At 39.9% G+C, this 121,896-nt stretch overlaps 2 protein-coding genes, 2 long non-coding RNA genes, 1 other non-coding gene and 1 pseudogene across 10 annotated transcripts; 4 read left to right on the top strand and 2 right to left on the bottom strand.

The window, feature by feature from the left end:
* The first annotated feature begins 233 nt into the window (after window positions 1-233).
* Window positions 234-501, top strand: LOC147577487 (protein PET100 homolog, mitochondrial pseudogene; annotated as a pseudogene).
* A 2,365-nt stretch (window positions 502-2,866) lies between these two features.
* On the top strand, window positions 2,867-45,675 carry NXPE3 (neurexophilin and PC-esterase domain family member 3). 3 transcript variants are annotated; one of them, XM_025913790.2, is made up of 6 exons: window positions 2,867-3,016; window positions 9,621-9,909; window positions 24,107-24,861; window positions 31,385-31,458; window positions 41,552-41,758; window positions 44,099-45,675. In XM_025913790.2, the coding sequence occupies exons 2-6, from the start codon at window positions 9,817-9,819 to the stop codon at window positions 44,647-44,649; spliced, it is 1,680 nt and encodes a 559-aa protein (XP_025769575.1). In that variant the 5' UTR covers window positions 2,867-3,016; window positions 9,621-9,816; the 3' UTR covers window positions 44,650-45,675. The 3 variants fall into 3 exon arrangements, with proteins under 3 accessions (XP_025769575.1, XP_086531677.1, XP_086531678.1); XM_086675551.1 differs by lacking the exon at window positions 2,867-3,016 and adding an exon at window positions 5,479-6,441; XM_086675552.1 differs by lacking the exons at window positions 2,867-3,016; window positions 9,621-9,909 and adding an exon at window positions 18,912-19,037.
* Window positions 45,676-45,816: 141 nt separating this feature from the next.
* On the top strand, window positions 45,817-77,886 carry NFKBIZ (NFKB inhibitor zeta). 4 transcript variants are annotated; one of them, XM_086675549.1, is made up of 13 exons: window positions 45,817-49,546; window positions 49,638-49,713; window positions 51,480-51,549; window positions 69,050-69,189; window positions 69,665-69,695; window positions 69,814-69,917; window positions 70,016-70,785; window positions 71,477-71,582; window positions 71,971-72,117; window positions 72,305-72,368; window positions 72,667-72,836; window positions 73,698-73,808; window positions 73,936-76,284. In XM_086675549.1, the coding sequence occupies exons 4-13, from the start codon at window positions 69,061-69,063 to the stop codon at window positions 74,164-74,166; spliced, it is 1,863 nt and encodes a 620-aa protein (XP_086531675.1). In that variant the 5' UTR covers window positions 45,817-49,546; window positions 49,638-49,713; window positions 51,480-51,549; window positions 69,050-69,060; the 3' UTR covers window positions 74,167-76,284. The 4 variants fall into 4 exon arrangements, with proteins under 4 accessions (XP_086531675.1, XP_086531674.1, XP_025769154.1 ...); XM_086675548.1 differs by having other exon boundaries at window positions 49,638-50,140; XM_025913369.2 differs by lacking the exons at window positions 45,817-49,546; window positions 49,638-49,713; window positions 51,480-51,549 and adding exons at window positions 66,263-66,797; window positions 76,459-77,886 and having other exon boundaries at window positions 73,936-74,103.
* A 3,832-nt stretch (window positions 77,887-81,718) lies between these two features.
* LOC147577486 (uncharacterized) lies at window positions 81,719-108,394 on the top strand. The gene is made up of 3 exons (XR_015240336.1): window positions 81,719-82,995; window positions 87,014-87,065; window positions 103,257-108,394. It is a non-coding gene; the product is annotated as an uncharacterized LOC147577486 (long non-coding RNA).
* On the bottom strand, window positions 86,931-87,037 carry LOC112850548 (U6 spliceosomal RNA). The gene has a single exon (XR_003222671.1). It is a non-coding gene; the product is annotated as a U6 spliceosomal RNA (small nuclear RNA).
* Window positions 105,692-112,812, bottom strand: LOC147577485 (uncharacterized). The gene is made up of 2 exons (XR_015240337.1): window positions 112,180-112,812; window positions 105,692-105,919 (listed from the first exon to the last, which is right to left on the bottom strand). It is a non-coding gene; the product is annotated as an uncharacterized LOC147577485 (long non-coding RNA).
* Between the last annotated feature and the right edge of the window lie 9,084 nt (window positions 112,813-121,896).

The following is a 121,896-nucleotide window of genomic DNA, read 5'->3' as shown; positions in this document are numbered from 1 at the left end:
ACAAAGGCATACATAAAGAAAGTCCCACACAGGGCAAAACATCCAACACAAGCTATGAGGTCTCTTTCATCTCTTGGTAAGGAAGTGTTGCAGGCTAAGGCTATATGTATGAACGACTGCATGCATGAGACTGCCTTTCCCAGCAAGAGGCAATTAAGGTTAAATGAGGTCATAAGGTAGGGCACTAATCCAACGAGACTGGTATCCTTATAAAAGGAGAATGGAGAAACAAGATGGGGGTGAAGGTAGAGATGCTTCAGATGACACTCTACTTCGCTTCCCTGTGGCTATGTTCTAGATTGCCAGTCAGGCTGGGTGGTTTGAGGATTATGTCATACAGCACAAGAGGGAGCTGAGGCTACCTATGAAGGAGGACCAGCATTGAGAGCTAGAAGGATTCAAAGACAGGATATGGAAGCAGCAGGAGGAGAAGGTCTGCACTGTCCAGAAGAGCTCCTGAGGCCTCCAAGTGCCTGAGTCCTAGCGCCTCCACCTATGATATAGCACACACAGTTTCTGAAAAAAAAAAAAAAAAAAAAAAAGAAAAAAAAAGGAGGATGAGGAGACATAGAAAGGTATTTACCTACAAGCCAAGTAGAGAGTTCTCACCAGGACCTGAATCAGCTGGCACCTTGATCTGGGACTTCTAGCTACCAGAACTGTGAGACAATAAATTTCTGTTGTTCGAGCCATCCAGTCTATGGTATTTTATTATGGCAGCCTGAACAGACCAATACAGACACCAAATACTTCTTCCTTCTAGTCTCCTACCCTTGGCAGCATTTTCTTGTGGCCTATGGTGTTTTGGGGGATAGGGTGGTTGGTACCTAATATGACAGTCATCGTTTATTTTGAACAATGGTTTGAGAAGTTTGGGGGCCTAAATTTTAGTCACTTTTTCAAAGGGTTAAGAAGCAAAGTGACTGAAACAGGAACTGATATGGGATCAGAAGTGCTTGTGTCCCAAGCTTCTGCCATCAGAGATGGAGCCAGATGGCTGGTAAATACCCCCCAAGTTAGCTGCATCAGAAACAGGCTTAATTTGCTTATCTAACTTTAAAAGATCCATGCTTTGTGTTTCTTAGAGAAATAAAGTTTAGTAATATTAGCATCTAAACTTTTTTTGCAGCTAGGTCAGAAGCAAACAGTTCCTTTGGTTTTTATGATGACATACAAACCTTATGTTCTCATTTTTCCTCCCAGTTCTCAAAGTTAGATGATCATAAATGTAGCTTTCAGAAATTCCTTATGCCATGTCACAACCTGAGGTAGGGGTAAATTAAAGAGGAAGAGATTTGGGACACTGTGCTAGGGGACTTTTCATTTGTCATTTAATTTATTCCTAAATGCAGGTAGGGTTGCCCCTAATTTACAGTTGAGGAACTGAGCTGAGAGGAGTTGAGTACTTTGCCCCCTGCTAGTAAGAGGCAAAGCTGTAAGTCAGACCCAGTCAGGCCAGGATCCAAATCAAATATTTTCTGTATGATGGTATCTTTTCATTGGGAGTGTGGTGACTTTGTAGTCAGAGTTATTTTAATGAATTAATAGTGATATGCAGGACTCTCTGGTCCTAGGCATTCTCATTTGTGGCTACAATGACCATATATATATATATGGTCATATATATATGTGTGTGTGTGTGTGTGTGTGTGTGTGTGTGTGTGTGTGTGTGTGTGTGTCTTTATACTCAAATGCCTCGGTTATGAGTGCCTGTGTGCGAATGGGGTTATCAGGGATCACTAATGTGGTCCAAAACCATGACCTAGAAGTCAGCATGTCCTGTTTAAGTATTTGCCACTTGCCAGGCAGCCTAACTGTGAAAGAATAGGTGATGGGGTGTCTGGGAGATAGGACTTACAGCATAAGTTTATCATATGGGGCTCTTCATCCCACACTGAGGCAACGGAAGCCACCTTTTATGAGTAGGCCCTGGAAGACTGAATTTCTCCAGAAAGGAGAATGAAATGGTTACTGCAGAAGAGACAGCCCTGTGTAGAAGGAACCTTCTTTTATTCCACTTATAGGTCTAGGCACCCATGCATGTAGTCCTGCCATGAAAACATCTGAATAAGCACGTAGAGTCCATTGTGGTCAGTAAATGTAAAAATAATTAGTGGTAGTTGCAGTTTATATTAACTCCTCTTCAACCTTGAGATAATAGTCTGGGGGTAGGTCTATTTTTAGAGTCTGCGTTTGGCTCGGATAAATTCCATTAACTCCCCTGTGCACTGAAGAACACAGAGCAGGCCGCAATCCCTTCCAGCTTTCTGAGCAGGGCTTCTGTCTGTCTTCCAAGGACTCCTCTCAGTTCCTGAATGTCGCATAGCTGCGCACCTTTTCCCGCTTAGAAGAATGTACAAAATAGGATAACCCAGAACTGGGGGGGTTGGGGGGGGGGCGGGAAACGTATGCAGGCATTTTTGTCCAGAAGTCTTATGCCATACAAAGGGAGAGTAAAAGGGACGGGGCTGTTTTAAGGGCAAATAGACTAAGTCGACTAATTGCAAGCAGGTAAAGACTCAACGACTTGCCGTCTCGGTGCTGGTGCTTGGCCAAGACTGTTTTCTGGTTGAGGAAACAATAAATTTCGCCACCGACAGGAAAGATGGCCCAAGTAGGGGCTTCTCCGGTTTGGTCACTTTCGCTGACAAGAAAAAAAGGCTTGAAACCGATTACCCGTAGGAAACCTTGGTGTTCGAAGGCGAGAGGAGCCGGTCCCGAGAGTTCAGGTCACAGCGGTGCAGCGAGGCGATCCCCCCCCCCTGCACGCAGGAGCCGGGATTCCAAAGCTTCCTCGCCTTGCGGCTCAGAGGTTCGCTCTCGGCACCCGCGGCTGTCAGTCAGCGTCCTGGGCCCGCCCCTCCCGGAATTCGACCAATCGTAGCCGGGAGTTGGGGGTGAGGCGACGTAGCGGGGCCAGGAAGCAGGGGCCGGGCGGTCTGGCGCAGCGGCTACAGATCGGGGCGTCCCGATGCCAGGCGGCGGGAGAGCGCAAGGAGAGCAGCTGGGCCTGGAGGTGAGTGCGGGACTGCGGGTTGTACGCGGGCGCCCGCTGGGTCCTTGCAGCTCAAGCGACCTATTGCCTGGCTCCTCGCGTGCGCCTCTCGTCTGCGAAGCCCCTTACTCCGCGCGCGACAGCCCCTGAGTCCCTGGCCTGGTGCAGAGGAACTCAGACAAGGGGATCGCGACTGGGGGCACTGGAGCCAGAAAGGGGAGACTCTGGCCCTTGGAGGGGGCAGAGCTGCAACCCCGGCAGCCTCGGACCTGAGTTGCCCGAGTCTCTGCAGGTCCCGGTAGGGAGGGGCGGGGCGCGAGCATCTCTGTCCTCAGTTTTCTGCACTTGCTGCAACGCCGGCAGGTGCAGCTGCCAAAGACCCCTCCCTAACCCAGTGCGGTCCATTTTGCGACGCCTCTCTCCTTATTCCCCAATCTCCGGTTTCGTTGCTGCTGTGGGCCCCAGCTGCCACTTGCCTGGCGATGTTCTCACACTTTGGACTCTTCTGGCATTACTCAGCTGACGCTTTGGGACATCAGATTCAGATCGTATGGGGAGAGAAGAGTGTGACTTTGCAAGGTGTGATGTGGAAACCCTGGCCTGGATCTGTTTGATCAGAGGCCACCAGGGTGGTGGTCAGGGGCATTCTCAGTCAGGATTTATGTGAATTTTGTGTGTAATTGTCTGTAAAATTTTCCTTTCTTTCCATTATTTAAAGGAGGATTGTTGCCGTATTTCCTAAAGATGAAGAATGACACTGCTCAGTGGGCCTTCCCCCTCCTCACTGTGGTTATCATTTGGAACATCAGGGTGTGCTTGAAGCTGGCGGGACTCCCAGACCCCGATCATTAATTGTCTGATTCCATGCAGTGGAGACAGCAACACACTATTATTCCTCCATGGTGTTTGGGTTCTGCTTTTCTTTGACTGTGCTTAGTTCTCTTCTCTCCTTGACAACCTCTGGCCTGATACAGTGCTGTTATTTGTTACTGAGAAAGGAAACGAAGGAAAGGAAACTGAAGTGAGGTTGGCTGTCCCTATTGCCCTGGATTCGGATTGTCCTGAGGGGACAGTGTAGGTTACAATTCAGAGATTATTTTGGAAAGGCCATCCCTGACTGAATGATAGGAGTAACACCCCTGGGCACCGCATACTAGTGGTTCCCCTATTTGGCTATATATTATGATTAAATATTATAATATTTGGAGACCTCTTTTAAAAAGCTGTTTCTTGGGACTTGCTCCCACAGATTCCTATTCAGTGTAGTCTGATTCTGAGTCTAGTCTAGTTATCGGCGTTGTTAAAAGCTTACACGATGATATTCATGGGCATGCAAGGTTAAAGAACACAGCCTATTAATGTGCTTTATATTTTCTTATAGCACTTAATACTCTGTGACTTATTTAACTGGTTTGTTTACTTCTCAACCCCTCCCCTCCATGAAAGCATGGGGTGCTGCTTTGGTGGAAGGGCAAGGAAGGCCTAGGTGAGTCAGCACTTTGGGTGTGTGAGATGAGGGTACATGAAAGAGAACTAGAATCAGAGGAACCAAGTCCTGCAGACTTCTGCTGTGCTTCATCTTTGTCCAGGAGTTGACCTTGTTTGGTGATCCATCATTTTCACGGTCTTGGATGGGTCTCCAGTTCTTTCTCTAGATCCTAGCCCGTTAAGTTTCAAGGTCTTACTCAGTCCCCTATGAAACATAGCTGCTCTTTGTTATTTATTTTTTGAAGTATAGTTGATATACAATATTATATTATTTTTTTTTCTTTTTTTTTTTAATTTTTTTTTTTCAACGTTTTTTATTTTTATTTTTGGGACAGAGAGAGACAGAGCATGCACGGGGGAGGGGCAGAGAGAGAGGGAGACACAGAATCAGAAACAGGCTCCAGGCTCCGAGCCATCAGCCCAGAGCCGGACGCGGGGCTCGAACTCACGGACCGCGAGATCGTGACCTGGCTGAAGTCGGACGCTTAACCGACTGCGCCACCCAGGCGCCCCTACAATATTATATTAGTTTCAGGTGTATGTCACAGTGATTTGACATTTATGTACATTATGAAATGATCAGCATGATCAACGTAGTTACCATCTGTCACCATACAAAGCTATTACAAAATTATTCACTATATTCCCTGTGCTATATTTGCATCCCCATAACTTATTTATTTGGTAACTGGAAGTTTGTACCTTTTCATCCTCCTCACCTATTTTTCCCATCCCCCCATTTCCCTCTGGCAACCACCAGTTTGTTCTGTATATTTATGAGTTATATAGCTGCAATTTGGAAAGTTTGATATATAAGTATTTAAGTTTGGGAATATTCCTTATAAATCTGTCATTTGTCTCATGTAGGGGTCTGTGTTTTCTAAATTGAAATTCTAGACACTTGGTCTGAAAAGCACAATTATATAAATGTGGATAGCAGTTCAGAGTATTTAGGATGGGCCGTGTGCCAGAAATTGGATGTGTGGTTATCCTCTAATACATTGTCTTTGTGAAATGGTTGTCTAAGAACTTTAGTTCCCTAGAGGATGGGTTTACTGCTTGATTTTCTCTTAAAAGTACTAGCTCAACTATCTCATTGATGTTACTGACAACTGTAATTCCAAGTGATGTAAGCAATCACTTTGTAATTCTCTTATGAAAGAGGGTGGGAGGTCCAGTAGGTAATGACAGTCTAGGGTTGTTGTGATGGACCATAAAGAAGTTAGATTGGCTGGCAAGTAGTCTCAATAAACTTTGGAGAAAGAGACTCAACAGACCACAAATTTTACTTTCTGCTTGTCCTTTGAACATGAATATGAAACATGAGTAAGGGGTGGACTGACAGATCAGAAGGATTTGAAAACAAGACCACTCAAGTTTAAATTCCTCATGAAGTAATCATAACTTTTAGATCTGTCTGGACACTGCTTGTTTTCTGTAGGTAGGATGGATTGTTGAAGTACATGGTTATTCTAGTCTTTAAGAAAAATAACGTAGGAAGCTTTTATCTTTTCTTTTTCAGTTATATTGCTATTTATAAAGTTTTGACCTTCAGCTCAGCTCTGGGAGTGATTTGCCGTGTTTAAGTTCATATATGTAAACATCCAGTTACGGTTTTTTATTAGTAGTAAAGGAAATGTTTCTCCTACTATGTTGTACTGAAATCTATGTGCATCTCAGTAGAAAATTATACTCTTGATTTCAAATACGTTTTCCTTTATGTTCAGTATCTTTAACCTATATATCATGTGCTTATCTCTGCTGGAGCAGGAAGAATGGTATAAAAATGAAAAAACATCAACCTATGCTTTGAATGTGGCAAGAAGAGAATAAGGGCTATTGTCGTGATTGCTTGAATGCAGGACTTCACACTGGAAGAAAAGTTAGATGTAAACTCTAATTTCTTAGTTGTAATAAGCATCTCTTCTTGGGAATTGGAGATTTCAAAAAAGAAAAAGGTAAATTACATTCAATAATATAGTTTATTTTCGGTTGATCTACGAAACTTTTTCTTAGAGTCATTCCCATCTAGCACTTTTGTTTTTATTCAGTTCTAAGGCAATTTGAGATACCAAATGATATTGTTCTGATGTCTTGGCAAACAGCTTTCTTGTTATAATGCCTAGGTTTTATATTGGTAGGAAAATAGCAGAGAACTGTTAAACATTTCTTCTTTCACTTTGAAATTTTTCATTTTGTTTGTTTGTTTATTTATTTATTTATTTATTTATTTATTATATTTTAAGTGTTTGTTTATTTTTGAGAGAGAGAGAGTGCGCACAAGCCAGGGAGGGGCAGAGAGAGAGGGAGACACAATCTGAAGCAGGCTCCAGGCTCTGAGCTTGTGAGTGCAGAGTCTGATGCAGGGCTTGAACTCAAGAACTGTGAGATCATGACCTGAGCCAAAGTCAGAAGCTTACCAAACTGAGCCACCCAGGCACCCCTGAAATTTTTCATTTTAGCTTGAGTTGTTTTCCTATATTTGCTTTAATATTCTGTTTCTCCTTATGGCTTATCTTTATTACTTTTAGAAACCCGCTTTTTTTCTTTATATTTGTGATTTTTATTTCCTGGCAAAAAATTAAGACATCGAGATAAAGATGAAGGAGAAAAACAGAAACTGCTGAGAGGTGACACCTGTCAACATTTTAATATATGTCTTTTTTAAATGTTTATTTATTTATTTTGAGAGAGAGGGAGCATGAGCAAGGGAGGAGCAGAAAGAGAGGAGAGAGAATCCCAAGCAGGGTCCTCACTGTCAGCACAGAGCCCAACACAGGACTCAATCTCATGACCCTGAGATGATGACCTGATCCAATATCAAGTCAGATGCTTAACCGACCGAGCCACCCAGGCGCCCCTAATATTATGTGTCTTTCTAAAGAGAGGTCTTAGTGCTCCTCAGACCACATTTGCTTAGATGTACAGATGAGTCTCTCACATCTCAGTGCTGTACTTGCTCATGGCGGGAAGTCAGGTCTTTTCTCGGCATGACCTTCCAGGAATGACTTTTAGTTTAAGTCCCTGGCTGTGAGGGGCTTCTTGCATATTTGCATTGCTACCTGTGTCCCTGTAGTCCCTGTAGCTCTGGGGTCTGCTGCCCTTGCCGTCCTTCTCCACCACTGGCTGCCGCTGTGCTGCTGCTAACTGGCTCTGAATAACACATTGTCTAAACTGCTGGCGTTTCCACAGTACACAGACTATGCTTCGTATGGTGCTGCTGAATTTCTGTGGAGTGTCATCTTTGGCCTTTTCCCTCTCTGGGCATAAGAGAAACCTATGATTTTTATGGCCAACTCCTCGAGAAGGGTTTCTATAGAGGAGCAGTGTGCCCTGTTGACAGTTATTTCTTCTATTTCACTGCTATTCCTTCCCAGAATTTACAGGCACTTTGAGGTGAGTGGGTGCCTTGGTGTTGGAGAGGGGTGGTGTTGAGGGCTCATCACGTGGTTCGGTGTGTGGTATCCCTGTAGAAGTGGTCAGGAGTGCTGGATCTGTTCTAACTCAGTTTAGGAGGGGAACCACCTCTTCCCTAATATGAGTGTTAGCTTTTCCCTGAGAATTTCTGGCGCCTAGTACAGTGTGTGGTACAGAACAGGCTTCCATAATTATTTGTGGCATGGATGGTTGAATCCACATATATCACGTAAGGGAAGACGTCCTGTGAGGGAATCAAGGAAGTATGATATATTGTTATTCCGAAGCAGCTTTTTCTCTGATACATGGTTTCTGGTTTGTGTTTAAAAACTTTTTCTTTAATGTTTGTTTATTTTTGATAGAGAGGCAGAGTGCCGAGCCAGGGAGGGGCAGAGAGAGAGGGAGACACAGAATCCGAAGCAGGCCCCAGGCTCTGAGCTGTCAGCACAGAGCCCCACGCGGGGCTCGAACTCACAGACCGTGAGATCATGACCTAAGCCGAAGTCAGACGCTCAACTGACTGAGACACTCAGGGGCCCCTGTTTTTTGTTTTGTTTTGTTTTTTAATGTAATCATAATTGGTATAGTCTTGTCATGGGGACAAGAACTACAAATACAGAGAAGTGAAATCACTGAGAAGTGAAATGAGAAGAGAGTGCTGTGGGAGTTCAGAGGATGGAGAGCATGCTAGAATAGCTTAGCCCTGTCTCCTTTATGAAGTGCAGGTGAGGAAGAGTTGTTGTGGTCCCTGCGCATGGGAATGCATTGGATAGGTGGAGTGGAAGAGTGAGGGGGTGGCGGGGCATGCCAGACCCCATACAGAGCTAAAGGGAGTGCTGGTGCAGCGAAGTGTTCCCAGATCCTCCCACAGCAGTTATGCACCCTTTCACCTTGCCTTCTCTACCCTGCGCTCTGGTCCTCCTTGGAAAGTCTCGCTAGGAATAAAATATGAGTACTTTTTCTGCTTACCTATATCAAAATAACAACTGGGGGAGGGGAGCATTTTGAATTCCTTGTGTGGGAGAACAATTAGGAGCAGCAGGCTCTGACATCCTCCACCTCTAGCATTTATGATGATGGATTTGGGTGTCCTCTTAATTGTCGGGCTTAGTTTTTCTGTCCTGCATCTTCAGGGCAAGTGTCTTCCTTTCTGTGCCATTACTCAGCTGAGGGAGGACCAGTTCTACATCTGCGCTGAGAGAGCTGGAAATCCAAAGGGCATTTCCTATCCCCTGCCATGCAGAGGGACAGCACTGTTTTCTCGAAGTCGGGATGGTTTGCACAGTATCCCAGATCTCCTCCTAAAATCACAAGGTTTCCTCCTAATGCTCTTCAAACACAATTACTTTAGGAATGTTATATGACTTGAACTATAAGAGAAGGGGAGGGATTTTATTTACTTAGACCTCTAGAAGTTGAACAGTTACTTTAATTTTCTACCTCTAAGAGTTTGAAGACATTCTTCTTTACCTTTTTAAAAAGTTAAAACCTAAATAGGTTGCAAGACAACTATCACTGTATTTATATGGAAGCCTGGGGTTGGGTTTGAGCAAGTTGTCTGGATATGGAACAGATCTCACTGTGCTCTGGCTCTTTGCTTTCTCCTCATGACTCTGGGCCTTTGAGAAGGTTAAGGAAGAAGAAATGTCATGTCCTTCCTCTTACCCCACCCGAGATCGTTGCAGTTGGTAATTTGTGTTCTCATCTCCCCTCTTTGAAGGAGTCCCTTGAAGAAAAATGTGCTTCTTAAATCAACCCCAGCCTCTCCTCTGTACAAAGAACTCTTTGTGATACTAACAGAAAAGAAGCAAATTAAACTAAAAGCTTATCTGCAGCTCAGAAGAACAAGGAAATGGAGTTTTGAGGAGTGGAGGTAGCCTGGCGTCAGCCATGGGTGATCAAGACACAGCCAGACAATGTGGATCAATTTCTTCAAACTACGGCTTTTCTGCTGCCTGCTTGCAGTGCTGATGGTGGTGGTGTTGGTCATCAATGTTACTCAGGTGGAGGTGAGTATGTCGTATTCTCCTTCATGACTAAGGGAACCAAATTAAGGATTTGGGGCTAAGTAGCCTGGGAAATGTTGGTCATCAGAAAACTTACCCAGGCCATAGCTTTTGTTTTCATTTTCTCAGTAAGGGTTTGGGTCCCTTCAGTGGTTATATCCTGTGTTGTCACAAAAGGTACAGTGATGAAGATGAGAGACATGGTTTCTTCACTTATGGAGCTCATATTCTCAGTGTGCACAGGAGAAAATAATGAGTAGTCATAATCATACAGTAATAATAAATGATAGTTTGAAATTGTGAACAGTACTATAAAGATAGGAAAGCAGGCTACTCTGTAGCAGTTTAGAGAGATGAAGGAAAGCTTACTCAAGGAGGGGACCTTTTAGCGGACTCCCAGCAAAGAGCTGAAGTGTCTCAGAGGAGGGAGTTGATGAGTCTGTTCTGAAGACTATCACACAAGGGCAGAGACTGTGTCTTCCTGAACCCCCTCAACTGCCTGGCGCTGAGAAGGAACTTAGCAGTATCCCCCTCCCCCACTCTGCCACTCACTGCACAGATTCATAGGACACCAAAATTTATGGAGTGATTCTGTATAAGATGCTGCTGTCTGTCTTGTTTGCTTGTGGTACTTCTCAGGTCCAACGTAATCATGGTGTTTCTCTGCTTATTGGGTTTTGCTATAGATTGAATGTCTGTGTCCCCAAACATTCAGGCCCTGTGGGAGCTCAGATTACTGTTGTCTTTCATGCTTTCAAGTGGTTTTTTTATTCCGCCTCCAGGAGTTTCATCATGCACTTGTGCCCTCCAGTACTCTGCCAAGTACGCAAGTGGGACCCTCTGTAGATCTCCCAAGATCTCTCTCTCTCTCTCTCTCTCACTCTGTACCTCTCCTCCTGTCACTCTGTCCTGTGGATTCACCTTGGTCTTTCAAGACTCGGCCACATCGCTTCAACTTGAGCAGTTGGCCAGGCCCCACTTGGGTTCTGCTCTCCATGCTGCAGCCTGGAAATGCTTTCAAGGGTGCAAGCAAAGGATCACCCCCTGTATTTCCTTTCAGGCATCTTTGTCATTTGTTGTCTGATGTCCAATGTCTGGAAAACCATTGTTTCATATATTTTGGACTTTAAAAAAAAAAGCTATTTCAGGTGGAAGGGTAAATCTTACTGTTTTTTTATCTTGGCTGGAAGTTGAAGTCTAAGGAATTTGAATTTGAGGGGAAAGTGATAATTAAGAAGCTGGAGGGGAGGGGTGCCTAGGTGGCTCAGTTAAGTGTCCGACTTTGGCTTGGGTCATGATCTCATGGTTTGTGAGTTCAAGCCCCACTTCAGACACTCTGTTGTCTGTGAGGAGTCTGCTTTGGATCCTGTGTCCCTACCGCCCCTCCCCCTGCCATCCCTCTCTGGCTCACACTCTCAAAAATAAATAAACATTTATTAAAAAAATAAAACTGGGGGGTATGGGGAGAAGGATTAATGGGCCAAGGAGAGGAGATAATGGGATCTAGAACACAAGTGGAGCATATAACTTTGTAGGATGAGAGACACGGTATATTGTGTCTCTCTTGTTCTTGTTGTTCTTGCAGTATTAAGTATGTAGGGAGAGCCGTGCTCCTTTCTCTGAGCTAAGAAGGAAAAATATCATGGTAGTTGGCAATGTAGATACATTCACTGCTGGAGGGTAAGACATTGAAGCAGTTCTTGCCCGTAGAGGAGGTGGAGGGTGGAAGGAGGAGAGTGCTGCCCAACAGGTTTGTGTGTAGGGCCTTGGAGAACAGGGTTGGGAGATAGACAGGGGCAGTAACTTTTCAAGACCGGAGGTGTGCATGGCACTCACCTTCACTGGTTTTGTGAGAGAGTGTGTGTGTGTGTGTGTGTGTGTGTGTGTGTGTGTGTGTGTGTGTGTTTTACCACATTCAACAGCCTTGGTATACAAATAGAGAAAACCTTGTATGGGTCTAGGTTCAGTGAGGAGACAGGAGAAGGGACAGAGACTTGAGAGGGCAGGCCAGAGTCCCACATCATTAATATGACAGTCAGGAAGGCATGTGAGAAAATTCCCATAATAGTCCAGCTTTAGTTCTTGAAAACTTCTGGACTGAATGGTAACTAACAGCTCTAATTATCTACACAAACAAACTCAGCCCTAAGGGAGGGGAGATAGCAGTAATCAATGATTAAGACAATTCTTACCTTGAAAATAGCAAATAGGTCTTTTGTTGGAGTTCAGTAAAACATTTTCCCTGTCTGAAGAGTCATCTTGTCCCAGACGAAAATATTGTCATGGCTTTTAAACTGTTCAATTTATTACTGTGATGAGAACTGACAAAGAAGCTTGGGGTGGGGATGAGGAGTAGGAAAGCCTCTGAAGCTTGGCAACCTGCCCTCCCTTAATCCCCTTTCCATCCTATGCATCTTGGTCCTGACTATACTTTTCATGCAATTAGAGTATCTCAGCATTTTCTAAAAAGTACACACTCAGTTTTAAGTAAAAATATCACATAAAGTGTATATAGCAATATCCAGCTAAAGATTGTAGAGGGAATCATTATTTCTCTGATAAGCTCTCATTGAGCATGGCCTGCATTTATTTATTTGTTTTTTCCTCTTATTCATCGATATATATACATATATATAGTTTTTTCTGATTATAAAAACAATACCAGTTTATTAGGACTTTTGGCTGCAAGAAACCTGATTCTGGCTGGCTTTAATATTAAGGACTATTTGGGGCACCTGGGTGGCTCAGTCAGTTAGGCATCTGACTCTTGATCTCAGCTCAGATCTTGATCTCAGGGTCATGAGTTGCAGCCCTGTGTTGGGCTCTGTGCTGGGTGTGAAGCTTACTTAAAAAAAAAATTCACATGGCTCAGCCCCAAGTATCTGGTGATTCTTGGATTAGGCTGCTTGGGTCAATCAGCTGGTCTTTAAAAAAAAAAATCCAGTATAATTAACATACATTGTTATATTAGTATCAAGTGAAGAATATAGTGATTCACCAATTCTGTGCATTATTCAGTACTCATCCCAGTAAGTGTTCTCTTAATCCCCTTCACTTATTTCATTCATCCCCCTCCCCCCCTCCCCAGCTCTCTTCTGGTAACCACCAGTTTGTCCTCTATATTTAAGTGTCTGTTTTTTTTGCTTGTTTTTTTCTTTCTTTGTTTTGTTTCTTAAATTTCACATATGAGTGTATTCATAGGGTTTTTGTCTTTCTCTGACTGACTTTCACTTAGCATTATACCTTCTGGATCCATCTATGTTGTTGCAAATGGCAAGATTTCATTCTTCCTATGGCTGAGTAATATTCCATTACACACACACACACACACACACACACACACACACACACGCATACACACCATCTCTTCTTTCTTCATTTTTCTTTATTTGGACACTTGGGTTGCTTCTATATGTTGGCTATTGTAAATAATGCTATAGTAAACATAATAGTGGTGCATATATTTTCTCACATTAGTGTTTTCATTTTCTTTAGGTGAATACCCAATAGTGCAATTACTGGATCATATGGTAATTCCATTTTTAACTTTTTGAGGAAACCTCCTTACTGTTTTCCACAGTGGCTGCACCAGTTTGCATTCCTACCAACAGTGCAAAAGGGTTCCTTTTTGTCCACATCCTTGCCAATGCTTGTTGTCTCTTCTGTTATTGATTTTCGCCATTCTGACAGGTATGAGGGCATATCTCATCATGGTTTTGATTTGCATTTCCCTGATAATGAGTGATGTTGAGGATCTTTTTCATGTGTCTGTTGACCATCTGTATGCCTTCTTTGGAAAAATGTCTGTTCTAACCCTTTATTAGATTTGTCATTTGCAAATATCTCCTCCCATTCTGTAGGTTGTCCTTTTGTTTTATTGATTGTTTTCCTTTGCTGTGCAGAAGTTTTTTATTTTGATATATTCCCAGTTGTTTACATGCGCTTTTGTTTACCTTACCTTGGGAGATGTATCTAGAAGAATGTTGCTATGGCCAATTTAAGAGGAATTACTGCCTGTGCTCTCTTTTAGAATTTTGATGGCTTCCTGTCTTACGTTTAGATCTTTCATCCATTTTGAGTTTATTTTTGTGTGTGGTGTAAGAAGATTCATTCTTTTGCATGTAGCTGTCCAGTTTTCCCAGCATCATTTGTTGAAGAGACTTTTTCCCATTGCATATTCTTGCCATCTTTGTCATAGATTAATTGGCCAAGTAATCGTGGGTTTATCTCTGGGCTCTCCGTTCTGTTCTGTTGATCTGTGTGTCTATTTTTGTGCTAGTACCATACTGTTTTGATTACTTTGTTTGCAGTCTATCTTGAAATCTGGGATTGTGCTATCTCCAGTTTTGTTCTTTTTTTTTCAAGATTGCATTGGCTATTCAGCATCTTTTGTGGTTCCGTACAAATTTTAGGATTATTTCTTCTAGTTCTGTGAAAATACTGTTGGTATTTGATAGGGATTGCATTAAATCCATAGACTGCTTTGGGTAGTATGAACCTTTTAACAATATTTGTTCTCCCAATCCATGAGCATGGAGTATCTTTCCATGTGTTTGTGTGGACTTCGGTTTCTTTCATCAGTGTTTTATAGTTTTCAGAGTACATCTTTCACCTCCCTGGTTAAGTTTATTTCTAAGTATTTTTATTATTTTTGGTGCAATTATAAATGGGATTGTTTTCCTAATTTCTCTTTCTGCTGCTTCATTGTTAGTGTATAGAAATGCAATGGATATCTGTCTATTGATTTTGTATCCTGACATTGGCTGCTCTTGAATAGCTGGGGTGGCTACCCAAGGAACAAGAGTAAGAGTGGAAAGGAAGAGAGGAAAAGGGTAGCAAGGAGAAGAGGGGGTGTTGTGAGCATGTGTTAATGGTTTGTTATATCCTTACAACAACTTGAAAAGAGAGGGAGGCTGGAATATTTCCTAATAGGTAATCAGTAGGTAAGGGAAATTTTTTCTTTCTTTTTATTGAGATATAGTTGACATATAACATGTAAGTTTAAGGTATACAGTGTGTAGATTTGATACACTTATATATTGCAATATGATTATGACCATAGGATTTCATAATATCATATACATATCAAAGACATGTATAACATAGTCTTTAATCCATTTTGAGTGGTGTAAGATACAGATTAGTTTCATTTGTCTGCATGTGATTATAGTTTTTCCAACACCATTTGTTGAAGAGACTGTTTTCCCCGTTAAGTATTTGGGCTCTTTTGTCAAGTATTAGTTGATCCCAGGGTTGCTTGGCTGGCTCTGTCAGTAGAGCATGTGACTCTTGATCTTGGGTCATGAGTTTGAGCCCTACATCGGGCATAGAGATTACTTTTAAAAATTTAGTTGATCAATATGTGAGGGTTTATTTCTGGACATTTGATTCTATTCTGTATTTATGCCAGTACCATACCGTTTTTTTAAATGCTTGTTCATTTATTTTGAGAGAGATAGAGAGAGTGCACAAGCTGGGGGAGGGGCAGAGAGAGAGAGGGGAGAGAGAATCCCAAGCAGTCTTTATGTTCACCGTGGAGCCCAGTGTGGGGCTGTATCCCATGAACCATGAGATCATGACCTAAGCGGAAATCAGGAGTCAGTCGCTTAACCAGCTGAGCCACCCAGGTGCCCATGTTTTGATTACTATAACTCTATAGTGTAGTTTGAAATCAGGAAGTGTGATACCTTCAGCTTTGTTCTTGTTTCTTAGGATTGCTCTATTTGGGGTCTTTTATGGTTCTATACTAACTCTGTTTTTTTCTACTTTTTATTAAAAATGCCTTTGGAATTTTGATAGGGATTGCTTTATAAATGTCTGTTAGGTCCATTTAATCTAATGTATGTATGGTTCAAGTCCAATGTTTCCTTGTTGATTTTCTGTCTGGATGATCTGTCCATTGCTGAGAGTGGAATATTGAAGTCCCCTACTATTATTTTATTGTTTTCTCTTTCTCCCTGTAGTTCTGTTAGAATTTGATTAATATATTTAGGCGTTCTGATGTTGAGTCGGTATATGTTTATGATTGTTACATCTTCTTGATGAATTCACCTCTTTATCATTATATAATGACCTTTTTTGTCTCTTGTTACTGTTTTTGGCTTAAAGTCTATTTTGTCTGATATAAGTGTAGCCACTCCCTCTTTCTTTTAGTTTCTACTTATATGGACTATCTTTTTTCATCCCTTTGCTTTCAGCCTATGTGTGTCTTTAAATCTGGAGTATCTTGTAGGCTGCCTATAGTTGGGTCTTTTTTTTTTTTTTTTTTTTTTTTAATATATTCAGCTACTCTTTGCCTGTTGCCTGGTGAATTTAATCTACTTATATTTAGAGTATTTATTGATATGTAAAGGCTTACCATGCCATCTTATTAAGTGCTTTCTGAATGTTTTGTGTTTTCATAGTTTCTTTTTTCCTATGTTTCTGCCTTCTTTTGTAAATTGGTGTTTTTCTATGGTGGTATGCTCTGTTTTTCCTTTCTTTCTCTTGTGAATCTTCTCTATGGTGTTGCTTTGTGAGTACCATGGAACTTACATAAAATATCTCTTCAATAAAGCAGTCCATTTTAAGCTTACAGCAACTTAACTTCAGTAGTATACAAAGCTCCACCCTTGTACTCTCTCCCTTTATATTTTTGATGTCACAATTTACCTTTTTTATATTGTGTGTTCATTAAATTACAGTAGCTATAGTTACTTTTAATACTTTTTCCATTTAACTTTAATGCTGTAGTTAAGTGGCTAACACACTATTCTATTATAGAATTAGAGTTTTCTAATTTTGACTGTATATTTATTTTTACTATTATGTTGTATACTTTCATATGTTCTCATGTCACCAATTAGTATCTTTTCATTTCAGCTTGAAAAACTCTTTTCAGCATTTCTTGTAAGGCTGATGTAGTGGTGATGAACTCCCTCAGCTTTTGTTTGTCTGGGAAAGTCTTTATTTCTTCTTCATATCTGAAAGCTAACTTTCCCTGATACAGTATTTTTGGCTGGCAGTTATTTTCTTTCAACACTTTGAATATGTCATTTCACTCTTTCCTGGCCTGTAGGGTTTCTGTTGAGAAATCTGCTGATAGCCAAATGGGTGTTCCTTTGCAGATTATAGTCTTTTCTTCAGGCTGCTTTCAGGATTCTCGGTTTTTTGACAGTTTTATTATATTGTGTCATGGAGAAGGTCTTTTTGCATTGAGATATTAGGGTGATCTGTTAGCTTTGTGAACTTGGTCATATAACTTGGAAAATTGGCAGCTATTATGTTTTTAAGTAAACTTTCTGACCCCTTTTCACTCTCTGTTCTTTCTCAAATCCCAATTATTCTAATATTTGTACATTTAACATCATTCTATAGATCATGTAAGCTGTCTGTGTTCTTTTTCATTCTTTTTTCTTCGTTCATTTCTGATTGGGTTATTTTAAAGTTTAATTTTCCAGTTCGCTTATTCTGTTTTCCATTTGAGATGCTCTACTGTAGATGCTTTCTGTTGAATTTTTTATTGCATTCATTGAATTTTTGTTTGCTTCTTTTTTATGATTTCTCTCTGTAGATTTCTTATTTTGTTGAATTATCTGGGTTTTCTTACAGTTTGTTGAGTTTCCTTAAATTCTTTATCAGATGGTGTTAAATTCTGTGCCTTTGAGCTAGGTTATTGGAAGATTATTGTTATCTTTTGGTGATAATGTATTTCCTTGATTTTTCATGTTCCTGTAGATTTGCATTGCTGCTTTTACATTTAAAGTAGCAGACACTTCCTCAAATTTATACTATCTGCCTTCAGATGGGGTAAATTGTTTGTTGGTCCTATGATATCTGGGGTTTTCTCCACTCTTATATGGATACACCTTCCCCACATTTTTCCTTCTTCATATGGCATAATTCCTAAGCTTTTTTCTCTTCTGATTCTTACAACCCAGTAGGCTAGCCGCTCTTAATTTCTTTTGTTTTCCAGAAGGTGGCACTGTAACTCAGCTTTCTGGTTTCTTCTTTGCCCAGAGATACTAGTTTATTTTTCTGATAACACTCATTTATCAGACTTACACTTTCCACTTCACGTGGAAGGGTATGCGAAGAGCTGATGGCAAAATTGGGGGAGGTGTGAGTTTAGCACTCAGGGTGTTGGGGGTGCCTCATGGGTTTGGTGGGGAGATTGTCAGGTGAGATTCTCCCATAGGCTTGTGGACAGACTTTCTGCTAAAGTCCTCAGCAGTTAGCAGGACCTGCATCCTTTCAATGCCCTTTGATATTCTTATTTGCCTTTTTCCTGATCTCCTCCCTCCTACTAGACTCAGTACTCTGGGTGCTGCTAGAGAGAAATGGTTTTTTTTTTAGCAGCATCCCATTCAGCAAGGGTGGCTGAGCATTAACTCACCACTCTCCTTTTCCCTCTTGGAAGATAGTTCAGCCTCTGCACTGTGTTGTGTTGGGGGAGGGGAAGCACTGGCAGAGTTCCTTTTAACCCCTCCACTACATCACCAGTGGCATACTAGCATCTCCTCTAGGGAATGCTGGATTTCCACAGGTTCTTCCTCATTCACTGGGATCTGCCCAGGTCAGTACTCTTGAGGTTTTCCTCCCAACTGTGGCCGAGCGGGGTTGGTGTAAGTTCACTGGCAGCCTGTGCTGAGGTCTGTCTGCCTATTACCAGATGCACATATGGACGAGACTTCTGGATTCCTGGCATATGGTGCTGTTTCCCACAACTCCCATAAAGGCATTTTTGTTTGTGGATGAATGCCTAATTCACTGTTGAAAGGGGGACAAAAAGAAGTAATGTATCAGGCTGTTACCATGCTGATGTCAACTCTGCTAAGGGAAAAATTTCAAAGTCATTTTTGTTTTCCTCCATTACTTTTTAAAATTAACAAATAACACCATGTTCTTTCTTTCTTTCTTTCTTTCTTTCTTTCTTTCTTTCTTATTTTTTAAAATGTTTAATTTTGAGAGAGAGACAGAGTGTGAGCAGGGGAGGGGCAGAGAGAGGGACACACAGGATCCAAAGCAGGCTCCAGGCTCTGAGCTGTCAGCACAGAGCCTGACACAGGGCTCAAACACATGGGCTCGAACTCACGAACCACCAGATCATGCCCTGAGCTGAAGTTGGATGCTCAACTGACTGAGCCACCCAGGTACCCCCCTACCATGTTCTCCTTTAAAATAAAGGCTCCTAATGAAATCTTTTCAACTGAAAATGTCTGTATGTAAGTGTAGAATGAAAGGGAAAAAAATACAGAGTCTGAGAACTCTAAAGGATTAAAAATCCTTTATATATTTTGGGGTTATTTTTACCTTGTATGGGATTATTTTTTACCATGTATAAGTTATTTTTATTGTTTATTTATTTTGAGAGAGAGAGAGAGAGAGCACACGCAGGAAGGGACAGAGAGAGAGGGAGAGAGAGAGAGAGAGAACCCTAGGGCCTGATATGGGGCTTGATCCCACGAATTGTGAGATCATGACCTGAGCCAAAGTCAAGAGTAGAACATTTAACTGACTGAATCACCCAGGTGCCCCTGCCGTGTATAAGATTTTGAAGTGTTTTGGCATAGGTGGGGAGCTTGAGGAGTTTGTTTGGCATAGGTGGGGAGCTTGAGGCTCTACATTGAGCCAGCCAAGTGTCCCCTGAAGACTTTTTTAAGAGAACTTTTATGTTTAAAGCAGAATTTTTTTTATTATTTTTAAATTTTAATTTAGTATAGCTGGCATACGGTGTTATACTAGTTTTAATTAGTGTATTAGTTATATTATGTGTACAACATAGTGATTCAACAATTCTATACATCATTACTCAGAACTCATCATCATAAATGTTCTCTTAATCCCTTTCACTTGTTGCACCCATGCTCTCACCCATCTCCCCTCTGATATGCTTTATTTTGTCTTGCTTTGTTTTGTTTATTTTTTTTATTTATCAAATAGGCTTCATGCTCAGCACAGAGCCAATGCAGGGCTTGAACTTACAACCCTGAGATCAAGACCTGAGCTGAGATCAAGAATAGGACACTTAACTGACTGAGCCACCCGGATGCCCCTGATATAGTTTATTTTAAATGAGTAGCCTCTTAAAGTTATTTTTTTCAACAAGAACATTTTTACTTGAAGCATATTTTAGAGTACATGGCTCTAAAAGATATATATAAAACATTCCATCCAAGAAAAATAGAGTAACATTTTCTTCAAGTACACACACAGAAGAATCCTCTGGTTAAATAACATAAAAAGAGACATAACAAACATTACAATTTTAAGAAGACTAAAATCATACCAACTATATTTTCCAACCACAGTGGTACAAACTAAAGATTAATAATGAAACAAAGCTGAAAAATCTACAATGTATTTCTTCTTTTTTTTAATGTTTATTTTTGAGAGACAGAGACAGAGAGAGAGAAAGACAGAATGTGAGTGGGGGAGGGGCAGAGAGGGAGGGAGAAACAGAATCTGAGGTAGGCTCCAGGCTCTGAGCTGTCAGCAGAGTCGGACGTGGGGCTTGAACCCACAAACTGCGAGATCATGACCTGAGCCAAAGTCAGATGCTTAATCGACTGAGCCACCTAAGCAACCCCCCAAAATCTACAACGTAAATACTAAATTTTAATATGTAAATATTAACACGCTACTGCACAAGCAATTGGCCCAACAAGAAATTAAATGGCAAATCAAAATATGTCTCGAAACAAAAGGAAAAAAAACACAACCTTCCAAAACCTGTAGGATGCAGCAAAAGCAGATGAGTGAATTTTATGCTATAAATGCTCATATTAGGAAAAAAATTTGAAGTAAACAACATTACACCACAAGGAACTAGAAAAAAGAAACTTAGCTGAAATTTAGTAGAGGAAGGAAATAATAAAGAAAAATCAGGAATAAATAAGAGACCAGAATAAATAATAACATCGAAAGTAATGACCAATTTTTCCAAAAAATGAACAAAGTTGGTAATTTTCTTAATTACATTAGCTAAGAAAAAAGAGGACTCAAAAACCAAAATGAGAAATGGAAGAGAAAACAATACAACAGATAACCACAGAAATCAATAGTGTGATAACAGATTACTATAAACAATTATAAACTAAAAAAATCAGATAACTTAGAAGAAAAAACTCCAGATAATTCCTAAAAAATGTGGAAGTTACGAAGATTGAATCATGAATCTTGAATCCAAGAGGTGGGAAATCTTCTTAGACTAATAACAAAAATGGAGGTTGAATTAGGAATAAAAAAATCTCCCAGCACTGAAAAGCTCAAGACCACCTGGTTTCATTGGTGAAATCTACCAATCATTAAAAACAATAATAATTAATGGAAATCTTTATCAAAATCTTATGAATAATGGAATAGAGGGAACACTACCCTGTACCAAAGCAATATAAAAACAATACAAGAACAAAAAAGTCTGGTTTGTCCAATATAAGTATTGCTACTAGGACTGGATTTTCTATTCTTTTGACACCCATTTGCATGATAGGTGTTTCTCCACTCCCTTACTTTTAATCTGCAGGTGTCTTTAGGTCTAAAATGAGTCTCTGGCAGGTTTAAAGCAAAATTGACCAGAAATGTTTTTCTGTTAGTTTCAGCCTCTTGATTACCACTGTTCTGGACTGGTCCTCATGGTTCTTATTATGACTGCCAGCAGGACACTTTGAAAAACAAGAGGTTTTATTATTCATGGGTCCTGGAGGGTATACAACACACCTGGGGTCACACAGTGAGGTCATGGGTAGAGAAAGAAGAGTGTGGGCTTGGGGTTCTGCTGTTTTTGGGGTCTATGGGTAGGGGCATGGGGTTTCATAGGTTCATTCTTTATTGGTGAATTTAAAACATAAGAGTGGGAATTTAAAGCACAGGGAATGGTCAGTTATCTAAATCAACCAAGATCTCTAAAGCAAAGGAGCCTTGTGTGGGAGGTGGTAGCCTGGCTCTTTAGTCATTTGACTGCCAGTGTGTTTTACTGAGATAGCTGTCTTTGAAGTGGAATTGAAGTCAGGCACTTGCATGACAAAATAGAAAGAAATGATTGTCAGGGCTTACATTGTAGGAAGATGACAGAGATTTCCCACATACTCTTCACCCGTTTACATGCTTAGCCTCTCCCATTATTATTATTTTTTCAATATATGAAATTTATTGTCAAATTGGTTTGCATACAACACCCAGTGCTCATCCCAAAAGGTGCCCTCCTCAATACCCATCACCCACCCTCCCCTCCCTCCCACCCCCCATCAACCCTCAGTTTGTTCTCAGTTTTTTTTTTTTAAATTTTTTTTTTCAACGTTTATTTATTTTTGGGACAGAGAGAGACAGAGCATGAATGGGGGAGGGGCAGAGAGAGAGGGAGACACAGAATCGGAAACAGGCTCCAGGCTCCGAGCCATCAGCCCAGAGCCCGACGCGGGGCTCGAACTCACGGACCGCAAGATCGTGACCTGGCTGAAGTCGGACACTTAACCGACTGCGCCACCCAGGCGCCCCCTCAGTTTTTAACAGTCTCTTATGCTTTGCCTCTCTCCCACTCTAACCTCTTTTTTTTTTTTTTCCCTTCCCCTCCCCCATGGGTTTCTGTTAAGTTTCTCAGGATCCACATAAGAGTGAAACCATATGGTATCTGTCTTTCTCTGTATGGCTTATTTCACTTAGCATCACACTCTCCAGTTCCATCCACGTTGCTACAGAAGGCCATATTTCATTCTTTCTCATTGCCACGTAGTATTCCATTGTATATATAAACCACAATTTCTTTATCCATTCATCAGTTGATGGACATTTAGGCTCTTTCCATAATTTGGCTATTGTTGAGCCTCTCCCATTATTATGTCACTCACCAGAACGGTAAACATTTTGTTTTTTAAGTTTGTTTATTTATTTATTTATTTATTTATTTATTTATTTATTTAGAGAGAAAGAGTGAGCGTGGGCAGGGGCAGAGAGAGAGAGAGAGAGAGAGAGAGAGAGAGAGAGAGAGGAGAGGGAGGAAGCCAAGCATGTTCCACACACTGTCAGTGAGGGGTGGATCTTACCAACTGGGAGATCATCACCTGAGTCAAAATTAAGAGTCAGGTGCTTAACTGACTGGGCCCCCCAGGTGCCCCAGAATGGTACATTTTTTAACCAAGGATAAACCTACCTTGACATATCATCACCCAAGGTCCATAGTTTACCTTAGGATTCTCTGTTGGTTTTGTATATTCTACAGGTTTAGACAAATGTGTAATGATAACTGTCCATTATTATAGCGTTATACAGAGTATTTTCTCTCCCTAAAAATCCTCTCAGCTGTCTGCCATTTCTTTTTGATTCTTTCTGGGAGTTTCTGTCTCTGTCTTTACAGTGCCTATCTGTTCTTTCATGTTGTCTGCTTTTTCCCTTAGAGGCCTTATAGATATTAATTATACTTGTTTTATTTTTTTATTTAAAAATTTTTGTATATAATTTATTGTCAAATAATCATACTTGTTTTAAATTACTGGTCTGATTATTCCAACAACTCTGCCATAGCTGAGTCTGGTTCTGATGCCTTATTTGTGTTTTCAAACTATGTGTTTTGTCTTTTAGTATGTCTTACAATTTTTTGTTGAAAGCTGGACATGATGTACTGGGTAAAGGAAACTCTGATAAATAAGTTTTTAGTGGTGAGGTGTGAGGGAGGTGAAGCGATTTATAGTCCTATGAGTGACTCTCAGTCCTTTAGGGAGCCTTTGGTATGGGGCTGTGAACTTCAAAAGTGCTTCTCAGTCCTCCCCAACACTCTTTAAGTTGGATAGATGGTTAGAATGGGCTGGAGCTGGGTATGTTCCCTACCCCAGTTTGGTTAAGTTCTGATAAAACCCCAATAGATTAGGCTCTGGTAAAATAGTTTCTCTTGGGGGCAGGCCTTGTTAAGAAGAACAGAATGCTCTATTATATTTCAAAATGATTCCTTTTCTTCTTGTTTTGCTGGAAGCCTGATATTTATTACAGGAACTTGATTGAGCTCCCAGAGGTGAGATCCACAGTGTGGAGATCTCTTTATGACTTTATTCCTCATCCTGATGTCACTGTGTTATAATAAGATAGCCCTGTTAAACTAGTAAGCTCTGGGTTTTGAGACAATGTCATACCAAGTAGTTTTATTAAAATTAAACTGAAGCAGAGATATATTTGGCTGATATAAGGAAATTTATTATAGCTGTGGTTTCTGTTTTTATGTTTCTGTCTTCAGTACTTGGACCATGAGACTGTTTCAGCCACATTCATCGACAGCAGTGGACAGTTTGTTTCCTCCCAGATGACAAGAATTAGCCGGAATCCTTACTGTGGCTATGAGCATCAGACTCTGTCCAGCCGGGAGCGCACGGAGGAGGACTCCCTGCTGGCTGCCTTACAGTGGCAGGTGCCTGATGTGGGTCCAGTCCCCTTTGTGAAGAGCACTGACCCTTCTTCCAGCTACTTTGTTATCTTGAACTCCGCAGCCTTCTTCAAGGTGGGAAGCCAGCTAGAAGTGCTGGTTCATGTGCAGGATTTTCAAAGAAAGCCCAAGAAGTATGGTGGAGACTACCTGCAGGCCAGGATCCACTCCCCTAAGCTGCAGGCAGGGGCTGTGGGCAGAGTGGTAGACTACCAGAATGGGTTTTACAAGGTCTTCTTTACTCTGCTCTGGCCAGGCAAAGTTAAAGTGTCCATATCTCTGGTCCACCCCACTGAGGGGATCAGAGTTCTTCAGCGCCTGCAGGAAGAGAAACCACACAGAGTCTATTTCAAGAGTCTCTTCCGTTCAGGAAGAATTTCTGAAACCACTGAGTGCAATGTGTGTCTTCCTGGGAGTCTTCCCCTGTGTAACTTTACAGATGTCTATACTGGAGAGCCCTGGTTCTGCTTCAAACCAAAGAAGCTCCCTTGCAGTAGCAGAATTAACCATTTCAAAGGTGGATACCTGAAGGGCCTCCTAACTGCTGCAGAGACCGCTTTCTTCCAGAGGTAGGTGTTTCTTGTTCCAGGGGATAATTTTAAGGTCCTTTTACACTGTTTTTGTCTCAATTAGGTGACATCATCTCATTTAGAAGACTTTCTTGTTTTGGTTATTTGCTTTATATAACTTTCTGAAGTTGGCCCTATTTGGGAGAAGTAGCGAATAGGAAAATAAATAAATATTTATATTTTGTGAATAGTTTTTATTTTTATTTATTTATTTTAAAGTATTTTTAGATTTTTAAAAATGTTTAAGGGATCTGTACACCCAACGTGGGGCTCAAACCCACAACCCCAAGATCCAGAGTTGCATGCTCCAGTGACTGAGCCAGCCAGTGCCCCCTTGTGAATAGTTTTTAGAAAGTGAAGCTTAGAGCTTCTTCTAGTTCAAATTAAAGACCTTTTACCCTCAGATTTATGTTTTACTTCAGAACTACATAGCACATGGATAACTATATAAGAAAGATCACTTATTCACAGAACAGATGAAAAACATCGCCCAAGAACAGGGTGACAAGAGGTCTTGTAGTCAGGACACTGTTTTATCTTCATGTTTAATAAGCTAAAAAAATTTCAGGAGCACCTAGGTGGCTCAGTCAGTTAAGCAGCCTACTCTTGGTTTCATCTCAGGTCATGATCTCACGGTTTGTGAGATTGAGCCCTGCTTTGGGCTCTGTGCTGACGGTGCAGAGCCTGCTTGGGATTCTCTCTTTCCTGTCTCTCCCCTGCTTGGGCTTTCTCTCTCTCTCTCTCAAAATAAATAAATAAACTTTAAAAACATTTTTAAGTGACATATTATCAGTTGTTAAAATCATATACTGATAGGAAAAGGACTATGAATATGATAACATTGCTGGGTTGACTTAACGGTAAACATGGGAAACCAGGAATATCACGGCAAACTATGTTTTTTAAATTAACAGTTAGGGAAATTTTTGCATTATTGTGTGCAAATTTCTCTTGTGGAACATAAGTGTAAAACTTTTCAGCGGAAAATGCGGAATAATGTGCAGAGTGGAATGTATGGGATCAGTATGGATTAAATGTTTTCTTCAACATTTCGTACAGTTCTGAAGTAAAATAGCATGCCTTAGGAAAAAAATGATAAAAGCCATATGGCCAAAAAGTCCAATTACTTGACAGAATGTAAAAATGCCTTTTATTTTTTTATTGAAATAAATACTTAAAAATACTCCTTGGTGGAGAGGTAGTTTTGTTGAGTACCTCTGGGCAACCGTAAAAATTTTATGTTTTATGCCCACTTCTTACTCAGTGAGGGAAATGTTCCTACTATAACGTATGTAGGAGCTTCTCAAACAAAGCTCTGATTTTTCATTTCTGGAGTCTGCTTTTGGTCGTATCGGTTTTAAATACATGTTTGCTGGACTGATGCCATGCTTTTAGAGGGATGCTCTTAGATGCCAGCAGAGGGAGCACTATTCAATGTATTTACTGTACTGTTCTTCAGAAAACTGTCTAGTTTGTCGTGTAGCTGAGTATACAAGGACTTTAGCTTTAGTTTTAATCCTGGGTTCAATTTCAGACACGTTATTTATCAATGACGGTGAGCAGATGATTTCAGGTCTGTGTACTTTTTGCCTATGTGTGAAGACTGCTCAGTTCCTCCCCTTTAGGGTTGTGTTGTCAGTCTCCTTAGTGGCTTAGCAAAAAAGAGGAAGCACAGCTTATAACTTACTGAAATTCCATGTGGAAAAAAGTGGGAGAAAAATTTGAGAGTAAGTGTAAAATTTAAGAGTATTCCTGACACTAAATCCTACCATTAAAACCAGAAAACACCTGTGAATCGTGAAGGATGAAATAATTATGTCTCTGTCCTTACTTGCACATCCTGGATGAGGCTGACTGATGGCACTTTGTAGTAGAATCATTAAGAAATTCTACTTACCTAGAAGTTTGCTGATAAGATGTTGCTTGAGGTAACATTTTTGGGAATCAAACATCTGATAGTTCTGCTACTGATTTTTTTTCTTGCATTGTTTATTAGAATTCTGAAATTTTACATCAGCTAGCTAAAAAGAAGAAGATTGAAATTGATTTTTTGAGGTGTCCTTGGGTATGCTTTTTTGAGCTCATGGCCTGAATATGTTAAGCTGATATCCATTTTTACCTTTTTTCCTTGGTGGCTCATAGCATTGCTTAATTCAGAAAGGATTAAGCTTAGCTTTGGTCTTTGGTTCTCTAAATAACAGTTGGACAATTAAGGTGATCTAATCTTTGTTCTTTACTCCTAAAAAATGTTGGTTTTAGAAAGAACAACAGTACTTTGCTTAAAAGATTCTATTAATATAAAGGAAGGCTTTTTGAAAGAATGAGGTTCTCACATGAAAAGCTTCCCATATATTTTAGCATCATTTCATATTTTCTTTTTTCTAACTTTGTGCTTAAAAAAACTTTCAAATCATTAGAAACACTGCAAGAATAATAAAAATGAACATCCATATAGCTTTAACTTAGATTCACCATTGTTAATGTTTTGCCACATTTGCTTTCTCTCTCTTTCTCTTTGTATGTGTGTTTATATATATGTCTGTTGATGTATAATTATCCCCCTTCCCAGAGCATTTGAGAGTAAGTTGCAGACAACATGGTGTTGCACCTCATGGGTATGCATCTCCTGGCACATGAACTTTCTCCAACATATAACTGTAACATATTTATCACACTTGGGGCATTTATCATTAATACAATACTATTATTGAATATACAGTCCATACTCAAGTTTCTCTGATTGTCCCAATAATGTCCTTTATAGCTGTCATTTTTATTTTAACTAATCTAACCTATGATTACTTACAATGTGTTTAGTTATCCTTTCTTTTAAATTTTATTTATTTATTTTGGGAGAGACAGAGAGAGAACACAAACAGGAGAGGGACAGAGAGGCGGGGACAGAGGATCTGAAGGGGGCTCTGTGCTGACAGCAGAGAGCCCCATGCGGGGCTCGAACTCACAAAATGTGAGATTGTGCCCTGAGCCAAAGTTAGACGCTTAACCAACTGACTGAGCTACTCAGGCACCCTCAGTTATCTCTTTAATCTTTAATTTGGATGAGGTTTCTAGCTTGTGTTTTTTTTTTTTGTTTGTTTGTTTGATTTTTTGTTTATTTATTTTGAGAGAGACAGAGACAGTGTGAGCAGGGGAGGGGCAGAGAGAGAGGGAAAGAGAGAGAATCCCAAGCAGGCTCCACCCTGCTATTGCAGAGCCAGATGTGGGTCTCAAACTCATGAAGAGATCATGACCTGAGCCAAAACCAAGAGTCGGACACTCAACTGACCGAGCCACCCAGGCGCCCCCTCTAGCATGTTTTTCACAACATTAAGGTTTTGATGTCACTGCTTTGTAGATGTCCCTTAATTTGGATTTGCTGCTTTATTGTTTCTACATGACCAGATTGAGGTTAAACATTTTTACAGGAAAATTTCAAAGGGCAAATTTTCTTCTTTTCCTTATCTTAAAGCTCTCCCACGAAAGCAGTTTATTTGTGCTGTTTTAAAAGTCATGTTCTCTCCTAAATGTAACTTATTTAAACTATTTTCTAAACATACAGTTGACCCTTAAAAGTCTCAGGATTTAGACGTGCCAACCACCTGCACAGTCAAAAATCTGCTATAACTTTTGATTTCCCAAAGACTTTACTAATATTCTACCATTGACCAGAACCTTTACTGATAAGAACAGTTGATTAACACATATTTTGTATGCTGTATGTATTATATATACTGTAGTCTTATAGTAAAGTAGGCTAGAGAAAAGAAAATGTTAAGAAAATCATTAGGAACAGAAAATACATTTACAGGACTGTACTGCATTTATTGAAAAAATCCATGCATAAGTGGAGCTGCACAGTTCAAAGCCATGTTGTTCACACAAAAGACCTTGAATAGTCAAAGTAATATTGAAGAAGAAAACCAAAGCAGGAGGCATCACAATCCCAGACTTTAGCCTGTACTACAAAGCTGTAATCATCAAGACAGTATGGTATTGGCACAAAAACAGGCACATAGAACCAATGGAATAAAATAGAGATTCCAGAATTGGACCCACAAATGTATGGCAAACTAATCTTTGACAAAGCAGGAAAGAATATCCAAAGCAGGAAAGAATGGAAAAAAAATAGTCTCTTTAACAAATGGTGCTGGGAGAACTGGACAGCAACATGCAGAAGAATGAAACTAGACCATTTTCTTACACCATTCACAAAGATAAACTCAAAATAGATGAAGGACCTGAATGTGAGACAGGAAACCATCAAAACCCTAGAGGAGAAAGCAGGAGAAAACCTCAGCCATAGCAATTTCTTACTTGACACATCTCCAAAGGCAAGGGAATTAAAAGCAAAAATGAACTATTGGGTTCTTGTGAAGATAAAAAGCCTCTGCACCGCAAAGGAAACAATCAGCAAAACTAAAAGGCAACCGACGGAATGGGAAAAGATATTTGCAAATGACATATCGGACAAAGGGCTAGTATCCAAAATCTATAAAGAACTCACCAAACTCCCCACCTGAAAAACAAATAATCCAGTGAAGAAATGGGCAGAAGACATGAATAGACACTTTCTAAAGAAGACAACCAGATGACCAACAGGCACATGAAATGAAAAGATGCTCAACATCACTCCTCATCAAGGAAATACAAATCAAAACCACACTGAGATACCACCTCATGCCAGTCAGAGTGGCTAAAATGAACAAATCAGGAGACTATAGATGCTGGTGAGGATGTGGAGAAAGGGAACCCTCTTGCACTGTTGGTGGGAATGCAAACTGGTGCAGCCATTCTGGAAAACAGTGTGGAGGTTCCTCAAAAAATTAAAAATAGATCTACCTTATAACCCAGCAACAGCACTGCTAGGAATTTACCCAAGGGATACAGGAGTACTGATGCATAGGGGCACTTGTACCCCAATGTTTATAGCAGCACTTTCAACAATAGCCAAATTATGGAAAGAGCCTAAATGCCCATCAACTGACAAATGGATAAAGAAGATGTGGTTTATATATACAATGGAATATTACTTGGCAGTGAGAAAGAATGAAATAAATTATATATATATATATATATATGTGTATATATATATATATATATATATATACACACACACACACACACACATACATACGTGTGTGTGTGTACAATAAAGATTGAATGTTAGTTTAAGAAAAAAATAAAGAAATAATGGCTGCAAACTTCCAAAATGTTTGAAAAAAAGAAATGATCCTCTTGTAGGCAGCAAAAAAAACAAAACAAAACAAAACAAAAACATGTTGTTCAAGGTCAGCTGCACTGCCTTCCTTGTTTCTTGTCTCCCCATTAGAATGTCATTTCCCTGAAGGAGGAGATGCTGTGTGTCTTGTTTATTGTTACATCCCTGACATCTAGGACAGTGCCAGGCCCATAGTAGAAGCTTAAAAATTATATTTTTATTTTATTAAAAAAATTTAATTCCAGTGTGGTTAACATACAGTGTTATATTAGTGTCAGGTGTATAATATTGATTGTGATTCAACAGTTCCATATATTACTCAGTGCTAATCAATAGAAGTGTACTCTTTAATCTTCTTTACCGATTTCACTCATCTCCCTGCCCACCTTCCCTCTGGTGACCATCAGTTCTCCATAGTTTTTTGTACTATCTGTTTTTTGGTCTCTCTCTTTTTTTTCCTTTGTTCATTTAGAAGCTTAAGAATTATTTAAGAACATATCTCTTTTGAACTGATTTTTGATAAAATATTGTGATTCAAGTTCACGTATCAAGAATTTGGAAAGTTAGCATTTTATTTTTTTGTCTGTTTTTGGCCTAAGTGTAAGAGGTGATTGTTGTGACCCAGTTTCTGGCATAGTTATACCAAATTTCCAGTACTTTTTCCCTGGACTCCACACTCTCCCACTTTTTCACACAGCCCTCAATCTAATATTGTCCAAGCATGGACTCTAGCCCAGGGCCTGTGCTAAGTGCTGGAGACAAAAGGTGAGTGAAACACAATCTGTGTCACTGAGGAGTATGTTTTAGAAAGAGACACTACAGGGCCATACCAATGGTGAACAAAGTCCTGAAAGAGCACATATCTGGGGACAAGTGTCTCTAGTAGGACTCATCTCTGTTCTGGGCAAGGCCTAAGGAATCTGACCTGTGATTTAATGCTACATAGATTTATAATCTGAAAATTAGATAGTGACAGAATGGACATTCTCATCAGTGTGAGCCATTTTCCGAGTCCAAGGGGAATAAAGAATTTAAACCAGAATTTGTCATTTTAGAGATTATACTCTCAGGGCTATGTGGTGAAAAATTAAAAACCTATTTAATTTCTATTCACTTTATATATCCACATAACCTGCTTATTTTAAGAGACCTGGTTTATTAATTGATTGTGTTGAGTAGCATTTATAAGAATATTTCATCTTAATGTTCTGTGAAATCCTGTTATTTTAATTTGCAAATGAAGATACATATTAGAAAGTAAATGTTCTCAAATCTAAACTTGTGTTCTTCTTATTCCTTTTAAAGTGGTGTCAATATCAAAATGCCAATCAACTCCAGCGGACCTGATTGGGTGACTGTGATTCCCAGGAGAATAAAAGGTAAAAAGAATGAGCTTGATGATTTGTTGTTTTTCTTTTTTTTTTTTTTTTAATTTTTTTTTTTTCAACGTTTATTTATTTTTGGGACAGAGAGAGACAGAGCATGAACGGGGGAGGGGCAGAGAGAGAGGGAGACACAGAATCAGAAACAGGCTCCAGGCTCCGAGCCATCAGCCCAGAGCCTGACGCGGGGCTCGAGCTCACAGACCGCGAGATCGTGACCTGGCTGAAGTCGACGCTTAACCGACTGCGCCACCCAGGCGCCCCTGTTTTTCTTGCTAAATGGGTTGAGGCTCTGTGGTTTCACTAATGTCATTAAAACTTCTTTCCTCCTTTTAATATGCCATGGTTACTTCTGGGCACAATTGAAAATACTAAAAGAGTTTTTTAATTAAAATAAATCAGACCTTATGTGCATAATCTTAGGCTTTGCTATTTATACTGCTGTGAAAGTTGTCTTCTTCCCCTTCCCCTCTCTGGTTGGCTGCTCAAGAGACTTCGGTGCTATACTGTCCGATATGGTAGCTACTAGCCACACATGGCTATTTAAATTTAAATTAATTAAAATTAACTAAAAATTAAAATGTAATTCTTTTTTTTTAAACAAAATTTTTAATGTTTATTTATTTCTAAGAGAAAGAGAGAGAGAGCCAGAGCACAAGCAGGGGAAGGGCAGAGAGAGAGGGAGACACAGAATCCGAAGCAGGCTCCAGGCTCTGAGCTGTCAGTACAGAGCCCTATGCGGGGCCCGAACCCACAAACTGTGAGATCATGACCTCAGCCAAAGTCGGACACTTAACTGACTGAGCCACCCAGGCTCCCCTAAAATTTAATTCTTAAGTCACACATCCTCGGGAGCCATGTGTGGCTGGTGGCTACCATGTTGGGCAGCATTTTATATGGAATGTAGTGTATCCATCATTGCAGAAATTCTGTCGGATATCACTACTCTAGAGTTATCCAAGAAACGTGTATGAAATCGGCAAGGAAATTTTTAAAATCAAAAGCATTATGTTACTGAACTCTGGTTTTCTCAACGTGTGATCTCTGCATTAGCAGAATCAGCTAGAATTGCAGATTCTTAGGTCTTACCTCAGGCTACTGAATCAGAAACTCGGGCGTGGGGCCTAGCAGTCTGGGTTTTAGCAAACCTTCCAGGTGATTTTGATCCATTGGCATTGGGTATTGTTAAAAGTAAAACAATATAGAGTAAATGTATGTGTTCTGTTTTAGCCACGGTGACTTTTAGAAAGAAAGGATGAATATTATTAAGGAAACTTATGCAGATGGCAAGGCCCTTTTGGCTGTTGAAAGCATATATGACAGTATATATGATAGATACTGCACAGATACTGGCAAACACTATTGCCATAGGGCCTAGGCGTGCAATACATGTGAATCTAGCCAGGGTGGGTATTAGTCATAGGCATGCCTTGTGTGAATGGTGGGGGAAGAACCTAAGTGCAAGCACAGCTTGTCTACAGCTCTTGCTGCTTTGTTGTGCAGAAATGTGCTCAGATGTATAGGGTTTCTTTTTTCCATGAACAAAAATCAGAACTCTTAATCCTTAATCTTTAAATGTAATATCTCCAGATTTCAAAACATTGGCATCCAATTGCAAACATTTAAAATATTGTGTGGGCTAAATAAAATTATTGTCTGTGGCCCAGATACAGCCAGGATACTGCCAGTCTATATATCTCTGGTCTCCACTATCATGTGCCACAAGAAATCTCAGTCTTTTCCTAATGAAAGCTGTATTTTATTTACTTGAAGCCAGTGAGTTACTAATTTTATTTAAAATTTTTTTCAACGTTTTTTTATTTATTTTTGGGACAGAGAGAGACAGAGCATGAACGGGGGAGGGGCAGAGAGAGAGGGAGACACAGAATCCGAAACAGGCTCCAGGCTCCGAGCCATCAGCCCAGAGCCTGACGCGGGGCTGGAACTCACGGACCGCGAGATCGTGACCTGGCTGAAGTCGGACGCTTAACCGACTGCGCCACCCAGGCGCCCCTTAAAAGATTCATACATGAAACATCATTAATAGAAATACTTTTATTTGCCTTTATTTGCCTGGGCCTCAACCTCGCGTCTATTCCCCCTAGTCCTGCACTCCTCATACTCTATCCTTCTCTGCCCCAGCCCCAGTCTTCTGGCGTGGCTGCCTCATTCCTGGGTGTCTAGTGGGATGGTCAGCGGGTGGAGTTTTGGATGGTTTACCTGCACCTGACAGGTCTCGATGTTCAGCCAGTAAGTGTTTGTGGGTTTGTGATGTACTGTTCTGTTTAGAGAGAAGACAGATTTTGGAACTAGTGAGACTTTTGATGGATTTTTAGAAGAAGAAAGAAACCGTGAATCAATAGGAGAATAGCTTGGCTTTGAGAAGACCGCCTCAGAGCAGGTACATTACTGGAAGGAAAAGAGAAGGGCAATTGCTTTACATAACATCAAAGACACCCAGCCTTGGAGGACTTCACTGCAGTTCACTCTCGTGACCAGCAGGGCGCACTCAAAGACCCTAAACCAAGGGCTCACATGCCTCCCACCTTCCCTATGTTCCTCCCTTCATTCCTTTCTTTCTCTTTTTTAATATATATATTTTTTGTTTTTGGAATATTTTAGACTTAAAATAAGTTGCAAAAATAGTATAAAGTTCCTGTATAGCCTACACCCAGCTTCCCTTATGCTAACATCTTATATAACCACAGAATACTTCCAAAACTAAGGTTTTAACATCAGTACAGTATCATTAACTAAGCTGTAGAGTTTACTTGGATTTCATGAGTTTTTCCACCAATGTCCTTTTTCTGTTTTAGAATCCCATGCAGAATCCCAGGTTGCATTTAGTCACCATGTTTCTTTAGTCTTACTTCTGTGACATTATCTTGACCTTTACACTTTGAAGAACTTTGGTCAGATATTTTTTAGAATGTTTCTAAATTTGGATTTTTAAATGTTTTCTCATGATTGGAATGAGAGTATGCATTTTTGGAAGAATAGCACAGAAATGATGTTGTGTCCTTTTAAGGGAGTACATGATGTCAATATGTTCTGTTAACAATGTTAAATTTGATCACCTGGTTAAAGTGGTGTCTGTCAGGGTTCTCTTCTCTGTATCCTGGGGGGATACTTTGAAACTGTGGTAGGCTGAATAATGGCCCCCAGAGATATCCAGATCTTAATCCCTCAAATTGGTGAACGTTGCTATATATGGATGGCAAAGGAAATTTTGCATGTGTGATTAAGCTAAGGGTCTAGAGATGGGGAGAGATTATCCGGATAATCTGAGTGGGCCCTAAATGCAATCACAAGTGTCCTTTTAAGAGGGAGGAAGAGGGAGATTTCATACAAAAGCAGAAGGCAATGTGACAGTGGAAGTAGAGAGAAATTTGAAGATGCCATGCTGCTGGCTTAACAAATGGAGAAAGAGGCCATGAGCCAAAGAATACAGGTGTGGAAGAGGAAAGGGAACAGATTCTTCCCTAGCTCTTCCAGAGAAAGCATGGCCTTACTGATACCTTGGATTTGGTATCGGTGATACTGATTTTGGATTTCTGGCCTCCCTCCAAAACTGTAAGAGAATAAATTTGTGTTGTTTTAAGCCACTGAATATGTGGCAATCTGTTATAGTAGCCACAGGAAACTAATACAAAGACATCCTGGATGTCTCTGTATTCCATCAGGATGTACACATCCTATTTCTGCGTATACTTTCACCCACTAATTTTAGCATTCATTAATAGATCTTGTCAGCAGCAATTATTTGGGTGGTATTTAATGGTGACTTTCTAATCTCTCATTTCTAAGACATTTATTAATTGGAATTTTTCTGTAAGGAAGAGTTGTCCCTTCTTTCCCATTTATTTAATTATGTCCATATAGACTCATGGCTCATGATTATTTATCTCATTTTTTGGATTATTACCGAATTCAACTGTTATTTATTTTGTTGCTCTAATTGCTTCAATTTTGGCAATTGGGAACTTTTTCAATTTGGCCCCTATGCCCCTTTGACATGCTAACGTATATATGTACCTATGATACGTATATATGTGTATATGTATGTGTGTGTATGTATACATATATGTGTATATATATGTGTGTGTGTGTGTGTATACACATTTTTTTTCCTTAAGCACTTCCTTACTCTCTGACATGTTTCACACCCATTTGTGTGTTATTTGACCTAGACTTGGAAGGGTTCATAGTCTTTCCACTTTTATTATTTTACTTATGAATCCTATATTTTGAAGGGTTTTATTTCCCTATCAACATTTAAAAAAAGTATTAGTTAATTGATTTTCCTGCAAGTTAAACTTATTCTAAGATGCATATTTAGTCTGCTGAACTGTTTGAGATTACCTGTCTTCCCCCATGCATGGGTATAATTCCAGTCAAAAGCAAAGAAACATAGCTTTTAATTAGATGAAAATAGCTCATCAGGGATAAGTATCTGGTTTCTGACAGTCTTTCCCAGTGTCAGAATTGCTGCTGAATTTTTATTAGCACCTGTACTGTGGTCCCTAGATCATCATAGCCTGATAGAAGCCTTGATGGCTTCTAACCTCATCAACAACTAAACTAGAGTTCATATTTTGGGGGGAAGCTTACTGAGAGTTTGGGATAAAACTAGATTTAATAGCAACAGAATAAGCATTAACATCTTTGTAGCCTTTTGCTATTTTCTTTATCTTTTTAAAAAATTAATTAATTAATTATATTTTAGAAAGAAAGAGAGCCAGTGGGAGAGAGGGCCAGAAGGAGAGAGAGAGAGAGAGAAAGAGAGAGAGAGAGAGAGAGAGAGAGAGAGAGAGAGAATCCCAAGCAGGCTCCACACTCAGCACAGAGACCGTTGCAGGACCCAGGCGCAAGCCCACAACCTTGGGACTGTGACCAAAGCTGAAATCAAAAGTTGGACACTCAACTGACTGAGCCACCTAGGCGCCCCTTTTCTTTATCTTTTGAGGTGTATCTTACGTACAGTATAGTACGTGGATTGCAAATATATAGTACAATGGAATTTTACATTTGTATCTGTAACTGTGGTAGGCTGAATTCTAAGATGACTCCCACTGATCCATGCCTTTATATAATTCTTTTTCTCTTGAGTGTGGGAAGGACCTGTAAATGTGATAGTATATCACTCCCATGACTTTAAAAAAAGAGATACTATCCTGGGCAGACCTGACTTAATTGGATAAGCCCTCAATAGGGACCAAGTTCTTCTTGAAGAAATTCAAAGTGTGAGAAGGCTTCCATGTGAGCAGGATTCTTTGTTGCTGGCTCTAAAGATGGAGGAGGCCATGTGGCAAGAAATGTAGACAGTTTCTAGGAGCTGAAGGGCATTCCCTGGCTGACAGTGACCAAGGAAACAAGAAACTCAGTATTATAACCACAAGGAACTGAATCTGGCCAGTAATTGAATGGGGTTGGAAGCAGATTTCTCTTGTCTACAGAAAGGAACACAGTCCTGCTGTCAACCTGATTTCAACCTGTGAGACCCTTAGCAGGGAACCCAGCTATGTCATGCCCTGGACTCTTGGCAGAACTATGTGATATTAAACATCTCTTGTTTTTAAGTTACTACGTTTGTGGTGATTTGCCATGCACCAATAGAAAACTAATACAATTACTGCCACCCATACAAAGATATAGAATGTTTAGAACATATAGAATATTTCTAGCATTCCAGTGTTGCCCTTTATGATTAAAAACTATTAATACTACTACAGTATTGAACTTTCACAACAGCCCTTCAAAGTAACTAATAATTTACCCATTTTATTGGTAATTGAAGCAAGGTCCAGAGACTGATACGTCATCATTTTGACATCTGCTCTGTGTCTGATGCTAGACTAGACTCTGAGAATACAGGAGATGAGTAAGATGAGAGTTTTAAGTGATTTCTGGGGTCTCCTATTGGAGACGTGGAGTCAGACATAAACCAGGACCTCTGACTCGAGTCTAGCCCTTTTTCTGCTATCCCTTAATATGCTTGGGAGGTGTGGGGGAGGATGTCTTAACGTTTGGGTTTGTCTGCAGTAGTGGAGTTCATCAACTCTCTAGTTTCTAAATGCATCCAAATGGTGGAGTGAATGATAAAATAGTGTTTTATGTTGTTCGATGAAAACCAAACTAATGACTTTATGGATGAGACCTCACTATGAGGTTGTTTAGAAAATGGAAAGGTGCTATCACAACAAAGTGGACAAAGCTACTTTAAAAAAAAAAAAAAAAGGTTTATTTATTTATTTTGAGTAGGGGGGAAGAGAGAGAGAATCCCAAGCAAGTTCCGTACTGTCAGTGCAGAGCCCGAGCAGGGCATGAACTCAGGGAACTGTGAGATCGTGACCTGAGCCAAAACCAAGAGTTGGATGCTTAACCGACTGAACCACCCAGGCACCCCTGGACAAAGCTATTTTATTTTATTTTATTTTTTTTTTAAATTTTTTTTCAACGTTTATTTATTTTTGGGACAGAGAGAGACAGAGCATGAACGGGCGAGGGGCAGAGAGAGAGGGAGACACAGAATCGGAAACAGGCTCCAGGCTCTGAGCCATCAGCCCAGAGCCCGACGCGGGGCTCGAACTCACGGAACGCGAGATCGTGACCTGGCTGAAGTCGGACGCTTAACCGACTGCGCCACCCAGGCGCCCCAAGCTATTTTAAAGACAACCACCTTCAGTTGGAAAAAATACTTGGTACAGAATACATTTTATTTGGTTAACTTAGAAAATCAAAGGGCTCATATGCTATGTAAAATCCAACTGACTGATATCATTTGGGGGTAGGAAGCTCCCCACAACTGTATCGGTAGTGAAATGTATGCCTTTGTAAACAGGACCACCTTTACCACTAGCTGGCTCTATGGCTCTCTGGGAAACTTCAGCAAGTCCCTCTGTGACGTACCATCTTCACCTTTAAAAGACATTTGGACTAGCCGTTATCTGAGGTCCTTTCAGCATTCTTTTAATCTATAGGTATTTCTACCTGTACCTGTTTAGCTTCCCTCCGAAAAATGCTTAGGTTTTAGGGGACTAAAGTATAAAGAGAAAAATTAAATTCCCAAGGTTTTCCAGGGGGAGACTCAAGGGTAAACTCAAGCTATAATAACTGCTGTGTAGCCAGGACTTCTCGTAGTCCCAGTGCTTGACAAGTTGTACCTGAACAGCTCGACACACGCTGTCCTCATTTCTCATCTCCCTGAGATGGCACCCAAGCGTTCCGGTGCTAATTGTGTTCCTTGAGGAGAGGAATTGTTTGACTCTCTTTCTTTGTCTTGTCTTGTTTTTTCTCTCATGAACTATATACTCCTCATTGGCCTGCCTTTTACTTTTCTCACTTCTACAGATAATTCTATGCTATGAAGTTAAGGGACGTGTGCACTAACATGCACTCACTCATACCTCCCAGTCTTAATTCACACTGTCTCCCTCTCACCCAGCTCTTTCTAGATAGTTGAGGGAAATTTTTTTCTCTGCTCTTCTCTTGTTTTGTCCCATTTGTGGTCCAAATAGTCCTCGTTTTGGCTAATGAATGACATGGGATGACACCCTTTGGAGGAAACTATAAGCTATGAGTTTTAAAGAGAAGCCAAGACATTTTAGAGAAGCAGGGACCTTAACCTGCAGATAATTGAAGCTATCCCTTCTGATTTTGCATAAAGATCTTATCTGCTTTTGATAACCATCCACAAAAACTACTTCCTTCACCATCAGTATTTAAGAAAACTGTAAAATCTAAGCAATAACTCCGTTTTGTTTTAAAACTATTTTTGGGGCGCTTGGGTGTGTCAGTCAGTTAAGTGTCTGACTCTGTTTTGGCTCGGGTCATGATCTGATGGTTTGTGAGTTTGAGGCCCTCATCAGGCTCTGCGCTGACAATGAGGAGCCTGCTTGGGATTCTCTCCCTCTCTCTCTGCCCTTCTCCTGCTTGTGCTTTCTCTCTCTCTCTCCCCTTCTCTCAAATAAATTAAAAAAACCCACAAAACTATTTTTATTCCACATGTATAGTTCATTAGGAGTTATATTATTGATTTAAGAGACTTTCATGTCGTATGTGAAAATGCATTCCAAGTTCCAAGAAATGCGGTCTTTTTAAAGAACTTCAGACTGCTTAAAGTCTTAATAAAGTAAGAAATGTTTTTGTCTCCACTGACCATAAGAGGGCAATGTAGGTACATGCATTACACTTTAAAAATCTGCTCTGTTATCTAGTGCTGCATGTGTGAAGAATTAATGTCAGTTCAGTAATTGATTTGCTTTGCTTGACTTAACTCTGGTAGTAAATAAAATTAACATTTGAATGGAAATGGTAATTGTTTCCTGTGTGATATACACTTTCCTTTATAACATGTATTTGGCACAGAATAGCCAAATCTTCTGAATTAACCATGGTAAAAAGTGTAACTTCAAAATCACTTTTAATTCCCCTTCTAGTAGATGTTTTCTTTGGGTCCCAGGTGTCTGCTCTGGAGCTCCCTGTCTGTATAACCTTGACATGATGATATAATGAGGAAGCTTTGGGCAAGGTGTGGTAACATAGTAAAGTCATACTTGGTAACATGTGGAGAAACTGTTTATGAATAAGCCAAATAAATATTTACCCCCCCCCTTGTCTTTTCTTTGACAATAACATTTTCCAAGTAAAGCTTTTAAAAATGCTGTTTACTTTTCAGCTTAGGCCCTGAACCTTCAAAGAATTAGCAGATGGCTGAATTAAAAGGTTAAATATGCAGTATCTGTCAAATAGGGCATCTTCTTTGAAGGGAATAAAACCAAAATAATTTTGAGTATTATCTTATAATATCAAGGTAATAAGCTGAAAATAGTCACAAATATGGGGCTCAAATTTAGATTTCTGAGTTGTATAAACATTTGGATTTTGAATTGTGGTTTAACAGGTGAGACTGGAGAATTACTGGATTATGATCAAGGTTTAAGCTTTGGGGTGTGTAAGGAAGTGATGTAAAATAATTGATGGTATTTGAAGATTGTAGATTTGAGTGTTAGAAACAAGTAAGTGTACACCTTCAGGAAAAAATCCAAAAAGAAAATGGCTGACATCTACAAACCTCTGTTTTTGAGACGTGGTATATGTAGCACAGTGGTTAGACCATGGGCTTTGGGGCTCACCTGCTTGGATCAGGTCTTGGCTTTGCTGCTTGTTAGCTCTGGATCTAAGTCAAGTTGCTGTTCCAAAAGGCAGGGTTAACACTAGGACCTGCTTTAAAGGGTTATTGTGAGCATCGTATGAGATAATATATTTAATTGCAGAGTAAACTCTCAAGAAATATTAGCCATCCCTGTCTGTTTATTTTGAAGCACTTAAAGTGTGTTGTTTCTACAACAGCATTTTCCAAGGGAGGTGTTAGGGAAGAAGGATGTTGACTTTCCCTTTGAAGGGTGTCCTGCCTCTCGTGTCATGTGTAGCTGGGCTACAGCCATGAGTACAAACTGCTGCTGCATTTTAAATATTGCTCATTGTAATATTTGTACATTCTTCTGAACCTTTTGTAATGTGGGGAATAGTTCTTTAGAGTGTGTGTATTTGGTTTCTTCGCTGTATTAAGTGGTGGTTATCTGAATTACTATTTGATTGCGGGACCCATGGGTTAAAATTTTCCTTTTATTAGGTTGAGGAACAGTGGACTAATATTACTATGCTTATGTAAAATATGAATTTAAGGTGTTACTTGCCTCATAGGCCTTTGGATGAGAAACTTATTCCGGGAAAATGCTAGACAATAGTTAATGTCTACACATTTCCATGGTATTTGCCTGCCTTTATTTTTGGCTTTGATAAAAACATGCATAATCAGAGGGAATGCCCAAAGTCCCCTTTTTGCCTCTGTCCACCAATAATACCCTCACACACATTTCACATCTTCCTATTTTTGTGCAAAGGAGAACCTTTTGTAGCAAGGGGAAAGTCTGGGATTTCTTTGAGATGTGATGGCGGGAAATGTTACCCAGATACCAGCACGCTAACAGATATAGGGCCATAATTTTGTTTCTTGGAACATTTTCCATGTATGGTTAGTTGGAGGAGACTTTCAGAATATCTAATTTTGTTTCCTTTTTCTTCTCAGAAACCAACAATCTAGAACTATCTCATGGCTCAGGAACTTTTCCTTCTGGGTATTATTATAAAGATCAGTGGAGGCCCAGAAAGTTTAAGATGCGCCAGTTTAATGACCCTGACAACATTACAGAATGCTTACAAAGAAAAGTGGTGTATTTGTTTGGTGACTCAACAATCAGGCAATGGTTTGAATACCTTACTACGTTTGTTCCAGGTTGGTACTTTGCATTTTGTTTCATAATTCTTTTCCGCATGCACAAAATCAGCTTTCTTCACTCCAGTGCCCGAGGAAGGGCATCAGGTGAGGAAGCAGTTATTTCTCTGTAGGACTAAACAGGTGTCCTGACCCTGGAGAGATGTGTGATGGTTTCTGATCCATGGTGGGGTTGTGATGTATTGATGGAAGCACTGGAATTGAAGTTCATACCACTGATGAGCTGTGTGACCTTGGACATGTTATTTACTTCCCAGGGCTTTATTTCTCCATGTGCAACGGGGCAGCTGGACAGAATCACCTTATAGGTGTCTTTTACTTCTGATATTCTGGGCTATAAAACAGAGGTGGACATTTTCAGTTGTTTCTCTCCTAGTTCTGTTTAGTCAGACTTCAAGTTTAAAATAGATTTAACTGGAAGAAAGCAGCCAAACAGACTGTGGTCCATTTTAATACATCCATGCAGTATATAGCCTTTCCGGTGTCATCTGCTGGGCATTCCATTGATATGATTCTGAGATGAGCTGGCTCCTACTGAGGGAGTCTTGGTAAGTCCCAGCATTCTTAGCTTCCTGGTGTCACTGCTGGGCTCCTGGGGTGCCCTCCAGACTCAGAATAAAGCCGCACTCATTGGAAGGCCCTCCCTTATTCAAATGGGCCTTTTCCTCTTTGTGGAAGGTGTGGATGGAGTGAGGAGGAATGAATCTCAGGTAACAGTACTAAAGACCCTGCTTACAATTGAGAGAGCTGATAAATAATTCCATGGGAACTATTTTTGAGGGCTATACATGGGCAGGACTTTCCATAAAGCAAATTCCCATAGTTTGTTGTGAGCTGTTGTTGGTGTTGTTTTTCTCTTTTATTTTTTTTACACTAACCTCATTTCAGATTTAATTTTTCAAAGGAACAGAAGAAGTAGATATGGTCCCCAAAAGTGGAAAGTTAATTCCAGTTTTTGTTGTGCTTTTGTTTTTTTATTGACACAAGCATAGTTGAGTTTGGTCAATAAAGCATAAATTAAAAACTAGGAAAAGGGATATAATTTGTATGGCATAATGCTAAGCATGTTTTGATGCTGACTAGGCAGGGCCCTCCAGAAGTCTGTAGTTGTTTGTTTAAGTTCTAATGACAGAGCTCAATATTTCCGTTCATAGCAGTGATCACATTGAGTGTCATAATTATTTTCCACTGTATCCTTTGCAGATAGATTTTCATCTGATAAAGCCTTGTGCTGGTGCTTGATTTTAATCAAATGAAAAAAATGGTAGCTTGAGCTTGTTCAGTTTAAATGGAGCCAAATGCTAAGTAGTAATGATTTAGGTACGAAGATCTGGAAGAGGAGACTAGGACTGCATGGAGAGAAGAGTGAAAACTTTAACCCTTAAGAAGAATGTAGGACAATTAGGGTGTGATGTTAGTTCTTCAGAATTGGCTGTAAACTCCTTGAGAGCAAGGACTGTGACTTATCTATCTGAGCAGTGCTGGCTAGTGGCACTACAGTGGCTGGCCCTGAATAGGTACTTAGGAAGTGTTAATGGACTTGGATTGCCAGAAGTTACTTAGTCTGTTCTCTGTAAGGCACTTGTAGGGACATTCAGGGATATGAGACAGGCCCTCTTTCCTTATGGGGCATATGCTAAGTGATGAATTTTACAGACAGGGTTTTTCACAAGTAACAAAAGAGAAATCCTGACTGATTCCTGGGACCTTCAGAAGACCTCAGAAGAGCTGGACTTTGAAACACAACTTACATAAAGGAAAGGGAAAAGTGAATTCTAACTTGTCTGCTGTCTTTGTTATTCTTGTGACAGAGATAGACATTCTGTAAGACATTAATATGATTTTCCACCCATGGGTGAAACTGAAAGTCAAAAGAAACAGGGTTGCTTGTTTCTTTCATGTATTTCAAAAAGTATTTGGTTACTGTTACGTGTTTACTTAAAAAAGCACAAGTTATAGCCCTCATCCTGGAAGAAATAGTATTTATGTGTTAGAATAGTGATGTATAAATGCCAAATTGATTTTTAGATATTTAGCAATCAGTGCCTACAGGAAGATTTCTTGACCTAATGGTTAGAAGTAAACAGGTTATTTTGCTTCTGAGGTATATAGACATACATATAGAATCTATTACTGATGGTTTAAATAATATGTTAGAATAAAGGTCCATTGAGGCCAGTGAAATAGGTATTACCTTTACAGTTGTACCTTTTTGTTGTACTTTTGTGGTACTTTTATTTAAAAAAAAAAAAAGTTCTCTTAAGCCACTAAGTAAAACATGATCATAATATATGTGCTTGTTTTGAACATTTTTATGAATTTCAATTTTCCTTGTTTCAGATTTAGTGGAGTTTAACTTGGGTAGTCCCAAGAATGTGGGTCCCTTCCTTGCGGTGGACCAGAAGCACAACATCCTGCTCAAATATCGCTGCCATGGTCCACCCATCCGTTTTACAACTGTCTTTAGCAATGAGCTTCATTATGTGGCAAATGAACTGAATGGCATCGTGGGAGGGAAGAACACAGTGGTTGCCATAGCTATATGGTCTCATTTCAGCACCTTCCCTTTGGAAGTGTATATCCGGCGGCTCAGGAATATCCGTCGAGCAGTGGTCCAGCTCCTGGATCGAAGCCCTAAGACTGTGATAGTCATCCGGACAGCCAATGCCCAAGAGCTGGGGCCTGAAGTGAGCCTTTTCAACAGTGACTGGTACAACTTCCAGCTGGACACCATCCTTCGGAAGATGTTCTCAGGGGTTGGAGTGTATCTTGTTGATGCCTGGGAGATGACCCTGGCTCATTATTTACCCCACAAGCTACATCCAGATGAAGTTATTGTGAAGAACCAACTGGACATGTTCTTGTCCTTTGTGTGCCCCTTGGAGACCTAGCTTGCCCTGGAAGGAACTGGAGGAATCACATTTTCTGCATTAGAGACAGTTTATGGGAGGCCCCATGGAGATATTGCTGCTACTGATATGTACAAAATTTCAGAAAGAGCTGGACTTTATATAATGATTTGTAAGGAGCTTAGAAAATGCAGGTTGCATTTATATCTACCTACAGGATTTATTCCAATCTTTACATAGCCATGGGAGAACCATTATTAACAACATCTACGCACTGTATTGCCCTTGTAACCAAAGATGCTAATGAGTGTGTTTGAATTAGCCTCTCCAGAGAGGGGAGATTACTATGCTAAAAACTGAAAAATGTTCTGACCTAAATGGTTGGTAGTGGAGTGTGTGTAGCTTATCTGGTAAGGGCGATTGTGCTTATCTGCATGAATAGCACGGTGGGTCCATCTTCAGTGTGATAAACTGATGAGGCGTATGGTTAGGGGCTCCTGTGACACACTGGAGCCTGCTGTGTCTCAGGAGTTTCTCTTGATTCACCTTTTTTGAATTACTTGAAAAGGCCAGTATCTTTGGTTAGAATTTTTTAGTGAGAACATTTACAGTGTTCTGCTTTTATCTAGAAAAGAAGCAAAAGGAGAATACGAAAGCGGTTAATATGAAATCTGTGTGTTGCACTGATACTTGCATTGGGCGGTTGTTACTTACTTGATTCAGCTAAATTTTACATGACGAATACTTTAAAATAATCACTTTTGGAACTGGAAGGGGGAAATGTATAAATGGAAATTTATTTTTGTGTTTTGAAGTTTGAGGGTTTTAAGAACTGACTTTTATGTAAAGAACGCCGTTGTTTATTATAAACTTGTACAAGTTACTTCCATCAATTTCAAGTGTTTCTTTTTTGGTTGTTAGTTTGGATCACATACCAACATTAGAAATGAAAATCTAATTAGAAGTTAGATATTGAGATCTGTAACAAGTATTTCTTGATGGGGACATAAGGTACACACATTCTGTCATGCTTGGAAGTAAAAAACTGCTATCTTAAGATACTATCAATTTTACTTGACTGTCTTTGCCTTATTAATTTTAAATGGGTTTAGGCTAGCATGGGGCCATTTAGTAAGCACTCTTTTCTTTTTGAGCCAGAATGGATTACAATCTAGTTTTAGTTATCCCTTAATGGACATATGAAGAGACTGGAGAGGCTTTAGAGATGAAGACTGATGCTAAAAGCATTCTCTTAGGAGAATGGGTCGCGGAATTTGGAGTTAAGAAGTTTTTTTTAATGTTTATTTATTTTTGAGAGAGAGAGAGAGACACAGAGTGTGAGTGGGGAATGGGTCAAGGAATTTGGGGTTTAAAATTTTTTTTAATGTTTTTTTTATTTTTGAGAGAGAGACACACACAGAATGTGAGTGGGGGAGGGTCAGAGAGCGAGAGAGACACAGAATCCAAGCAGGTTCCAGGCTCTGAGCTGTCAGCACAGAACCCGACGCAGGGCTTGAACTCAGCTGTGAGATCATGACCTGAGCCGAAGTCAGATGCTTAACTAACTGAGCCCCCCAGGAGCCCCAAGGAATTTGGAGTTTTAACTTAAAGAGTGTAGGGGCGCCTGGGTGGTTCAGTCATTAAGCATCTGACTTTGGCTAGGGTCATGATCACCTGGTTCATGAGTTCGTGCCCCACATCAGGTGAGCTTGAGGCCTGCTTCAGGGGAGCCCTGCTTCTCTCTCTCTCCATACCCCTCATGGGATTCTCTCTCTCTGCTCCTTGATCACTTGCACTCTCTCTCAAAAACAAACAGACAGACAAAAACAAAAAAACTTCCTTTCTTAGACTTGAGGGCCATCTTCAAATTTGTAAAATATATATATGGGGAAAAATATTTTTAAATTATTTGAGGCTAAGGCTCACCAACAAGTAGTTAAGTAATTAAGATTGCTTAATTTTAATGGTCTTTAAGCTTTAGTGTCTGAGAATCGCCTGGACTATTTGATAAAAATACAGGATGCCTCTGGGAACTGTGGTATCAGACTTTGCTACAAGCATCCAGTGATTTTGATGCAATGGCAGTATTCTACACTTTGAGAAATACCAACTAAGGGAAGAAGGAAGATAGAACTAAGGAAATAATATTGCTTGTCTATTATTTCCTGGGCTTAATCCCTGACATTTAATCCTGATCACCATCTAGTAGTGTAGGTGATATTAGGTACATTTTATAGATGAACTTGAGTTTGGATTTGAACAAAGGTATGTGAGAGTGCATAGCCCTTTGCAACTACACCTTGTTGGACTTTTGTAAAGAGAGATGTTCTTTTTCATATAAGGACTTTCGAGCATTTTCTAAAAGATTGCTGGAGGAGGCTGAGGCATCATCTTCCCAGGAGAATTTCAATTTCCACTGCCTCTCCAGGGCTTTGGAGTGACATTTCTTGTTTGTGCAAATGGTTTCTTGTGACCTCGTCCAGCTTCTATTACTTTTTGATTTAGTTATAAAAGGTCCTAAAGATTTGATGACATAGTTTCTTGACGTATTCTAATTCACTTTGTGCCTTTTCTAATTTGTCTTTCTATACTCTGGTGTGGAAGTTTAAAAAAAAATGCCTAAGTGTGGAGTTTGGAATATTACCTAAATCTTTCTCAGAACAATTAGATACAGTATTTTAATTTCTTCTGAAAAGTGTATTTTAGGCTAGTACCACACAGTTGTAAATATTAGCATGCCAGCAAAATAATATAGTTTTATATATTTTCCATTATAAATATAAAAGACATCATTGTTTTTAGAAACTAAAATCTAGACAAAGAAAATCTATGCAAAGAATCTATAATTCTATCATTCGAATGTGGTACGCATTAGCATTTTGGTATATTTTCTTCCTGGTTTTTTAAAAACCACATAGCTATAAACACAGATAATATGTAATTTGTATCTGTGTTTTTTTATTTAGCATACAAATATTTTTCTGTGTTAAATAGTCTTCATAACTGAATTATAAAAGTCTGCCCAACAGTTTAGCTAATGATACCATTATTTACATAAGTCGGCCATTATGGTTGGGCATTTAGGTTTAAAATAAAATATTAAGGGGTGCCTGGGTGGCTCAGTTGGTTGAGCATCGGACTTTGGCTCAGGTCATGATTTCATGATTTGTGGGTTTGAGCCCTGTGTCGGGCTCTGTGCTGACAGCTCAGAGCCTGGAGCCTTCTTTGGATTCTGTGTCTCCCTCTCTCTTTGCCCTTACTCCGCTCACACTCTGTCTCTGTCTCTCTCTCAAAAATAAACATTAAAAAATTTTTTTAAATAAAATATTAAAATGGGCTTATATGTAATTTCTTTGGATTAAATGTCATAAGGTTAAAATTCATATGGATTTTTATTTTGGAATGACAGCATTAATTTCGCTTAGTGGATCTCCTCATTTTCTAGAACTCGATTGATTTGATGCTATTTGTGAAAGGAAGAATCCATAATTAGGCCCTTCTATGCAAATTATATTTTTTAGAAGTTACCTTATTAAGGGTAACCTTTCATTAGCAATACAAAACAGACCTTTGGTGTTCTGGTATGATCCATTTTACCATTCTGAACAACCACTATTTTATTAAATACCAGTTGACTAACACTTTGGGGTTTCAGGTATTAAGTTTCAGATTGATACATTGGGGTGCTTAAGAATATATGGTAAACCTTGACATATCCATGTTACATGCCAGAGGTGAGTCTGTTTCTGGGCCCTATTAAAGGAAAAAGTTATTACTGAGAGAGGCACAGGGAAATTAACACCCCACCCCCCAAAAGAGTGTTCAGCATTACCTTTGGGTTAATTCAGTTTATTAACAGTAGCTAGTTGCTCATGCTAGAAATTCCACTTAAAAAAATTTTTTTTTTAATGTTTTTATTTATTTTTGAGAGAGAGACAGTGCAAGCAGGAGATGAGCAGAGACAGAGAGGGAGACACAGAATCAGAAGCAGGATCCAGGCTCTGAGCTGTCAGCAGAGAGCCTCACACTGGCCTCCAACTAGAAATTCCACTTTAAATGTATTCATTCCCTTGTGTTAAACATTATTCTCTTCAGTTTAGGTCTAGAGTGCAGTTCTCAGTGCTCTTAGAATGCCTGACTGTTCAATGTACACTAAACACGATTTTGAAGGTGTTCTTTTTCTCTTTGAAAGTGAGACCACAGTCCCTGAGTACGAGGAGCACCTAGGAATTGTGGGAAGCTGGGGTGGTGGTGGCGGTGGAAGATTAAAGAGTTGCTGCAGGCGGAAGTTTATGGGATAGAAAAGGTAGAAGGGCAGAAAGTGAACTTTCTAATCTGTGTCTTGAAAATGCAATTACATTTTAACTGTTTTAAAAAGTGTGAATTTAAGTATAATATTTTCCTTTATAATATTCTCCATCAAATGAGAAGAAGTCAGACTTCTTTGAAGAAGGGCCTTCTGTTAAAGTTTTAAGGACCTTCTGGTGTTCAGCTCCAGATGCCGATTCCTATCGGAGAATCAGACATTTCCTGTCTAATTATAAAGCTGGATCGGAACTGTAACACTGCTGGGGGGAAGGGGCGGGAAGCAATGCAGGGAGTAGTTGTTAAGTGTCCCAGAAGGAAAAGGAGTCACAGCGAAACCAAATGTCATAGGCAAAATCCTTTAAGTGTTGCGCAATAGTTCATTCTCTGTTCAACCCACTCTAACCCCCCTGCCCCTGCGCCGGTGAAACTAACGTGATCTTCTTGTTACAGACCCACTGCTTTATAGATGTCTCAGATTGTCCCAGATTGTCCTTTGTCTTTGAAAGCACGCGATCGCTCTACTACTTTTTGATTGCCATATTTTGAAAAGCTGTGTCGTAGAAAGTATCTACCTGCTCCCAACTTCTCCCCCGCATCTTGAAGCCACGCAGAGAAAGCTAAATAAGAAGAGGTGAATCAAATGAGGGGGGCAACGCTAATGCCCGGTGTGGATTCATTGAGAATTTTAAAAGGCATCCCTAAGAAAAATGTTTTGTTTTTAGATTTGTTTCTGATTCCTCCGCGGGATTCCAGTCCAGCTCTTGGAGCCGGCCCTCTCGGGGAATGTCCGGGACTCGGGTCGGTACCTTTTTGGCTTGGGAATTTCCAGTATGCAGAAAAAAATCCACAAACCTAGTCCTCGTTGCCCCCTCCCCGCCTCCTCAGCCCCTCCTCTGTGCCCACGCAACCTTTCGACCGACAGTCTGTATTCTGTGTTTTAGAAAATAGGTCCTTAGCTTCCCCCGCCCCCATTTAGAGTGATGAACAGAAAGCGGACGCTATAAAGGGGGACAGGGAGAGGGGCTGGCCTCTTCTTGCCATGAGGTCAGACGCTGAGTTTTAGAGAAAAAGGCTGCTTAACTGCTGCTGCTTATCATGTAACCTCAAAAGGAAACTGATCATCTTTCTCATGCTCTCACGTACTTGGGTTATTATCGCTGATTACAGCTGGAAACAATTGATTTGCCTTTACGTATTTCTATGACTTGGCTCTTCAAACACAAAGGTATATTTTTATTATTTGATATTTGGTATGAAAAACTATCTTAAATGCTAAGATTTTACTTTTCCCATATTCAGATTCTTTCCTTTGAAATAAGTCTCTGATACTTGGGTGATCATACTTGTTTGGGGGCAAAATATTGGGGGGCAGGTTTTTGGGGAAAGGAAATCAAGGATGTTTCTATAGCTTGGTAATGGCCATGAATCACATCTGTTTGCCTTGAAAACTCAGGAAGGACTAAGATGCTGGTGGAGGAGATAAATAGGATGCCTGATGGAAGCGTCATAAATCTGATGTAACAATTTATCTTTAGTCTGTGATGTTGGACTATGATACCCCAAGGCAGAAATCTCCCAGGAGGTTTGAGTGTGGATTTAGAAGTGTGTTTTCTCATTTAATGCCCTCATTAACTCTTATGTTAACCCTGTAAAATTAAAGAAAAGTATTACAAGACCATTTTATGAATGAAGGAAAGCCTGAACTTTGTTGACCTGGCTGGACCCCCAGATTTATAACAATCTGTATAAAGAATTTGAAGGAATTTTGTGTGAATAAAACACATTTCTAGGTAGGGTGGATTAGAGATTCTCTCCACCGGGATTAGTGGATTAGTAAACTGGCCATCAGGTGGGTGTGTCCCAAAGTGCATGACATTTATTATGTACGTTTAAGCACTTGATAATATATATTCCCCTACTTTAAATCTGCCTTCGAAAGAAATACATTATCTGGGCAGGTGAAATATATTTTGCCTCTCTCACATAGTAGGTTGTTTAGACAATAAAAGGAGAGAAACATTTGCAAGGCTTATTCACTACCCTCAGCAATCTCCGATAGAGGAGCAGATGGAGCTCACAGATCATCTAAATATGCAGATAATCCTGAATCTTTATTTGGCTTCAGGATACAATGTATGATCCACCATCCACTCTCCATTTTGCTTAGTCACAGTTGGGCAGGGTGCGGGGGAAGAACCTTGGGACCACAGAAGAGTCAGTCTGGGGTGAGTCGCACAAGAAATCAATGCATGGCACGTACAATGTCGAATGTTTCACAGCATACTATCTAGCATGGAGATGGTGACCATGGTCAGCGTAATTTAGTTGCTCAGATGCAGACTATTCCTTACTGAGGAAATGGAGGCAAACTTTTCTCATTCTGTTTTGTCCTGAAAGAAGTCCTGCTCTCAGAAAGCAAAAGAAACCCTCTCAGAAGTTAAAGAGCCAATGGAGAGCACTACTGAGGGGGAAGATTTTCTATTATTCTGAGACCCACAATGAATTGTTCCTGCCTTTGGCTTATAGCTGACTGATCTGGTGGCCTCTTGATTTCTCCCCCACAGGTTAACAGGAAGATCAGGAGGCTGAACTTTGACCTTTTGGCTTTCTTGGCCTGATGATGAACGCCTGAGGGTGAGAAAGGCAGATATTCCTAACCTAGTGGGGTGTAGATGTTACCTTGGCCTTGGCTGATGTAGTTGAAAAGGGCAGCGGGATGTTTTCTAAAATTTATAAGATTCTTAGATATTTTAAATCAGTCATTTTTTGAATTTGCCTCAAAGTTACTGTGAATTTTACTTATAGGCATTTTACTGTGATTTCTTGTGAACTAAGGCTTTTTGGTGGTTTAGTACGCTTTTCACCTATTTGAATTTCCACTATTTTCTATGAGAGGAGGACACAACGCATACGTCTAATAGGGGAATTCAGCTCTCTGCTGACTGGCAGTTTCGGAGTTATGTAATCTTTAACAGGCTCAGAGAGCATTATGCCTCCTATGGTTTTGGTGAAGCCACTCATTAAAGCTAGCATATGTGGTTTCTGATTAAAGCACTTCCTGTTCCTTTAATTTGTGACTGTGAGGTAAAACACTTTCCTTCCAAATTTAGCAGATGAAAATATTTTACTGCTCCTTTGGGGGAGTTAGTAATAGGGAATTAACATTTATGAAACATTTGTGTTGGAAGTTGACCACCAAGATCTCATTTAGCCTTCATAATGGCATCTGAGGTAGACATAATTAGCTTTACTTTATAGATGAGGAAATTGAGGCTCAGAGGCATTGAGCAATTGGTTCAAGATGCCCCAGGTAGTAAGTGGGAGAGCTTGGATTTGAATCTGAGGGGGTTGTCTCTATAGCTTGCACCCTTACCACCAGGCCATTGGGATATTAGCAGAGTACAATGGGGAGCGGTCAACCTCTTTCCAGGGCTCTGATTTCCCCGGGGTCCTTCCCTTTCTCTAGCTCGCACCTGGCTACCTACCCGCTGCTTCCTGTTCAGATTTAACTGATAAAGTTGCCATTGATAACCACATAAGCCTTCCTATTTTAAGAAGACCCTAAAAAAATCTTTTGTACCTGTAAGAGTAAATCTGTCTGGTAGAATCTGTCTGATGAGATTGGCTGGGTTAGTGGATGAGGGAAGCCATTTTCGGACACAACACTTGCGATTACAAAGTAAAGGGAATCCTGCCCTTTGTTTACCTTGCCCCTCGAAGGGACGTTTCTTTCTGTGCTAAAAAAGCTGAGGCTTGGAAGAACACTGCTAGTCAAAGCTCTGGTGAAGGGCCCACTGCTACTGCTTCTGGAGAGGAGCTGCGGGCACCTAACAAACCCATTTACCTGCTCTCTACCATCCCTGTTAATGTACAGTAAGTCAAGTAACTACCTGAATTATCTTATTTCAGAGTAGCCCCAAAGATAGAAATTTGCATGGTTTGTATCTGTTGGTTTTTTAACAGTTTTGTATGATCTTTTTCTAGTTTGCATTTCCTTTAGGCCCTATAGAGTATGATTGGGGTAATTAATCTACTTAGTTAAGAAATCAAATGCTCACGGGGCAGCTGGGTGGCTCAGTCGGTTGAGCGTCCGACTTCGGCTCAGGTCATGATCTCACGGTCCGTGAGTTCGAGCCCCGCGTTGGGCTCTGTGCTGACAGCTCAGAGCCTGGAGCCTGTTTCGGATTCTGTGTCTCCCTCTCTCTCTGCCCCTCCCCTGTTCATGCTCTGTCTCTCTGTGTCTCAAAAATAAATAAACGTTAAAAAAAAAAAGAAATAAAATGCTCTGATGAATTAAGGAAGAATTTTGATAGACATCTTGTAAAGCAGTTCTTCTCAAACTTTAATATGCGTAAGAATTATCTGGAGATCTTCTTGAACTACAGGTTCTGTGTCAGTAGGTCTAAGGCGGAGCTTATCATCTGGCATTTTTAATAAGTTCCCGTGTGGTAATAGTCCGCCCGAGGTCCACACTTTGAGTAGCAAAATTACAAGGCTCCTTAAATTCTATAATAAGAAAAATTATGGAGTTTTTTCTTTAAAATTTATATATGTCATTTTACCATGTAGAAAAGTAAATTCTGTCATGGTTATGTAAAACAGCAGTGGTGATGCTACATTCTTTTTTTTTTTTTTAATTTATTTAAATCCAAGTTAGTTAAAATATGGTGTAATGATGTTTTTAGGAGTAGAATTTAGTGATTCATCACTTACATATAATACCCAGTGCTCATCCCAGCAAATGCCCTCCTTAATGCCCATCACTCATTTAGCCCATCCCCGTACCCAACACCCCTCTAACAAACCTCAGTTTGTTCACTGTATTTAAGAGTCTCTTATGGTTTGCCTCCCTCTCTGTCTTTAGCTTATTTTTCCTTCCCTTCCCCTATGTTCATCTGTTGTGTTTCTTAAATTCCACATATGAGTGAAATCATGATATTTATCTTTCTCTGACTTATTTTGCTTAGCATAATACATTCTATTTCTATCCATGTTGTTGCAAATGGAAAGATTTTATGCTTTTGGATTGCTGAGTAATATTCCATTGTATATATATTGCATCTTTATCCATTCATCAGTTGATGGGCATTTGGGTGCTACTGTTGATAGTACTGCTATAAACATTAGGGTGCATGTGCCCCTTCGAATGGGAAATGCTACATTCTAATACATGATACCAAATATCTGAATTAAACTTTTGTGAAATTTTGTTAATCATCTAAGTGTTATATCTATACAATGGCAACTTCCAGATGTTTGAAGACACTAAAGATGAATTTCTCACTTTTTGTTCAGAAGTTTAGTAGTGTGCAGACACTTTTAATATTGCTGTAAGACTTTTGGACACATTTTAGCATTGGTTAGTATGTGTGCATCCCCAGTCCTGTGATTATGTCAGTCAAATTTGCTGTTTGTCATGGCGCCCATGTTTTTCAAGTGGCTAACACTATAAATCATGCCTTCTCAAAGAGGGTGATAGTGTTCCCAAGAGGGCAAATTTTTTTCTTGGCAGAGGGAAATATCTTAGATATGATGGTGGTTTGTGGCCTTCTAAAGGACCATAATAGTACATAAACAGATATATAGTATATCTGCAGTTCTAAACTTTCATCAGAGGACAGTTAGGGATGAAATAGTTAAAAAGGCTCCATAGGGAAGGGGTGTGATAATGAAAGCAAGGTTGGATACACATCTGTAAATGCTCTACATATACGTAGTCAGTTGTGGTCAAAAAGATTTTTCTCTGGCCTGTCCTCTCTTTGTGTCTTGTTTTGTGTCTGCATCATTGCCGTAGATTTTTAAAGTATCTACTTCCAGAAGGGGGTGATTTCTGGTATTTCCCCCCATATTTCTCTATTTCAGGAATATTTTCTTCTATTATATCCTTAAATGTTTTTAATATTTTAAGAAATTGTCATCAGATATACATGTCATAAAATTTACCATCTTGACTATTTTGAAGTGTATAGTACAATGGCATTAGGTTAATTCACAGTGTTGTCTAACCATCACTATGATTCATCTTCAGAAATTTTTCATCTTCTTAGACTGAAAATCCACATGCACAGAACAGTACTTCCTATTCCCCTCCAAGCCTTCAGCCCTTGGCAACCACCATTCTACTTTCTATCTCTATGAAGTTGACTAAGTGCTTCATGTAGGTGGAATCATACAGTATTTGTCCTTTTGTGACTAGCTTATTTCACTTGGGATGTCTTCAAAGTTCATCCAGGTTGTAGCATGTGTCAAAAATTCCTTCTTTTATAAGGCTGAATAATATTCCATTGTATGGATATACCCCATTTCGTTTATCCATCCATTCCTCACTGGTCAGTTGGCTTGCTTCTACCTTTTGGTCGTTGTGAATAATGCTGCTATGAACATGGGTGTGCGAGAATCTGTGTGAGTTCCTGCTTTCAATTCTTTTGGGTGGTACCTGGATGTGGAATTGCTAGATCATATGGTAATTCTATGTTTAATATTTGAGGAACTGCTGTACTGTTTTCTATAGCACCAGGACAATTGCTTTTTCACTCATTTTGTGCAGTATTTTGCAGAGTGCAGTGAAAAGGTGTTTATACCATGAATGTATGACAGAAAATGATGTGAAGATCAGAGTAAATAATCTGCTGAATGATTCACCACCATGACTATTAAAACAAATCAGCCTCTCCTACACACTCACCCTTGCCTGTCCACGTACTATAATGTATATACTTACAAACAAGTGCTTGGCTGGGAATAACTCGTATGGGAGTCGAGGCAATGCATTTAGATTCTATATGGGTCAGATCGTTTTGAAAATGTACACCCCTTGCCATGGATTCCCACATTTAAAAGAAACCTGGAGAGACTTGTGGGATGTTCAAGGATCAGAGCTACAGAGGTAACCCACAGATGCAAATGAAGGTTGACTGAACTGAGAACACCTTGAGTATGGGAATTTTGTGCCTTCAGATTTTCACCCTCCTCTTCTTCTCCTCTACTTTCCCCTCTCACCTTGGCAATATAAGCACATGGTCACTCCATGAGTTTTGGTTCAACACAGAACGGGGGAAAAAAACCCAGAATGACCCAGAATGATAAAAAAGGTGAATTTTAAATTATTTTCTGATCTGTGAAATACTATTTTGAACACTGTAAGAAGTTTCTATTTCATACCTTTGTCAAGGGTAAAGGAGGTGGGTCTAATTAGGGAAGACAAGGTTTGGAAGAAATAAAAAATGATCACTGGGCAAGACTACTGAATTTACCCTCGGCATCTTTAGTATCATGATAGATGATGGAACTATCTGAAGGTGGCAGATGACGATGTATCATGGACCTTGCCAACCCTCCTGCTTTGTGCTGATGTTTCATATCTTATAAACAGGCAATAAAAACAGTCTTGTTCATCTGTGGCATTGAACACCATCCAGCATTAAGATAAGAAAGGGGTTCTTAGACACAACACTAATGTCAAAATCTAGAGATGGTGCCAGACTCCAGCCAAAGTGTTTGTAGCAAACAGGTGGGGAAATGTAGGGTGATAATAATGTTGAAGGACTTCCTCTCTCCATCTCATACCTCATTTATGTTTGTCCATTATCCATGGTAGTTCATTTTGGGAGGCCTCTTTTAAAATGCAAATAGCCTTTGGGAAAGATTACTGTTTATGTCGTGGTGTGAATTAATTTTGAAATGCCTTCTTGACGTTTTACTAGAAGGGAAGGGCATGGAGACTGCCCTGCTTAGACTGCAGATATGGGGTGAGATGCAGTAGTAGGAGCAGCATAGGGAGTGGAATGTGAAGGCTAAAATCAAAGTTGATGCCTCCTGTACTCTCTTTCACCTGGCTTCCATATTTCTGTTCATGGTACTACCACTCTATCAATCTTAAGGTGTTGGAGTTACTTCTGGTTCTCTCCTATCATTGATGTGTCCAGTCTGTTGCCAATTCTATGGATTATATGTCAGAAATATTTCTCTAAGCAATTCCTCACTTTCTATTCCCATAGGCACCCCTCTTGTTCTATCCTTTAGGACCTGTCACCTTGACTACTGCAGGCTGTCTGTCCTGATCACCTACGTTTCAGCTGTTGCTTTGTCCTTCCTAAAGCATGGCTTTGGTCATGCTTTTCCCAGTTCAAAAATCCTGAATGGCTCCCCATGGCTTATTACATGAACTCCAGTGTTTTCAGTGGCATCAAGACTCTGTAGTCAAGTCCACACTTGACTCCATGATTCTCTTCCATATTCTCTTCAAGTTTGGCGGGTGGTCCAAAGAGGCCAGATGCTTAACAATCAAGTATTAAATGGAGCTTTGAAAAATGGATAATAATTATAATTATCATCATTGAATGTATACTGCATTCCCTGAGTTGTGCTAGGCTTATCACGTACACTACCTCATTTAACCTACATACTGACCAAGTGAAGTTAATATTTCCAGTTTATGGATCAGAAAACAGTTTTAGAGAAGTTCATTAAAGCTACATGATTGTTAAGTGAATGGAGCTGGGATTTGGACCCAGTTTGTTTGGCTTCAAAACTGTGCTTTTAAGCAAAGGATCAGAAGAAAATCAGTCAATAATTCTAGCTTGGATAAAAGTTAGGGACAAGAATTGGTGTGCTGTTTTCCAGGATTATGCCTAAGGACTGCATGTTGAGTAGCAAATGGAAATATGATGGGATAGTGCATTAGTTTGCTAGGGCTGCCATAATACAATCCCACAAACACATATAAATTGGGATATTAGTATCGAAACCAAATTGCTAAAATCACACAAGATAATATACAATGTGTGTAAAGTATGTGACACATCCTAGACATTTTAGTTCCTTTCTCACTCCCATAGTTATTATGACCATTGAGTAAACCTCTACCTGTTTCCATGTATATGGTTGGGAGGACCAGGGTGGGATAGATTACATATTGGATCAAAACCCGTCTAGTTATAACTTGTGTCTCTATAGCCTCTTCCCCCACAGTACTTTCACATTTGTGCAGACTTGTTGGGAAAGAGCCCAATGTATTTAACTAAAATCATAATTGCAGAATTTGTAAGTCAGAAAACTATTACTATAGTAAACAGTTCCCAAAGTTGCACTAAATTGGCCACGAGGTTTAGTAAACAAGTTCTCCTGTTAGCATCTTTTCATTTTTTCTCTATTTCTAACAAGCATGCTCAAATTTCCTCTCTTAGCTTCATTCTGGATTTTACAGACTCGTCCTGTTGTCCCGCAGAGTGTCTTCTTCCCATCAGCCTATATTTTCCTTTATGGTTTAAAGGTTCCATAAAATTCTAGCAAACAGGGTCTGGGGGACCAACAAAACAAAACAAAACAAAACAAAACAAAACAAAACAAAACACCCCCACCCAATCCTTTAATAAAGAGTAGAGGATAGATAGAAACCAGTCATTTGTTAGTGTCATGTATTGTGTTCACTTTAACTCTCAGAATGCCTGACCAGTGATTCTCAACCCTTTACTCCTCCAGCAGCTGGGAGATATGGTACATTCCCACTAGGAAGGTGCAGCCTGGGATCGTGTAGCCCTGGAAAACACTTCCTCAGTGATTCTGATAGTCTTTAAGGAGGAATTCCCCCTCTGTTGGGGAATTATTGCTTTATATTGCTTTACCCCGTAATTCTAGTGCCATTTATACCACTCAGCCTACCTGAAAAAGAGAGGCTAGCTTTAACAAACATCTTCACCTGTGTGAAATACAAATGATTCAGATTACTCTCTCATTGTGATTCCTTAGAAAAACAAAGGAGGGTGGACTTGGTTTAAGTGCCTTTACCACGTATAGCTGTATAGATTCCTGTATCATTGTACCTATGTGGGTGCCAACAGTCCATACAAACATATGTTTGTCACTTTTCTTTATAATTTTCTCCAGGAGGAATGCTGGTTGTGGTATTCTGTTAGCACCCACATAGGTACAATGATAAAAGGATCTTTAAGTACAGATATGGTGAGTAAAAGGAAAAGAGACCTGGCAGAAACCAAGGACACCACAAATCACCTGCCAAGAAAAACTTAAAAAAAAAAAAAAAAGTAGATGCAAACAGATTATCTGATAAGAGTAACCAGATTGCGCAAATGCCTGGATTTTTAAAGAAAGTTGCAGTTTCTCATACATAAATACTGTTACAGAGAAAGGATTAGTGCTCTTGATTTGGGGAAAACACAAACAGAAGCAAAACTAAGTTTTTAGGTTATATATTTCAAGATTCTCAAATATATGTGTCTATGTGTTCATTTATCCAAATGTATTTGTTAAAGGACAACATGTTATTTTAAGATAAAAAGGCAATATTCAGCAATGTATTATCAACTTAAACTCTATTGATCATAAAAATTAACCTATTTATGACTTAATTCAGTAAATATTTATTGGGCACCTAAAATGTTCTGGACTTTGTTCCAGAGTACTGGACAAAAAGACAGTCTGTGCTCTCTGGGAGCTTATGTTCTTCTGGAAAAGACAGACAACAATCAAATAGCTAGCTATATAAATATAATGGCAGGTGGTAATAATGTGCTATGAAGACCAACAAAGCAAGGCAGAGGGAGAGAGCCAGGGGTGCTACTTTAGCTAGAGAGGTCCTGGAAAACTATCTCCCAAGCCAATGTCGCAGCAAAGCACTTTGAAAACTGAGTTTTTGTCTTCTATGTTTTTTGAACTCTGAGCAAGCTCTCCCACTCCCACAGATTCACCTCTGACTATATAAAGACTCCAGATTCCTATCTCCAGCTCTGACCTTTTCTCTGAGTTCTAATTCCATGTTGCCAAGTGTATAATCAACAGATCTAAAACCAAGGTTGCCATATTCACCCTTTGCCCCTTTACCCCCACTACAAGATTGTCTTCATTTTTCTAGAAATTTCTAGAGAACTTAAAGATTTGACTCTTTCAGCAACTTCATTGCACTGTAGAAGAGTCCAGATAGTTTCTTGTCAAAAATTCTTCCCATCTACCCCCTCTCTCCCCAGGTCCTCATTCTCACTACCATCACATTTAAGAGCAGCTGGAAGTTTGCTTAGGAAAGCCATGATATTCATGTTTTTCCCTGCTTGGCCAAAACTGGATGCTATGGCCTCCTATATCATAACTGAAGTCTTATGACTGCTTTTTACAACCTCTAAAATTCAGCTACATCAAACCTATCTGTTATGGACTGAATTGTGGCCCCCACCTCCGCCCCAAATTTATATGTTAAAGCCCTAACCCCTAGTATCTCAGAATGTGACTCTATTTGGATACAGGGCTTTTAGAGGAGTAATTCAGTTAAAATGAGGCCATTAGGTTGTGCCCTAATCCAATCTGACTGGTGTCTCTAGTAGAAGAGGAAGAGGTGCCAGGAATGAGTGTCCAATCAAGAAAAGGCTATACATGCATCTGGTGAAAAAGGCTTCAGGAAAAAACAACCGTGCTGGCGCTTTAATCTTGGACATCCAGCTTCCAGACAGTGAGAAAATAAATCTTCGTTGTTTAAGCCACCCAGTCAGTAAACTGAGGCTCAGAGATTAAGGGGCAAGGCTGCACAACTGCTAAGAGCCAGAGCTGAGTCTGCAGGTCTCACACCATGACACTGTAGTACCTGTAAGCACTGTTGCTTAAAGCAGGAGTTGGCAAACTTTCCGTAATGTGCCCAATAGTAAATGTGTTAGGTTCTGCGGACTAAGAGGCAAGGTGGAGGATATTATATAGGCACTTATATAACCATTTAAAATGTAACTATTTAGGGGTGACTGGGTGGCTCTGTCGGTTAAGTGTCTGATCCTTGATTTTGGTTCAGGCCGTGATCTCACAACTTGTGGCATCAAGCCCCACCCACGTCAGGCTCTGTGCTCACAGTGTGGAACCTGCTTGGTTCTCCCTCTCTCTTTGCCTCTCTCCTGCTCGTGTGTGGGTGCTCTCTCTCTCTCTCAAAAACAAATAAAACTTAAAAAAAAGCAGATATTTAAATTTTTTTTTTTAGTTTTATTTATTTTTGAGACAGAGAGACAGAGTGCGAGCAAGGGAGGAGCAGAGAATCTGAAGCAGGCTCCAGGCTCTGAGCCGTCAGAACAGAGCCGGATGCAGGGCTCAAACTCACAAACTGCAAGATCATGACCTGAGCCAAAATTGGACACTTAACTGACTGAGCCACCCAGGTGCCCCATAAAAGCAGATATTTAAGACAAAAATCTAAGACTGCCATGAGCATGCCACATCTATGACCAAATCTAAGAATTCCTCTACCCTATTTAGGGAGCCATTGAAGGATCCCTAAGTAGGATCATTAGGATCAGGTTCAATCTCTTAGAATGGATCTAAGGAAGGATAGAGGAAGGATCTTTAGCATCACGTTCAGTTTCTTAGAATGGCAAGTGTCCCAGCCCTGCCTTCCTCACAAGCCTCATCTTCCTCATTAGCTGCAGTAATACCAAACTGAATGGTTTGTCACAGCTCTGACACTGCACTTCTCTGCTCCCTGTCCTTACCTGGCCAATTCATGCTCATCTTCCCCAATTTTCAGATTAATATCTACCACTCCTGGGGCCTTCCCTGACCTTCCTCCTCCCCACCCTCACTCTCACCCACAGTCTGGCTTAAGGGCCCCTTTTCTGTGTCCCCACACAGACTTCCATCAGAATTTCCATAAATTACCCATTTATGAGTCTGTCTCCTCTACATAAGCTCCCAGGACATGTGTCCCTTGTAATAGCCAACCACCTATTACTTAATAAATATGTAATTTAATGGCACATTTTTAAGTAGTTACATTTTATTTATTTATTTTTTGAGAGAGAGAGAGAGACCGAGCCTGAGTGGGAGAGAGAGGCAAAGGGAGAGAGAGAATCTTAAGCACGCTCCTGGACATGACAGCGTTACTTCATTAAAAAAAAAAAAAAAAAAAAATCTGACAAATATCCAAGTCAGAATAACCACAGTTTGTCAGTCAAGTAAAATTATTGCTCCAATAAAAACAGTGAATAGTTGAACTCACAACTCAAATGGGATTGAAGTGGAACAAACGCCAATGTATCATTGTTCAATTCATTCAGTCGAATGGGCCAAGTGCTTTTCCAGACAATCATTATAGAATATTAAAACTATGTATATTTCAAGGGTCAGTATTTAATAAAATTATTAATTGTTGCTGTTTCATCTAGGATTTTCTTAAGTGAAAATTTTTTTTTTTTAATCTGCGAGTGGGTGGTGGTGATGAATACAATGACCACTATTTCATTCTGTTGCTACTGTCTTGATTTGTTGTAAGGCATCAGCAGTTTACCCACAACTGCTTTTGTACCATCAGTGCGAATGTCAATACAATTGTTCCAGGATAAATGATGTGATTCAAAAAGATTATTGTACACTTTGAATGTTTCAGCCCCTCTTATGCTTATTTTCAAGCATTCCTATAAAAGATCTTTGGTGATTAGCCAGTGCTAATACCTGATGAATGCAACCAAAATAGCAAGTCCAGACAGTCCATAGATCTATCCATTGCTAAGGCAAAAATGCAGTATTGCAGGCAAGATCAGCTTTCATGTTTGCAGCTGAATCTTCATTTGATGAGTTGCTATATCACTGGGAAGTACAGGGCCATGGTTTCTTTTGCTGTTTTTTCATCTAGAAGACATTTAGCAAAACAAATTCTCCCAGGCTTTATTAATTTCTCACCTATGATGTTCACTTCTTCAGCGAAGGCAGTATAAATTATTGTACTAAGATACTTCACTGACTTTTTCATCTCCAGTTTGAAAAGTTGCACCAAATGATTTTTGGCATTTGACAAGTTCATTACATCTACATTAAAAATTGAATACCTTTTTTAAAACTTTGAATGATTGACCTCAATATGGTGTTACAACTTAACCGGCACCATAATACTATTAAGAAATGTTCTATCGTATAAGATACAATAAGGTGAATAGTTAACATTTATAAAGCCAAGGAAAACATCATATTTTTATTTCTTTTAATCATTTTAAAAAAATGTTTTATTATTTATTTTTGAAAGAGAGAGAGAGAGAGAGAGCAAGCTGGGGAGGGGCAGAGAGAGGAACACCCAGAATCTGAAGCAGGCTCCAGGCTCTGAGCTGTCAGCTCAGACCCTAAACTCATGAATCGTGAGATCATGACCTGAGCCAAAGTTGGATGCTTAACTGACTGAACCATCCAGGTCCCCCATATTTTTATTTCTTATTTATAGTTTCTTCCAGTTGCTTTAGAGATTTCTCTTTCCATAAGTCAGGGGGTCTCTCTGTCATTTTCATCTTTTTTTTTTTTTTTTTTGTAACTTTAGATGTTAGAGTATCTGAACCTTGAGGAAATGTGTCTTGTGATATCCCTTTTTATTTTATTTTTTAAAAAAATTTTCATTATTGTTATTTATTTTTTTAATGTTTATTTTTGAGAGAGAGAGAGTGGGGGAGGGGCAGAGAGAGAGAGTGGGAGATCAGGGTCTAGAGTCAAACAGATGAAGATTTTAATCTCTTCACCAATGATGAGCAGTGTGACCTTGGGCAAATTCTCAAGGCTTCATTTTTTGAATATAGTTTCTGTGGTCAGGAATCTGAGAGTGCCTTTGGGGGAGTTCTAGTTTAGGGCTGCTCCTAAGACCACAGTCAAGATGTTGGTCAGTGCAGTCATCTGAAGGCCTGATATGTTGTGGAGGCTCCCTCATATAGCTGGCCAGTTGGTGCTGGCTGTTGGCCTCAGTGGACTTTTCCAGAGAGTCCTCATAACATGGTAGCTCTCTCTCAGAGTGTTAACGTTCTATCACATTTGGTTAGAACAATGGTAGTGTCATATCATTCAACCAAATTGATAGACCATATTGAGTTTATATTTCAACATGTAAATGAAGCAAAGTATATTCAAATTTTCTTTTTGTAGTAACATTAACAAACTACCATTCTTGACTCTGTGTGGGAGGGCATTGGGCACTGGGGCTTGTGGTCTTCTCAGACAGTATGCTTGCTTTGACATTTTATAGAAAACTTTGTTTATTCTGAAACATTAGTCTTTCACTGATCATATTTATTTATGAGTTCTCCAGAGGCTATGATTTTGAGCTTAGATTTTTATATACCAAGTGAAACCAGAAATAATTTTAGGGGAGAATTAGTTTTGTAAAAAAAAAAAAAAAAATTGTGCATGAATTTGTTTGAATGGACATTTAAGGCCTTTATTATACATAAAATATGTTAGTAGGGTGAAAGAAAAATCCAAATAGATTTTATTGAGAAAGCCTAACATCTTATTTGGAGCATCCTTTAAGTGATTTTGGTTTCTGGAGGACTGCATTTACTGGAGTCTTTTATTCCCTGCAGATACAAAAGAATTGTTTCCTTTTTATTTTTTATTTTTTTTTTTAGAAGTTACCAAAACCAAAGACTGGGAGAAGGGAAAGGCAGCAAGTTTTGGGGACAATACACTTGTGAGAAACAAGTTGACTATTTACTTTGAAACTCCCATCAGGGTCTTCTAACACCTATTAATACTGAGTAACAATTCAAGCTCATTGCATCCCTCTTCCCTCCTGGAACTCTAACTTTGCTTCTGCTGATTTGCTTGTGATCTGAAGCTGGCATCCCTGTTCACCTGGTCATCTGGCCCCAAACCACATTGTGACTGGGGACCCCTTCACTGCTGCCCATATCTAGCTGGTCCGGACCTGTGCATTCTGTCTGAACAGTGCTGCCCAACCCTTTCTTTCCATTTACTTTCCTCTTCCTCATTGCCTCTGAACCAGGGTCAGCTCAGTTCAGTCCTGAATGCAGTAGTTCCTAAGGGCCTCTGGACCCCTCAGTCTTACCGCTTCTAGGCTGCTTCTAGGTTAATTTTGCCTGCCCAGATTCTTCCATGTTCACTCAGTGTTTATTAAAGACTCAGCGTCTCAGCCGGCCACTGGAGGTGCTCCACCCAAAGGCACCAAGTTACCTGTTACATTTATATTATCACCTTTGCTTTGACTACCTTAAAAAGGGACTGTAGGCTTTTATCTGACTCTTCCTCATTTTTTTTTGGTCATGCTGTTCCATCTTCCTATAAATCATTTTGGTTGAAATCCCACCCATCCTTCAGGGCCTGTCTCAAATGCCCTCTCCTTTGCAAAGATTTTCCTCATGACCTTTTTTTCTCCACCATGTTTTGTCTTTCTTTTTAGGACACTCATTGAACTTTGTATCCATCATGATGTTTAATCATAATTGGTTTCTTTTAATATAGCACGTGTGTGCCTACCTTATCATTTCTACAAGATTACAATGTACTTGAAAGAAGGTACATAATCATTCATCTTTTTTTTTCCTGCAAACTCCTAGGACTTCAATAAAAATTGTGTAAATCCATTTTTTTTTTTTTTTTAAAGTACTTAAGGCGCCTGGGTGGCTCAGTCAGTTAAGTGTCCGACTTTGGCTGGGGTCATGATCTCGCACTCTGTGATCACGTTCGAGGCCCGCAACGGGCTCTATGCTGACAGCTCAGAGCCTGGAGCCTGCTTCGGATTCTGTGTCTCCCTAGCTCTCCACTCTGCCCTCCTCCCCCCGCCCCCCCAAGCCTGTCTGTCTCTCTCTCTCAAAAATAAATGAACACTAAAAATAAATAAATAGTACTTAAGCTAAGAAACAGCAAAATTCCTGTTTATCAGATAAAATGTAAAATTATGCAGAAAGAAAAAAATTATATATACATGAATACAAACATATACATGTATGTACATTCGTCATTTTGCGAAGTTCTGAACCAGACAGGGGTATAAGGCACTGTTTTTTATTACTGGGCTGTGCCAAAAAAAAAAAAAAAATGTAGTAGTCCAGATTATAATTTGAGGACAGAAAAATGGCTTCAACATCTATCTCAGTGGGTGCCAAAGGTAAACACTGGCAAACGTTAAGTTCCGAGGACCAAAGCTGCTCTGAGGCACTGGAGGAGCCAGGCCTTTAGGAATCTTCCAGAGACGCCTTAAATGGAGCTGGCGGGAAGCTCGCCGCGCCAGGGCGGGCGGAGGAGTGCGGAACGTGCAGCTTCCAGGATTTCCTCCTCCCCGGGAACCGGGCCGACCTGTTCCCGCCGCTGCCTTCCCGCCTCCACCGCTCCCTCTGCAGGCCCAGGGCCCCCACGCCGCGCGCCTTCTTCCCCGGCGCCCGGCCCGGCCCGGCTTCTCTCGGCCGGCGGCTGGGGCCGGGGTCCCGGTCCGGGAGGCGGGAGGTGGGAGACCGCTCTCGCTCGGGGTTTCCAGGTGAAGGGGGAGAAAACAGCCGGTCAGTCGAGGCGGAGCCGGGCGGGCGGGGCGAGGGCGGAGGGCACATTGCTTCATCCTGTACATTTTACTGGAAACGGGGCGCATCCGGAGGAGGGGCTGGGAGGCGGCCCCGACGCCGCCAATGGCCCGGCCCGGCTCGGGGGAGGCAGGCGAGGCTGTGATCCTCCCCCTCCAGCTCCTGGAGGCCGGTTAAATACCGGGCAGTCCCGGGCCGCGCCCGTGCCCGCGCCATCCCCCTGCCGGCAGGTCCCCGAGCCCATCAGAGCCACAGCCGGGAGGCAGTCGTGCGCAGCGAGCGGGTGGCGCAGGAGTCTGGGGTCCCCGAGCGCCCAGCCCGGGAGCATGATCGTGGACAAGCTGCTGGACGACAGCCGCGGCGGAGAGGGGTTGCTGGACGCGGCCGGCGACGGTGGCCTCATGACCAGCCCGCTGAACCTGGCCTACTTCTACGGCGCATCGTCCCCGGCCGCGGCCCCGGGCGCCTGCGACGCCATCTGCTCGTCGTCGGGGCCCTCCGCGCCCGGCTCGCCCGGCTCGGACTCCTCCGACTTCTCCTCCGCCTCGTCCGTGTCCTCCTGCGGGGCCGTGGAGTCCCGGCCGAGAGGTGGCGCGCGCGCCGAGCGGCTGCAAGGTACCTACCCGCCCCGGCGGGCGCGGCCTCAGCGCCCCCAGCACCCCGGTCTCCGGGCGGCCCACACGCTGGGAGGGGAGGGTCCGAACTGCCGAGGTGCGAAGTACCTGGACCGGGAGTTAGGTGGCCTCTGCGCCTCCCTTAGCGGCAGTATATAACCACACTGTCATCATATGTTAGGAGATTACTGGAAGACTTGCTCTGTGCCAGGGCAGTTGGTAGAACTGGATGCCCTTTGACCGTCGGTAAAATCCGGGAGCCACATCCCGCTGGCCTGGTAGCTCACAGCGCCTCTGAGAGCAGAGCTCTGACTTCTGAGGGTGGTGATGAATCACTTTAGATTTTGTCTCACTCTTCTTTTTTCTTTTCTCCTTCTCCTTCTTCAAGCTTTACTAAACTGTAAATTCACATACTGGTGGCGAGTTTTTGGATCTGATGTAGGTATAACTTGGGGTAACTTGGGGTTCCCAATGAGGTTTGTTTGAGTGCTGTGTTTATGGTCGACTTATTTTTTCCTAAGTATTTGTGGAAATTTTAAGTAAAAAGGATTTTATATTTAAGAAAGGAAACTGATATTAACAAGATGTGAGGTGAAACTGGACTAAAAACCAGCTCACATTATGACTTTAGTGTGTGATGTTTTCGAGTTTCGGAAGTCTACCCTGAATTTCTGCGGTCTTGTTTTTCTGTGTGCTTTAGAATGGTTAAGCTAAACCTAGCCGGCATGGGGATAATGTTTTCTTCTGCTGTGAATTGGTTAGTTTCTTTTCTTAAAGAGCCCAGTTGCATAACTTGGGGGGAAACAGGATGGCACTGTGGGCAGACTAAAGAAAGTCTAGATAATCTCAAGTGTTATAAAGTCTAATCAGCATGATTTTAAAGAACATTCTTGTTCAGGTGTGTTCCCTACTGCTAGCCACTTCTGTTTTGGTTGTCTTTTATTATAAAAAGTGAGTTTTCATTTTCACTTAAAAAGTAATTTAAGCCACTTGATTTCATAAGGTGCTCTCCGTATTTTAAATATATGTATGTTTTATCAGATGCAAAGAGTGTGTGTGTGTGTGTGTGTGTGTGCGCGCGCGTGTGCGTGTATTCAAGCCTTTTCTCTCACATTTGGCCTTCATTTCTCTGAAACTGTTTTGTTCGTTCCTTGGTTTACCACATAGACATAGGGGATTTCTGAAACTGAATTTTTCTCCCTGTGACGTTGAATTATTAACTACTGTCATTCCAGAGAAATGCTGTTAGATCCTGACAAGGTTTTCCTAAACTTAAACATAAAATCCACTCATTCTTTAATTTGCCCTACCATTGAGTGGGTTTTTGATATGTCTATGTCTATTCAAATTAGGCATGGTTTCTTGTCCCATCTTCTAACTGTTTCCTACTCAACTGAGTGGCTCAATTATTCATTTCCTGACTTCTTCCATGTTTTCTTTGTGTTCAACTCATCCCAAGAGATTATGACATAGTAGTGGTCAGAAGTGGAATGCTGTACTCATAGACTACATTTTAAAGTATATCTTAAAATTTAAATATGGAAAGCCTAAGAAACAAATCTAAGACATTGGTTTTTTTATTTTTTTATGTTTATTTTTTAAATTTTATGTTTTTAAATTTACATCCAAATTAGTTAGCATATAGTGCAACAGTGATTTTAGGAGTAGATTCCTTAATGCCCCTTACCCATTTGGCCCATCCCCACTCTGAGACATTGTTAATTGTTAGACCTTGGCACATTGAGATCTTTGGAGGAAGTTTGTTTTGTGCTTTCTTAGGTGAGTGGAATTATTAGACTTTTTAAATTTATGTGTGGATATAAAGCCTTTGTTTTGAAAAAGCTGAAAATCCATCATTTATTCCTTGCTCCCCCACGGTTTTTCAAAAGTTAAGAATAATTACAGATTTATGAGAGGGTGGCAAAATCTGTGATTGTGTCTCTTGGGTGGATGGGGCTGAAAGACGAAGAAGCTTAATTTGGGTTTATCTGTTGGCTCCAGGGGCCCCTGAAACTACAGTTCTTTGAGCTTTATTTTCGTAGGGTGCCTGGGGGATAAAGGTATTAGGAAATGAAGAACGCTTAGGTAGGGCTGGGGACTGACATGCAAGGCCATTGACCAGAGTGAGTTGGAGAGGCTTTGCAATTTGATTGTTGGGGACTTCATACATTAGACGGCTATGCTTTTGAGATTGTCAAGATTTGTGTCTGTAAACAGATTTAATTGGCATACGTTTTGTTTTCTTTTGAACAGTTGAGCCCCATATGGGGGTTGGAAGGCAGCAGAGAGGACCCTTTCAAGGTGTTCGTGTGAAGAACTCAGTGAAGGAACTCCTGTTGCATATCCGAAGTCATAAACAGAAGGCTTCTGGCCAAGCTGTGGATGATTTTAAGGTGGTACCTCTTTTTTGTTTTGGGTTGAGGCAGGGAGGTTATTCTGTCAGGGTAGTTATTATTCTCTTCTGACCTGGGTCCAGTAGCTCTTTTGTATACCACACCAGAGTCATAGGATAGAGGGTGCATTGGTCTCTGTCTGCTGTATTCCTGTCACTTAGGCCGGTACTGGGCACACAAGAGAAATTTAATGAATGAATAAATGAAGGCAACTTGGGGGCAAAGAATCAACTGAAATGGAAAAGTTTGACTAGAAGGGGAAAACTCTAATGGGCTTATTAATTTTGTCTTGACCTCAGTTGAACTAAGGTGAAAGGGAAAATGGGGAAAGAAAATTAAGATAGAAAATAAATATTGCTAGGATAACTGTCAGATTTATGGTGAGCTGTAAAGAGTGGTAAAGTCTGCTTATTGATGTCTATTAAGCAGGAAACCATTTGATATGCAGTAAATTAGAAATTCTTTTTCTTTATAGACCCAAAGTGTGAACAGAGAGCAATTCACAGGTAAGAGTTCCTTCTATTCGTAATATGGGGGCTTTAGAGTAAAATAATGTAGTGTGATTATGGGTAAAATGTAGAAAATAAAGTGATCACAGATTCCATATTCCTTTCTTGGGTATAGAATTGAAGAACACAGTATCATATAGTGGAAAAAGGAAAGGACCTGATTCATTGTCTGATGGACCAGTTTGCAAAAGGCCAGCTTTATTACATACCCAGTTTTTGGTAAATATCTCACTATTTTCCTCTGAATACCCTTTGAAAATTTTTCCTGGCATAATTTTGAAAGAGAGTCTGCAACTTAACTTTTTCTTCTTTTCCAGACACCACCTCAAACACCAACACCCGCAGAGAGCATGGAAGATGCTCATCACAGTGAATCCAAACAGGACAGCAGTGCTGATCTGCTTCAGAACATAATCAACATTAAGAATGAATGCAGCCCGGTTTCCCTGAATACTGTCCAAGTTAGTTGGATGAGCCCTGTGGTGGTCCCTCAGGGCTCTCCCCAAGAACAGTGTCAGGACTTCCACAGAGGGCAGGTCTTCTCGCCACCTCAGAAACACCAACCATTCCAAGTCAGCAGCTCCCCACACATGGTGGATCAGACGTCCCTGTACCAGTATTCTCCACAGAGCCAGAACTTGCAGCCACAGCATTACACCCACAACCCAACTCTGGAATACAGTCCTTATTCCAGAACGTCCCAGTCCCCCAATTATGAACCAAACCTCTTTGATGGTCAAGAACCACAGTTCTGCCCAGATCAAAGTTTTGCATCCCTTCTGAGTAGTCAGGAATCTGAGAATATTGCTGTTCCCATTCAGAATTCCCCCAGTGTTCAGCAACAGAATGACTCACACCTGCAGAACTTCAACATGATGCCACATGGCGCCTGTGAGGCCATGATGGGGCATGACGCAGGCTCTACCCCTTTAGGCACTTCACTGCCATTCCCAAACATCATCGGAAATCCAATGAACACCACACAGTTAGGGAAGTCATTTTTCCAGTGGCAAGTAGAACAGGAAGAAAGCAAATTGGCAAATATCTCTCAAGATCAGTTTCTTTCAAAGGATGCAGATGGTGACACGTGAGTATCCTTTTCTCTCATGTTCCTAATTTGGTAAACCATACTTGTTAGAAGTAGTGGGCACAGAATTTCTCTAGGGCACACCAAGCCAGACCCTAGTAAGTGGCTAATTGGGATGACTAGAGTAGGTAGAAATTGCTGTTCAGTGACAGCTAATATTTTAAGCGTTTTCCTTTCTTTTACTTTCTGGCTGAATAGATTACTTGTTTATGTGTCTTCTTTGAATAATAAGTTTTGAAAGCCCAGGATAGATTGTGTCTATGGAGCAAAAACAGGTCATGATTAGTTGCTCATGATCAATTGTGAGTTGACTTGTAGAATGAATCGTAATCTGTCATGACATCTTTGTGGCCGTGGGCAATTTATTTAACCTCTCTGTGCCTGAGTCTTGACATGTAAAATGAAAAGACCTCCCTCATAGGGTTTGTAGGAATATTAAAGATAATCGATTTAAAGTGATCAGCATGGTGCTTGGCATTCTAACTATTTCTGGTAGCTTAACACATCCTTTTGCACCTCAGATGTATTATCAACCTAGCAGAAAAGACAAATTATGCTCTACAGTGTGTCATTTGAGTGCACCAACATGTCAAGAAGGGGACTAAAGAGGAATTTTTATTTTTATTTTATTTTTTTAAGAATGAACTTAGTGAAGTCAGAAGTAATTCTCTTTTCCTCTCATGTTTCCCAGGTTCCTCCATATTGCCGTCGCCCAAGGGAGAAGGGCACTTTCCTATGTCCTCGCAAGAAAGATGAATGCGCTTCATATGTTGGATATTAAAGAGCACAATGGACAGGTGAGGATCTTGACAGAGTGAGATGGCAGAGATGTGGTCACGGTGAAGAGAATAATAGCCAGTCTCATATTTATGTGTCCATCATTTTAGAGCTGCAGACCAAGAGAGTTCAGTTAATATTAACTTTGAGATGTTGACTCTGCCACCGTCAACCTTCAAGTTATTAACGTTAACTTTGTAGTTATTTGACCAAAGATTAACTGGGTGTAATAAAGGCACGCCCTAAGCTTATTCTAGTTTCCTTGTGTTACAGTATTTTATTGCTTCTTAATAAGATTTATTTTCTCTATGTGGGGTTTTCCCCTCAGTCTTAGTTTATGTTCGTATTCCTTGTCAGGACAGTGTTATGTATTTTCAAAAGATCTTTTTTCCCTCTGAATGTTCACAGAGCGCCTTTCAGGTGGCAGTGGCTGCCAATCAGCATCTCATTGTGCAGGATCTGGTGAACCTTGGGGCCCAGGTGAACACAACCGACTGCTGGGGAAGAACCCCTCTGCATGTCTGTGCTGAGAAAGGTCACTCTCAGGTGCTTCAGGTAGGACGCTGCTTCTGCTATCACAGGGCCACAGAGGTAGGGCTTGGATAGTAGAAGTCAGATGTAGGTTGCCTGTTGCGAGAATGTATATTTTTAGTTGACCTACTCATTCCTTGGGGTTACTAATAGGATAAGTATTTGTGTAACTTGTCTTTTGCTCACATGTGTCTGTCTTTAAATTTGGCAGGCAATTCAGAAGGGAGCAGTGAAGAGCAATCAGTTTTTGGATCTTGAGGCAACTAACTATGATGGTAAGCGACAGAAATGTTATTGGATGAAAAGCCATGTAGAGAGTGGAACTCGCCAGTTCCAGGGGTATTAAGTTTTATTCCAAGAAGGAAGGGAGGTGATTAAAGCTAAAATAGTCTATAGATAAAATTAGCACCAAGACCCGGTGGAGGGAATCTTCAGATTGCCTTACTAGTTCTTGGGGAGCCTAGTTCTAGCTCATGTTGGAGGCTGTCCTAACTGTAATTGTCCAGGTCTGTAATTGTAGAAGAACTGAAATACTTGATGGATGCTTGACCACTGCTTTATTATACTTTTTAGGCCTGACTCCTTTACACTGTGCGGTCATGGCCCACAATGCGGTGGTGCATGAACTGCAGAGAAATCAACAGCCCCATTCACCTGAAGTTCAGGAGCTTTTGCTGAAGAATAAGAGTCTGGTTGACACCATTAAATGTCTGATTCAAATGGGAGCAGCAGTGGAAGCAAAGGTAAATCTCATTAGAGTTTGGAGATGGAATTGGGAAGAAAAGTGGTTAGAGCAAAAGACCTTATTTCTGAAGTATAAATTAAAACCTTTTCCCGTTTTTCAATTAATGGGGTGAATAGCAATGCATATGGATAGTTAAGAAGCTTAGATTTTAAAATCATCAGCTTTTTCGATTTGCTTTTAATCTGTAGATTATCATTCAAAAGATCACTGAGCTGTGAAATAAATTAGTCTTTGTTTAAAAGGAAAAGAAAATGCTTGAAACTGGTATTGTCATTTTGGCTTCCATTTTCATATACTAATAATAAGGGTGATGCGCTTTTGTAAGGGTTGCTTTATTGTTGTAGGACCTGGACTTAATCTTCTGTTTTTTAAACTGGAAAATATTTTATTCTCTTTAAATTTGAGGCTTATTTGCTGAGTATCTCCTATGTACAAGGCACTGAGTTGGGAGCTCTGGGGGAAAAATACTTAATACCTTGGGAAGTGGAAGAGGTGAGAACTGCAGCTAATAAGTCTACACAGGGTGGCCACCAAATCTGGAAACACAAGGGAATACATAGTAAATATTTTATTGTATTGTATTACAGCACATGGTAAAATAGTATCATCTGTGTTTCTATATTTTATGGCCACCATGAATGTAAGAGCAGACTGTGATCAGGGCATATAGGCAAATTGATGGGGGAATTTAGGAGGAATAAGATTTCATTTAGTCTGGGATGAAGGAAGGCTTTGCGGAGAAGACAGCATTCACAGTGAATCACTAAGGGTGAGTCAGACATTTGTGAGCCTGAGTGAAAAGCATATCTAAAAGCGGTGTCTGGATGTTAATTTTCTTTCCCCTCTTGTCTTTGTTAAGGATCGTAAAAGTGGTCGCACAGCCTTGCATTTGGCAGCTGAAGAAGCAAACTTGGAACTCATTCGCCTTTTTCTGGAGCTGCCCAGTTGCCTGTCTTTTGTGAATGCGAAGGTACTTCTAGAAAGCCTCAGTAACTGCACTAGACATGGAATGACCTTTGCATCTTCTTCAGGCTGTTGAGCGGCTTTCATGAAAACCTCCCTTTCTGATAGGTGTCATTTTATCTCTTTGTCTTTAGGCTTACAATGGAAACACTGCCCTCCATGTTGCTGCCAGCCTTCAGTATCGGGTGACACAGTTGGATGCAGTCCGCCTGTTGATGAGGAAGGGAGCAGACCCAAGTACTCGGAACTTGGAGAATGAACAGCCAGTGCATTTGGTTCCTGATGGCCCTGTGGGGGAACAGGTGGGAGCTACAGAAGGGGCACTTAGTCTGAAACATAAAGGAAGATGCGGTTGTGCTGGTTAGAGGCGAGCTGGTGCTCTTTAGGCAGGCTCTGTCAGTGTCTGCATCTCCCAGTGCCTTTGGTAGCAACTTTGGAGTCCATTGCTTTGTTTCTAAAGGAAGAGGAAGAAATTTCGGGGTTATCCATGGCCTCAAAATGGTCAAAAGTCAGATTGTCTTCTCTTCTGTAACACAAAGTTAGGTGTAGAGTCAGTCAGAATGGTTTGAGGTTTTGGAAGCTGATGAAAGAGGAGATGCCAGGGCTCCTGCAGACATCGAGGAAAGAGAGTCTTAGTTTTGGTGAGTGATGGGCCTTCAGATTGTGGGTATGAAATGAGTCAGTCCCTGTAGAGTGTTCAGAATAGCCCAGGGACATAGTGAGTGGTCAGTAAACATTGGCCATTATAGTTATTTCTATCTACTAACTGATACTAAATAGGAAATGGAAGGTTGTTTATGTAATTCAGAACCTAGAAATACTTTAAACACAGTTATGCTTTATTTCTATGGTGATACATTATCTTTGGAGATTGAAGAGTTTCCCATGACTCAACTTCTCTTGATAACAAGAACTGAATCTTTTCAGAACTTAAGATACATATATATATATATATATTTTAAAGTTTATTTATTTATTTTGAGAGCGAGAGGGAGTGGGGGAGGGGCATGGGGGGGGGGAAGAGAGAGTCCCAAACAGGCTCCAAATTGTCAGTGCAGAGCCCGTTGCAGGGCCCCATCTCACTGTGCATGAGATCATGACCTGAGCCGAAATCAAGAGTCAAACATTTAACCGACTGAGCCACCCATGTGCCCTAGAACTTAAGATATTTTTGATGGAAATCTTCCCCTGGGGTAAATGAGGGTAACTGTGGCTACGGGCAGGTCATTACAAACTTTGATAATCACAAAATAAAACATATGGAATGCAATTTAGCCTTTTCTTTGATTCATAGCCCTCATTATGATCATAATGTTACAGGACTACAAATGCTATGCAATGTTACAGCATCTACAAATGCTATTTGTAGAGCTCTTGATAACTTAAAGTGAATTTCTTAATAATTTGTGAAGAGTTTTCATGTATGTTATACCACTTCATAGTTACAAAAACTTTGCAGTGTAAAGGTTCAGCTGAGAAAATGGGGACTCAGAGATCCCACAGACAGGAATCCTCATTGACTAGTAAATGGCAGAGGCTTAAAGCCCAGTGTTTGCCTCTACTTCACTATATGTGGTATGCAGTTATACAGCGATGTTTGTCAGACTGGTGTATAAATTTAATCACTAGGCATACATTATGCACAGATGCTTTAATTGGATATCATGGCGGCTATTCTCATTTGAAGGGTATTTGAAGATTGACTTGTGTGTGTATGAAGTGGGTTCTGTGTTCTTGTTAGTTCAAGCTGGTTTCAAAATAGGTGAGATACTGTAATATACCATTGTTACTGCCTTGTATTAAATGTTCTCACAAATAGCAGTATTAGAGACTAGGAAAGGATATAGGTCTTATTTAAGCTGTTGGAGATTTTCAACTTTAAGTAGTTTTTTCTTTTTAATATTTACTTATATTTGAGAGAGAGAGCGAGAGAGCGAGCACGCTAATGCGTGGGAGGGGGGGTGGGCAGAGAAATGGAGACAGAATCTGAAGCAGGCTCCAGGCTCTGAGCTGTCAGCCCAAAGCCCAACACAGGGCTCGAACCCACGAGCCATGAGATCACAACCTGAGTTGAAGTCGGATGCTTAACTGATTGAGCCACCCAGGTGCCCCTCAACATTAGGTAGTTTTTATTTTTTATTTATTTATTTATTTATTTATTTATTTATTTATTTATTTAAATTTTTTTTAACGTTTATTTATTTTTGAGACAGAGAGAGACAGAGCATGAATGGGGCAGGGTCAGAGAGAGGGAGACACAGAATCCGAAACAGGCTCCAGGCTTTGAGCTGTCAGCACAGAGCCCGACACGGGGCTCGAACTCACGGACCGTGAGATCATGACCTGAGCCGAAGTCGGCCGCTTAACCGACTGAGCCACCCAGGCGCCCCAACATTAGGTAGTTTTTAATGGAGATGCTTTACTCTCTTGCACTCAAAGATCATTATAGATCTGTGATAAGTCTTGAAAGGAGTTATAGTAGTATTTTTAAAGTCATCTTAAAGTCTCGTGCGTATTGTTTCATATTTCTTCATATATTTATTACAAGTTGACGTGAACGGTTTAGAGGATGTGAAAAAAGAGTGAAACTCTGAAGGAAATACGGTACTTTGACCATAAAAAGTAAAGCTCACCAATCCTGTTAATTTCTCTTCCAGATCCGACGTATCCTGAAGGGAAAGTCCATTCAGCAGAGAGCTCCACCGTATTAGCTCCATTGACGTGGAGCCTCGTCGGCAACACTCACTGTCAGTTAGGCAGTCCTAATGTATCTGTACATAGACCATTTGCCCTGTATTGGCAAATGTAAGTTGTTTCTAGGAAACAAACATATTTAGTTCACTATTATATAGTGGGTTATATTAAAGGAAAAGAAGAAAAATATCTAATTCCTTTCGGCAGATTTTAATATTTCACACCCAGGTATCTGGGATCTACACATCTGAATTTAATCTTGAGTGGTAAAATTGACTTTAATTAACAGTCGTTTTCGGGTAGGACAAGGCTTTGATTTGTGGCATCAGGCCTTACTCGTGTAGCTATTGCCAGTTTAAAAGTAGGTCAATTGTAAATGTTTTTTTAAGGAAAATGAAAGCATTTGAAAGGGAAAAAATAAATCTGTTTGTCGTGTTGAGGCTTCATTTGGCCTAACGCAGTACCTGATGGCCGTTATTGGTGTTGGAAAGTGTCTGGGTGCTAGACTAGATGAAATGTACCACGGTTAAAATTTGATCTTTGCAAATTGTATATAGTTGTTGTTTTTGTCTTTTGAAGTATTTGTACTTATTTGGCCATTGACATGGCCACATTTGAAATGTGTAAATCAACAAAGTAGAAAAGAACAAGTGAAGTGTCACTATTTAAAAAAATTATACATGTTCCAAAGAGCTGTGTCATCATCATCTGTCTACCATCTCTGTAGATGAAGCAGATGGAGAGTCGTTCCCCTCCTGGCTGACAGAGCTCTGTTTGAATTGTAAATATGCTTTTACTCATGCATTGAGATGAAACACATTATTTGTAATGAATTGCATGCTCTTGAGGAGAACACCTCTTTATGGCTCACTTTCTAGGTTTTGTAATTTACTTGTTGGAATTTTGTTACCTTTATTGGAACATCAAAAAGTCAACACTGAACCACGTCTTACTGGTTTTCTATTGTCAAATAATGTTAATACACTATGATGTTTTACATTACCATTCAGAAAAAAATTGCCTTATATTTGAGTAACCCTGATTCTATTAATATTATTTTGCTTTTTACTCTTGCATACACCAAGGAATGCATTTGGCTTTGATTGCACACACTAATTCACTGTAATAAATTTGATTCATTAAAAACCTTTTTTTTTTTTTTTTTTTTTTTTTTAATGAGAAGTCCCACAAGCAACTGACTGACTAATCATCTTCATAGCTAAATCCTTTTAAAAAAGATAACCTTTGGATTGATCACATTGTTTGACCCAGTATGTCTTGTGGACAAAAGTTAGTTATAGTTATTTACTATCTGTAAATACAGCTGTATTATGAACTCATGGAAAAACTCATGCATGGATTTAAATAAACATTAATTCAGTAATACCGTTCATCTTAAGGATGTGTATTTTCTTTTTCTAGGCCCTTATTTATATTTCCCTAGGCTGAAAAAGTGCTATTAATTACTAATCTAAATAGCTTTAAATTATTAATATATTAATTAAAATATAAAATTTATAAAGTAGCAATAAAATATTAAATATTACAAAACAGTAATATTTATCAATGTTTTAATATTAATATATTAATGATTATATTAAATATTAATATTTTTCAATTTGGCTTTTTTTGAGAACATGATTCCTAAAGGTATATATGATTTAACATAAAAAGATTGTTTGCCAAGTTCGTAGAGGCTTATTGGGTTCTGAAAATATCATGAAACCTTAATAGTTACTGTTGATCATTTAGAAATTTATGTACCAGAAAGCTAATTCTTATGTTTGTGACTTTAGTTTTCATACTTTATTTTCTGGGAACAGTGAGCATAGGGAAAACAGTTTGGATATTAACAGAATCATCCTGAGAGATACCAGCCTGGGAAGATCAGTAAACAGTGTCCTTCTCATTCCCAACATGCCATTTTGACGTGTGAGAACAAACATACCAACATCTGCCAGTGTCAGTCAGTTATTCTGCACTTATTCTACTCTTATAACCTCTTTTGAGAATCTGCTAGAAGCTATGAATCCTTTCCCTGGAAAAAATGCACCTATGCATATATATGCAAATTCTGCATACAGTATCAGGGACTTTACAGATACTAGGAGTCCATGGCTCACGTTAGGAATCTACTGTCGGTCATTTATTTCTGTAAATGTAGGTCTGTAGGTGAAATATTTCTGTAGGTCAAATATAACTTGTCTTCTTTCATTGCATTGCAATGCAACCTGATAACTAGAACAGTAGAACCGATACACCCCTGTGAAACAGATATACAGTGAGCTTTTTTCAAGTGAGCTTAACTCTTCTCTTAATCCCAAGTTCTCTCATAATTAGTTGATTGAACCAGTGCTTAGCAAGCATATGACTTGCATGTCTGTGTGCATGCACGTGCAAAGTGCAAAGCTGTATAATGAACAATATGAGGCATTCAAAGACATAAAAAGGATATTTCTTAAGATGTATATGTGGCAGACAAGGCATGCACTTTGTTAGGTAACAAAAAGGGGGGAGAAATACTGATCCAGAAGAATTTATATCTCAAAGGGGAGAACAAGGGAGACTTCAAGTTAGAGCATTTGAGCTGTGCCTTCACAAGAGTTGATTTGGATGTTCATAGATGACGAGGAGGAGGGGTGGTAAAAGGGACAGAAACAGAAAATGATGTGAACCAAGGCAATTGTATTTCGGGGAAATCACCAGTGATTCAGTGTAGTTTTGTTAGTATCTGGATGGCCAATTTCATCTTGTGTTCTACCTCTTACTGGAAGCATTCTCATGAAGGGCATGTTGAGAAGCATCCTCAGGCCATCCAGGGGCTTGGCAGGAGAGGGTCCTGTGATTGATAACATACCTCTACTGCAGAGGTATGTGGGGTAGCTCTTGATGGGATGTTGTTTTGAAGAATGAGCCCCACAGAAACCAAGACTTCATGCTCACTGCTGCAACCTCAGTGCCTGGCACGTAGAAGGAGCTCATGAAAAGAATTGGTTAAATGAGTGAATGAATGTATGCAAATATTGGTTGGGATCATTGATTCTGGGAAGAAGTAATGCCTCAAGTCAGAGTTCTATTATTAAGTAATAATGAACTAGTGACTTATAGTTTGGAACCTGACTCAGCCGTGTAATCTAATAATGACATCAATGAGACATTCACGAAAATGGGCATAGTTGTACTCTTTTTAAAATCAGGTGGTTCCTTTTGTAAAGGACTAACTCTAGGGGCGTCTGGGTGACTCAGTTATTTAAGCATTCGACTACGGCTCAGGTCATGATCTCACAGCTTGGGAGTTCAAGCCCTGCCTCCAGCTCTGTGCTGACAGCTCAGAGCCTGGAGCCCACTTCAGGTTCTGTGTCTCCCTTTCTCTCTGCTCCTCCCCTGTTCACACTCTGTTCCTCTCTCTCTGTCAAAAGTAAATAATAAAACATTTTTAAAAATTTAAGAAAATGTAAAGGACTAACTCTAGTACCATAATTTTGGTATTTCACGAAGGATTCCCCTCAAATGACCAAATTTTACAGATCTATTTGTTAATCAAATCAGTAACATTTAATTGTTTTTACTTAATCAGGAAAGAATTTCCTCAAACTCCTCTAACCTTTAATAAATGTCAACTTCTTAAACTCAGTACCACATCCATTTTATGATAATATCAGTTCTGTATTGAATGTGATCTTAGGGAGAAATCAACTTTATCCACTGGCTAAGTTCTCAATGGTTCCTCTGAGATCAGGCCTGGATATGAGGTTTAAGATGAGAGGTTTCAGATGAGACCAGACTACTGGGTTTTTGTTTTTTCTGGTAGTGCCCTGGATTTGCCCTTGAGAGGAGGGGAGTGGCCATCTTATTTATCATCAGATGTGAGGAGTAGCATAGTATCTGACACTTGGTAGAGAGAAAATAAATACTTCCTCTTTTTTTGTTGTTGTTTGTTGTTGTTAAGTAGGCCCCACACCCAGTATGGAGCCCAATGCAGGGCTTGAACTCATGACCCTGAGATCAAGACCTGAGGTGAGATCAAAAGTCAGATGCTTAACTGATGACCCACCCAGGTGTCCAAGGAAGTAATTCTCAAATTGAGTACTTTTACAGCTCTCTTTTTATTTATTTATTTTTTAATGTTTACTTTTTTTGAGAGACAGAGAGAGAGAGTGCGAGCAGGGGAGGGACAGAGAGAGACCAAAACACAGAGTCTGAAGCAGGCTCCAGGCTCTGAGCTGTCAGCACAGAGCCCGACGTGGGGCATGGACTCCCAAGCTGTGAGATCATGACCTGAGCCAAAGTTGGACGCTTAACCAACTGAGCCACCCAGGCGCCTCTATAGCTCTCTTTTTAATTTTTATTTTCTCAGCATAGTTTATACTTCAATGTATAAATATTTTATTATTCACATGGAGTTTACACGTTTTTAGTGCAGAAATACTTTCATACTTCAGCTTTATACCAACTCTGGTTTCAGCTGCTGAATGCCCAAGTTTCAAGGTTTCGGTCTTTGGTGGATATCAGCATCTTTTGTGAAGCTTATTAAATGTGCCAGTGCCTTGACCCCACCCCAGACTTCCTGAGTCAGAATTTCCAGGGTTTTCAGGGCTCCTGGCAGGTATATGTGAAGATGATTTTAGTGCACAGTTTTAGTCTAAGTTATTTAGGAAATGCTGACTTTGGAGAGTACATGTGGCTGGGCAGTGGCCATATGGTGGTAACAGAATGGGCTCCTGGAATACCCGGGAGGATAAGGTAGCAAACTGATGAATGCCTGCTACGTGCCAGGCACGTTGAATCCCATGTCATAGAAACCAGCTTTGAAGGAGAGATCAGGAGTCATTGAACCTGTCTTTTTTTTTTTTTTTTTTTGCTTTCAGAAAACACTTTTTTAGGGTCCTTTTGGTTTTTAATCCTCAGGTGCATTAGTTTCCTAAGACTATGTAACAAATTACCACAAACCCGGTGGTTGAAATCGAGAGAAATTTATTCTCTCACAGTTGTAGAGGCCAGAATTCTGAAATGAAGGTTTTGGCAGGACGACGCTTCCTCCAAAGGTTCTAGGGGAGAATCTGTCCTTGCCTGGTTCAGGTTCTGGCAGCTCCAGGCAGGCGTTCCTGGGCTGGTGGTGGCATCGCTCCAGTCTCGGCCTCCATCTCACATGGCTTTCTCCTTTTGTGTGCCTCTTAAAGGACACTTGCCATTGGATTGAGGGCCCACCGGGTAATCCAGCATGACTTCATCTTGAGATTCTTAACTACATGTGCAAAGACCCTTCTTCCAAATGAGGTAATGTTCACAGGTTCTGAGGGTTAGGATGTGGACATGTCTTCTTGGGAGCCACCATTTAACCTACTACACCAGGGAAAGAGGCTTTGTAATCTTTTCTCCTATCATTATTCTTTTCACAAAATGATTAAGGTGAATACTTCTTTTTGAGCAATCCTGTAGTCTTGTCTTCAGAATCTATGAGCATTTTTTATACAAAATTGACTTAATGGAGGATACATCATCTCCATTTCATTTATTAGCTGTAATACCTGGCATTGAGCAGGAGACTCATTTAACGTTGATAAACTTTAGTAGAAACGATAAAATCATTATTGATCTATAATTTAAAAATTATTATAACTTTTGGGGCGCCTGGGTGGCTCAGTCAGTTAAGCGTCTGACTCTTGGTTTCGACTCAGGTCATGATCTCATGGTTTCAGGAGTTTGAGCCTCATGTCGGGCTCTGTGCTGGCAGTGAGGAGCTTGCTTGGGATTCTCTCTCTCCACCCCTCCCCCACTCACATTGTCTCTGTCTCTCTCAAATAAGTAAACTTAAAAAATTATTATAATGGTTAAAAGAACTTTAATTTTTTTTTTGAAACTTACAGCAAAGCTTCTTTGATTATCATCAGTCATTCCATTCTCTGGTACACATGTGAAGAAATTTGCTACTCTTTACCTTGATCACACTACCTAGAGCTGCCCATGTAAAAAGCAACATGATCATAAATTACATGCCTTCATTTTTGACATCTGACCTTGTAATGATAAAATCAGGAAACCACAGACATTTGAAAGTGAAAGATCAACTCCAGGAAGTCCATGGTTTCAGACAATAAATACTGATCCACTTTGCCTAAATCCATTGCAGTATAGTGTTTTAGGTCTAGATATTACTTTTTCAAGTGGCAGGATTCTGGTTATTTAATTGAAAGTAGAGATTTCAATAGCTCTGGGTACCTCTTGGTACCTGAATGAAACATATGTCTCCTATTGGAACAGCTTAGCACCTTTGGGCTTGACAACAGGGACAGATCTAAGATTCTGAAATAATATTAGATCCCTTAGTTGATTTGTAGCATACGTTTGAAATCACTGTTTATTTTCTCAATTCGTGGGGTCTTAACGCACATGGCCTTTTCTCTGTATCTGCAGCCAGTCTCTCCGCAGGTCTTCAGCTTCAGGTGCTTGTGTAAGAGTGCGGGCTGCTGCCTCAGTTGTCTCTCGTGGAAGGCCTCAAGGTCAGCTTCTCTGCAGGTGAACTCGTTTCAGGGGCTTAGGGTTTGAGATTGAGCATTTGTCTCAGTGGGAATCTGCCCATCAAGGCCTGTCTTTCTGAAATGGCTCCGAATAATTTGTTTTACTTTGGGTATCACTTTCATTCATCTTTGAAAAGCCTTTCTCCTCCTTTTTTGCCCCAAGAAGTATTCCTTCTAAAATTACATTAAAATTGTCAAAAAATTCTCCTTTTTAGGCCCTTGTAGATATGGAAATAAGAAATGTTCATCTTCAGGATAGCAATTTTGTAGAAAATTACAAATATATCACTTCGGAAAACAAGAAAGCATTTGGGACTTTGGGTGCTTGTACCCAAAAGATTCCTGGGTAATTTTTTTTTAGATTTTTTAATCTTTATTTATTTTTGATTTGATTTGATTTTATATTTTTATATTATATATATATTATATATATATATTTATATATATTATTATATATTTATATATTATATATAAATTTATATATTTTATATATAATTAAATATTAAATAAAATTAATTAAATAAATTATATATAAAATAATATATAAATAATAATATATAAAACCATATATTATATATATAAATATAAATATATAAATATATATTTATATAAATAAATTTTTATAATTTATTTATAAGTTTATAAATTTATAAATATATAAATATAAATATAAATATAAATAAATATATAAATAATATATAAATAAAATAATAAATAAAATTAAATAATAAATAAATATATATTTATAAATATATTTATATATAATATAATAATATTAATATATTATTATATATTTATATATTATATATTTTATATTTATATATATTTTATATTTTAAATATATACTTTATTTTAATATTTATTTTTGAGAGAGAGAGAGAGAGAGAGAGAGAGAGCATACGTGAATATGAGAGAGGGAGGGGCAGAGAGAGGAGGAGACACAGAATCTGAAGCAGGCTCCAGGCTCTGAGCTGTCAGCACAGAGCCCGACGTGGGGCTCGAACTCACAGAGTTTAAGATCATGAGCAGAGGCTCAACTGACTGAACCACCCAGGCGCCCCACCTGGGTAATTTTTTAAAGACATGAGTTTCTGGACTCAACGCGTGGAAAACTTTAAAATTAATATACTATATTGCCATGTATAAAAAAAATAAATGAGACACTTCTGGGCCTTACAAAATTATTTTTTGTATGGACTAAACAAAGCTATATTTTTAATAGCTTTTTCTAAACAGACTCTCTAAACTTAATAAAAATCTCTCCAGTTTTTTCACGTGGTGCAGTAGACAGAGAAAAAGATCTGTAGGTGGAAATTTAACTTACACAGATTATTAATTTCTATGCACATTCTGATCATACACAATGATGAGGCACTTCATTGAAAGCTCAGGTTGACAGGTTCCTTTTTAAGACATTTTATTTACAAGACTGTATAAATGAGTCCGTTTTTTCCCCTCCCCTCAGCTGAAGTTGTTATATCATGAACTCATGAACCTCAAGATCGTGACCTGTTACCAAGGCCAAAATATTTGTTGAATTCATCTTTCTTTTTCTATTTTCCTGCCACCAGCCATGTCTAGGTTTTTATGACTTCATTCCTTGATTACCACAATAGGCTTAAAAAAAATTTCATTATGGAAACGTTCAAACATGCAGAAGTAGGTAGAATAGTATATTGAATCCCTGAGAACCTATCAGGAAGCTTCATCCATTGTAATCATTTTACCATTTGTATTTCAATCCCCTTAATTTTTTCTTGAAGATGTTAAAGCCCACCCCACTCCTCATAGAATGTCAGTATGTATTTCTAACAGATGAACAATTTGTGTCTCTCCTAGCTTTCTAATTACTCTTCCTCTAATCTTATTTTTCTCACCAATCCAACAATTTCTATCTAGTATACTCTTATGAAACCTAAGAAGCTTTCAAAGGCTCAGTGTTGCTCACTGAATCAAATGCAAACTCTTCTGATTTACAAAGCCATGTTTTCTTTAGTTTACCCCATCTGTCTGACCTTCCATTATTTCAGGCTGTCAGGTGGGTCTCCTCACTACTCAGCTGATGCCCTGTTCGTTCCTGTCTCTGCTCATGCTCTTGCCTACCCAAATTCTCTTCATCCTAGAAAGCTCTCCTCAGGTGCCACTTCTATGAAGTTATTCCCAGCTCATCCTGATTTCTCTCTGCCCTGAACCCTTGGGATTTAAACATAGTTCCTTCAACTTTAAATCTGGTATTTTTTATGGTATCTCAGTCTTAATTACTGTAATCTGGGAAGTAGGCTCTGAATTACTGAGTAGTAGCATTTGTTTTTAAAGACTTAATTTATTTTTTTATTTTATTATTTATTTATTTTTATTAGAGAGAGAGTGTGTGCTTGAGCAGGGGAGAGGAGCAGAAGGAGAGAGAGAAAAATCTTTTTTTTTAATTTTTAAAATGTTTATTTACTTTTGAGAAAGAGAGAGAGAGAGAGAGAGAGAGAGAGACAGAAAGTGAGTGGGGGAATGGGCAGAGAGACAGGGGGACACAGAATCTGAAGCAGGCTCTAGGCTCTGAGCTGTCAACACATAGCCTGATGTGGGCCTCGAACTCATGAACCTCAAGATCATGACCTGAGCTGAAGTCAGATGCTTAACTGACTGAGCCACCCAGGGTCTTCAGAGAGAGAGAAAATCTTAAGCAGACCCCATGCCCAGCATAGATACCAACATCTGGCTCGGTCTCATAGACCCTGGATCATGAGCTGAGTAGAAATCAAAAGTTGGATTCTCAACTGAGTCACACAGGCACCCCTAAAGACAACTTTAAAATGTTTGGGTGAATGGTATCCCTAGGGATACAAAGAAGGTCAGTGGTGCTGGACAGAATCTAGCATCAGAATGTTAGGCAGAATTTTAAGATGGCTTCATGGTGTCTGCCCTTGATGTCACTCCTGTGATTATATTACATAACAAAAGTTATTTTTCAGATGTGATTAAGGTTACTAATCAGTTGACCTTAAGATGGGGAGACTATCCAGATGCACCTGGTCTAATTACATTAGCCCTTTAAAAGAAGAGAGTTTTCTCTGGCTGGTCATAGAAGAGGAAGTCAGAGAGATTCTATGCCTGAGAAGGATTAAACCTACACTTATGGGCTTTGATGGAGGAGGAAGGAGGACCATGAGTCAAGGAGTGCAGGTAGTTTCCAGATAGCCAGAAAGAAAATGGGATCTCTGTCTGACCTGCCCAAGGAACTGAATCCTGCCAACAGGCTGAATAAGCTTGGAAGCAGATTCTTCTCCAGAACCTTCTGATTACAGTCCTGCCCAGGTGGCTCCTGAGGTTTGGCCTTGTTATCCTCCATGCAGAGAATACGGCCAACGTCACTTAGCCTTCTGACCTGCCAAACTGTAAGATAGCAAATGGATGTTGTTTTAAGACGCTAAGTTTGTGGTAATTTGCTACGCAAATTGTACCAGAGAAAAACTAATACAATAGATAACACAGGAATTTAGCTTATAGTGAGATTTTATGCATTTCCTGCTATTCTTTTCTCCCGAGTTTATCCCAGTTTATTGAGATATAATTGACATACAACACTGTATGTAAGTTTAAGGTGTGCAGCATAGTGGCTTAACATCTATGCATTGTGAAATGGTTGCTGCAGTAAGTTTAGCTTAACATCCATCACCTCATATAGTCACAACATTTTTTTGTTTTTCCTTGTGGTGAGAACTCTTAGGATCGACTCTCTTAGTAACTTTCAGGTATAGCATACAGCAGTGTTAACTATAGACATCGTGTGCATTACATTACCAGTTCTTACTTCTAACTGGAAGCTTGTACTTTTGACCAGCTTCATCCAATATCTCCAACTCCCACTCTCTTCCTCTGATAAACACAAGTCTGTTCTCTTTTTCTATGAATGTTTTTTTTCTTTTTGTTGTTGTTTTTTAAGGATTTTGTGTGTCATCCTTGTGCAGGGGTCGTACTAATGTTCTCTGTTTCATTCCAATTTTAGTATATGTGCTGCTGAAGTGAGCATCCTGCTGCCTTAGGAAGGCTCCAAATCTGTAAGTAGATGGAGGCACTCATCTTTGCAATGCAAAGAGGCATTGCATCTTTGCAATGACTTTGCATCTAGTCATTTCATGGGCTAGAAGTGCCCTGAGTTCAGGATGCTTTGCTTTTTGTCCATCAGTCTCTGACTGCAGATAGGAAAATTTCAAGGAGAGGAAAGCCTAGTTTGCTTATTGCCTGTGTTTTCAAAAAAAGCTTTAAGAGGGTCCTTGAGCAGGGAAGTTAATTAGGATAGCTTATCTGACAAGCATTAGTGTTGGTTCACTATGCCGTCGGACTAACGATTACCTCTGGTATGAGACTGGGGCAGGTTTTGTAGGGAATGTACCCCTAAACTCTGCAGCAGCCAAGATTTCAGATGGTAGAACTTACTTATAAAATAAATGCAGACACTTACTTATTACAGGAACTGGTCAACAAATAATTAATGAAGATGCTGAGGAACATGAGAACTGAAGCTACAGTTTCTTCTGTAGCCCAGTATCAGGGATGATGGGCAGGGGCTAGTTTATGGGCAGCTATTTCCCCAGCCATGCGTGTATAACACAAACGGTTAGACATTTATTTGGGGTGCCTGTGTGTGATTCATAAAGAACTTGTTCCTTGTAAAATTTACCGCTGAATGACTCATTGTAGGATGATGATGAAGATAAGGCTTCTAATTTAGAGTTAGGCAACTATCCTTTTAAAAATCAACTTTGCGAGGTATAGTTTATATACAATAAAAGGTATACATTTTAAGTGTATAGTTCAATGAATGCATACACCCATATAACCATCACCAGAGTCAAGATGTAGCACATTTTTATCACACCATGTAGTTTCCTTATACACACCCCTTTGCAGGCAATCCCTCTTTCCATTCACTGCTCCAGGCAACCGCTGTCACTATAGATTAGTTTGCCCTCTTGCACGCCATATAAATGGAACCGTACAGACTGTGCTCTTTTGCATTCAGATTCTTTCACTCAGCATGATGTTTTTGAGATCTGTCCACATGGTCGCACTTACTAGTAGTTATATTTTTATTGCTAGGTAGTATTTTATTGTGTTCATAGCACAATTTGTTAGCCATTCAACAATGGCTATTGGTGGACATTGGGGTTGTTCCAATTCTTGACTGTTTATAAATAAAGTTGCTATGAGCAATTTTTGTGTGGAGATAGGGTTTTGTTTCATATGGAGACTAGGCATGGAGTCGCTGGTCCATATGATAAGCATATGTTTAACTTTAAAAGAAACTGTCAAGCTGGTTTCCAAAGTGGTTGTATCAATTTTCACTTTCAGTAACAATGTGGAGGAGACCTCACTATTGTCTATCTTCCTCAGTGCTTGCTATTGTCAGTTTTTTTTAAGTGCTAGCTTCTTTCTTTTTCTTTCTTTCTTTCTTTCTTTCTTTCTTTCTTTCTTTCTTTCTTTCTTTCTTAGTTTATTTATTCTTGAGAGAGAGAGAGTGAGAGACAGAATGAGAGTGGGGGGAAGGGCAAAGAGAGAGGGAGACACAGAATCGGAAGCAGACTCCAGGCTCTGAGCTGTCAGCACAGAGCCCAATGCAGGGCTGGAACTCACAAACCAAAAGATCATGACCTGAGCCAAAGTTGGACCCTTAACTGACTGAGCCACTCAGGTGCCCCTATATGCTACCCTTGCTAATGGTATCTTATTGTATCTTTGATTTGCAATTCCCTGGTAACTAATGATGCTGAACATTTCTTCTTGTACTTTTTAGCCATTCATATACCTTCTTTGGTGCAGTGTCTTTCAAGTCTTCTGCCCATTAAAAAACAGATTTTCTTGGGGCGCCTGGGTGGCGCAGTCGGTTAAGCGTCTGACTTCAGCCAGGTCACGATCTCGTGGTCCGTGAGTTCGAGCCCCGCGTCAGGCTCTGGGCTGATGGCTCAGAGCCTGGAGCCTGTTTCCGATTCTGTGTCTCCCTCTCTCTCTGCCCCTCCCCCGTTCATGCTCTGTCTCTCTCTGTCCCAAAAATAAATAAACGTTGAAAAAAAAAATTTAAAAATAAAAAAAAAATAGATTTTTCTGTATTATTATTATTGAGTTGTAAAAGCTTTAAAATATATTCTAGCTCTGAGTCCATTGTCAGATAAACATGTTACAAAAACTTCTCCCAGTCTGTGGTTTGTCTTTTTGTCATTTCTGTAAACAGGTCTATTTAGCTCCATTTTCATCTTTACTTTCTAAATCTCTAATTACATATATTTTGACCATTTTCTATTCTCCTATAGGTCTTTTTGGATCTGTTTGCTTATCTTCAATCTATTTTCTCTCTATTCATTAGTTTGGATAATTTCTATAGATCTGTCTTCCTATGTTCAAGTTCATCAGGGACATTTTTCTCCCATGTCTGATGTGCCATTAATTTTTTTGTCATTGTACTTTTCAGTCTAGAATTTCAATTTAGTTCTTTTTACAGTTTACATTTCCCTGCTGAGATTCCCTATATTTTTATTCATTAAGTTCATATTTTTTAAAATTCTTTGAGCACACACAGTTTAATTATTTGAACCATATTTATAGCAGCTGCTTTAAAGTCCTTGTCTTCTAAGTACCTCATCTTAGTAATGTTGGGACTGGTGCTTTTCCCTTGACTATGGGTCATGTTTGCCTAGTAATTTTTCTTATTGTGTACTAGACATTAATTGATGCATCGTATAGGTTCTAGACTTTTGTTATTTTTCTTTGAGAAGCGTTACCTTTTTTTCTGTTAGGCAGCTCATTTACTGATTGATTACCTTGTGCTTCTGTTGGCTTGACTTTATGCTTTGCTAGGGTACATCTTTGGAAAGCTCAATATATTTCCCAACACCCTCTATCTTGGCAGGTCTCAACCTCTGAATTCAGTTTTTACTGCAGATCTTTTAAACACTTTGTTTTAGACTTTGTTAGGGTGGGCCTGAAATGGACCTTACCCTAGAGGATGGTTCTAATTTTTTCTTGTATCTCAGATAGATGTGTGGTATAATAAATTGATAACAAGGTCTTGCCACTCTGGCTTGGCCAGAACTTCCATGTCTACTAGCACTGTTTGGTTAGTATCTCTATCCTACTCTTGTCTCTGTGGTAATCGCTCTCCATAGTTACTGTAAGCCTTAGGGAGTCTGGTCATAGGCATGTGCATCTTAGCCTTGAGCCAGGGATTTATTGGGCAACTTCTGCACAACTTCTGAGCTTCTCCCTTCTCTTTACCCTTGATAGCCCTCCTTTAACTTTCTGGTGCCTTGCCCTACAGATTATTACTGCTTCAGTTTCCCTGCACTCTGATCTCTGCCTCTTCAGCTCAGCAGGACAACTGTGCTCTGCTTGGATTCTAGCTTGCTATGTTGTGGTTGGATAACTGTGCCCAGGTAGAGATCCAGGGAAATCATGGAGCTTACCTTATGAATTTCTCCTCTGTCAGGGGTCATAGTGTTGTGTTTCCTGTTGTCCAATGCTTAAAAAATTGCCTCAGAAATTGTCTCCAATTTTGTTAGTTATGGCAGAAGGCTCAGCTCAATACCAGTTGTTCCATCACATGTGAAAGATTGCATGATATGCTTTAAAAAAATTTTTTTTAATTAAAAAAAAATTTAATGTTTATTTTTGAGAGAAAGTGGGGGGGGGGGTGGCGAGAATCCAAAGTGGGCTCTGTGCTGAGATCAGAGTCCAATGCAGGGCTTGAACTCATGAACTGTGAGACCTGAGCTGAAGTCACATGCTCAATCAACTGAGCCACCCAGACGCCCCTAACATGATATGATTTTAAGGATTAAATTAAGTAAACAGATATGGATTTAGCAAGGAGGAACCTCAAAGTTTCTTTTTGGGCTGAAAAAACATTTTTAGTCCACATGAGTCCCATCTTATGGTTTAGGACTCTGGTCCCATTCATAGGCAGTTAATTTGGTGAGGTGGAGTGTAGTTCCTCTATGTTCTTTCTAAAAATCAAGTCTAACAGCCATCTCTTCTCTCTAATAAAGAGTGTTTACAAATAAAGAGGAGTAGTAGTAATAATAATAACTTACTATTATTGAATACTTAATATTCTAGATGCTGTTCTTAAGACTTTATTTTTTAAGAAAAAAATTTTTTTAAGTTTATTTATTCACTTTGAGGAGAGAGAGAGAGCAGTGAAGCGGGGGACAGAGAGAAAGGGAGAGAGAATCCCAAACAGGATCTGCACTGTCAGTGCAAAGCCCGATGTAGGGCTTGAACCCACAAACCGTGAGATCATGACCTGAGCCGAAGTTGGATACTTAATTGACTGAGCCACTCAGGTGCCCCCTTGGGTTTAGCTTTAATATCACCACTTCAGGGAAGTTTGTTGTATGCTTTCATAATATGTTGCCCTTTATTTTTTTCTATCACATCTGTAACTGAATTTACAGAAATATTTATTTAACAGATATCTTTTCCACTGTGCTGCAGGCCCCATGGGGCCCATTTCCCACCATGCGTCTAACATGTAACGGTTTCTGGCATGAAGTATGTGCTATTTGTTGAAAATGTGTATTCGTTGAATGAATGAATGCATATACAAGAGTAAGCAGGTTTCCCTTCTCATTTTGCTATTCTGAGAAATTCATTCTTTTTGGTGTCTAGGTCTAGGAATTTTTTACAAAAGTAAAGAGTCATGTAACTACCACAATAGTCAAGATATAGAACAATTTTATCTGTTCCCTGTCCACTCCCCCCACAAATTTGTAGTCAAATTCTACTCTCAATCTTTGACCTCTGGCAACTACTGAGAATTGAGTATCTTACATTACCCTGGGCTCTTCTTTTCTTTTCCATCCTGCCTTGTTTATATTTCAGCTGTCTTTCTGCTCAGTAGCTCTCCTGTGTACTTTATCAGAGAAATGAAATTGAGTTTAGACAGATGCCTCACATGGAATTTATGCCTCATGGAATCATTTAAGTAAATAACTTGACTACTTTTAAGAGTCAAAATAAAATAAAGAAGTCTTTTTAAAAGTCAAAAAAAGAATAAAAGAGTGGGGTACCTGGGTGACTCAGTAGATTAAGCTTCTGACCCTTGATTTCGGCTCAGGTCATGATTCCAGGGTCGTGGGATCAAGCCTCGTGTTGGGCTCCATGCTGAGTATAGAGTCTGCTTAAGTTTCTCTCTCTCTCTGCCCCTGTCCCCTGCTTACACACACACTCTCTCTAAAAAAAAAAATAAGTAAAAAAAGAATAAAAAGAGAGACAGTAAGTCATTTGAATTTTTGTCAGTAGCCTATTATTGCTACTCTCTTAGTAGCTCTTAACATGTGTATGCATCTCTATTTCGCTATCCCTGCTTTAATTCAGCCTTCATGATCTTGTCTAGATCATTGCAATGGCCTTCACACTGATTTCCATACCTCTAATGCTTCTTTGCTTATATTTCATCTCTACATTTCACCCAGAGAGAACTTTCTAAGACTCCAACACTTACCGCTCTTCAGTGGGACCCCATTGAGCCTCAGGACTTTGGCATGCCATTCAGAGCTCTTCATGAGGCCCCTGCTTACTTCTTCAGAGTCATCCTTATGGGGTCTTGTTCCTTGCACTCTGCGATGTTCCAGTTGTCCCAAAATTTGACATTTTGTGAATATGCCATATATTTTGTCTTTATGCTTTTGTTCATGTTGCCCTGAAAGCCTTTCTTCACTTCATCTGCTATGTGAACACCTACTAATTATTGAAGACTATATATTGAAGGCTGTCTCTTACTTTCCCAAAGACCACTGGACTATTCCCTTTTTTGTCTCCATAGTTACCTACCACCCATCTGCCATAACACCCATAGTCCCTTATTGCACACCAATGCTCACATATTTGTCTCCACTTACTAGAAACACAGCTCTTTGAGGCCACGTCTGTCTCTTATTCACCTTTGAATTCTCAGTGCCTAACATAGTGCTGACCATATTGTAGGTGCTCAATATACATTTGCTGAATGCATCAATGAAGAAAGTTTTTACTGTATTATTCCCTGAGCACTTTAATAATTTATACAAATCCATTCTCCATTTATCTTTTTTTGATGTTTTGGAAAAATTTTGATCAACTACTCTCCCATTTTCATGAGAAGCTGATGATTCTATTTTGTGTGGTCACTTGAAGTTCTCTCCAACCTTTTATCAGTCACTACGCATCTGTATCTGTATGACCTGGTTCGTTGGCTTTATTTCAACTGGGCTTACCCAGGGCTGTCTGCTTGCGTATAGAAACTCAACTTACAACTATGGAAGTAAAAAAGGGAAAACCAGGGGATGTTGAAAGTGAGCATGAATTTCCCATTAGTGGCTAACTGGCTTTGAACTTCCTCTCTATTGAGGCTCAGAGTAAAGTCAAAGCTATTGTTATGTGTTCAGGTTTGGACTGGCTACAGGTCACACTGTTAGCTATTTATCAGTTGTGCTCAGTGTCCTATTAACTTTATGGACCTTCAACCCAGAGATCTTAGTCCCAAGGTGTTTGGGTGCAGCATATTTGCCATTAAAGTGGAGATATAGTCCTCTGTGGAAATGAAGACATTAAATCCTCTAAAACTAACTGTTCGACTAATCCTGTCATTTCATTGTAAAAAAGCAAACACTAACATAGGATATGATTCTTATCAATAAAGCAATCATATTTGTAATCAGCCAGCTCTTGTTCAGAGTGAAGGAAGGTGGGAAAAGGGAGGAAATTGTTTATGTTTTCATCTCTGTAGGACCAGGATTAGGGTCTAAGTGGCAATCTACCTCCTCTCAGTTGATTTGCCTGAAAGTGTAATCTTGGAGCTCTCTGAAAGGAAACTGTCATCTTTTAGGACAATTCTATATTCTAGGAAAGATCTAAGTTGGAAAGAAGGTATTTAGCACCCTGATTTCAGATTTTCATATTACTAATTTAGGCCATAGCGATGTTTCTCAAATCTGCATTTTCACTAGGATTACAAGTCAGCTTGTTAAAACAGACATCCCTGGTTTCTACTCCTGGATATTCTGGCTCAGTAAGCTTGGGACAGACCTTGGGAAGGTGTATTTTTAACAACCTCTCTGGGTTATTTTGATGCACAAAGAAGGAAAATTCTCTTTTCTTGGATTGTTGGAGCAGAAAAGGACAATGGGATCATTCTGGAAGGAGTCCCTGGCATTCTGAGTTTGTTGACAGACCAAAGTACCTGCATAAAAACAGTCCAAAAAAACTGGGACCATCTGTCTCAAACCTCATTTTTGATGTCTGGAAGTCCATTTGATCTTGTGGAAAACACTCATGAGCCAAAAGCATAGGTGGAACCCAAGAAGGAGTCAGGCTTAGGAAAAGCATAAGGAGTGGGCTGGAAAATGTACTGTTAAATTCTGCTGGGATACAGATTCCACTGAACTGAGTGTGTGGAGCACCACAGACGCACTGGGGAGTGCATTAGTGCAGTAATCAATGCAGTGTATGATTGCAGCCTTCTGCTATGACTTACGTCCTGGTTGTAAGGGTAGGGCCAGTCTAAAGTCTGGACGTGTTTCACTTGTGGCTGTACAAAGGGGGCAGAGTGGAGAGAAAAGATGCACAGCTGCCTAAGAGGTGGGCAGATATGTGGAATCCTGTCTCTTAATCTGCTTTCTGCTATGAGCTGAATTCCCAAAGGCTAGTTCAGTTCTCCAGGTTTGGTTCAGCTCTCCAAAAGGTAGTCTTGGTCTCAATGTCTGCAGCATCTTTCTGCTGAAGGAGCTCTGGAATTAGGGGTGTCTGGTGGAGGAGGGGAGAAGTGATGGTAGCTGAGGATTCTCACTGAAGTTTCATTGAATAATAACTAACTTATGTAATATGGCTGAGAAGCATGAAATTTTCAGAAAGACCTTTAAAGCAACCATTTCCCAGGTACTGTTTTGATCTTGGGATATTCGGGGGCGAGGGAAGCACACCCAAACCCTGGGGCGGACTGCAGAAATGCCTCACCATAGTGTTATCTGTTACAAGGATGGGGGATTGCTGTGGTTTGTTTTTGAAAGAAGAGTTCCTGAAACCGACAAGAGTAATTTCATGTCATTTCTAGGGCTGAGGGAATTAGCAAAAATTGTATTATTTTTAAATAATGAGACATAGTTACCTTTAGGTTTGGAAAATTAGAACAGTATGCTGAAAACCAAGGATTTATGGAATACAAGGAGAAAGGAGCCTTAGAGGCATTGGGGAACATTTATCGTTCTCTTTCAAGTGGTTATATGGTTTTATATTGCTAGATCAGGATAATCCAGTGCTACTTTTCCCTAATACATCACTGAACTTCATATGTAAAGGGGGTGTGAGAGGACCTCTGACCTGTCCCTTTTCTCTCCAGAGTTCAGTACTCTAAATCCTGCTATCACCAAGCTCAGAAAGTTTTACTCAAAGTTTTTGGCTAAAGAATCACTTGGGTAGAACCTAAAGTCTCACAGCCTCTCTTTTCTGCTAAACAGCCTTGACAGTGGAACCATTCACACAGTACAGGGAGAATGTCCTAGTTGTTTGACTTTGAGTATGCTATTCAATCCTTTGTGTTCTCCCCTGTAAAATGTTATCACCCATAACTTTCATGGATTGAATGGTAATGCATATGTAAAGTATCTGGTATACAATAGACGCAATAAATTATATACTTTTGCTGGGGTAGATAATATTTTCAGGACGACATCACAATTACTATCCATTACTGATTGGACTCTCCCAAAGTAGGACAGACATGAGATTTAATAGGAGACAGTGAGGAGGAAAAACAAATCTAATTTGGAGGAGTAGGTTAAGTTGAGCCTGTCAAAAGCAAACAACCTGAGGCATTTCTCTTCATAGACTCCTGCCTGTCTGTACTTTGGCAAAAGCATGTGTGGGCAAATATCTTATTTGACATTGTGCTAAAAAGGCTGAGCTTCAATGACAATGCTTGCGTCTCTGGCAAACACTCTCTAAAGGATAAGTTCCTATGCAAATACAAATTTTTATGTTTCTGCAAATAAATTTTAGTATGTATGTCTTACTTGCTTTGTTTCCTTCACACCACTCTGTGGGAGGCTATTATTGTCTCCTGAGCCTTCATCCTGACTCCAACTTTCACCCTTTGGCTTCTGGCCCCAGTGTTTTCCACAACGTGGCCAGTGCCTCCCTTACTCTCTCCAACCCCCCAAACTCCCGTCCTATGTACATTTTATTGGAATGATACCCAAAGTTGGTAACTTCTCTCACTCACTATAATGATAACAATGACACTTACATAAACCCTTTTTGTTTTGCAAACTGATTTCACGAGCATGGCACGACTTATTTCTCCTAATAACTGTGCATGGTGGGTTATCTTGATTCTGATAATGAAGAAATTGAGGTGGGGAGAGGTGGCAAAGCAAATGTCAGTCGTGACATGGTTCATCTTATCTTTCATTAATCCTCTGCTTTAACTATCATACAACATCTTCTTTGCAGAGAAAAGTCTTTTGTTGACCAGTGAGTCCTATAATTTGCATTTTAAAAGTCCTGATTCTAGGCATTGTTTCAACTAGGGCAGTACTTTTATGGAGTCTCCTGTGTTGTTGTACGTACATCTACTACCTTTATGTTAGGATGGTCAGAAAAGGGAAATCGTCTTTGTAAGAAACTTAAGAAACTGCTGAGTGTCAGAAAAAAGGAGAAGGAAATACATTATTTAATACAAAAAAGAGAACATTTGAGTTACTAACACAAAACATGATTTGGATAATTATGAGTCTCGGATCCACATGAGTCTACAGTCTTACCCGTGAGATTCCCTGAAGGCTACTCCAAAACCTTGCTGAGGAACTCGTGGAAAAAAATGGCTGAAAAAAACCAGGCTATTCTGCCAGTGTCCTGTTGTGGTTGTGAGACAGATTTTATGGAAAAAAGTGCTATTTAAAGTATGAGCTGTAGTTTTCTGCATCTGGTTTTACTTAATTCTACAAAAAGAACACTGGACATTAGTTGAAACTTACAGAACTGTTGCTTCAGCCACATAATTTAAATTTCACAACATTCCAGGGGCGCCTGGGTGGCGCAGTCGGTTAAGCGTCCGACTTCAGCCAGGTCACGATCTCGCGGTCCGTGAGTTCGAGCCCCGCATCAGGCTCTGGGCTGATGGCTCGGAGCCTGGAGCCTATTTCTGATTCTGTGTCTCCCTCTCTCTCTGCCCCTCCCCCGTTCATGCTCTGTCTCTCTCTCTGTCCCAAAAATAAATAAACGTTGAAAAAAAATTTTTTTAAATTTCACAACATTCCTGAAAGACCAGTAAATATTTTTCTTTTTTTGTCACAGGAGAAGCCCACATATGAATAATAAATAATAATAATAATAATAAATATGGTACTTTAGAAAGTTTTTTTACATCTTCCTGATAGTATTTGCTACAACTCAAATTCATTTTTTGTATGAATAGAATTGGCTTTGGAGGTAGTGAAGGAAAAGGCAGGCCCCATCGTGCCTTATGATTATTTTGCAAGTTAAATCATTACTCTAGTTTTGGTTGGTGACCGAATGGCAGATGCTTTTCTCTGAAGGGTAAGAGGCTATGGTTGTCAATGGAGCAATAGAAAAACTTGGCACTCAATGTATTGTTTTTATATTCTTTGTTTTCGTATCTCTGATGTATATATGCCTTCCCACACAGATTCACATATACTTTATACATACCCATTATTGACTTTTAAGTAATAAGATTTTCTTTTTTGACAAACACACCTGAACTTGTATATCCAAATGCAGCACTTTCCCTTCAAAAGGGAAGCATGTTTCTATATTATTGCTATTTTTAACCTTTTGAGATTTCATTATTTTAGAACATTTTGTTTTTTAATACCTTCAAGGGTGTTAACATTTGCTCCTTAGGGGCACCTGGGTAGCTCAGTCAGCTGATCGTCTGACTTTGGCTCAGGTCATGATCTCATGGTTTGTGAGTTCAAGCGCCGCATTGGGCTCTGTGCTGACAGCTCAGAGCCTGGAGCCTGTTTCAGATTCTATGTCTCCCTCTCTCACTGCCCCTCCCCCACTCAAAAAAATACTTAAAATAAAACATGAAAAACAAAAAAACGTTTGCTCCTTAGAGTGGAGTTGGTTTTGGAAAGAGCTTAAAGTCATTTGAAGCCAAGTGAGGCAGATGACCAGGCTGAGTAACATAAATTGTGGTAAAATATGAGCTGAGAATATGAGCAATCCTGCCGGAGGAGTTCCAATTTCTGATTGTTTTAATCTCTTTTATAAAGAGCTTTTTATAAAGAAAAACAATTTTCTGATCTCAGAGCTTCCCTTTTGCAGAGTCAAAATGTCAAGGATCCGCCTGATTGAGTTTGTCCTAACCTTACAGACTTATTTCCCATGACACTGCCATTAACTGTGTTTAACGTGAACTACATGACCTTCCCTGAATACTTACCAGCTCTGTGCCTTTGCCCATGTTGTTCCTTATGAAGTAGGATTTCCTCCTTATTCTCACTGATTTGTATTTACTACTCCTTCGTTTCAGAGAGGTTTTAATATGGCCCTCTTCTTTCCTGCTTAATTCTTACTCATTTTTAATGATCTACATAATGACAGTTCCTATATCTTCCCAACTGGAAATTAATCTCTCTCAGACTCCTGAGTATTCTGTGTTGCCTTCTGTTTTGTAGTATAGCTGTTAGATTCTAAGCATTTTGTTTAAGTCCCTTCAGTTTCGTAGGATTAGCATTTAGCCCAGTTTCTTCTCCTGTTGAATGGGCCTAATAATAACAGACCTATATTCTTCTTCTTACCAATCCTGTGCAATTCATTTTTATTCACTCATTTAAAAATAATTTATAGATCAACAACAATATAGTTGTGCAAGCAATGAGTATCTAAAAATCAATGCAATGAATATCTTGTTCTGGGGAGTTCATAGCTTACTAGAGGAGCCAGTGACATAATGAAGTTATTGCAAAACAGTGCAACAAGTGCTACTGTAGAAATAAGTACAAGGTTAAATTGCGAGTCAGAGGAGAGAGTAATCAATTCTGCCATTGGGTGGGGGGTGGGGGGTGGGGGGAGAGTTCCACAGAACAGAAGACACTAGAGCTGGTTCTCAAAGGACAAATAAGTGTCACCAGGTGGACAAAGATCAAAAGGGCATTCCAGAGAGGGAAACACATAGAAAGGCATCAATATATAAGAAAGTATTATATCTTCGGTCAACTGCAACAATTTGAAATCTGAAGGGTAAGAAATGAGATTGGGGAGAAGTGAAGGGCGATGTTGGAGAGCCCTGTGTGCTACGCAAGGGAGTCCGGACTTGGTGTTGTTGAAAGGGAACCACCAAAGAGGTAAAGGATTGGGTTGTAATTTAGGAAGGTCTTGAGCAGTGGGGACTGATACTAAGATCCAGTGGAATAATATATGCTCTGGAATAAAATATGATGCACTTTACCAAGATGAAAAATTATTCATAACTGGTGGTGGGCTCTGTGATGTAAAACAGCACACATATTACCTAAAAGAAAATACGTCAGCAATGTCTGCCAGATAAAGACATACATTTTCTCCAGTGTATCAAAAAAAATATGTGACTTTGATAGAAAGACTTAAAGAAATGAACATTCAAAGTGACTTGATTATTTTCCGTTAAATCTTACATCCAGGCCCAGTGATCCTGAAACACTGAACTTGGTGGAAGTGGTGTCAGTGAGGTGGAGAGAAGTGGGGACAAAGACTGAGAGGAAGGTGGTGATATTAGTATAGGACTGTCACAGATCCATGCCCTATGCTCTGTAGTTGTCTCAATAGCCAGCAGGCCTTTGCTACCTAAAACACTGTGAGAAAAGGGCAGGGAGGCCTTTATTCTCTCCCTCAGGGGTATTAAGGAAAAGCACTGCCTGAAGTCTTCCTCCATAGTCCTTCTAGGTCAAAGAGGGCCACACATAATGGTTTCAAAATAGGTGTTGCTTTGCTAATTTCCCACAAAAAGGGAGATCTGGAGGAGCATAGGTGAGTTGCTTGCATATGACAACATCATTAGCAAGAACATGCCATTTCCTCACGGTTTCATGCACATATTACTCCAGGAAAACTGGCCCCTCATTGCTCTAACTCAGAACAACCCCTGATTACACCTTTGGATAGTATGGGTTCATCAGGTTGTCAAACACTGAAAGAGAGAAAGATACGAACAAAAGACAGAGATATAAACCAGAATTTTGTGCGACTGACTTGCAAGAGTTTGAGACCTGGAATGGGCGGAACTGAGACTGGAGAAAGAGGCAAGAGCTGGGTCTTGGAGTGTCTTGAATCCTGTTCAGAGGAGCTCATATGTAGGAGAGAGGGACCCCCAGAAATAACTCAGTCAGGGAAGAACCAGGATCAGGTTGTAATTTAGAAAGACCTGAAGGCTGTGTGGAGGGTGGGTTGTGGTCCACAGCGAGCCTAGGGAGGGTAAGATTTGAATTTCCTGTTTGCCCAGCAAGAGCTTATGGAATCTGATAAGGGTGTTCACATTATACCGCTTTCTGGGTCCAGAAAAACAACTCAGGGATTGCACTGTTCGCAAGGTGCCAGGTCTTCATTACCCTCTCATCTTTTACTAGATATGAGCCTTCTTCATACCAACCTCTCAGCTCTAGGCTGAGAATCATTGGTTCTTATCCCAGATGGGAGGAGACGAGAACAGGCAGTTTCAGTGGAACTCCATTAATCACCAAGGAGAGGCAGCCGGCTATAAAACCTACACCCCACGCAGAACCAAGTGTGGGCTGGGTACGTTTAAAAGTGTGGCTGAACTACAACCAACACCTCACTCTAATTTTGCCCTCCCTACCCTTGGGTGAAAATGAGTCAAACCAGGGAATACACAGGCAGTGTTGGAGCAGTCTGGTTCTTTAAAAAGAAGGAGGCACCACGATCATTATTAGGGAGAAAGGAAGATTTCCAGGGGGTTTGGAATTTTCTGATTTTTCTATTTTTTCAAAGTTATTTTTCCTTTTTTTTTTTTTTTTTGTTTTGTTAAAGTTTATTTATTTTTGAGAGAGAGAGTGTGAGCTGGGGAGGGGCAGAGAGAGGAGGACAGAGGGTCTGACGCAGGCTTGAATTCACCAACTGTGAGATCATGACCTGGGTCAAAGTTGGACGTTCAACCAACTGAGCCATCCAGGTGCCCCTATTTTTCCTATTTAGATAACTCCATTCTTTAGCTTTCTCCCTAATCTCGTTCTCTCCGTAATACGCTTTGTACTTCAGGAAACCTACCACTGTGTTGAATACTTAATAGATCCTCAAACTTTGTCAATGAACTTATTTTATTTTAAAAGGTTAAGGGGCGCCTGGGTGGCGCAGTCGGTTAAGCGTCCGACTTCAGCCAGGTCACGATCTTACGGTCCGTGAGTTCGAGCCCCGCATTGGGCTCTGGGCTGATGGCTCAGAGCCTGGAGCCTGTTTCCGATTCTGTGTCTCCCTCTCTCTCTGCCCCTCCCCCGTTCATGCTCTGTCTCTCTCTGTCCCAAAAATAAATAAACGTTGAAAAAAAAAAAAATTAAAAAAAAAAAAAAAAAGGTTAAATCGGGGGGCGCCTGAGTGGCTCAGTCGGTTAAGCGTCCGACTTCGGCTCAGGTCATGATCTTGCGGTTCGTGAGTTCAAGCCCCGCGTCAGGCTCTGTGCTGATGGCTCAGAGCCTGGAGCCTGTTTCAGATTCTGTGTCTCCCTCTCTCTCTGACCCTCCCCTGTTCATGCTCTGTCTCTCTCTGTCTCAAAAATAAATAAACATTAAAAAAAAATTAAAAAAAAAAGAAGGTTAAATTGGAATGAGGAAGCAAGATTTGGATGGAGTAGATTTATTGATTCCTGGGGGTAGGGAAACCATTCATCGATGTTGCTGTTGTCACTGACTTTTTGGCCCAAAGGGCATCTTAAAGACTCCGTGAGTCCACCCTATGACTCCAAGCGGCAGTTACCCCACCTGCAGAGCATGGGCAACTCACTTCTCTCTCAGGCAGTTCTTCTGACAGAACTGAAACGTGCTTTCAGTAATGGGTCACCCACTACTCAGAGTTGAGCTCTCCTACACAGAACAACTTTTACCCTTTTCTTGTAGGAGACAAGGGGGACAAACTAGCCTAAAATCACCAGCAGAAGCAACCCTTGTCTCTGGCAAATGCCAGGACCATTGCCTTTGTTTTGCAGTAATCCCTCCTTGGTTGAATTTGTTGCCCTCTGCAAACAGTGCTTTGCCTCATCTCTGCCTCCCTTTATCTTCCCCTTTAACCCACTCTTCCGATATGTAAAATATGTAGAATCTGATCTTTGCCAACAGCAGCATAAATTCTAGGGTCTTAAGCCATTCCTGACACAGAGTGTCATACACAATCTTACCTTGAGTTTTGCATTAAGGACTGAGCTTTTATGAATTGAACTTTGGAGTAATTTTTTTTTTTTTTTTTTCTGGTGAGATGTTGTAGCTTTGCTGAGATCCGGTGGAGGGGGAAGATCCAGGCCTCCTGAATATTCTGGCAACATGACATCTCCAGAATCTTTTACAGTCCCTTTTCAGACCTTTAGGACTTAGTCCCCTTGCTCCTAAGATGATTGATTGTCGAAACTACCTTAAAATAACAGACTGGTCACAATTCAAGATGCAGTTTTGAAACATTACCTCTCTTTGCGACATCTCTTCCCCCCTTTCTAAAATAAGTAAGTGAGTGGGTGGATGTGTGTAGCAAAATATAGGAGGAAAAGGTGGGCTAGGTGGATGGAATTGTTTCTTAGTGTGGCTGGGTCTCAGCTTTTAATGGTTGTTTTGTTTCAACACGTCTAGCCCTCTTTTTGACCAATTCCTTCCCCACATCTTCACCCTAAACCCCCAGAAACCACAACTGCAGTCAAATAATTAAACACATGAAACAAAGAAAACTGCCTTGGTGTGAATATTCCTCTCTGGTCACGCCAACCCCGTGAGAGACGCTTCCCTCGTAAACAGTAACAGGCAGAATCTCTCGAGTGAGCCAGGCACACAACAGACTCTGCACCCTCAAGGCAGAAAGGGAGGGGAAAGGCCAGAGATTCTGGACGGTTTTGGGCCTGTTGGTACTTGGAAACTAGGGGGAAGGTGGGGCAAAGGCACTCCCAAGAATCCTGGCAGATTTGCGAGGGAGAGGAAGAAAAACCTCCCATGTTTGCAGACATTAGACCACTTGTTCATTTGACAAAATGTGTGACTTTGTTGGTTTCTCCTGTTATTTTCTCCTAGCTCCTGGCTAAGCAAGGGTAAGAGAAATCTGGGATTGCATGATAATGGATGAGCCAGAGGTAAGCAAGGTTCAATAAGAACTTTGAACAAGACCCTTAAAATGTACTCTGTCTCAGAATTCTAAAGCTCCATCTAAACTCTAACTGAAGGGTTAAGTTCTAAAATGATAGTTAGGCATTTTGCAAATTTCCCATCCTTATAGTCCCAGCATGGGGTGGCAAGGTTAGTGGTGAGCCCTAAACTCATCTGAAAATCTTTTAGAAAATACTGGTACCTGGGACTCATCCAAGACCAATTAAATCAGAAATACTATGAGTTGGGGTATTGATACCTCTGTAAAAGTTCCCAATGAATTTAAAAAGGAGCTAGGGTTGAGAACCACTGCATTATTGGAGCTGGTGTATCAACACGAATTTCCAGAGGTTTACTCAATATTAACATGGTGTTAGGACTACAGAGGAAGGGGTGATGTGGACCCCCAGTGAGAGGAACTGACAGTAGCTGTTTGTTGGAAGAGGGCTCAGTCTGGGGATGGAGGAAAACCAGGAAAGGACAGTGTCTGGGAAGGTAAAGGAAGATGGCACTTCAAGGAGTTTTGTCTGGTCAACAGGGTCCAGTGCTGCAGAGCAGTCCCATAATGCAATGACTTCAAGTGTCTTTCATATTGAGTGACAGGAAGATTGTTGATCACTTTGGTGAGATCAGCTGCAGTGACAGTTCAGTTGGCTGAGTAGATAAAGAAATGAAGACAAATGAGAACTGAAATCTTAAGAATTCTGGCTATGAAGTGACAGTCTTAAAAGAGATATACGGTGTAGGAGTTTTTTTTTTCCAGTATTTTTTTTTAAATTTTATTAATTTATTTTAAGAGAGAGACAGAGGGAGAAGGAGGGGCAGAGAGAGAGGAGAGAGAAAATCTCAAGTGAGCTCTATGCTGACAGTGGGGCTCGATCTCACTTGAGATCATGACTTCAGCCAGATCAAATCAAGAGTCGGACACTTAACCAACTGAGCCACCCAGGAGCCCTCCTTCCAGTTTTATTGTGATATAATTGACATATAACATCATATTGGTTTAGGATGTACAACACAATGATTTGATATATGTATGTATTGTAAATTATTACTACAATAAGTTTAACATCCAACACCTTGCACTTTTTTTTCTTGTGAAGGGAACTTTCAAGATCTAGTTTCTTAGCAACTTTCAAATATAAAATAGAGTATTGTTAGCTATAGTCACCGTACTGTACATTATCCCCAGAACTTATTTATAACTAGAAGTTTGTACTTTTTTGAACCCTTTCACCCATTTCCTCTACCTCCATGTCTTACCCTTGGGAACCACCAACCTGTCCTCTATTTCTGTGAGTTTTTTTTTTTTTTTTTGATTCCACATATATGTGAGATCATAAAGCATTTGTTTTCTCTGTGTGACTTATTTAATTTAACATAATGCCCTCAGTTTTCATCCATATTGTAGCAAATGGCAGGATTTTCTTCTTCTACTTTTTTTTTGGGATTTGCTTCTTTTTTATGGCTAAATAATATTCCTCTGTGTGTGTGTGTATGTATGTGTGTGTGTGTGTGTGTGTGTTGCATTTTGAGTTTTTTAAAATTAGAGAATGAGTGAGATTTGAGTGCATGTACTTGCTAAAGGAAGGGGAATGGATGAAGATATAGGGGAGAGAGGGAATAATGGATAAAACATGGTTCCTTCAAAATGCAGAAGCATCAGAATCTAGAGTGTTGTTTGAAGTGTTTAGAGAAGAGAGAAGAGACTCTGCTGTCACTAAAATGGAGAGGAGGACTGAATTGCTGGAGTGGATGCAGATAAATGTTTAGGTACAGGTGTGCATGGGAATGTGGGGTGTTTCCTTGATGGTCTCTAATTCACTGTGACATGGAAGAAAGGTTGTGGCAGGGTTTCTTAGTAATCTGTTCCCCTCTGAGGCCTCTGAAACTGTTGAGATAGGGTGACAGCTGGATTTGAGCACATCCTCATTTCTCACTCCTGTCACTCCCAACACATGAAATAGTGTGTGTGTGTGTGTGTGTGTGTGTGTGTGTGTGTGTGGTATGCACTGTCTCTAGAGGGAACAGAGTTGGAGGCAGTGTGGGAGACACTTACCTTCTTTGGGACCATTGTGTCTTCCATCTCTTCATTGTTCCTTCTTTCCTTCCATTGTTAGAATATCAGCCTTCAACTGGCCACCACTGCTGCTTTCATTACATATTCTTTTGTATTTTTGTTATGAATGCAAAATGTCTGATAGGTCATCAATATCACTAGTTATTTTCTTTCCACAAGGCTGACTGGTCAATAGGGTATGTTGGAGGTCACGATACACGGTTAGACATGTTTCTAGCCTTCTCAAAAATGGAGGCCCAAATTATATGGCAAGTGGAAACAGAGACAACTTTTGGAGACCACGTTCTTTCATCTTAATTTTACTGTTTCTGTCTTCACTTCTCAAATATTAAGCCTGGGAAAGATGTGGTGAAGGCCCTGAAAGATGAGCCCAACATACAACAGCTACCAAAAGGGTAGTTCAAAATCAGCCTTCTTCTTGATGAGACCACAGGTCTGGTTCAGTAGTGTTAGCATCCTGCTTGAATCAGGCAGCCTTTGGACCCAGTTCTGCAACGTCATGATGACTCACCTGCTGGAGAAATTGATTAAGAACATTAAAGGAATTTTTACATTGTGGTAAGTTACACATGACATAAAATTTGCCATCTTAACCACTTCTAAGAGAAATGTTCTGTAGTGTTCCATATATTCACATTGTTGTACAACCCATCTCCAGAACTTTTTCACCTTGCAAAAGTGAAACTCTATACTTATTAAACAACTCCTCATTCTCCCCTCCCCCCAGTCCCTGGCAACCACCATTCTACTTTTTGTCTTTATGAATTTGACAATTCTAGGTACCTCATATGAGTGGAATCATACAATATTTGTCTTTTTGTGACGGGCTTATTTCACTTACATAATGTCCTCAAGGTTCATCTATGTTGTAGCATGTGTCAGAATTCCCTTCCTTTGTAAGGTTGACTGATATTTCATCATATGAATATAACACATTTTGTTTGTCCATTCATCCACTGATGGACACTTGGGTTGCTCCTATCTTTGGCTATTGTGGATAATGCTATTGTGAACATGTGTGTACAAGTACCTTTTTGAAGCTCTACTTCCAATTTAATTTGAATTTGGCATATACCTAGAAGTGGAATTGCTGGATCACTTGGTAACTCTATTTTTAATTTTTTTGAGGACCTGCCATACTGTTTTCCGTAGAGATTGCACCATTTTACATTCCTATCAAGACTGCATAAGGATTTCACTTTCTCTACATCTACACAAACATTTGGTATTTTGTTTTTTTATTAGCTTACATAATGTAAAGTAGTTTTGACTTGCATTTCCCTAATGATTAGTGATGTTGAATATTTTTTTATGTGTTTATCGGCCATTTGTATATCTTCTTTGGAGAAATATCGATTCAAGTCCTATGTCCATTACTTAATCAGGTTTGTTGTTGTTGTTGTTGAGATTAAGAACATTTTGAGATTATCATGACGTATATCTGGAATGACATAATAGGGTCTGTGTAAGTCCAAGGCTTTTTATTTTTCTCCAGTGACTCTATCACAGTTTCTGTTGTGAAACACAGTGAGCTCCTTAATGAATTCCAGTTTTAGCTGGTGTTAAATGTAGCTGCACCCAGTTATTTAAATTTATTATTATTATTTTTATTTATTTAAAAAACTTGTTTTAATGTTTATTTTTGACAGAAAGAGAGAGAGAGAGAGAGAAGCAGAGAGAGAGGGAGACAGAATCCAAAGCAGATTCCAGGCTCTGAGCTTGTCAGCACAGAGCCTGACGTGTGGCTTGAACTCACAAGCTGTGAGATCATGACCTGAGCCGAAGTCAGATGCTTAACCAACTGAGCCACCCAGTTATTTAACTTATGATAATTTGTGTCAGCTTTTTTAGTTAAACCAGATGGTATGCCTCTTGACATATCAAATATGAAGGTATTCATTATTTTCTGTGCTGATGACCTGGTCCTGTGTGATAGGTGGTTTTTTTCAGAAGGAAAATCTCAGTGTCAACTATGCCATTTTTAGAATGCACTCAGGTGAAGTAGAGCTACATAGGTCTATTGAATAGCTAAGTGTAGTTATGTTTCAGGGGTGCTAGGGTGCTCGTGTGTAGTTTGGGCCAACACCACCCATTGGAGCCAAGGAGATTCAATTCTCCTGCAAATTTATGACTCCAGAGAAGGTACATTGAAGCTCATAAGTGACAGGTACAGATGGTTACCAGATTCTCCCCTAAAAATCTTTTAGGCCAAGGATATCTCTTAAGTACTCTAGGTACAGAAATGTAGGGCTTTGCTGTACTTTTACGGCCTTGGGGACAGATCTAAAGCTGCTTTTTTGAGAAAAGTCTTATTTACCTATATGTGTCCTCAGCCCACTCTATTAAGGTCATACTACTGGGCAAGAGCATAAATCAGACTCTCATCTTCTCACTGTCTACACATCTATAGTCTGAGCATGAGAATCTCCTTTCAATCAGCTATAGAACATAGGTAGGAAAATTATGGACTCATTGGTAAACTCAGCTTTGGACTGCCTTATGTGGAAACCTTGTGAAAGCCCCAGTGAGAAAAATATGTGAGAAGCACAGCCAAAGAGGGTTGCTAAGCAATCATTCTTTTAGCTTCTCAGAGTAATTGGTGAGTCTTGAGTCACAGTACCCAAAACTTAGTTCTGCAATTTCTCATTCTGGCTCCACCTAGAATTCTGTGCCTACACTAAGACCTAACAACATTCCTTCAACTTTTACTGAGGTCCTCTATAATAAATAGCATGTATGGAACACCTTGGGTTTTCCTTTTCTTTTTTCTTTAAAAAAGTGTTTTTGATGAAACTGCAATAAGCACTGAGCTGTTACTATGTAAACAAAGTTATACCTTATAAATCATTTTCAGAGGAAAAAACACTTTCCAAAAGTATATTTACTTGCTTCCTTTTTTAAAAAACAAGAATGAAGTTATATATGTATATATATATATATATATATATATATATATTTTTTTTTTTTTTTTTTTTTTTTTTTTTTTTTTTTTTGAGAAAAGGTGGGGAAGGGCAGAGGGAGAGGGAGAGAGAGAATCTTAAGCAGGTTCCATGCCCAGGGTAAGAGCTCTGTGCAGGCTGTATCTCATTACTGTGAGATCATGACCTGAGCCAAACTCAAGAGTTGGATGCTTAACTGACTGAGCCACTCAGGGGTCCCAAGTTTCTGTATTTTATTAAAGTTATGTATTCTATGGTTTTCTTTGCTTCTGCCTTTTCTGTCAGGAAGATCAGTTTAAAGATCAATGTATTCTTTTTTAACAGCTTCATTGAGGTACAATTTAACATATAAATCAGCCATTTAAACTGTACAATTCAATGGTTTTTAGTAAATTTATAGAGTTGTGCAATGATCATCACAACTCAATTGTAGAATATTTTCATTCCTCCAGCCCCAGGCAACCACTGATCTACTTTCTGTCTCTGTAGATTTGTCTATTCTGGAAATTTCATACAAATGCAATCATACATTATTGGCCTTTGTGACTGGCTTCTTTAATTAAGCATAATGTTTTCAAGTTTCATCCATGTTGTAGCATTTATCAGTTTTCACTTCTTTTTATTGTTAAATAATATTCCATTGATGGACATACCACATTTTGTTTATCCATTTATCAGTTGATGGGCATTTGGATTGTTTTCAGGTTTGGCTATTATGAATGATGCTGCTATGAACATTCATGAACTATTCTTTATTGTGGATATAGATTTTATTTCCCTTGGGTAGAAAACTAAGAGTAGAATTGTGAGCCGTTTATGTTTATGTTTACTTTTTAAGAAACTGCCCAATTGTTTCCAAAGTAGTGGTACCATTTTACATTTCCACCAACAATGTATGAGCATTCTAGTTTTTCCATGTCCTCACCAACTTTTGCTATTGTCTGCCTTTTGGATTATAGTCTTTTTAGTGGATGTGAGGTGATATGTCATTACAACTTTAATTTTGATTTCCCTAGTAACAAATGATAAGTATCTTTTCATGTGTTTGTTGCCTATTTGTATACCTTTTTTAGTGAAATGTATATTCAAAATTTTTCCTATTTTTTTAATTGGGTTGTTTGTTTTCTTATCATTGAATTGTAAGCATTCTTTATATATTCCGGCTATAAGTCTCTTATCAGATATATAATTTGCAAATATTGTCTCCCAGTTTGTGCCTTGTCCTTTTCTTTTTAAAATTTTTTTTAATGTTTATTTTTGAGAGAGAGAGAGAGAGAGACAGAGAGAGAGAGAGAGAGAGAGAGAGAGAGAGAGAGACAGAGAGAGCGTGAGCCGGGGAGGGGCAGAGAGAGAGGGAAACAGAATCCAAAGCAGGCTCCAGGGTCCCAGCTGTCAGCACAGAACCCGATGCATGGCTTGAACTCACAGACTAGATCGTGACCTGAGTGGAAGTCGGACGCTTAACAGACTGAGCCACTCAGGTGCCCCTTATATTTCATTTTCTTAATGATGTCTTTTTTTTTTTTTATAGTAAATGGTGTCTTTTGAAGTGCAAAGCTTTTAAGGTTTTATGAAGTCCAATTTATCAATATTTTCTTTTATGGATAGTGCTTTTGATATCATACTAAGAAATCTTTGTTTTCCTTAACCCAGGTCATAAAGATTCTCTCCTATGTTTTCTTCTACAAGTTGTATAGTTTTAATTCTTTACTATTTTGAAGGAGAGATAGAGAGACAGAGTGTGAGCAGGGGAGGGGCAGAGAGGGGGCAGAGATAGAGAGGGAGATACAGAATCCGAAGCAGGCTCCACACTCTGAGCTGTCAGCACAAAGCCTGGCCCCAGGCTCGAACTCATGGGCTGCAAGATCATGACCTGAGCCGAAGTCAGACACTTAACAGACTGAGCCACCCAAGCACCCCTTAATGCTTACATTTGGTAAGGGATTTTTGGTCTATGATTCACATGGAGTTAATTTTTGTGTATGGTGTAAAGTAAGCGTCTAAATCCTTTTCCTTATGGGTATCTAGTTGTCTCAGCAGCATATGTTGAAAAGATGGCTCCTGTAATTGTTGACTCTGCTTTTACTACATTTGTGTCTTTAAAGAAAAGCTGAAGTAAGTAGGGCATAGAGAATTGATGTATTAATGAAGATGAAGAGATTCTTCTGTGTTGAGGTTTTAAGCACTTACATTAGATAAGGAACATCTGGTTGATGTTTTAAAGAATAACTCGAACCATAATTTCATTTCGTTTCCTTCATCTCCCCCATTCCCTCCCCAGCTCTCCACTAAACATCTGCTTCTCTTATGTGAGGGGAAGTGAAAGATTTAGGTCAGGCATAAACACAAACTATCTTTACTGTATTGTTCCCTTTTAAGACCAAAATACCCACCCTGCCGGGCCAGTTTAGCACTACATTACCCTATATCAACAGATCTACTGCAATTTTTGGAAGCTGGCTTTCCCCAGGAAACAGAACTGCTATTGCTACTTCTCGGTGTTATGTAATAAATCTGGCGGGTCACTTTCAAGGATGTGAACAGGAATCGAGAAACACTGTCCTTCAAATATCACTTTTCTTTATGTTAGCTTTATTGATGAATTTCTCACAAGAAGTATCTTAAGAGACATCACTAGTGTTGTGAGCCCTCCGCGTCCAGATCTCACATGTATCTATGGTGCTGGCTAGAGGTAACCCCAAATAAAAACAGTTTCCGTTGACTTCTGGCTTCACTGATGCAAGGTAGCAAGACCTTGGGGAAGTCTATCTCCCCCAAATACCATCCATTTTGCTATCTTAAATCTTTGCAAAGAACAGGATGATTACATTTTCCTCTCTGGGAATTTACTGAGTTCCTCTGTTTTATGGCACTGACCTAGCAGCTCTAATTGGGGCACTCTTCTACCCGTGGCTTTGCTAAAAATCCCTCACAATCAGGACTGCAGTGTAATAATAATAATAATAATAGAATGCAATAGCTCATATGTTATACACATATGTATGCACTTATTATGCACCAGACCTTCTTTTCTTGCCTTACATATATTAACTCATTTAACTGTTCCCTGGAGGCATACATTAAAGCTGGCATTGCTGGAGGGTAATGAGTATAGAAGCAATTTAGTGTTTGGAGTATGATAAACTTCCATAAAATAGAAGGAAAGCCTCGAGATGATGCTTCAGGGATAAAATTGAACAGCCTGGTCCTTTTTGGGGTCTCATAATTTTTTCAGCTGTAGAACTCATTTGAGGGAAAAGTAACAGGTAGGAAACATTGGTTTTCATCACCTCGCTTTGGTTAGACATATGCTTTGGATATTCTTCCTCAAGCACCTTCAGAATCCCCATCCACTTCCATGTCTAGGCACTCACTTCAGTAGCCTGGCTCTGGGCCACTCTAGGGCTATCCAGCGCTTCTCATTGTGAGGCTGGGTCCCTGTTGGTGCTTTCCTGTCCTGTGTTTCATTGTGGGAGCCGTTTGCTGGGAAGGGGCAGTTTCGCCAACAAGGAGGAGGTCTTTTAAAATTCTAGCTCACTGTTGATCAGAACCAGGAATTTCCCTTAGTTTAAGATTTAGTTAGTAGACAGGGGCTCCTGGGTGGCTCTGTTGGCTGAGTGTTCGACTCTTGATCTCAGCTCAGGTCTTAATCTCACAATTTAGTCAGTACACAAACATTCTGGCTTTCTCTAAGCTTTTAGCCAGTTTTTTACATTTTAGTAGAAGATTCAGGAACACGTTTCTTGGGAGGAAAGAAAAGAAGAGGAGAGATTCTGGGGGCATAGCAAGGGGGAACAAAGAAGGGAAGAAAAGTTGGAGAGCCTCTGTGTACCTCAAAATTTTGCCGAGGGCCTTGCATTGACAGTGGGGTGCAGATAGGTCCTTCATTGCTGTCCCCCAAATCTCACCAGCACTGTAACAGTGGCTTTCTATGAGTTGTGCACTCACCTTTGTCATCTGACACAGGGGAATGACTCAAATGGTTGGAACGTTCAGACAGGTAAGAAAGGAGACAGGTTATTACAGATGGGGGTGGGGAACTTGTTTTGGACAGGTAGTTCCTGGTGGCATCAGGGAAAACATGCCTTAGGTGGCTCTCTCTGACTGATACATTGACTGATCCTGCTAAGTCAGGAACATGACCAAGATGGCCTTATTTTCCTCAGCTTGACTAAACTTTAGATAGGTTTCTTAGTGACAGTAGGTCAGTGACCTCCCGTGTCTTAGAGCATTTACTTTAGAAAACTTACAATTGTAAATTCTTTATTTGCCCATCTGAGATGTAAATCTTTTCCTAGCCTCTTGCCCCTTTTACAACTGAGAACCATCTGTTTCAGAGACCTGGGAGACATCTTTTGAAATATTATCATCAAGAAAGGTAGCATCCAGGTCTCCCAGTTTCTGTAGGAGGGTAGGAACCTAGACTGGTGTCAGCAAACACAGACGGCCTAATCACATTGACCAAACTAATGTCCTCCAGTACTTTTCAACTAGCTAACCTCAGCCCTTAGAAACCTTCCTGCTTTTTTTGTTTCTAGGGAAGTTAAGTTCTCTCTCCCCTTGAAGAAGACTTGAATTATGTCTTCTTCTTTTTCAGCCAAACTCTGTTCTGTGAAATTTTTCTTTGACATACAGACACTTGTGCAATATTTTATCTAAACTGACTCTCAGTGTGTTTGGAAAGCCATTAACCAAGAAGACAGGATAACCTTATCATGGTGCACTGTTTTCTGGACTCATTATTGGGGGTCTGACACCCACAGCATTTCATATGCTATTAATCACCTCCTCCAATAAACCCAAAACCCAAACCAGAATGCTTCTCATATTTCTTTGCCATAAGATACCTTATATATACACACGTATGAAAAGTATACATGCACAATGTTATATAGACAGACACACACAATTAGTAATAGCTATCATTTTTTTGTAGGTCTACTGTGTACTTTGTATACATACACATAGTACTTCATACATATTTCCTCATTTGATCCTTACAGCATTTCTATGAATCAGGTATCATTTATCTCAAGATGAGGAAGCCAAGGCTGAGAGAGTGAAGTGACTACTTCAAATTGCTGTCAGAAGTGGGATTTGAACCCAGTCAATCAGTCTACAAATCATGATATCAGGTTTCCAATTGTCTTTCAAAGATTCACTGAGCTACCTTGTTAGGATTCTGGTCCAGAGGGAAACCTGTATTTCCAGAAGGAATTAAGGAAGAACTTCTGTCAAACTGTCCCTTCATCCCTCCTCCCAGAAGCATTATAGAAGATTTTACTATTCCTTAGAGAACTTCATCTCAAAGTGTGTCCCAACTCTCACCTGTCACCTGTAATTTCTGCTTTGGGGTCTAGCCCCAAATCTTGAGGAAGACATTTTTTTTTCCAGTTAATTCATTTTTGAGAGAGAGACAGAGTGTGAGCAGGGGAGGGGCAGAGAGAGAGGAAGACACAGAATCGGAAGCAGGCTCCAGGCTCTGAGCTGTCAGCACAGAGCCCCACATGGAGCTCAAACCCAAGAACCACGAGATCATGCTCTGAGCCCAAGTCATCCACTTAACTGACTGAGGCACCCATATGCCCCTTGAGGCAGCCATTCTGATCTTCATTTCAGGGTTGCTCTGACAAGGATAGTTGGGGATCTGCCCTGGTGCTTCCAGCACAGAGGATATATTCCTTCAGTGGACAGAGAAGATGGTAGCAACTTCCTCTCTGAGTCACGCATATTGTCTGTCATTCTGTCAACCATCTGTCCTATTAGCCACGCTTGGGTGATGAATAGAAAGAACTCAACGTACTGTGAGGTTACTAGGTTACAGCTTGTGACATCAGAATGCACAACGAACAGAGCATTAGAAAGTAGACAGCAATGGTTTCTACTTATTTCAAAATATCCATGATGCCAGAGAAATACATCCCTGTTAAAAAAACCTAGGTCTTTGTAGCTCCCTTTCCTTCTTTGACATGGAATGAAAGAGATGTTTCCAGAACTGGTCAACTTCAGTAACTTTTATATCAGAGTCTGTGCTTAAAAGTATCACAAACAAAACTTCAGAACAATCACACTACCTAGAAAAAGTATTTCTAGGACTCTGAGATGGTCCTTGCCCTGAGGAAGGTGGCAAGTCTTGTGTTTACTATGGGGCTTACCCCCTCTCCTATGGAACACAGTGAGGTTTTATTCTGTGAAAGCTGTGGGAAGCTCACCGTAGGTTGTGTACCTAAGCCACTTAGATTCAAGGCAGCAGTGGTGAGGTCACTAAAGTGACCTTCTCCTTTCTCCCAGATGGAGGGGCTCCTTCTCATGAGGACTCTAACACATACAGCTCTACACATACATAAAAACTTCACTTCCATTTATTACTGGATAGATTTTTTTCAGTGTTGATGAGATGTTTTGTAGAAATCAACATATACTGTCCACATAAGGAAAGTTTAAATGATTTAAAATATGTTTCCTAATTATAAGCACTTGTGGGAAATTTGGAAAGTACAGAAAAGAAAAAAAAATTACAATTGCATCAACCCGGAAGCAACCATCACTAACAGGTTTTTTTGTTTTCCTTTTGGTCTTTAATTTTGTAGCTCTGTTTTTGTTTGTTTTTTTCTTTTTCTTTATTATTATTTATTTTTGAGAGAGAGAGAGAGAGAGACAGACAGACAGACAGACTGTGTGTGTTTGGGGGGCGGGGGGAGAGGGAGACACAGAATCGAAGCAGGCTCCAGGATCCCAGCTGTCAGCACAGAGCCCCATGTGAGGCTCAAACTCACCAATCGCGAGACCATGACCTGAACCGCGAGATCATGATCTGAGCCGAAGTCTGCGGCGCTTAACAGACTGAGCCACGCAGGCGCCCATCGGTTTGTTGTTTTCAAGTGAAGACGCTCCTGCCCAAAAGGAACTTACAACTTTAAGGGCAACACAAATGAGAAAAATGAAGACAAAATAAGACTGAAAACCAGAGAACATGATGATAATGATGATGGTAAGAAAAAGCAGCTCTAATCCTTTTATAAACATATCTACTCAATTTTTATTCTAAAATAAGAAAATTCAGGGCGCCTGGGTGTCTCACTCGGTTAAGCTTCTGACTCCTGATTTTGGCTCAGGCCATGATCTCATGGTTCATGAGTCTGAGCCCCACATAGGGCTCTGTACTCACAACATGGAAAAACAGAGTCTGTTTGCGATTCTCTCTCCTCTCTCTGTCCCTCCTGCTCATGCATGTGCATGCACACACACCCTCTCTCAAAATAAATAAACTTAAAAAAAATACAAGAAAATTCTAAGAATCCACATGGGAGTCAATTTAGGAAAATAAAGAAGTCTTTCTCTGAAGCTCCTAGTGCACAAACTGCAGTTAATGAGTGACTACAAAACAGTAAGTGGATGAGAATCAAAACAGCTAATGAGGGGCACCTGGGTGGCTCAGTCAGTTAAGCCTCCAATTCCTGATTTTGGCTCAGGGGCAAGATAGCACGGTGGTGAGTTTGAGTCCCCTGTAGGCCCCTGTGCTGACAGGGCGGAGCCTGCTTGGGATTCTCTCTCCGCCCCTCCCCCACTCACACTGTTTCCCTCTTTCTCTCTCAAAATAAGTAAATGAACTAAAAAAAAAGCTAATGAAAAAATGGGGGATTAATTATAAGCCTAGGAAGTCGGAAAACAAATCTGAGATGATTTGATATATACCATATTGTCGACAGGGCTCATTGATTTCTCCAAAGTGTCTCTGAGACACATACTGCCTGGAATCAGTCACTTCCTGCCTTGTCTGCCACCCATTGTGTAGCCACAAGTAAGTTACTTTGCCCCTCTACTGTTGTTTTCTCTTTTGTAAAAAAGGGAAAATAGGTTGTTGTATTAAATGAGAAAATCCACCTAACATATTTAATACAGCCCCTGTTGCATAATAAGCACTCAAGAAATGTTGGGCATCATTAGAAATGGTGTAAGTCAGTAGCTAAGAGAGCAAACCCTAGTCAGACTGCCTTGCCATTCTTGTGTTTTTTCTACTTATAGGATCAAATCATCAACAATGACCTCTATTTAATTATAGTTTTTGTTTTTGAATTGCTTTATGATAATCATGAATTTATCAATCAAAGTAGACATTCACAAAGTGCTTCTGGCAAGTCCAGAGTTTTCTAATGAGGACTGTTGCATCATAAAAGGCTCATAGAGAGTAGAAGTATTTACTATTAATGAAGCCACGAGCATTTTCACCATTCAGATGGCAAAATCAAAAAAGCAATTCTTTCCCTTAGAAAGTGGAATGTTGGATATGTTTGGGGTGCATTACAACTTGACCTTTCAGCGCCCAGAGCTGTCCTATGGTGGGTAGGTGGAGAAAAGAATCAGAGAGAATCTGAATATATGTTATACTCTTTGACATTTAGGGAAAAGTCAAGAAGAACATTTAACCCAGTATGTAGTGTTTGGCATGGGATTAGGATAATTTGTAAATACATACATTTTAAAAACTAATATTTATTGTTTTTATATTACATAATTATGTTTATTTTTGAAACTTTAGAAAGCAGGAATAAGAGAAAACACAAATCTTAACATTTTAATGCACTTCCTTCCAAGCTTTTTAATATAGTTATATCTAAATATATATTTATAGTTTTAATATGGATCTTTTAGTTTCTAAATTCCTAAAGAACCAGTAAGTCAACTTACTTGGGTTTGCTGGACGTTGGTGTTTTTCAGACCTCGTTATGAATGTTGGAACAGCCTAGTGGTTGAAAATTACAGCTGGTTCCTTTTGAGTTCTTGTGGGATAGGATCCTGCTACTCAAGGTCTGGGAACCAGTAGTATCAGCATCACCTGGGAGCATATTAAAAATCAACAATTGTTGGTCCCACTTCAGATCTAGTAAATCCCACATGCATTTTTAAAATTCTTATTTATGTATTTATTTATTTATTTATTTATTTATTTATTTATTTATTTATTTATAGAGCATGCGCAAGCAGGAGAGGGGCAGAGAGAGAGGGAGAGAGAGAATCCCAAGCAGGCTCCGCACTGTCAACACAGAGCCCTATGTGAGATCATGATCTGAGCGGAAATCAAGAGCCACCTTAGCCACTCAGGTGTCTCTCCACCACCTCCCCCAACTGCATTTTAATATAATTTCTGGGTGATTTGTATGCACATTAAATTTCGAGTAACACTGTAGGAAAAACTGGACAAAGTATTGTTTCTCTTATAAGACAGTTGTTGAAGGGCTGATTAGTCCCTAGTCCCAGAACAACATCCTCTCCTGCCAAACAATCCATTGCTTCCTGGGCTCTCACTTCCACACAGGCATTGTTGGGACAAGTCTGGTTAGAGATCCACCAAACGGCCTGCAGGAAAAAGTTCTGCAAGGTGCCCCCAGCCAGGAGGTGAAAGACACAAAATGAATCTGGGACATGCTAACAGGCCAATAAAACTCCATAAATCTAAAGTCTGTGTTGTTCAGCATTTTATTACTTTATCACAGCACTTTTCCTGGGCTCACTGTCGAATGACCAGGAAATGGGGTTCGACCACTTGAAAAACCCAGCAGTAAAGTTTATCAGTAGCATCTTCATCGGCAGGGGTCTATTGACTTGGAGAACTGAGGCTGACCTAAAGAACACACCGAAAAGAAACACTCCAAAACAACATATCTGGAAGTAGAGCAGCTTTCTAGGTGGGAGCAAACATGTACTTTTTCACACCCTCATATCCTTCATTTTCTGGAATAGGAATGTATCTATCTACAAAGCAGGGTTGTGGCCATTTCCTGGTGAGCATGACTAATAATAATAATAGCCTACATTTGACAGCATTTTATGATTCACAAAATACTATAGCAGTGCTTCCCAAATTTAATGTGACTATAAGTCACCTGTGGATCTTGTTAAAATGAGGATACAATTGAGTAGTTCTGCAGTGGGGCCCGACTTGTCTTTCTAACAAATGCACAGGTGGTGCTTATACTGCTGGTCCACAAACCTTATTTTGAGAAGCAGGTTGTTACCATGATTTCGTCTTCAGATTCCCAGAAATTCTGTGAGGTAGGTGGAGCCGGCATTTTTTCCCCTTTCCCCATGAGAATATTGGTCCTATGAGGGTAAGGATTTGCTGATTGCTATATCCCAAGTAACTATAATAGCAGGCACTCAATAAATTTTTGTTGGATGAACAAATGATTGCATCTTAATCTTATAGAGGAATTTGAATAATGCTTTAACCATAGTCACAGTCTGATAATTCAAAGCTGGCATTTGAACCTAAGAAACCACTTAAATCTAAGTTCGGTACCAGATGAATCTACTTTAATGGTTTGACTTCTTTCCTTCCTTCCCTCCCCTCTTTCTTCTTTTTCCTCTTCCTCCTCTTCCTCTTCCTCCTCCTTCTTTGGTAAAGGTAAATTTTTTTGAAGAGACCTTTTAAATTGAAGTATAACATAGGAAAATGGCCCAAACATCAGCATAGACTTGACTATCTTTTACTGTGGGAACATACACCTAGAGCCACCTCTCAGATCATAGAATTACCAGCTCCTCGGACACCTGTCTCGTGCCCACTCCCAGTGATTATTCTCTCCTTCAGACATTGGTGCTGTTATGACTTTTATCATCATAAAATAGTTTTGAACTTGATAGAAGTAGAATTTTATAATATATACTCTTCAGTGTACACCTTCAGTGTTAATTTTGCGTTCCTGAATATAGCAGTAATTTGCTCATTTTCACTTTATAGTATTCCATTGTGTATACTGTGCATATTCCATGAACATACCACAATTTATCATATGTCTCACCGTTGATGAGCTTTAGAGTTGATTCCAATTTTTGGCTAATATGAATAGTGCTGCCTTGGACATCTTGTACATGACTTTTGGTGAGCATAAGTACTTATTTCTTTTGGATATGTGCTAGACATGGAGTATTTATCATTTGGGGTATATTCAGTTCTTATAGATATTGCTAGCCAAACATCTTCCAAAGTGGTTGTATTAATTCTTTTGTCTTTGTTTGATTGTAATGTTGATTACATTCCCTGGGTAATCACTAAAATTTTATTTTCCCTTTTGCTGCATGAAGAGTTATGATGAGTTTTATAACTATGACTTTTGGTTCAGGATGGTGGATTGAACACAAATATTTGTTTTTCTTCCTTCAAAAACCTCATAAAATGACAATAGATTTTTTTGGAGAAAGGTATAAATCTAAAGGGATATAAAAAATGAGATACTTAAGAAAGCTGAATCCTATGCCAGGCAGAAGCTGAAAAGTAAACTGATTTACAGTCCAGACTCCCTAAAAGCTTGAGGAATTGGCACACAAGTACTTCTGGAAGAGGGGAGGTAGTGCTAAAAAGGATAGTACTGATTTAAAGTCTACTTAAAAAGCAGTTAGATTCCCCTCCCCCAATCCATAGACTCAGAATTGTTTTCTACCCCTAACCACCTGGAGGAAGTCTGAGAAAATTATCACTGGAGAGTGTAAAACAGAGGGTCCCTGCACTAGGATTTGTCAGACACAATTGTGGGTGGAAGTATGATGTTGAAAACATAGGGATTAAATATATCCTTAATACTGGGAAAATATCTTCTAGATAGGAGACTGGAAGATCCTTCTCTAGGAACTCTACTAGTCCAAGAAGAAAGAAGTAATGATACTGATATTTGGGAAGGAAGATCTCCAAGGAAATGGTCCAGCTAGATCAATAGGTACACTGAAGCCCATGGTAGTCAAACACCAACCACAGGCTCAGAACTTCCTATCGGCCCTTTTAGGAGCCAACTCAATATGTGTAGGAAAGCAAGGTCACCAGCTAGCTGAGATTAAGATTTCAGCATAAAACATAGAGATCGAAACTAACACAGAAAAAAACTAACAGAAAAAAAGTAACCTGGAAGAAAAGAAGATTTGTTAGGGGAAAGACTATTTTTTTTTTTAAATTTATTATTTACTTTTAAAATGTTTATTCATTTGGAGAGAAAGAGAGAGTGAGAGAGAGAGAGAGAGAAAGAAAGAAAGAGAGAGCATGACCAGGGGAGGGGCAGAGAGAGGGGGAGAGAATTTCCAAAGTGTGCTCTGAGACAACAGCAGCTAACCTGATTTGGGGCTCCAACTCACAAACTGCGAGATCATGACCTGAGCTGAAGTTGGACGCTCAACAGACTGAGCCACCCAGGTGCCTCAAGACTTTTTTTTTTTTTTTAATTTTAAGTTTATTTATTTGAGAGAGAGAGAGAGAGAGAGAGAGAGCGAGCACGAGCAGGGGAGGGGCAGTGAGGGAGAGAGAGAATACCAAGCAGGCTTCATGCTGTAAGCACAGAGCCTGACAGAGGGCTTGATCTCACAAACTGTGTGCCCATGACCTGAGCCAAAATTAAGAGTTGGGTGCTTAACCAACTGAGCTATCCATGTGCCCCAGGGGAAATACAATTTAAAAAAAAAAAATCATCATTAATATTCTCAGAGAGACATAAAATGTTACTGCATTCATGAAATAAGAACAGGTTGCTTTAAAAAAAGGACAATTGGGAACACTTAGAAATTAAGAATATGACAACAGAAATGAAAAGAGGGAAGATAAACAGAACAGTGGGAAGATAAAATTGAGATATCTACAAGTTGAGCTAAAAGGAAAAGAGGTGGAAAAGAGAAGAGAAAATATAATAAAATTAGAGGACCAGAACATGGGATCCAATACCTTTATAGTAGGAGTTCCAAAAGGAGACAAAAAAAGAGGGAAAATAGAAAGGAGGAATTCATTACCTAAATAAAGAAACTTTTCTAGAACTTTAGAGTTTCTAGGTTGAAAGGATCCATAGATTGCCCAACAGAACGGATTAAAATAGACTCATTCTAGGGTACATTATTGTATTAACTTCACAATACTGGTGAAATCAGGAAGTTCTACAATCTTCGTAAATTAAAACAAAACAAAACAAGTTGCATACAAAATACGTATATATAAAAAAAAATCAATACACCTATGCGTTTTTCAACAACAACAACAACAACAACAGAGGCTAGAATATAATGGAGCAGTACTTTCAAATTTTTGAGGAAAAATGATTCCTAACCTAGAATTCTACACTCAGATTCATAAGTAAATATGAGAATAAAATTTAAAAAATTCAGATACTCAAGGTCTGAAAAAAATTTTATCTCCCATGAGCTCTTTCACATAGATCTCCTACTGAATATGATCCATTAAAATGAGGGAGTAAACTAAGAAGGAGAAAGGAACAGGAGATAAAGAACAGGGGATTTAATAAAAGAGAGTGTAAATTCTTTGGAATGAAAGAAGGGAGATCCTAAGATAATAGGCACTGAATATAGACAACAGCTAGGCATTAATGTCCAGAATTAAGTAAGTAAGTAGGCTACAGAAAAGATTTTTCTCAAGAAGAGGAACTTAATAGACTGACACTGTGTTCACAATATACTGATGGGAGTTTCAGACATCTGGCAGAGAGCTTGGAATCGAATTGTGATAAGTAAATAGAAAATTGAGCATATGAGTCAATAAGGAAGAAAGCAGGGGTTATTA

The sequence above is a fragment of the Puma concolor genome, chromosome C2, assembly GCF_028749965.1.
Source record: "Puma concolor isolate L17-30 chromosome C2, mPumCon1.1.hap2, whole genome shotgun sequence".
Taxonomy (NCBI): domain Eukaryota; kingdom Metazoa; phylum Chordata; class Mammalia; order Carnivora; family Felidae; genus Puma; species Puma concolor.
The sequence above is the reverse complement of the archived record's forward strand: the minus strand, read 5'-3'. Positions and strand labels throughout refer to the sequence as shown.

Coding starts and splice junctions, on each gene's coding strand:
- NXPE3 (XM_025913790.2), top strand. CDS start 9,817: ATGTGGATCAATTTCTTCAAACTACGGCTTTTCTGCTGCCTGCTTGCA. Junction 9,910..24,106: donor TCAATGTTACTCAGGTGGAG/GTGAGTATGTCG, acceptor TTCTGTCTTCAG/TACTTGGACCATGAGACTGT. Junction 41,759..44,098: donor CCTTACTACGTTTGTTCCAG/GTTGGTACTTTG, acceptor TCCTTGTTTCAG/ATTTAGTGGAGTTTAACTTG.
- NFKBIZ (XM_086675547.1), top strand. CDS start 66,509: ATGATCGTGGACAAGCTGCTGGACGACAGCCGCGGCGGAGAGGGGTTG. Junction 70,786..71,476: donor AAGGATGCAGATGGTGACAC/GTGAGTATCCTT, acceptor CATGTTTCCCAG/GTTCCTCCATATTGCCGTCG. Junction 72,837..73,697: donor GAGCAGCAGTGGAAGCAAAG/GTAAATCTCATT, acceptor GTCTTTGTTAAG/GATCGTAAAAGTGGTCGCAC.